The sequence below is a fragment of the Balaenoptera ricei genome, chromosome 16, assembly GCF_028023285.1.
Source record: "Balaenoptera ricei isolate mBalRic1 chromosome 16, mBalRic1.hap2, whole genome shotgun sequence".
NCBI classification, from domain to species: domain Eukaryota; kingdom Metazoa; phylum Chordata; class Mammalia; order Artiodactyla; family Balaenopteridae; genus Balaenoptera; species Balaenoptera ricei.
Window position 1 is genome coordinate 115507680 of NC_082654.1, and position 144179 is coordinate 115651858.

The following is a 144179-nucleotide window of genomic DNA, read 5'->3' on the forward strand; positions in this document are numbered from 1 at the left end:
GCGCCACAACTACTGAGCCTGCGCTCTAGAGCCCGCAAGCCACAACTACTGAAGCCCACGTGCCTAGAGCCCGTGCTCCACAACAAGAGAAGCCACCACAATCAGAAGCCTGCACACCGCAACGAAGAATAGTCCCCACTTGCCACAACTAGAGAAAGCCCACGTGCAGCAACGAAGACCCAACGCAGCCAAAAATAAAATAAATAAAATAAAATAAATAAAAATTTTAAAACATTGCAGAAATTTCCAAAAAGCAAAACTTGAATTTGCTGCACATTGGCAACCTTTACATAGATACTGAGGCATGACTGTATTCAAGGTAATGAATGTGATAATTAGCTTGATTGTGGGAATCATTCACAATGTATATATATATCAAAAAATATATACAATTTTCATTTATCAATTATACCTGAAAGCTGGAAAAAATTTTAAACCCCCAAAACTAACAAAAATATATAAATAAAACTTCTGTGGGAACTTGGGCTTGTTGAACATCAAGCATCCCCCAGTGGAGCATATAGAATGGCAATTGAGGTATCCCTACAGAAGCATGGTGAAAATATACAGTAGGCTGTTCCATGTGAATATAAATGGTCCTTATCCTCATCCCACATGAAGACTGAGAATAACAGTGTACGGTTCTCTGGTATGGGCTGCCACTGTCTCAGTGACAGTGATGATATCTGGCATGGCATTCAGCCTGTGATAATCCACTGTCAGTCGTCATGCCCCAGAGGCCTTTTTGACCGTTCAAACCAGGCTTTTAAATTGTGAAAGAGTGGTTTATAACGTTTCTGTCTGCAGCAGGTCCTCCATTAACAAAATAATGTCTTTTTCCCCACCTAGTATGCAGTATGCTTTCTGCTGGACAGTGTGCCATGGGTTGGGCAACCCTGGAGGCAGTCAGGAATGCACCAGCCTTCCATAATGGCTTAAATCTGACTTTGTTAGGGTGCATACCCCTTGAAGTGGTGATGGTGTTCAGTACTGCACATGGCCAAATTATCAATGCCCATTATGCACCCAGCAGTGGGAACCATAGTCACCAGCTGTTCAAAAGTGTCAAGGTCATGGAAGACAAGAAGAAACAAGGAACTGCTTGGAGTGTGGAATCCTGGATTAGATTCTGGAACCAAAAAAAGGATATCAATGGAAAAACTGGTGAAATCTAAATTAAGACTATAGTTTGCTATAGGTTAATAACATACCAATATTAATTTCTTTTTATTTTTCTTTTTTGACCACACCATGCAGCTTGCTCAATCTTAGTTCCCTGACCAGGGATTGAACCCGGATCCTTGGCAGTGAGAGCATGGCGTCCTAACCACTGGACCGCCAGGGAATTCCCCCAATGTTAATTTCTTAATTTTGATCATTGTACTTTGTTAATTAAGATCTTAATATTAGGAGAAACTGGGTGAAGAGTATACAGGAACTCACTGTACTGTTTTTGCAACTTGTCTCTAAGTCTAGAATTATTTTAAAATAAGTTAAAAACTGCAAAGAAATCTTTAACTTTACTTAGTAGATCTGGTATTGGTATTATAATTCTAAAACTATTTTGTATCAAATGAATGGGTAAATATATTGAAGTAGTTGAGAACCAGGGTTCTATTAGAGGGAAATTACAGATATGGACTGGGGAAATTGTTATTGGATTTAAATTGGAGGACTCAATATGAATGCATGATTTAAAAAATAATAATAATAAATATTTTCCTGCTGTAGCTTCTGAAAGGGCCTAGGAATAGTAACCCATCTTTTGCACACCTAGTGGCTAGATCTTGATTTCCAAATACTCTTCCCCACTAAAAGAAACCTAACTCTGGGACATGGGAAGTATAAAGTCATTCTGGAAAATCATTTTATACTAGAAACAAGAATGTACTGAAATGCTTGATAAAAGGACATAGAAGGCCACCATTGACCATACTGAGACAGCTTAGCATCAAAAAGAATAACTCTTAATGGATTATTACACAACAACCAAAAAAATTTCATGAGTTCCTAGTGATACAGAAGAGGCATAGAAGAAAGAAAGCTCTTCTTTATGGAAAAAATGCCAGCTAGCAAATACAGAAGGAATGAGAATAAGAAAATCACCATTTTACAAGCCCTACAGTAATAATTGATTTGGCAAGAATCATCCATTGGTACTAAAACCAGTGACTGAAAGGTTGAAGGTGAACAGGCTAATTAATTATACGGTCTTAAAGTGTTGCTTCCTCTCACTCTCCCCAGATTACTTATCAATTACAAGAGAAACTGTACCTTTACAATGGAGATTGCTGGTGATCACCACTTTAACTAAATAATCATACTCAGTTTCACCAATAGAGGGACAATCTGGTGTTTAGTTCCCCTGTATGTTTCAATAAGAGGTATGTGATAACCCCTGTTATGTTTTTGTCCAAAATATGAAAAGCTGATCTGCATTTAGCTATAAGGAGACAATCTGACAAACCCAGAATATGGGATATTTTACAAGACAACTGGCCTGGATTCTTTTAAGAAATCAATACAAATGAAAAAAGGTAGGGAGTCTGGTTTTCTGGATTAGAGAAGATAAAATAGGCATAACAACTAAGTGTAATATGTGAGACTGGATTGAATTCTAGATTGGGGAAATATTTTGAAACAATTGAGTAGTATAAATTAGGATTGTGTGTTAGATTATATTATTGAATTAACTTAATCTCCTTAGGTGTGAATGTGATGTATGGGAACATACATGCTGATGTATAGATCATTGCAAATTTCAAGTGATTCAGCCAAAGGTATAATTATATGTAGAAAGAGATACAGCAAATATTGCAAAAAGGATTTAGGTGATTATTCAAGTGTTCATTTTATGTTTTTTCAATTTTTCTTTAAATTTGAAAATCCAAATGAAAAATTTAGGGATAAAAAACAGCATTGTGGCACATACCTAGCATCCAGAGCTTGGTGTCTAATACCATTCCCCACTGAAAGGAACCAGGACTCGTTGGAGAAATGGCTGATTCCAGAGCTGGGGCAGGATGGGTGTAAGATGAGCTTGGGACATCATGTTATGCCCTAAAGTAAGGAAGTATTCAAAGTAATCACAGGACATGTCAGCTTGAAGGGGCTTCTGGGATAGTTGAACACCAAAATAATTAAGTATAATAATGAATTATAACCCACTGGGAAAAATAGGAATTTGTGAGTCTATACTTATAATAAATTGGCAGAAAGGAGGTTTCTTGCTTATGGTAGATTAAGGGCAAATTGGTAAATGTGGAAGGAGTACAGAAGCTGGAAAAGCAGCATTTTGCATCTATCATAGTGAAGATCATATCAGGCAAGAATCATCAATTCATGCTAAATCTAGTGGACAGTCTGATGAGGATTGGGGGATTTTCATGGTCTTAAAATCTCCCCAAAGATTGCTTATTAGTTCCAAGGGAGGTAAAAAGGCAGTAATTATACAGTGGAGAAATCGGACGACCCTTTGCCCGGGTGGGCAGAATTAGCATTTCCACTGAGGGACAGTGGCAGCATATGCTGTAGATAGGATACCTGTGAAGGGAACAACATCACCTATGCACTTTCCAACCTAGATCAAGTAACGTGAATCTAACCACAAGGAAACATCAGACAAGTCGAAAATGAACATTCTCATTTTTAGAAAGAGTGGGGAACCGTATTTTTCAAAGACGCCAATGTCATAAAAGGCAAAAGCTGTGGAAATGTTCCAGAACAAGAGAGGCTAAAGAGACATGACAACTAAATGCAATACTTTGCCCTAGACTGGATCTGTTTTGGAAGGGGGAGGTGCTATAAAAGAGGTTATTGTGTCAATTAACAGAACTGACATAAGAAAGGTAACTTAGATAAAAGTACCATGCCAATGTTAAATATACTGAATTTGATAGCGGTACCATGGTTATATAGGAGAATATCTCTATTCTTAGCAAATTCATACTGAAATATTTACGGCCATGATGTATGTAACTTACCTTCAAATAGTACAGAAAAAAAATGTGAGTGTGTGTTAGCAAACGTGTGTTTATAGGTAAAGAGGAAGAGAGAATACATGCTAATGATAAAATAAGTGGGGTTAAACGTTAACAAGTGAATCTGGGTATGCGAGTGTTCTTTGTACACATTTTATTTTTGCAGTCTTTCTGTGTGTTTGACAACTTTCAAACTTTTCTTTTAAAAAATAGCATTATAGAGTCTGGTTTATATATTTTCTTAGGTGATTCAGATGTGCAGCCAGAGTTGAGAACCACCATTCTAGAATGTTAAATCTGAAATTATGTAAGGCCAGGGCTTATTCACATCTTTTTACTGTTTTCACATTTTCTGGAGTGGGGGTCTTCAGAATGGAAAGTGGACATCCCAGGAGATATGCAAGACTATCCATCAGGGTCTCTGAAGAAGATATTACAATTTATATTAAATTTTTATCTAAAATTGAGAACGTGATTAAGCTTCATTAAATACTTGGATTGTCATTACATGTACTTATGTACAATATGTACAAACAGTATCAGTTCAAATGATGGGAGTGGTGATCAAAGGATGTTTGGATTTATAGGAACTGGTTCAAAATTATTCCATGTCTGGTCCTTGAATACCTGTTGAGTACTTTATCTTACCACATCCCCTCACCCTGTTGACCTAGCAAACTATGCTAGTTGCTTTCCCCTGGACTTAACTTTTAAAATACATTTTAAATGCACACAAAATGCATTTGACCATGTGGAGGCTAATGCGTATTTCTGCATAATACAACTACTCAAAGATTTTCAGCCTCATAACAGCCACATAATAACAGATGGAACTAATTTTTCCTTCCTTTATGTCTACACTATATACTTTTTTGTTTTTATAAATTTACTTATTTTATTTATTTATTTTTGGCTGTGTTGGGTCCTCGTTGCTGTGCATAGGCTTTCTCTAGTTGCGGTGAGCAGGGGCTACTCTTCGTTGCGGTGCGCAGGCTTCTTATTGCGGTGGCCTCTCTTGTTGCAGAGCATGGGCTCTAGGCGCACGGGCTTCAGTAGTTGTGACTCGCGGGCTCTAGAGTGCAGGCTCAGTAGTTGTGGCGCACGGGCTTAGTTGCTGAGCAGCATGTGGGATCTTCCGGGACCAGGGCTCGAACCCGTGTCCCCTGCATTGGCAGGTGGATTCTTAACCACTGCACCACCAGGGAAAACCCTATACTTTATACTTTGTAAGCATTTCTAACATAGCTCTTTTAATACCTTATTGTAAATAGATGTTTGTATATCTACTTTACTACTAGAATATAAGCTTATTGTTCTTGATTTTTCTGAGCAATTAGAATGTTTCCATGTACAGAGTAGTTAGCTCAATAGAAGCTTTTTTTATTCAGCAGTTAATCACCATGTTGATAAGGTATCTATTTCTCCCATAAAAATGAAAACAGCATATATGGTATGCATCAAATATTTTTTTAAGTTCTATTCCTCACACATATTTTTCACATTCTCCAATTGTTAACAATTCAGACTGAACAAAATGTACTGTTACAGGGACTTGTATCATTCAAGGATGTGTCAATCAACTTCACCCAGGCAGAGTGGCAGTGGCTGGACTCAGCTCAGAAGATCCTGTATAGGGATGTGATGCTGGAGAACTACAGCAACCTGGTCTCAGTGGGTAAGCGGAGCTTCCTGTGTAAGTTCCTGAAGTTGGTGAAACATGTCAAACCTCTGAAGATCTGAATTGTTTTTAGTGTTAAGGGTTTGGGTTCAAAAATTCTTAATTGCTTTGGGGATCTAGAAAGGATGTCAGCGTCTTCGCCTCTGGTGAGAGGTGCTACCCTGCCAAGGTTGAAATAAGCACCCTCATCATGCATGACCGTCTTTAGGCTCCATGAAGCTCAAGTGTCTAGATAAGAGTCCTGTGTCATTTCCCGTTGACAGGGTGTCTTATACCCAAACCAGATGTGATCTCCCAGTTGGAGCAAGGAGAAGAGCCGTGGATAACAGAGGTAGAGTTCTCAAACCAGAGCCTTCCAGGTGAGTTATTATGTACCAAAGGGATGGAAGCTAGTGGAAATTAGATCTCAAATGGACAGTGAGTTGTTTAACATCTGCATTAGTTTCTTAGGGCTGTGGTAACAAAGCACCACAAACTGGGTGCCTTAAAACAACAGAAATTTATTTTCTCACAGTTCTGGAAGCTACAAGTAAAAAATCAGTGTCCGCAGGGCCATACTCCCGCCAACGACTCTAGGAGAGGGTCCTTTCTGCCTCCTCCTAGCTTCTGGTGGTTTCGGCAATCCTTGTCATTCCTTGACTTATAGCTGTATCACTCCAATCCCTGCTTCCATTGTCACGTCGCCTGCCTTCTGTGTGTCATCTTCTTTTAAGGACACCAGCCATACTGAGTTTAGGGCCCACCCTAATCCAGTATGACCTCATCCTAACTAATTACATCTGCCAAGACCCTCATTCCAAATAAGGTCATATTCTGAGATCCTGGGTGGACATGAAATTGGGGGAGACATTAGTCAACCCAGTATAAGATCTTTGAAACATTTTTGGAAATCTCTTTTTAGAGACTCATACCTTTTCAAAATTTGAGGATTATCCAGCCATCATTGCTAAAATACTTAAATTAACACCTTGAAATATCACCCTTCTCAAAGGGTGTGTTCATTCTATGCTTAATGTTTATAGAGAAACTTTGCACTCTGACGTTACACAAATCTAATTCTTGGTTACTGCATCTTGAATCTTTACTTCTTAACAATTCCTCTCTTTCTGTAGCACTTTCAGTTGCCAGATTTCCTCTTATTTTCACATACTCCTTTTGACTTTCATCATTTTTAGATACCTTCTTTAGAAATTACTAAACATCTATGATTTTTGTGCTCCTCCAAGTTTCCCTAATCATTCCCTCTTTCCTTTTGTGGTAAAATGCCTCATATTTTTATGTATCCTGACTCACAGTTCATTTTCTCTTTTATACCTGCTGTTAAGATTTCATTGCTGTTTTTTTTGTGTGTGTGCCCAAATTGATAGTTACCTTCTGTACCTTTGTGCTTTATTTGATAGCACTCAAAACCCTTTCTAAAATACCCCTAAACTTGCCTTTGGTGAGCAGAACTAATTTGATCACACTCACCTTTCCTAAATATTTACCCTTCTGTTGTCTGTCTAGTTTACCAGCCAACACCAGTGCTCATTATACAGCATACAGTAAACATTAATTAAATCAGTACATTTTTATGTATGCAATCATTTATTCAATTCAAGATGTCTGTAAAGGCTCTGTTTTATACCTTCTGCTCTTCTCAGATGTTTTTAAGTGATTAATCCATCTTCAAGGCTTGAGCTTCTCTTAGGTTTATGACTCCAAAGTTGGTGGTGATATAGTCACCATAATCAACACTTGCATTATAGCCTACAATGTGCACCGTTCTAAGCAGTCTATACATATTAATTCATCTACTCCTCACAACAGTCCCCTGGTATAAATACTGTTACTGTTTTTCCAGGTAAACAGACTGAAGTCTAAAGAGATTAAGTAACATGCCCAAGGTCCTCCAGTTAATAAGTGGTACCTCTAGATTTCATACCCAAGAAGGTTGGCTCCAGAGACTGTACTGTTTACAACTATTCTGTGCTGCCTCTTATCTGCCTTATCTTGCTTCTGCCTTTTAAATCAACGTTTTACCTGTTTGAAGATCAGCTCTAGTAGACCACTTCATTGATTTTCAGAATGTCAGAGACTAAAGTCATTTATATTCCATTTTATATTTCACTTTATAATGTCTACTCATTTTCCATATTCCCCCTTTATCCATCAGGCTGTTATCCTCCCCTTTGCAGGTATGGAGTCATCTTGAAACTTCCATCTCTGCCATTCTCTCTTATAAATTTTATTTCATTATCTGTTATTTGTTCTTATTCCCCTAAGTTCCCTCAGTGTGCTCAGTTGTCATGAATTTTAACCAAAACCAGAACCATATTATCACATACCTGGGTTCTTATTTCATTTGTCAGATTCGATTACCAAACTTGTCTAATTTATCTTGATACTAGCCTAAGAAGATAAATATGCTTACTATAATTTCCAAAATTTATAATTCTTTTTTATAAGGACTATCATTATGGCCCTGTGTTTCCTAATCTAATTTTATTTTTCTCTATTTGCCCAAAACTCATGCTAAATTCCATCTGATCCATATTCTTAAATATCCTCATATATATCTAGATCTTTTTAAAAAATATTTATTTACTTGGCTACACTGGGTCTTAGTTGCAGCACGCGGGATCTTTAGTTGCGGAATGCGAACTCTTTGTTGTGACATGTGGGATCTAGTTCCCTGACCAGGGATCAAACCTGGGCCCCCTGCATTGGGAGCATGGAGTCTTAGCCACTGGACCACTAGGAAAGTCCCTAGATCTTTTAATAAAGTTTATTTTGCCTCCCCAGAAACCTTAAATCTTTAATTTTTTAAAAAAATTTATTTTATTGGAGTATAGTTGATTTACAATGTTGTGTTAATTTCTGTTGTACAGTACAGTGATTCAGTTATCATATATATACATCCTTTTTTATATTCTTTTCCATTACAGTTTATCACAGGACACTGAATATAGTTCCCTGTGCTATACAGTAGGATCTTATTGTGTATCCATTCTATATATAATAGTTTGCATCTGCTAATCCTAAACTCCCAACCCATCCTTCTCCTACCCCCTCTCCCCCTTGGCAACCACAAGTCTGTTCTCTATGTCTGTGAGTCTTTGTCTGTTTTGTAGATAAGTTCATTTGTGTCATATTTTAGATTCCACATATAAGTGGTATCATATGGTATTTGTCTTTCACTTTCTGACTGACTTCTCTTAGTATGATAATCTCTAGGTCCATCCATGTTGCTGCAAATGGCATTATTTCATTCTTTTTTATGGCTGAGTAGTATTCCATTTTATATATGTACCACATCTTCTTTATCCATTCATCTGTCAGTGGACATTTAGGTTGTTTCCATGTCTTGGCAATTGTGAATAGTGCTGCTATGAACATAGGGGTGCATGTGTCTTTTTGAATTATAGTTTTGTCTGGATATAGTTCCAGGAATGGGATTGCTGGATCATACGGCAACTCTATTTTTAGTTTTTTGAGGAACCTCCATACTGTTTTCCATAGTAGCTGCACCAATTTACATCCCCACCAACAATGTAGGAGGGCTCCCTTTTTCCACACCCTCTCTAGCATTTGTTATTTGTAGATTTTTTAATAATGACCATTCTGACCGGTGTGAGGTGGTACTTCATTGTATTAATAGTTTTGTTAAATCTTTAATTTTGAGTTCAAGTTTTAATTGCTTTCAAGGAACTGTTCTTTACTACTCTAGCTGTATGACTTTAGACGAGTTACTTAATCTTTATATACCTTAGTTTCCTCATTTGTAAAATGAGGATGACATAGAACTGATCTCAAAGGTTGTGAGGATTAAATCAGTTATGTGTTAATTTGTATTAGATGTTGTTACTGTTCTCTCACTTCTTGTCTTCCATTTACACTTAGGAGGTCTACTAAAAATTGCATATGTTGATTTATGAGTTTCTTTTTCTCACCTTGCTTATAATGCTACTAGATAAGTGCTTCTATTTTTCTCTTCCTAATGTTCTTGTGTAACAGAACTATATATTCGATGATTATATAATTGATTGATAGAGGAGTCAGTTGAGAAAGAAACCTTTTTTTGCCCTACTAAAATTCATAAAAATCAGAGATGTGTTAATCAAGATATAAAATTGAGTTAAGAAGTAACACTATTGCAGGAGTAAGACTTCTTTGCATAAAAAGGTAAGTTAGAATATTGAAATTGGAAAAAAAATGGTAATTCATGATTAGCACATGTTTAGTATTAAATAACTCTGATAGACTGAAATGACTGTATCAGCATTCAAAATAAAGCTATTAAATATTTGATCTTGTTGCAAGGATCACCACTTGGTCTGCTTATTTCTTACCTAGCATTAAAGGTCACATTTGGAGAAACCAAATACTTGTATTTAGTGCCTATTTTCTCCCCTCTTTTAATACTACAAAAGGGTCTTTGACGTAGATAGATAGATAGACAGATAGATAGATAGATAGGTAGATAGACAGAACACAACTAATTAAGAGGCATTTGCATTTTCTTCCTGGGAGACTAGGCCTGAAGCCAAAACTTAATCATATTTAAGTACAATTGTAGAGCCAATTCATAACCAATTTAAGATTCATCAGATGTGATTAATTTTCCTCTGTTCTAGAAAAAGTCTGGAGAGGCCAGAACATCCAAGACCAACAATCCAGTCAGTTTATATTAATCAAAAACAAAACACTGATTAATGAGAAAAATATTTCATGTGCAAAAGCATTTACTATGGGTATAAATCCTGTAGGTTCAAGAAAAGTGAACTCTAAATGTGATTCATATAAGAAAAGTTTGAAATATATTTCAGAATTAATGATCAGTAATAGAAACTGTGTAAGAAAGATGACTGATGAAGGTAATTTATGTGGGAAGTCACGTTTCAATACTAAGCTTGAAGAATTGTCTGCTGAAATTAATGAATATAATAAAAATGGGAAGGATATCAGTCATAATGAATACCTTGTTCAGCTTCAAACTTTGGAGCCAGACTGTGGATTTAATGAATCTGGAAAACACTTTTACAAGGCAGACTTGGATAGCCAAAAGAGATCCCATGGTGGAAAAAAACCCAGTAATGAATATGAAAACACTTTCACCCAAAAGTCAGTCATCAGTATATATGAGAAAACTCATAAACAAAAGCCCTTTGGAAGCAATGAACATGGGCAATCCTGCACAGTGTCAAAAGTTTTAAATCAGGGAGCACATACAGGAGAGAAGCCCTTTGGATGTGATTCATTTGGTTACTCATCAACCATTATTGTACATCAAAGAAATCAATCAAAGGAGACACCCCATGAGTATCCTCAAAATATGAATGCTGTAATCCAGACAGCACAGCTCACTGAACATCAGAGAGCTCATACAGGACAGGAATCCAGTGAATATAATGAATGTGAACAAGCATTTAAGATTTCGAACTTTAAATGTAAGAGAATTGACACAGTGAAGAAAATTTATGAGTTTACTGAGTGTAGGAATGCCTTACACAAGAAGTCTCATTTCAGCCATATTCAGAGAACTCACATAGAAAAATCCTATGAATATAATCAGTGTTGCAGAACCTTCAACAGAAAAGCACACCTCACAGAACATCAGAGGATACACACAGGGGAGAATCCCTATGAATGTAATGAATGTGGCAAAGCCTTTTACAACAAGGCACACCTCACTAGACATCAGAGAATACACACAGGGGAGAAACCCTATGAATGTTCTGAATGTGGGAAAACTTTCTGTGTGAAGTCAACACTTACCGTGCATCAGAGAACACACACAGGGGAAAAACCCTATGAATGTATTAAATGTGGGAAAACCTTCTATGTAAAATCAAAACTTACTGTGCATCAGAGAACATACACAGGGGAGAAACCTTATGAATGTACTGAATGTGGGATAAGCTTCAGTCACAAGTCGACACTCACTGAACATCAGAGAACACACACGGGAGAGAAACCCTATGTGTGTACTGAATGTGGGAAAACCTTCTGTGTAAAGTCAAAACTGACTGTACATCAGAGAATACACACTGGGGAGAAACCTTATGAATGTATTGAATGTGGGAAAACCTTCAGTGGTAACTCACACCTCACAGTACATCAGAGAAAACATACAGGAGAGAAGCCCTTTGAATGTACAGAATGTGGGAAAACATTCAGCCACAAGTCTTCCCTTGTTGAGCATCAGAGAACACACACTGGGGAGAAACCCTATGAATGTACTGAGTGTGGGAAAACCTTCAGTAGCAATTCAAATCTCAAAGTACATCAGAGAACACACACAGGAGAGAAGCCCTATGAATGTACTGACTGTGGGAAAACCTACAGTCACAAATCAAGTTTTTATGAACATTGCAGAAGGCACAGTGGGCAGAAGCCCTGTGAATGTGATAAATGTGGTACATCATTCTGCCACAATTTGGTCTTTACTAAATACCAGAGAATTCCAAAAGGAAAGAAGAACTATGAGTATAATCTATATAAGAAATCTTTCTTGCTAGAAGGCAAACTCCATGGTACATCAGATAGCACACCTGGGAGAAGAAGTCTTTAAATATTTTAAATCTCAAAAACCCCAAAATCAAGTTCATAAATCAAATTCATGGTATGGCAAAGAACTGATGAGGTGAAACATTGATCATCAAAGAATCATAATAATGAAATACATTAAAAAATCCACTTCTATAAGTAGCTATAACTAATTGTACATCAGATTATTAGTCTATGATTGAAGCTTTGTAGACAGTTTGAATATGTTTTAGCATTTGACGAGATTTCAAAAAATTTTACATCAGAGAATCCATTTAGAGGAATCTTAACATGAAAAACTATATTACAAAGAAATAATATATCATCACAGTTTTAATATCAGATGTAATGTGAAATATTTTATAGAATATAAGCCAATATTCTGATATGTATATGGAATGTTGAAAAATAGGAAGTCCTTTAAAATTTGAATAAGTTAACTGATCAAGACATAGAATTAAGCATATATAAACTGAGCTGATGTATGCATATGCTTCATCACAGGAATGATACATGTATTGGATTTGCATATGCAATTCTAGAATAAGTGGGCATAGACTTTATATACCCTTAGTATAGTAAAAATTATTCCCACTGAGTTCTCCACATCATTTTGCCTTAATACCTTTCAACACACTATATATTTATTATATTTGGCAAATTTTAAATATTATACTTTAATTCCTTTTCTCCAACATTTTGCTGACCTCATTATATGGTATTTGTCATTGCTATTGAACAATATTTTTAATAAAGAGGTTTATGATTCCACATGCTTTTTTTTTTTTTAAATGTGTAGAGGAGGAGAGGGGAGTTGAGGAGGGGGTACTGGCCCAAATGGTGCATCAGAACTGTCAGTGTAGCTTTTTTTTTTTTTTTTTTTTGCTACACCGCGCAGCATCCACATGCTTTTTTAAATAATGTTTTTATTTTCGAATAATTTTAAACTTAGAAAATTGCAAAGACAGTCCAGAGACTATCACCCAGTTTCCCGTAATGTTATCATCTTATGTAACCTTGGTATATATGTCAAAACTAAGATATTAACATTGGTGCAGTATTAGTAACTAAAGGCTTTATTTGGATTTCACCAGTTTCCACTAACGATCTTTTTCTGTTCTAGGATCCAGTCCAGGATACTACATTGCATTTAGTTTTTATGTTTCCTTAGTCTCCTCTGGTCTGTGACAGTTTTTCAGTCTTTACTTTTTATTTATGACCTTGACACTTAGGAAGAATACTTGTCAAATATTTTCTGGAATATCTCAGGTTTTCTCATAATTATACTGGGGTTATGAATTTGGGGGAAGAATACCACAGAGATGAGGCACCCTCATTGCATCAGGTGAGGGTGTAAAGATAGCAACCTGACTATGCCCTGGTGATGTTACCCTTGATCACATGGTTAAGGTGGTGTCTGCCAGATTTCTCCACTATAAAGTTACTGTGTTTCCCTTTCCATACTCTTCTCTTTGGAAGTGAATCACTAAGCCCACACTCAAGGGGTGGGGAACTAAGCTCCATCTCCTGGAAGGTGGGGGGAGTATGCATAAATTATTTGGAATCTTATAAAAGGAAAGTTTATTCTTTCTCATTTATCCAATCATTTATATCAGTATGGCCTCATGGATATTTACTTTATTCTCTGGGTTATTCCTTTTGTTGTTCAAACTGTTCTGGCTCTGACCATTGGGAGCTTATAGGGGAACATCTATACCACAGTACTCTGGAAATCTTGCGTGTCTCCGTGAAGGCCTCGTAGTCCAGACTCAATTGCACGTTGACCTAAGTCTTGGCAGATACACATTTTATGGGGAGCTGTCACGAGACTGCTTCTCTTTCACCTCCTATTATGTGGGAGGCTTCCCTGAGACAGTTTCTCATCTGCCTCTCTGGTTCCGGTTAGTTATGGGACTTCGCAACTTGTTCCCTTCTCCCTTGGGTAGAGCTACAGTCTAGCACTGGCTCCTCTGTAAGAGAGTACCCCAGCCACTCATGATGCCCATTATATGGCCCTATTTGCTTTGCCACCATCCTTTGGGAGAGGAGGCGCAGGCAGCTGACACCATGGTGATCTTGTGTAGGTAATAGCAGTCTCAGTCCATCTGTGCTTGCTGTGACCTTACCAGACAAATCTGTGGCACAGGGAAAGCCCACCGAACAGCCCAGGTACTCACAGCTGTTTAGAGACTGCCTGACAGAACTCTTTCAGGTTGGTTCCTGTGCCCTTTTGACATGCTCCCATCCTTTTGTTGTCATTGTTACTTGTTTTATTTTAATGGACTTAAAATGTTGCATTTGTAAAATTAATTTTCATTCAGATGGTTGGTTTTTCTTGTCTTTTTACTGATTTTAATTATTTGGGAAAGGGTGTGTGATTTTCATAATGACAACATCCCACTGAAATCCATCTGTCTCACCTCCATTGATGGGTAGCTATTTCAAGTTCAGCAAAGAAGACAGAGGCTGATCTCCACCTCTTCAATTAGTGTATGCAAAACAAAAAAGCAGCCCACACATAAGAGACAGGTATATGTATACCTGAAGCTGTTATTGTGCTGAGCCTGCTAGACATTTGCTCAAATTCTTGTATCAGTGCATTTACATTTAACATAATAAATGACCACTGACATAGTATGGAAAGAAACAACAAAGTACAAGAGAAACAAAAACATAGGCCACTTTTCAGGTATCTTTTTGTTAGAGCTAAAATATACTGTACATTTTCAAGAGCTCTCTGAAGGGGAGAAAATTAATGATACCCAAATATACTAAACTATATATCTGCCTTCCACACTTTTCTTCTATTGGTCAAGGCAGCTTTTAAGCACAGTAGAAAAAAAAAAAAAGATAAAGCTCATGGTCCATTCATCCACTTCCTATTATAGTAGTTTAAATGCTGAAGTGTCCTAGAACTTTATGTATTCTTAATGAATTAAGCTGAGAAATTTTTTCTTTGTTCCAGTCTACAGCAAATATTTGTTTATTAAGAAATGTATAACTCCTCTCACCATCTGCATAAAATTTGTCAACATCTACCTGTAAAGAGATGAATACAGGCTGATAGCCTGTTCCTATAGAGTCCTAACTCAACACTACTGGTTATAGATAGCCTGTTCCTATAGGGTCCTAACTCAACACTACTGGTTATAGAGTCTTGGTATGTTTGAGCTGCTCCATACTAAGATTGCCTAATAAAATTCCCAAAGGGATATATGCATTTGGCATTACCCAAAAGATTATTTTAAGATTTTCTTAGAAGAAATTTTTTACAGTAAAGGAATCAGAGAGAGTCTAAGTATCATCAGCTTTGTGTACTTGGGTACATTTTTGGATTTTCCACCCTTAATGCTCTAGTGCAAGAAATAAATAGTCTAATAAATTACCTGGTGTTCTGTAATTATCTTTACATCTTAGTTAAGAGAGAAAGAGATCTTCATTGTCCTGTCCCTTGCAAGTACTAAGAAGGTGATATCAAAAAAGGACACGCGCTCCTTTAATCTAGCACAATCCCCCACTATATTTTGTATATCATAACACTGACATTTTTGAAAAATTCAGGTCATTTTGTTATAGAATGTTCCAAAATTGAGATTTTTTCTGATTGTTTTCTCATTTGAAGATTCAGGTTAAACACTTTGGGCAAGAATATTACATGGGTGACATTATATAATTTTGATTGCGTCATGCAAGGAGGTGCATGTTTTCAGCTTGTCCCGTTTTGGGCAATGCTTAGTTTTACCCGTTGGTGAGATGATGTGATATATGGAGACCATGTAAATACCTGGTTTCCCAACAAAGCTTCACTCAATAATATTAACACCCATTGATGATCTTTACCTGAATCACTTATTACATTGCTGGGTGTAACATTAAATTTTCTAATCTACTATTTTTTCTATATTTATTAGCTGACAGCCTTCTCTAAAGAAGAGCTTACTTTTCATCACCACCATCCCTTCTGAGGAACACTGTGAACTCACGTATTCTTTTTTATTCAATGTATCATAGCTCATTAACATCATTATTCTTTTTGATGCTTTTTGCATCAAGGACACTGAAATTGATTATACAGCAGAAGTCTTTGTTATTAGGAGATATATACTGTAGAAATGAAGTGTCATGATATATGCAACTTTCAAATTATTGAAAATATTCAAATACACAAATTATACAAAATATACCAAAAAAGTGTATTTGTACGTAAAGAGAGAGTTGATGTGGCAAAATATTAACAAATTTTAAGTCTGGATAAAGGTTTGAATCTTTTTAAGTAGAAAAGAAAAAAAAAACACACAAACAGAATGTTAAAAACTGATCAGTTCTAAACCTCAGGTAGATTCCTTTTTCTTCCATTGCACCCAATTTCAAAAGGAGGGAAGTGTTCCCCTCCAGTCCCCAATACCTTATTCGTCCACCTTCATTAAATCTATCATTCGGTACTGTCCATTTTACTTCCATCATATATCTATCTCCTTTTCCCTTCCCACTGAAACCACACTATTTCAGGCTCATTACCTAGACTATTATGGTGGCCTCCAAATTTATCGTTCTCTCTCTAGTGTCTCTTCTCTATCCATTATCCACAAAGCTTCCAAGACAAGTTCCTTAAGCACAGCTTTGACTAGGTAAATACCTGTTCAAAAGCCCACAGTGGTTCTTTGCCTGCTGTATAATACCATGCAGATTCCTCAGCAGGGCATTCAAAGTCCTCCACATTCTGCCAACTCATCAGCCCTGCTACCTTGAACAACATAAATAATATACTTAGGTCCAACTGACTCCTTTTTGGCCTGAAAAATACATATCCCTTTCTGCCTTCTTTCCCATCTACATCTCCATTTGTTGAGAATGTAGTCATCCTAAAAATTTCAAAATCTACCTCTTTCCTGAAGTGTTCTCCAATTCCCTTAATGTGGAAATTATTTCCCTTTTGCAGGACTCAAAACACTCACTATATGCATTTCCTATCACACATACATCAATGTGCCTTGTAATAGAGACAAGACTCATCACTCCTTTGAGAGCCAGTCAAGATTATAGCCTTCTTAAAGACAGAACCTCCTTTTTTCTTTTTTCAGTATTTCAGCTTTGCTTTATTCATTTTTTTAATTGGGGTATAGTTGTTTTACAATGTTGTGTTAGTTTCTACTGTACAGCGAAGTGGAGTTCCCTGTGCTATACAGCAGGTTCTTGTTAGTTATCTATTTTATACATATTAGTGTATATATGTCAGTCCCAATCTCCCAATTTATCCCACTCTCTTTCCCCCGCTTGGTGTCCATACGTTTGTTCTCTACATCTGTGTCTCTATTTCTGCCTTGCAAACCGCTTCATCAAGACAGAAACTTCTATTACCCATTTTTACCTCTCCTAAAAACCAGTACAGTCCCTAGTAGGGCTCAAGAATGTTGGTGGAACTGCATTTTTAAAACTGCAGTCAAACAACAGTTTCTGAAAATGATGAAGTAAACTTTTTATAGGCTATATGGTCACCCCTAGACGGAAAATATTCTAGACAGCTATCAATGAATATATTACCCTGAAACATATCAGTATCATCATCATCTTCTTCAAAAGCAGAGTCTTCAAAAATGAAAGGCAATGGTGGAAAATCTTGAAACGATGGAGGGTGATTGCATTTTGTTTGCACCAGATACAGTAAATAAGTTGGAGACATAAATTTGCCTCTGAGAGGTTGCAGTATTAAGACGTTTTGATTTGGAAGGAAATATGATTACTGTAGTTACCGAAGAAGAAGCATGACATAAGGAAAGCAATGTTTCAGAAACAGTATTCTGGAAGAGGAATACAAAACTAAAGAGAAGAACGCAGAGGTGCAATTAGAGGTGTGGCGTGGCAATGTCAGGTGAAGAGGGCCAGGAGGGGAATCTATGACAGCAAAAGTGAAGACAGAAAGGCACAGATACAAATTTAAAGTATATCAAGGGTTGATTTAGGTAAGCTACAAAGAAAAGAAGAAATCAAGCATTTTAGGGATCAATTCTATTGTATGATAAATGTGTAGGATTCCCAAAGCACCTTGTGCATGTTTCTATTTAGCAAGTTGGGAAAAAAGTGTGTTTTCTTTCTCATCCCAGCTAGCTTGGAGCCACTTAAGGGCAAGGACCATGTTGCATCCATCTTTGTACCTCCAGTGCCTAGTATAGGCACAGAGAAGGCCACAGAAAAAAATATTGTAGATCTGAACTGATGACAATTTATTATAGGTAAAAGGGAGGACTGAACTTGCACATGAAATTCAAAGAGTACCCTGGGGTGGTAGCTGATCCACATATGTGTGTGAGTCTGACAGTCTTCCAGAAAGGAGTAGTAATACTTTTGTTTCAGGATGTTTGCAACTATGGTGTAACCTTTTTAAGAACAGAGTTCAAAATTATTTTGAACATTACATAGCACCAAGCATAGTACTGAGCATGCAGTGGATGTTCAATTAGAAATATTTTTAAATATTTTTTTAAAAACCAACAATAAAAACAAATCTCTTTCACCATCTTCATTTCATCATAAAATATTTAAGTAAAGTCCAGTGTTTTCAAAATCACATGAGATTTTCCCCTGCTAATGAATATTCTTTCTATATAGAGAAAAACACATAAAGATGTTATGATGTTGGACCCTCATTCTAGAACTGACTAGAGAAAAATGTAAAAGTTTTCCTTATATCCGATTTAAAGGAAAGGAAGAAGAGTTAGACCATAGATTATAAAAAACAAAAAGAAACAAAAAAGGACACGCTTCTCAAAGTGGTTTGTCTTTTTGGATTACCATAAAACGTCATTTTAACTGATATCATTATTTAGTAGACACTTTATCTTTGAATCCTCTCTGAAATGTTTGCTCTCTCCACCTAATAGTAAGCTTATAGAATCTGAAAAATTAATCTGTATAGAAGGCACTGTTCCTAGAAGTAGCTTCCGTTGGCTTTTTAAACAGCTTTATTGAGGTATAATTTGCATACCATAACAATGACCCTACGTGTACAATTCAATGATTTTTAGTAAATTTTCAGAGTTGTGCAAACATCACTATAATCCAAGTTTAGGACATTTCTGTCACCCAGAAATATTCCCTTGAGTAAATTTGCTGTCATTATCCACCCTCAGCCAACCACTTGATCTGCTTTTTCCCTCTATAAATACATGCCTTTTCTGGATGTTTCATATAAATATATAGTCCTTTATGTCTAATTTCTTTTATTTAACAAAATTGTTTTTTAGGTTCATTCATGTTATGGCTTTCCAGTTTCCCTCTATCCTTACTACTATTTGATATTATCTGTCTTTATAATAGTCATTCTAGTGAGTGTGAAGTGGTATCTCATTGTTTTAATTTGCATTTCCCCAGTGACTAATGATGTTTGGTACCTTTGCATGTGCTGGTTAGCCATTTGTGTATCTTCTTTGGTGACATGTCTCATTCAAGTCTTTTGCACATTTTTTGAATTATGTTGCTTGTCTTATTATTGAGTTGTAAGTTTACATATCCTGGTTACAAGTCTTTTATCAGAAATATGATTTGCAGCTATTTTCTCCTAAGCACGTGATTTGTCTTTTCATTGTCTTAATGCTATCTTTTGAAGTGTAGTAGGTTTTAATTTTAATGAAATCCGTTTTTTCAATTTTTTCTTGTATAGATCATGCCTTCGGTGTCTGGTCTAAGAACTCTTTGCAAAGGTCATAAAGATTTTTCTTCTGTATGTTTTATAGTTTAAGCTCTTATATTTATGTCTTTGATCCATTTGCTCTAATTTTTGTTTATCGTGTTAGGTAAGAGTCTAAGGTCACTTTTTTTCTTGTGAGTATACAATTTTCCCAGCACTCATTGTGGACATCCAATTTGTTTTAGCACAAAACTTAATTTCCCCTTGAATTGTCTTAGCACCTTTGTCAAAAATCAGTTGACCATTGATACACAGCATCTTTGCAGTACGAGTTTGTTGACTCAATTAAGTTGCATTTATCTGTTTGCCTGTACTTATGCCAGTACCACACTGTATTGATTACTGTAGCTTTACAGTACATTCTGAAATCAAGTAGTGTGTATCTTCCAAATTTTTCAAGATCGTTCTGGCTATTCTAGGTCCTTTGCATTCGCATATAAGTTTAGAATCAGCTTGTCAGTTTCCACAAGAAGCCTGTGGAGATTTTGATAGAGATTGTGTTTAATCTGTAGGTCAGTTGGGGGAGAATTACCATTTTAACAATATTCAGTCTTTTAGTCTGTGAACATGGAATGTCTATTCATTTATTCAGTTCATGTAAATCCAAATTTACATAACATATACAAAGGTACAATACAATTGTTAACACTACAAAATGATGTTTGTGAAAGAAAGCAGCTGTAACCTGTATTATACCTTGAAGTTTATAAAATAAAAAGTAGTATTGTTTAAACAACTAAACTGATCTTTCACACTACTCTTATTTTTCAATGGGATGACTTATTATGTATAAACATGCATAACATTAAAACTATACGACCCCCAAATCATGTGCATCTTTATTTTATGTAGTATTATATAAGGCATATAATACCTTTTCTCTTGTTTTCTTAATTTTTACTGGGTTGCCTTGGAACTAACACTAGGACATTGGATCTGACATTGTTGGTTGTCTACAAGTCATTCCACATTATTTCCCCACTCTCAGGCTTTGGGAATGACACTAGACACACCTAGGCACCTAGGACATGAAAAACAAACCCATAATCAGAAAACATTTGAATCCCAAATAGGACAATTCACTGCCTTTTCAGGATGGAAGGACTCCAGTGAAATCAACCTGCCAAAGGAATCTAGTTAATCTCAGCAAAAAAAAAAAAAAAAAAAAGGTACTATATTGAGTGCTCTGCATTGATCTGTACTTCTGAAAGATCAGATATTTAGCAGTAGTTTGCTCAGCCTTGGTGAGAGAGAACCCATGCTGTCAGGCCCATGAATAGTCTCCATCCCAACCACAATGGCTACTCCGTTCTTGGGCTTGTGAGGCCAAGGCTGATATACACTGGATGAATGGTTCTGTCCACCTGAATGCCCCTTGCCTCTTCTGTGGTAGCTGCTCTTTGATGGACCCTGACAGAAGACTCAAAGATCTGTACAATTTGTGCCTGCTACCATGTATCCAGCCATGTGCTTCTTTCCCAGACTTCCTCAGCACCAGTCATCCAGCCTTGCTCCAACCAGCCAAACTATTTGCCAGTCTTCAAGAGTATGGGTATATCCTTACCTCAGATCGCTTTTCCTGCCACCAAGATGATGAGCAAGTGTACAATTTAAAGCCCTACTCACTTGGAGGATTTCTCCCTCACCATTGTCTTTCAGAGTGGAGTTGAGTTGTACTGGCCACGGAGGACACTGGGTGAGAGATTGTAATTATTTTTCCATTACACCAGCTGAAATCAGCTCATTCATTTTTGATCTATTTTTGATTATGTAAGCTAAGTGCTTGGGGAAGTCAACTGTGAGTTGTCTTTTCACATTCTTGATAATGTCATTTGATGTACAAAAGTTTTTAAGTTTGATAAATTCCAATTTAAATATTTTTTTTCCTTTGTCTGGTGGGGCTTTCAGTGTCATATCTAAGAATGCATTGCCATATCCAAAGTCATGAAGATTCACCCTATGTTTTCTTCTAAAAGTTTTATGGTTTTATCTCATGCTTAGGCCACATATCCACTTTGAGTTAATTTTTGTAAATGTTGTGATGGAGTGGACTGGCATGGGTTTATTTTTGGACTCTCATTTCTGTTCCATTGATCTATATGGTTTATCCTTATGGTAGTACCACACTGTTTGTTTGTTTGTTTTGTTACCACACTGTTTTTGATTACTGCAACTTTGTAATAAGTTTTGAAATCAAGGAAATGTGAATCTCCAAATTTGTTCTTCTGTTTCAAGATTGAAATTCCATATTAATTTGAGGATTGGCTTCTCCTTTTCTGGAAAGAAAAAAAGCCATTGGAATTTTGACAGAAATTGCATTACATCTGCAGATTGCTTTGGGGAAGTACTGATATCTTAACAATATTAAATCTTCCAGTCTATGAACACAAGCTGTCTTTACATTTATTTGTCTTCTTAAATTTCTTTCAGCAAAGTTTTCTAGTTTTCATTGTACAAGGCTTTCACTTCCTTGGTTAAATTTATTCTTAGATATTTTATTCTTAAAAGATGAGAGGGAATTCCCTGGCGGTCCAGTGGTTAGGACTCGGTGCTTTCACTGCTGAGGGCCTGGGTTCAATCCCTGGTTGGGAAACTTAGATTCCACAAGCCACGCGGTGCAGCCAAAAAAAAAAAAAAAAATGAGAAGAGGGGAAGGTAGAAATTCCTTCAACTGAGACTAAGGTGATGGATGAGAAACTGACTTGTAGCAGTCTCGTACAAGACAGGCATGAAAAACTCTCTCATGGCAGCTCCTTACCAGGCTTATCTCCTTTTGCTTTAAAGGAACTGCATCCAACCAAGACTCAGGAGATGTACCAGCCCACCACTGTGTCATGGCAGAGATATTTTCTTACAACTCTACCCCCAATCTTTTATGTAAACAGTTAATGTTTTGAAGCATAGGCTATTCCTTCATATACCCTAATTAATTGTACCCATTCTTTCTATTGTCTTAGACAACATTAGACGAGCATGATCACAACTATGAGCACCAGCAGGATAGTCAATCCCACTTGGAGGGAAGACTGCAACCAGGCTCCCCATCCAGAGCCACTCCAGGTAAATATGTTGCAGGTATCGTTGAGATTAAAGAGCCATTCTCTCTAAGCTGAGAGATTGACTTGTTCACTTTCCATGGTTCAGTAGTCCAACTGAAGCAAGAGGTTTTGGCAATTACATGTACTCCGCCTTATACAGCTGGCAAGAAATTCTGGGTGATGTGATTGTCCATCACCACTCATGCTATAAAGTTTATTCTTGGTTGTAGCAATCTCTGCGGTAGCTTTTGCTGCCTTGGGATCAGGATCCAATTCTTACAAGTCTAAAAGTTGGGATTATAATGTGAGGGATCTTAAGTGCCAGAAAGGACCTGTAGGAGGAACACTACCTTCTGAAGTGTACAGAGGAACAGCTTTTAAATTTTTATCAGCACAGACAGGATGACCAATCCAGCAATCAATTTCAGAGCTGTATCTATGGTCTAGGAAGAATGTATAGGGAGTTTTTTTTTTTTCCTCAGGCAATACAGGATGGCAGGGTCATTCAATGCCTGGAAGCAAGATCTAGTCCTAGCCCTTGTGGGGTTGAACATTATAAAGCAGATTGTGCAGGATTCCTTGTCCCTGTTGTCACCCACGTGGACTCCCATAGGAAAGGACCCTTCAACAATGAACATCAGTCGACCAACAGATGTTGGTTCAGGTTGATCAGCCTTGAGACACCCAGATAAAGAACACAGACATCTGGATATTGCATCACACAGTATGTCCATCTATTTTCCAGGATTGAGACCAAAATCTAGGCTTAGTGATTTAGCCCATGAGGCCAGGGAAGCCTGACAAATGTGCCTAGATTGCCAGCTACACAGTTGAATGGTGTTATTAGTTTCCTAGGGCTGTCATAATAAAGCACCACAAGCTGGGTGGCTTAAAACAACAGGAATCAGAAATATATTCTCTCACAGTCCTGGAGACTAGAGGTCTGAAATTAGGTGTCAGCATGGTTGGTTCCTGCAATAGAAGGTTCTAAGGGAGAATCTATTTCATGCTTCTCTCCTAGCTCATGGTGGCTTCTGGCAATCTTTGACATCCCTTGGCTTTAGACACGTCACTGCACTCTCCATATTGTGTCTGTCTCCTCTGTTTTCTCTTATAAGGACACCAGTTTTTGGATTAGGGCCCACTCTAATCCAGTATGACACCATTTTAACCTAATTACATCTACCAAGACTCTTCAAATATGGTCACCTTCTGATGTTGCGGACGGACATGAATTTGGAGGTGAGGGGGCACAATACTACTCAACACAAAGCACAAAATCAACCTGCTTATAACTGTGTAGTTCACATTTCCCCAATGGTCCCTAAAATTCCTTTATAGGTTATTCTTTTAAACAGATTCACTCAACGACCCTGCATCCCACTGCGGTGTTTTGCAGTCTCTTGCAGTCCTGAAAGAACCATCCTCAAGGAGCTCCAGAGCCAAGCCACGCGGGGTAGAGAAGCCTCCTCTTTCATGCATAACCCTTTAAACCCTCCAGGAGGGTGTAGAACCAGGGCTTATGGGAAATGTAGTCCTACGTTCCCTGGCTCACACTGCGCGTGGTTCGGAAAGCCCCTCTGCCGCGGCTCGTCCTGCGCACATGCAGTTCAGTAGCCCCGGTGTCTCGCTTTTCCGTGTCTTGCGGAGGAAATCCTGGAGCGTCCAGGTCTGCGCGCGCTCAGGGAGCGGGTGCTGCCTGAGTCAGAGCTGCGGGTGAGCGCGAGTTGGGTGAGGGCCGAGGGGTGCCGGTGCGGCTTGAGGACGGGTGGGAGGTGGCAGTGGGGAGGAACCCCGCGGTGTGACCCACGGTGAGAGAGCCTGCGAGGAAGGATGGGGGCGGCCTCGGCTGCGAGGAGCGATGGCGGGGTCGGGGCGCCTCTGTCAGGGGAAGGGGCGGCCTCGGTCGTGGGGATGCGGACGTACGGAACCGCCAGAGGCTGCCGAGTCCACGCGACTGCGGGAGGGGGGGGCGTGAGTTTTGTATCCAGACGGAGCCAGGTGTAAATTAATTACTGCTGGCAAGATGATTGATCTACCTGAGACGAGGTTTTCTCATCTGTAAAACGAGAATATTGATATGTACCACACGGGGTTGTTCTGAGGATTACGTTTTTACATACGTTTTGAAAATATGGACGTAAAGTTTTTACATATAGCACAGAACTTATAGTTGATACTAGCTGATAAGGTGTTTGCAAGATACTTTGTTGTTTTCATTAGCTGTTTTGTTTAATCTTCACAACAGCCTTTATGTAACTGTTTTCTATTCTGACAAAAAAAGAAAACTGAGGCTCAGAGGGTTCAAGTGAAATGCACCAGGTCACACAGCCACGGTAGATATCCAGCCTAAAACCAGCATTGTATTCCTCACAGCACCTCCCGCGGGGCACAGGGAAATAATCCCAAAGTGTGTGGACTGAATCTCACCTTGTGGTCAGGTATTCTGGGATTTCTTGGCATCTCAGAACCCTTGGCGCAGACTACATAATGTGTTGCTTGGACTGCTACACTGTCCAAACTTCAGCATCCTCAGTGGCCTTGGAGTTTAGACAAGTAAGTTCTGTGACATTTGGAGCCCTGAATGAAACTTCTAAATAAGATGATTTTGTCCTTTAAGCCTAGGTTCCTGTTCCTTTGCAAGTAGCAATCTTTATCCTGCTCAGAATGAGCAATCCTTCGCTAATATCACCACATCCAGAAGACCTCACCATGATGGTGAAAGGTCTGGACCAAGTTTCAGGAAAGATAGGTGAGTGGGACCCTGAGAGTGGTGGGCAAGGAAGTGTTCATTCTTTGGAGGGTTCACGTGGGCATGGTCTGCAGAGAGAGATCGCTAGGCCCAGCTTTTAATAAGCATACCATGCCTTCAGCCTCCACTCGCTTCCTCCAAATTCTGAGCTGCTCTCCTACGACGTCCGTCGTGATGTGTGCCCTCTAGAAGGATGCTGGCTGCTCCATCTACGCTGACTTTATGGAGTCATAGAATAGGGTCATCTGTGTCTGCTTCATTTCAAAGCTGAGAAACCTTGACTGTGAGTGTACACGTAACCTGCCCATAGACACCCAGTTTGTTAGTGGTGGAGCCAGGAGTCGAAAAAGGCTGTCCATGTTATAACGGGTAAGTCACCCACCAGGTTTTATTACAACTCAGTTAGAAACAAACAAGTTTTTAAATAGACCTTTTCCTGAAGGAACTCCCCCATCCCTTTCTGCAGGGTGATTTCTCTGACTCGAAGGGTAGGCAACTCAGTAGGATATAAGCAAACGTATCTTGAGTACTTTTCCTACAACATTGATGATGAAAATAATGGTTTGTCTTCTGATGTAATATTATTTGTTCAATTAGTCCTGAATTGGTTCTAAAAGAAAAATGAAATTAATAAATCATTAGGAAGTAAACCCAAGGTTAAATTGCTCAGCCAAGCTCTATAACTTGGCTGTCAGAGTTGCACATGTGAATTCTCCCTCCACATAGTTCTTGCTGACTCCTCAGAGGCCAGAGAAACTTTTTCCCACAGAGGGGCATTTAACCAGCTGGTAGGCAGAAGTTCTTAGGAAGCTCAAAGATTCCTAGCAGCCAGATCTCACATGACCCACTCCTGTTTTCTTTTCCCATAGCTGTACATACAGCCTTCTCTGTACTTTCCCAAAAGGAACAGAAAAAGAACAAGTCCCTGGTGAGTTGTTTGATTATTCATTTCTCACATTGTCTTCCACTGCAAAAATGATTAAAGATTAAAATGATAAAAATTATTAAGGAATATGTAGAGTTAACATATCTAAAACAAGGAAAAGTCAACATTTAATTATATGGAGATAATCATAGTTGCTTTGTTAGTATGTATATTACACGTATAACTCTCATTTTTACAATAATAATTATGTGCGGATTTATCTCTGATATTTTGTACAAAAGGAAAATGCTTTGCTTTGACTCTAAGAATAAACAAAAGTAACTCTTCATGGAACATGAAGACTTCGTGGCCTGAAGTCTGAAAAAAAATTCTTTGTCTTAATGAAAGTGTGGTAGCTGACAACCTCACTTAACAAGCCTGAAGTGAATGCTACCTCCGTTTTTCTTCTCTGATTGTTCTTTAATGGGCACAGAAGGCAGAGAGCCAAAGCATGACTCAGTTGTTGTAAGTTTATGATTTCTTCTGTCTGCTTCTTGGTATGGCCTTCTTCCTGTTGCCTTTTAGCAAAGCTCATCCCCACGCATTCCTCCTCGGTCCATTATAATTCTTACCTTACTATTGTTCTTGACTAATTTCATACCATGTGGATTTTTAACTATATCGAGGATGAGACAACCACTCCAAATCTGAAATTCAGAAGCTGAATTTTGTGCCTCGTTAAGTAAGTAAGACCTATCACTGGCCAGACGTATTTTCAAAGCAAACTGTTGATTTCCTATAGGGTTTTTGCGAAGAGTTAGTGTATTAGTTTCCTATGGCTGCTGGAACAAGTTACTGCTAATTTGGTGGCCTAGAACAACAGAAATTTATTGCCTCGCAGTTCTGGAGGCCAGAAGTCTGAAATCAAGGTGTTGTCAGGGCTGCACTCCTGCCTAAGGTTCTAGAGAAGACTCTGTTCCCCATCTCTTTTGGCTTCTGGTGGCTGTTGGGAGAGAGGGAGGAGATGGAATGGAAAGAAAACCAAGATGAAGAAAAATATTCCTTAAACCCTGTATCAGTCAGGGTTTTCCAGAGAAACAGAACCAATAGTGTGTGTGTGTGTGTGTGTGTGTGTGTGTGTACACATATATGCATATAACACACATGTACACACACCCATATATATTCATACATGTATATATTCATTCATTTAAAGGAATTGGCTCGTGTGATTGTGGAGGCTGGCAAGTCTAAAATTTGTAGGGCAAATCAGTAGGCTGGAAACTGTCAGTTATAAATATATATGGAAGTTGAAAAATAATACAGCTAATATTTAGTACCGCGTTCCCCTTCCCTGAGTTCCTCTGGCTGCAGGTCTAGAATGTCTCCAGTGGCAGCAATGTCAGCAGTCCCACAGCTATTTCTTCTAAAACACCATTTATATTCAATTTGAATTTCATTTCTAAAAAACCCCTTTTCATTTCTTTACTGCTGTTTCATCTTTGTTGGCCAGTTCCCTGCTGCAGTTAACTGTTTTTGCAAATGTCTTATTGCTGAGAGACAAGGAGGCAACACAACTACATGCTTTGCTGTGTGTGGTGAAGGCACAGCAACCAGTCACTGGCAGACTTTGGAAAAAACGACATGGTTGATCATTGTTCATGATGTGTGTCTGTTATTTTGTAGTGATTTATGGACTGAAAAACAAGCAGTGAAGTTTCTACTTTGTGCAATTACAGTTATCCTAGTAACTAAAAATCTGACCCGTGTTGTTGGGCTGGTGTTATTTAACTAAATTGTGGTGACTGAAATTCGTGCATATCAGAACCATGCAAAGTTGGACTATCTGTATAGACGTAAACATTCATACATACCTATCTATTAACACAAATTTGTAGACGCTTAAAAGTTTCTCCTGGCAGTGTAGGTTATCAGAGACTTAGGAGAACTCTTGTGTAAAGGAATAATCCCAAGATTACACATCATCTATTCCCTGAACAGACCAGGGCATTTTTAAAGTTTATTTATTTTTTGGCCGTGCCATGCGGCATGCAGGATCTTACTTCCCCAACCAGGGATCGAACCCGTGCCCGCTGAAGTGGAAGCATGGAGTCTTAACCACTGGACCTCCAGGGAATTCCCTAGACCAGGGCATTTTATATCACTGAAGCCCCAAACTCAATTCTCTCCTGATTTTATGCTATTTGTTAATCCAGTTTGCATCCATGCCAGTTTCTAAGCTTTCTGAGGGTAGAAACAGTGTTTTATGTACTTTATATATCCACAGAAACTAGGACACTTTCATACATATAATGTATTTTATGCTTGTGTGGACATCTATGTATGTATATACCCTGTAAGGGAGCAAAATTTGCCACACCAAAATGTGTCTCTTTGGCATGAGGATTAATTTAGGCTGATTATTATTATTATTTTTTTACATCTTTATTGGAGTATAATTGCTTTACAATGTTGTATTAGTTTCTGCTGCATAACAAAGTGAATCAACTATATGTATACGTATATCCTCATATCTCCTCCCTCTTGCGTCTCCCTCCCTCCCACCCTCCCTACCCCACCCCTCTAGGTGGACACAAAGCACCGAGCTGATCTCCCTGTGCTATGCGGCTGCTTCCCACTAGCTATCTATTTTACATTTGGTAGTGTATATAGGTCCATGCCACTCTCTCACTTCGTCCCAGCTTACCCTTCCCCCTCCCCATGTCCTCCAGTCCGTTCTCTACGTCTGCATCTTTATTCTTGCCCTGCCACTGGGTTCATCAGTACCGTTTTTTTTTTTTTAGATTCCATATATATGTGTTAGCATACGGTATTTGTTTTTCTCTTTCTGACTTACTTCACTCTGTATGACAGACTCTAGGTCCATCCACCTCATGACCAACAGCTCAATTTCATTCCTTTCTATGGCTGAGTAATATTCCACTGTATATACGTTAGGCTGATTATTTTTAAGAAACAGAAGACTCAGGAAGTCTTTCTTTTTACCTAAAGAATTTAGATACAGGGCCTGTTCCTGGAGTAGAGCTGTCACCAGAGAAGCTGCAAAGAATGAAGGCTATGTGTGGTGTGGGAAACTCTACAGCAGCGGTCCCCAGCCTTTTTGGCACCAGGGACCAATTTTGTGGAAGACGGTTTTTCCATGGGATGGGGGTGGTGTTCAGGGATGGTTCGGGCGGTAATGTGAGTGAAGGGGAGTGATGGGGAGTGGCAGATAAAGCTTCGCTTCCTTGCCCACCACTCACCTCCTGCTGTGCTGGTCCACACCTGGGGTTTGGGGACCTCTGCTCTACAGGGCCTAGAGATCAGAATCTACTCTGTGTCCCATTGTCTCTGCAGGCCCAGTAAACCTTTGTTCACCAAACTTTTGCTTTTCCATTTCCATGTAAATTGCCTTCCTCCCCTTTGAAGCCCCAAATCACTATCACTAACATCCTTTTTTTATCTTTTGCTCAAGATGGTATTTAAAGTGAGGGTTTCAGCCGTTTTGGCAAGTTACTTAGCTTTCCTGGGTCTCTCCCCTGTATACATTTTATTAAACTTTTGTTTGATTTTCTTTTGTTAATCTCTCTCATGTCAGTTTATTTTTTATGGAAGTATAGTTAATTTACAATATTATATTAGTTTCAGTTATATAACATAGTGATTCAGTATTTTTGCAGATTATACTCCATTATAGATTATTACAAGATAATGGCTGTAATTTTCTGTGCTTTACAGTATATCCTTGTTACTTATCTATTTTATACATAGTAATTTGTATATGTTAATCCCATACCCCTCCTCCTTTCCCTCTCCCCTTGGTAGAAATGTAAATTGGTGCAGCCACTATGGAAAACAGTATAGAGGTTCTTCAAAAACCTAAAAATAGAATTGCCATACTATCCAAGGAATTCCACACCTGGGTGTATACCCAGAAAAAAATGAAAACACTAATTCAAAAAGGTACATGCAGGGCTTCCCTGGTGGTCCAGTGGTTAAGACTTCGCCTTCCAATGGGTTTGATCCCTGGTCGGGGAGCTGTCCCGCATGCCTCGTGGCGAAAAACCAAAGCATGAAAAACAGAAGCAATGTTGTAACAAATTCAATAAGGACTTTAAAAATGGTCCACATCAAAAATATCTTAAAAAAAAAAAAAGGTACATGCACCCCAGTGTTTATAGCAACTTTATTTATAATAGCCAAGACATGGAGGCAACCCACAAGCCCATCAACAGATGATTGGATTAAGAAGCTGTGTGTTACTCAGCCATAAAAAAGAATGAAATTCTGCCATTTGCAGCAATGTGGATGGACCTAGAGAATATTTGCTTAGTGAAATAAGTCAGGCAGAGAAAGACAAGTACTGTATGACTTCGCTTATATGCAGAATCTAAAAAATAATACAAGTGAATGCATATGCAAAACTGAAACAGACTCACAGATACAGAAAACAAGCTTGACCTAGAGAATATCATCCTTCCTTTTGTCCATGTGGTGTATCACATTGATTGATTTGCAAATGTGGAACTATTCTTGTGACCCTGGAATAAATCCAACTTGGTCATGTTGTATGATCCTTTTTACATATCGTAGCATTCGGTTTGCTAATATTTTGTTGAGGATTTTTGCATCTGTATTCATCAAAGATATTGGCCTGTAATTTTCTATTTTTGTAGTGTCTTTGTCTGGTTTTGGTATCAAGGTAATGGTGGCCTCATAGAATAAATTTGGGAGTGTTCCGTCCTCTTCAGTTTTTTGGAATAGTTTGAGATAGGTATCTGGTAGAATTCCCCTGTGAAGCCATCTGGTCCTGGACTTTTGTTTGCTGGGAGTTTTTATTTTTATTTATTTATTTTCGGCTGCTCTGTGCAGCTTGTGGGATTTCAGTTCCCTGACCAGGGATCAAACCCGTGCCCCCTACAGTGGAAGAACTGAGTCCTAACCACTGGTCTGCCAGGGAATTCCTGAAGGGAGTTTTTAAATTACAGATTCAATTTCACTTCTAGTGATTGTTCTGTTCAAATTTTCTGTTTCCTCTTGACTCAGTCTTGGCAGGCTCTGTGTTTCTAGAAATTTGTCCATTTCTTCTAGGTTGTCCAATTCGTTGACATATAACTGTGTCATAGTCCTCTCTTAACGATTTTTTTTGTATCTCTGTGGTATCCAAATTGGAAATGAAGAGGTAAAACTCTCTTGTCAATTTAATTCTTAGAGCAGCCAGAAGAACCTAGAAGGGCGGAGGAAAATTTCTTCCTCTCTGACAACATTATGCATGAATTAATAGATTAATTGGGTATTTTCACTATGTTTCTCTTTGTCCCACCACATATAACACAAAACAGGGAATATGGTAAACATATAAACTTTTTCTAATAAACTCAACAGTGAACATGGTGAAGAATTAGTTCCTAAATATCTTTTCTCTATCATACAGTGGTGAATATTTCAGATTGATCAGACATATGCTGTTACAGGGATCAATTTCATTTGAGGATGTGACTGTGAACTTCACTCAGGAGGAGTGGGGTCAGCTGGACCCTGATCAGAGGACCTTGTGCAGGTATGTGATGCTGGAGAACTACAGAATCCTCATCTCACTGGGTAAGCAGAGCTTCTCTAAGTAACAACATCAGACCTGTCCTTTCTCTGTTACCAAAGCATATGGATCTTTTGTAGAGTTTAATGATATTTAGGTTTGGACACCAGGAATATTGGTTGTGTTTTCACCTCCCCATTGAAAGATTCCAGTGGGCCCCTTCATTGTGCAATTCCTGAAGCTGGACCTTGGTTTTTCTTCTGAGTTCCTGAAGCCAGGCAGTGTTCTCTATGTCCTGTATCACTTTCCACTATCAGGGCATTGCATTACCAAACCAGAGGAGATCTTCAAGTTAGAGCAAGAAGCACCATGGATATTAGAGGAAGAATTTGCAAGCCATTATTACCCAGGTGAGTAATCCAGCAGAAATTAGATCCCAGGTGGTTGTTTTAGATATAAGCATCTTTGGAGCATTTTGAACAAATCTATTTAGAGGCTCCATCTGTTTGGAAATGACTAGGGATATTTAGCCTACATGCCTCAGATACCTAAATTCACCACCAGATATAGTCTTACACATAAATGTTTTCTTTTTCGCTTGGCTTTTTAGGAGTTTAATCCCTATTACCTGTACCTTGAATTTCATTCCTATCTCATAATAAATATTTTATCTTAGTTAGTCCCCTTTCCCCTAAGCATTGTCAGTTGCCCACATTCCCTTCTATCAAGGACTCCTTTTGTTTTCAGGAGTTAATTAATTAATTAACCAATACTGCTTGAGCGCTTGGTCCATGCCAATCATACTCTAAATGAAAGAGATACAGCAGTGGGTGAAATAAGTCCCTTGCTCTCAGGGAATTTACTTATTAGCAGGAAACAGACACAGGAACCTGACTGCCCTGTGAGAAAATGATTTAGAGGGGTGGCAAGAGTAGAAGCAAGGAGACCAGTCAGGAAAAGAGATAATGCCATTGACTAGGTTTAGGGGGACAGAGTGTATAAAGTGATGGAGTTCTGGGTGTATGTTGACAGTGGGGTTAACAAAATTGGCACATAGACTCTAATCTGCCTCCTCTAAATACTTCATTCCTCTGGTAATTTCTTAGAACAACATCCTTGTCTACTTGTGCTCCCTGTCACATTTACTGCATAATTCTCTGATTGGGCATATTTTACTGTGAATTCCACTCTTTGTAATTCATCCATTCTTACTGAACCTTTAATTCTCTATTCCTGATGTTTCTTTCACCCCTTCTATCCATTTTTGGAAGGTATATTCGTGAAGGGCCACATAAATATATGTACATTCATTGCCAACTTTACTCTCCCCTTTTCTACCCCAGTAGCTTTGATTAGTTGGTTCACTGTCACCCCGTCCCCTCAGCTCCTCGGAAAAGTGGAGGAAATGGAAAAATTTATTTGGAACTTTCATCTCAAAAGAATGATTCTGAAACCAAAGAGTCAGATAAATAGTATTTGTGTATTAGCCCAATTTTATAAGTAGTTTAATTCATAATGTATGTTTAATTTTTCTTATTTTTAGATGAATTGAAAGTTGATGGCATGATAAAGAGCAAAGAAAACCAAGACAGACATTTATGGCGGGCTGCATTTATGAATAACAAAAAAGTCGTTACTGTGAAAGAGAATGTATTAAGAAAACCATTTAATTTTTGCATGGACTCTCTTCCTTCCAGAAGAATGCCCAGTAAATATAACCTAGGTGGAATCAGTTTAGAAAATATATCAGAGTTAACCAATAATAATAGAAACTATTCAGGAAAGAAATCTGATGATACCAATGGGTGTGAGAAATTGATTCCTGAAATTAATCATGAGAAAACTCATACTGGAGAGAAACTTAATGAATTTAATAAAAATGAGAGCACTTGCTATCATAATGAGGATTTTATTCAGCAACAGGAGAGTCACAGTGTGGAGTAACTATTTGAATATAATGAACACATTAAAGCCTTCCACGGTAATGCCCTCTTCATTACTCAAGAGGGAACTCACACAAGTGAGAAACTCTGTGATTATGGTGAATGTGAGAAAACCATCAAGGATGAGTCAAACCTCATGTTACTTCAGGTCATTTACTCAAGGAAGAATCACTATAAACTTAATGAATGTGGGGACACCTGTGATAAGTCAGTCCTCTGGAAGAAACGTCATAGACTTCACATGGGTGAGAAATACCACGAGCGTAACATATGTGGAAAAGCGTTCTTCCAGAAGTCAAACCTCACAGTACACCAGAAAACACACACAGGAGAAAAACCCTATCAATGTAATGAATGTGAGAAATCTTTTTACCATAAGCCAGCCCTCACTGTATATCAAATAATTCATACAGGAGAGAGACCCTATGAATCTACTAAGTGTGGGAAAACCTATCAGAAGTCAGCTCTCCATTGTCAACATCAAAGAACACACACAGGGGAGAGGCCTTATAAATGTAGTGAGTGTGGAAAATCTTTCTCCCAAAAGTCAGACTTGACTGTGCATCAGAGGTCTCACACAGGAGAAAGACCTTATAAATGTTATGAGTTTGAGAAATCCTTCTGTATAAAGTCAAAACTTACTGTACATCAGAGAATACACTCAGGGGAGAAGCCCTACGAATGTAGTGAATGTGGGAAGATGTATTATATGAAGTCAACCCTCAATAAACATCAAAGACTTCACACAGGGGAGAAAATATATGAATGCAGTGAATGTAGGAAGACCTTCTGTGGGAAGTCAGTTCTCCTTAAACATCAGAGAGCTCATACAGGGGAGAAACCTTACGAATGTGTTGAATGTAGGAAAACCTTTTCTGAGAAGTCAGCCCTCAGTAAACATCAGAGGATTCATACCGGGGAGAAACCCTTTGAATATAACAAATGCAGGAAAGCTTTCTGCCAAAAGTCACAACTCATTCAACATCAGAGAATTCATACAGGGGAGAGACCCTATGAATGTAACGAATGTGGGAGAACGTTTTGCCAGGCCTCCCTCAATGTACATCAGAGAACACACAGGAGAGAAGCCCTATGATTGTAACGAATGTGGAAAATCTTTAATAGTTCAACCCTCGTTAAGCATAAGAGAATTCACTCAGGGGAGAAACCCTATAATTGTAATGAGTGTGGGAAGACCTTCAGCCACAAACCCACTCTTGCCACACATCAGGGAATACACACAGAAGAGAAACAATGTAAAGACATTTGTACAAAACACTCCTCCCATAATTCAGAGCCTTTGGTATGACAGAAACTATATCTGGGGAAGAAACTCTATGCATGTAATGAATGTGAGAAGTCCTTCTACCAGAAGTCAGCTTTCAGTTGATATCAGAGAACTCAAACGGAAGAAACCCTGGCAGTGTTTTTATCAATATACATTTCCTTTTGCTACTGGGCACATTGTTAGTCTGTATTTCTGAGTTTCTCTTGCAACCACGTGGGACAATGTGAATGAGAGCTGGCCAATGAGATGTGTGCATAATGATGTCATTCACTTCTAGGTCTGAGACATAATGGGCTCCGTGGCAGTCCTTTGTGTTCTCTGTTCTCTGTGGGGTAGGAATGTAGTTGCCTTCCATTGAGAGGTCTGTATGCACTGTATGTTGGTGAACTCACACAAGAGTGGAGACTCCTGTCAAAATCCTGAATGTTTAGAAGCCTCGTCCATAAATCAAACTCACTGTAATGGGAAAAATTAGAGTCAAGAAATCTATTGGTTACAACAAATGTAGAAAGGCTTTACTAAAAGGTGATTGATATTTCACTGAACCTCAGGTAAATCAGAGTACAGTAAAACTTTATAAACGTTTGGCTTTCTGAAAGTTTTCAGTAAAACATACTTTATTATATTTCAGAGAATTTTTACTGAGGGAAACAATTTAGAAAACAAAGAAATTTTTTGTTTAGAAAAATGTTTTGGTAACAAAACTTTTGCTAAACATAATAAAATATTTTCTATGTATGTAGCTGCTGTAGTACATGTGTTTTTGTAAAACATCACAAATATTTTGAATGAATCATGTATACAGCGTTATGTATGTGTGAAAAGTCCTTGAGCTGTGGGAGACTTTTATATGTGAGTGTATTGTATAATATTTTCCGTGTTTAAAATTTTCACTGGAACCCAATAGAATCAAACTAAAACATCAAGATCCTTAATTTAATGACCATTATGACATAATTATCATTGTATATGTCACTGCAGTCTTTTATATTTTAACACTATATATATATATATATATATATATATATTTTATATTAGTTTATTTTTGGCTGCGTTGGGTCTTCGTTGCTGCGTGTGGGCTTTTCTCTAGGTGTGGAGAGCAGGGGCTACTCTTTGTTGTGGTGCGTGGGCTTCTCATTGTGGTGGCTTCTCTTGTTGTGGAGCACGGGCTCTAGGCGCGTGGGCTTCAGTGGTTGTGGCACGTGGGCTCAGTAGTTGTGGCTCGCAGGCTCTAGAGTGCAGGCTCAGTAGTTGTGGCCCATGGGCTTAGTTGCTTCGTGGCATGTGGGATCTTCCCGGACCAGGGCTTGAACCCATGTCCCCTGCATTGGAAGATGGATTCTTAACCACTGTGTCACCAGGGAAGTCCAAACACAATATATATTTTATGTGAGATTATATGTGACACATTTAAAGTATCATGCTACGGTTGATCCTTGAATAACGCAGGGGTTAGGGACACTGAACCTCCGTGCAGTTGGAAATAAGAGTATAAGTTATAGTTGGCCTCTGTATCATGGTTCCACATTCACAGATTCAACCAACCATATATAGTCCTGTAGTATTTACTACTGAAAAAAATCCACATATATGTAGACCCACACAGCTCAAACCTGTGTTGTTCAAAGGTCAACTGTACACACATTTTCTCTACTATGTCCTGGCGTATATTAATGGGTATGGCTATTGTTACTGAACGGTCTGTTCAGTAAAGAAGCCAACAGTATTTTTGCCAGCCACATGTTTCTGTAACAATTATTTACATACAAAATAGAGACTAAGTTCACAATTTTTACCTCTAGCATAAGCCTGAATTTAAGAAAGCAGCTGTGAACAGTAATGCTCGAGAAAACAACCCCCTCTTTCAATATCCTGAAATGTTTAAATGGGGACCCTAAGTAGGTTTGAGTGTACCAGCCCAGTTTAGATGGAATTAGGAATTATTTGTATAGTAACATGCTATATATCGTTGTCTTTACTTCCTAGTATTAGCAACCATGGTATGGTGCAGAAGTTGGCAGACATTTTCTGTAAAAGGCCATATAATAAATATTTTAGCCTTGTAGGCCACATGTGCTTTCTGTCACCTTTTTTTTACAACCTGTAAAAACCATTCTTAGCTCATGGCCCATTGGAAAACAGGTTGTTGGCCAGGTTTGGCCTGTGGGCCAAAGTTTGCTGACCTCTGATGTAGCAGTTAAGAGCATGGACTCTGGAACGAGAGTTACTAGACTCAAATCCCAGTTCTGCTGCATATTAGCTGTGTGACCTGGGCCAAATCCCTTATCTGTTCTGCAGTTCCTTATCTGCAAAATGATGATAATGATATTACCTACCCCATAGGGTTCTAGTGGAGATTAGGTAAGTTAGTAAATGTAAAGTACTTAGACCATTGGATACAGTGTAGTAAGTGTTAGCTTTTCTACGAGTAGCATAATTTCCTTGCAACAGATTTGTAGGAGCTTTTACAGACTTTTGATTAGTTATTCTACAGCTGTCTCTCACTTTTTCCATGCCAGCAGAATGTTGTTTTTGTTTCATTGTCCACCTTTCCTCTGTATGATACGGGAGATAATGATCTAACCTAATTTATTTTCAGCTTTTTGACTATGACTGATAAATAAAATTGTAAGATACAGTTGGCCCTCCATACCCGAGGGTTCTACATCTATGCATTCAACCAACCGCAAATTGAAAATATTTGAAAAATAAATTCTGGAAAGTTCCAAAAAGCAAAATTTGAATTTGCTGCATGCCAGCACTGTTTACGTACCATTTACGTTGTGTTTACAACTATTTACATATTATTTGCATTGTATTGGGTATTATTTAATCTAGAGTTGGTTTAAAGTACATGGGAGCGTATGCATAAATTATATGCAAGTAATACACCATTTTATATAAGGGATTTCAGCATCCACGAATTTTGGTGTCTGATGTGGGTCCTGGAACCCTTTTGGTCCTGTCCAAAACATCCATTGAGACATTTGGTCCATGATCCATTAAATAATACAAACATTTAACTTCATTAAAAATTTATGTTATTTTTGTTGTATTTCATGATGGATTTTGGATTTCACATTTATTCTTCATGAAGTTTGGCAGGGTTACTCTTAAGTCGATGACCAATTGCTCTTGAGTATATATTGACCTGATTATTGGTTTCATGTTCGTTATATCTGCTAACAATTTTGGTTATATGAATTTGATTTTGTTAGTATCGTTGTGAAATTGGTGGCCCTCTTTGAATGTGACCACCAAGAACTGGGTGATAACTTATTCATTGCTTTGCTATTCATCCTTTAACACTTCAGTAAATCTCCAAATTGAAGGATGATGCACTACCATCAGCTTTTTTTTTTTTTTAATTTTTATTTATTTATTTATTTATTTATTTATTTATTTATTTATTTATTTATGGCTGTGTTGGGTCTTCGTTTCTGTGCGAGGACTTTCTCTAGTTGCGGCAAGTGGGGGCCACGCTTCATCGCGGTGTGCGGGCCTCTCACTATCACGACCTCTCTTGTTGCGGGGCACAGGCTCCAGACGCGCAGGCTCAGTAATTGTGGCTCACGGGCCTAGTTGCTCCGCGGCATGTGGGATCTTCCCAGACCAGGGCTCGAACCCGTGTCCCCTGCACTGGCAGGCAGATTCTCAACCACTGCGCCACCAGGGAAGCCCTACCATCAGCTTTTGAAATTTGTTATGCCAGCCTTTTACTGAGTTGTTTGTCCTCTGATCACCAGTTAGTACTGAAGTATAAACATTCCAAGTTTCTGGTGGAAATCTTGCAGTTTCTGGTCTTCTGCTTCTGCCATGCCTCCCATGAACATACACTCTCTCCACATAATCCATTAGGTATCTAAATTTTCTTTTGCAGTCTCCACAGTGTACTCAAAATTTCATTTATAACTTCCGTAGGCAAATGGAAGTTCAAACAACAGGGATGTACAGGTGTTACTGTACATTGTCATATACTCTGGCGGTAGATCCAAAGAAGACTTTTTTTACCACAGTGATTGTGTAACAAGCATCCTTTTACTTATGCACTTGGTAGGGGTAGTTGAATCTTACTGATATTTGCAATCTTGAAATCCATCATGCATGATGAAGGGTTAATGTTGAGGTTTCTTTCCCATGCAAATGCAAGTACTTTCTCATACATGTATATCTGTGTCTTCTCATCCTTTCATTGTCAGTGCATAAATCGGTGGCATAGTATAACCCAGTACTAGACTGCGCACAGTAAATAATTGAGTGAAGTGTGTTGGTGTCATCTTGAAGATGCTATCAGTGAATCTTGTTGTACTGGCACTGATATAATGAATATTGTCATAAGTTGTGTAAATAAGAATTCTTTTTTCATCTTGAGCGCCAGAATCGTGCATAAAAAATGGTTTGCCTCATCTGGTCACTTTACACTCCTCTGGAATTTCAGTTTCATGCAATGATGTTGGGTTTGGAGGTCAGTGGGTTCTGGAGCTCCCACCATCTCCCTTTTGGAGTATATTCAGGGTTTCATAAGCAGGTATGAGGAGACTGACATTGTTAATTCAGCATACTTCCTAACCTAGCAACCACAGATTTTTATGATCTTGTTCATACACGAACTGCATGTTCCTTGGGAGTGTCAGTAGCTTCCATCATATTCTCTGAAAAGTTGATAACTCAAGAATGCAGTTCAAATGAGACCCCCAGGAAGCTCTCAGATGTCTTAGACTACGCCCCCCAATCACCATTTCACTGGTTCAGTCTGCCTGGAGAGCAAGGTTAAGGAGTTGGAGCTGAGTGTCAGAGCTTCATTTGGAATTTTGTGATCAAATGTGTGGACTCAGCAATTGCTCTTATGACAACTTCAGTGGCCATGAAAAATCATGTAGATGGCTCCAAGAGAGGTTCAAGAGAATCCATCTGATCCTTCCTTGTCTTGTGATCTTTCTCAGCACAGAACAAGGAGCTTTCCCTCCTTGGCTCAATCAGAGCCCTTTTCCTCTGAACTGAGGGATAAAGGACAAGATATCAGGTTTCTTTCTGCTTGAGGATAGGTAAGGACAGTGATCTTTGTGTGGGCAGTATAGCTTTAACACCTAGAACTGTCTGAGGTTTTTTTCAAAGAAAAATCGCAAAGATTTGTTCTTTCAACTTAGGAGAGATACTAGTAACAACTAGGCTGGTTTGATGAGTTACTATGGTAAAAGTTGCATGCAAAGAGTTAACAAATCAGAAGAGATACTTCTCAATCTGCCCTAGGTTAAATTTGTAAAGGTAAAGTGTTATTAATATAAATATTTCAGAAATTTTATACTTCATGAATATCTCTGGAGGTTTGTCAGTGCCCTCTTTGTTGATAATATGTTTATAACCTTAGGAATAAAATTCTTATGAAGTAGTTACGTACAATTCTTCAATAGAGAATTGTATTCTCATTCTGTTATTATTTGCTACAGATATAAATTAACCACAGCCACCAAGTGTCTGTCATCTGCAGATAGTTTTTCATTCTGAGGCTTGCCTGAGCACTCTGCTATAAGCTCAACAGGTCAGAGTTTCTGTTTTCAACAAAGGACAGTCATGGAGCCTCATGGAATAGTACTGTCCAAAGTACTTCAATGATGGATACTTCAAAGAATAGACTCCTGGTTACAGCTTCTGAGATAACATCACTTGGACAACTTTCAGACTTTACCAGTGGACTTGGGATTTCCAAGACTCTTCAGTCCAAAAGTAGATGGCTTCAGGAGAGCAGACTAGTAACCCAAGACCCAGAGGAACAAGAATATATTACATTGGATCAAATGAATTGATGAGAAAAATTTTATTATTGCTATTCATAGGAATATTTTATGTAGTTTTAATTTTCTATTTCCTGTATGTTATGGGATGAATTGTGTTCCCCCAAAATTCATATATTGAAGTCCCAACACCCAGTACCCCAAACATGACAGTATTTGGACATAAGATCTTTATAAAGATATGATAAAGTTAAAATGAGGTCTTAAGGGTGGCCTTAATGAATCTGACTGATGTCTTTATAAGAAGAGGAAATTTGGACACACAAAGAGACATTAGGAGCACACACAAACACACACAAATGGGAAAGTCCACATGAGGACACAGCAAGAAGGTTGCCATCTGCAAGCCAAGGGAGAGAGGCCTCTTGAGAAACCAAACCTACTGACACCTTGATCTTGGACTTCTAGCCTTCAGAACGGTGAGAAAATACATTTCTGTTGTTTAAGCCACTCAGCCTTTGGTATTTGTTACAGCAGCCTAGCAAAATAATTAACTGGATTTATGAGGAAACTTTTCTATTTATAATCCAAAACAATTTAGTAGACTCTGCTTTTGTAAACTAAACTGAAACATTAAAAAATGATGTCTGAGTCTCACTGGCATCTCAGAATTCAGAAACTATTACTATGTCTCCTTACTTTCGTGGCAATATAGTTATTTTCATAGGTTCAATAAGAATCTTTCCTTTTTAACCAGGATATATTTGGACAAATTGATTGAGCAACTAAGGACTTAACTAGAGCATCACATTTGTTAGTGTTGCATATTTGATTGGGTATGATGTCTTTTTTTTTTTTTTTTTAAGGTTTTTGGGGTTTTTTTGATGTGGACCATTTTTAAAGTCTTTATTGAATTTGTTACAACATTGCTTCTGTTTTATGTTTTGGTTTTTCCACCGGAGGCATGTGGGATCTTAGCTCCCTGACCAGGGATCAAACCCATACCCCCTGCATTGGAAGGCGAAGTCTTAACCACTGGACTGCCAGGGAAGTCCTGGGTATGATGTCATTTTTAAGGAACAAGGTCTACTTATGAAGCCAGTGCCTACAAAGCCCTCGAAGGAAAACTAGCCTGATAGTGTCTTACCGAATTCCAGCCTTACCTTGCAGTCAAAAAGATGATTTTCTGGAATGCCAGGAACATTCGCAAATTTAGAGGATTTTGAGAAAGAGCAATTCACCCAAATGTCTAGGTACCATAAATCTGATGAAATTTGGTGGAGTTTCTTGGGATGGGTTTCGTAGCTCCTGGGATACCAAATACTAGTGGCTTTAAAAAGTACTGCTAAGTATCTTGGTAAGGCTAGATCTTTAGCATGTAACAAAAAGTTTCACATGGATTCAAGATTTAGAATGTAAAAACTGACCTGTCAAAAGTATTTTAAAATATTAATAAAATGTTCTGTCGCTTTTGTAATTATTTACTGAGCATCAACTATGTGCCAGATCCTGTTCTATGGTTTAGGCACAAAGTGAGCAAACGAGACAAAATTCTGATCTGAACAGAGCTTGCATTCTTGTGGTGGAAGCAGCCAGTAAGTGCAGAAGGTATTCAGTATAATAAAAAAGATGATAGGGTTCTCCAGAGAATCAGAATCAGTAGGAGATATATATATACATGAAGCCCAAGGAAGTCACTTTTGAGCAAAATGTGTAACTCTTCAATGGTCCTTCGACATCAAATGAAATAAAAATTGAAACTTTGCAATGTGATGACATAAAAATCACTGGGGAATTTATTGAAGGTAATTTAGAGCAGTGGGTGTGAAATCAAAATTGTAGTGCATTGAAAAGTAAGGTAAAGTGAGAAAATGGAGACTGAAAGTTGACAACACTTTTGAGAAGCATCTCTTTATGAGGGAAGAAAGAAAAAGTATGTGGCTCCTGGATAATGTGAGGCCAAAGGAGAGAGGCTATTTAAAAAACTTTTTATTATAGAAATTTAAAAATATATATACAAAAGCAGAGGGGATTGGATGATGCCCTTCACTTGGATCAACAAATGTCAACATTTTGATACACTTCTTTTATCTTTTTTTATGTTTTCTTGTCAACTTTAAAGCAAATCTCTGATACCATATCATGTTACTCCTACATACTCCAGTATGGATCCTAAAAAGTAGACATTTTCTTGTATAACACCACAGTGCTGTTATCAAACCCAACAACTTTAGTAATTCTTTAATGTTATTTAGTGTCCAGTCTACACTCAGAATTCCTGATGGTCTCAAAAATATCTTTTTATAGTTGGTGTGTTCAAATCGGGATTCAAACACAGTCCACACTATGCATTTGGTGGTTAGGTCTCTCAAGTCTTTTTTAAATTGAATGCTGTCTCCCACCCCTCTTTTTTATGCCATTGACTTGAAGAAAACAGGTCCATTGCCCTGTAATATATTGCTTGATTGTTGATTTGGCTGATTGCTTCCTGGTGGTGGCATTTGAAATTGTTCTCAAATCCCTTGTATTTCCTTTAAGTGGGAAATTAGAACTGAAGGCTTGACTAGATTCAGGTTCAGCTTTTGACGGCCCGAATACTTGATAGGTGGTGCCGTATACGTCATCATCATCATATGAGTAGACACCTAATCTTTGACACTCACACTTATAGTGACCCTAAGATTGATCGATGGCTTTAGGTGATGACAGCTTGGTGGTTTTGTCAAGTTCCCCGTCAACTTTCTTCTAATCCTTATATCATCATTAATAATTATTGCATGAAACAATTATTTCATGAGGGTCAAAAATGTATTTTTCTAATTAGATCATTTCCGTATTTATGGTTGGAGTTATTTAGAGAAAAATTCTCCATCATTAATTTCAGAGTAAAGGGTTGATTTTCTAGCTATCTCCAATGCTGACCAATGAAGTTCTTTTTTTCTGCTCCCTCTCCATCTATCTCCTGTGTATTATTTGAATTCATGGACTTTTACATATTTAAAGGTTTTCAATCAATTGCAGTCTATTCTTCTATGCTTAAATGGTCCCATCTTTGGTCACTGGGAGTCCTTTCAAAATGACTCCTGTGTTCTTTTGACCCCACTGTCCTTTTGTTGAAATAAGTGTTACTGACAATAATAAGGCAACTACTGATCTGTTCTCCATCCTTATAGTTTTGCCTTTTCTGCAATGTCATATTTTGGGGGCTGACTGCTTTCACTTAGCAAAAGGCATTTAAAATTCATTCATATTGTTGTGTGATTCCCTTTTAATACTGAATAATATTGCAATGTCTGGATGTATCATACTTATCCATTCACGTGTTGAAGGACATCTTGGTTGCTTCACTTTTGGGTTATTATGAATAGGTTTTTGCATGGAGATAAATTTCAAATAAGTTGGCCAAATACCTAGGAGCACGATTGCCATATTGTGTGGTAAGAGTATGTTTAGCTTTGTAAGAAATTGCCAAACTATCTTCCAAAGGGGCTGTACCATTTTGCATTTCTACCAGCAATGAATGAGCATTCCTGTTGCTTCACATCCTTACCACCATTTGGTCTTGTAGATTTTTAAAAAAAATTTAGTCATTCTAATATGCGTGTAGTATTATCTCATTGTTGTGGTAGACTTACTTTTGAAAATCGTTTGGCAGTATCACGTGAGTTCCTCTGATCTGGCAATTTCACATATGTACCAGGAGACATTGTTTATAAGAGCAAAACCAAAAACTAGTAGCAACCCAAACATATAGTAGACAGAAGAATGAATAAATTTATAATATTATATTCATATAATAGAATACTATGTAGCAGTCTAAAAATATTTAACTTAATACATAATTTATGGAAGTGTACATAGCAATAAAACTATAATGAATATGATATTCGTAATGATAAAATTATTAATAAGGGTTGCTTTTTTCAGGATCTCATTGAGGAGAGCACACAGGGAGCTTTAAAGTTATTGGTTATATTATTTTCCTTAAGTTGGATAATATGTATGCCTGTGTTTCATTCTTTGTATCATATATGTATTATTTACATTGCATTTTTTTATACTGGTGGCCAGGGGCATTGCACTATTTCATAATGCAAAGAAATAAGTACTTGATAGACAAAAATATTAATTCTCTTTACCCTAAATGCTTGCAGTCTTTGCTCATGTGTCTTTTTCTCATATGTAAACCTCTTCCTTATCTTCTTCAAACATGTTAACCCTTTTTTTTTTGGCTGCGGCATGTGGGATCTTGGTTCCCTGACCAGGGATCGAACCCATGCACCCTGCATTGGGAGTGCAGAGTCTTAACCACTGGACCGCCAGGGAAGTCCCTATGTTAACCCATTTTTAAAAATTAATTAATTTTTATTTTTGGCTGCATTGGGTCTTTGTTGCACACAGGGGCTTTCCCTAGTTGCGGCGACCGGGGGCTACTCTTCGTTGAAGTGCTTGGGCTTCTCATTGTGGTGCCTTCTCTTGTTGCAGAGCAGGGGCTCTAGGTACGTGGGCTTCAGTAGTTGTGGCACGCGGGCTCAGTAGTTGTGGCTCGTGGGCTCTAGAGCGCAGGCTCAGCTGTTGTGGCGCACGGGCTTAGTTGCTCCGTGGCATGTGGGATCTTCCCGGACCAGGGCTCGAACCCGTGTCCCCTGCATTGGCAGGCGGATTCTTAACCACTGCGCCTCCAGGGAAGTCCCTGTTAACCCATTTTTGATGAATCTTCTGAAAAATGGCCTGAGAGCTCTAGCCCATGCTGTTGTTTCCCTTACCTGAAATCCGATAGCTTTGCCATTTGTGATAGTCAATTTTATGTGTCAACTTGAGTAGGTCACAGTACCGATATAATTCATCAAACACCAGTTCTGATGTTGCTGTGCAGGTTTTTTTTTTTTTGAGATGAGATGAACATTTAAATAAGTAGACTTTGTTAACCAGATTACGTTCCATAATGTGGGTGGGCCTCATCCAGTCAGTTGAAGGCCTTAAGAGAGGGCGTTCTGTCTCTAGAGACTCAGGCTGCAACATTAATTCTTCCCTAGGTCTCAGACTGGTGGCTTACCCTGCACATTTCAGACTTGCCATTCCCACAATCATGTGTGCCAGTCCCTTAACATAGATCTCTCTCTTTCTCTCTCTCTACGTACACACACATCCCTATTGGTTCTGTTTCTCTGGAGAACTCTAACATGTCACTTACTGTATATCCATTTTTGAGATAACATATTAAAAGCATTTGGAAGTGCCTGTCAAATTGTAGGTACTTATAAGCATTCATGTTTTTTCTCTGACTTCTGCTTTCTATCTGTATTGTTTAACAGGTTCATGTTTTGTTTTCCTGTATTAGTTGTTGATTGCTATGTAACAAATTACCAAACTTAGTGGCTTACAGCAACACTTTTATCTCACAGTTTCTGTGGGTCAGCATCTGGGCACAGCTTAGATGGGTGCCTCTGGCCTAGGGCCTCTGACAGACCACAGTCTTGGCTGTTATCATCTCAAAGGTCGACTGGGGAAAGATAAGCCTCCAGGCTCACTCACCGTGGTTGTTGGCAGGATTCAGGTCTGTGCAGGCTCTTAGCCTGAGGGCCTCAGTCCCTCACTGAGAGGAACACTTGGAGGCTGTCCTCAGCTTGCTTCATGAAAGTGTGCAAGCTGAGATGGCAGGAGAGAGTATACCCACAGGAAGGAAGTCATAGTCATTTATAACTTAACCACAGAAGTGACATCCCATCACTTTTGTTAGTTTCCATTCATTAGAAGCGAGTCAGTAGGTCCGGCTTCAAACGCCAGGGCGACTTCAAAGGTGTGAATACCAGCAGGTGGGGATCATTGGGATCATGTCAGAAGATGCCTACCACATTTTCATTTAAATCCATTCATTATTCAACAAACAGGTATTATATATGCCAGGCACTGTTCTAGCCACTTGTACCAGTGAATAAAACATACAAAATTCCCTGCCTTTAGCAGAGAGAGAGAGTTAATTACATGTTTGTATGTTTCAAGGTGATAAATGCTATAAAAATTGGGTCAGGATAAGAGCACTGGCGGTGAGGGTGGGAAGTCAGAAAAGGCTTCAGAGAGATGGGACAGTTGAGCAAAAGCTTAAAGGAGGTGAAGGAACTGGCTACATGAATATCTGGAGGAAGAGAAACCAGTGCAGAGACTCAAAGGCAGGAACATACCTGCGTCTTCAAGGAAGAGCAAGGAGGCCAGTGGCACTGAAGTCCAGTGAGCAAAGGAGAGTGTAATAGGAAATGAGGTCTGAGAAGATGGGACCGAAGTCTGCAGAGCTGGGAGGTTATTGTAAGGATTTTGACTTTTTCCTGAAGTGAATTGGATGCCGTTGAAGGGCTCTGAGCAGACGAATAACATGATCTTACATGTTTGTTTTATAAACTTGAAAATTAAATATAATATACACTCAGAAAGCACACAAAGCACAAGTGTACAGCCCAATAAATATTTACAAAGTAAACATACCCATCAGTTAGCACCAGATGAGGAAAGAGAACATCACTGGCATTCGAGAAGCTGTCCCCAGGGCCCAACCTGGTCATACATCCCCTCCTCTACAAAAGTAAATTATCTTGACTTCTATCACCTAGTTTCAAATTTTATATAAATGGAGTCATACAACATATTCTCTTGTGTCTCACTTCTTTTGCTAAATCTCATCCATGTTGTTGCTCAAGGCAGCTTATTTTCATCGTTACGTATTATTCCATTGTATAAATATACTATAGTTTATTCATGCTTCTATTGATGGACTTTTGGGGTTTTCCAAGTTTGGACAATGCTATGAACATTCTTGTACATGTCTTTCAGTATATATTTCTGTCGCTGGCTTGTAGAGTAGGTGTATGCTCAGTAATAATAGATATGCCAAACCATCTTCCAAGGTGTTTATACCAATTTAAATTGCGATTGATGCCTTACATTTTTACAGGATCACTCTGGCTGCTGCATTGTGAAGTGACTGTGCAAGGGTACGGGTGGTTGGAGGAAGACTAATTAAGAGGTCATGCAGTAACCCATGTGTGGTAAGATGGGGCTCAGCCCAGAGCAGGAGTATTGGAGATGGTGATACGTGGTTGGATACTGGTTATATTTTAAAGGTAGGATCAACAGGAATTTCCTGACAGGTTGGATATCGAGGATAGAAAAAGAGAGGAGGCCAGGATGTGTCCACGGTGTTTGGCTTAATCATCTTTACGGACAGAACTGTCATCAACTGAGATAAAAGCTGGGCAGCCAGTTAGAGAGAAGATCATTAGTTCCATTAGGGCCTGTTATGTTTGAGATGTCTATTTGACATCCAGCTGGATTGTCAGGGAGGTGGCTGGAGTTCAGGAGAGAGGTCTGAGTCACTGATACAAATTTGGGAGTTGTTGGCAAATGATATTATATTGATCAGGGTCCAATCGGGAAAAAGAAACCACACTGTAATTTGAACAGGCGAAGTTTATGTTAAGAATTATTACAGGATGGTATTTTACAACAATTCAACAGTTATAGGCTAGGACTTCTGTGGAAGTATCTCTTTCCCTTTTCCCTTCTTCCTCAACCCTCTCCTTTCCTTTCCTCTTTGAAATTTAACCTGGTGGATGTGGACTTATTGCTGCTGAGAGCCATCTTGATACCAAATGAAGCCTAAATACAGAATCCATGATAAAGGAAAACATAACCGCAAATGGAGAGATGTGCCATTATGTGTGCCCTTGAATCAAGCTTTTCTTGAAGTCATTTATACTCTTCGGCCTGTCAGCTCTATTAACCAATACATTCTCCATTTGCCCAATCCAGTTTGGATTCTGTTTTCTGATACTCACTACAGGAAAAGTTATAATACAGATGCTTAGTTTTCAGTGTGTTTGCAGTATTTTCTTGAGAAATATTAGTTTCTCATTTCTCCTGTATTAGCCTTGGTGTCAAACTACCTGGTTTAAGTCTTGATCCTGACACTGTTAAGTAACCACCAGCTACTAAAGCTCTCTTTACCTCATTTTCCTTAGTAATAAATTGACAATAAAAATATACCTTACTGATAGTGGTTTTGTGAGGAATAAATGAGATGAAATGTAAAGTGCTTACTAAGGTGTCTTTCACATGCTAAATAAATGTTAGCTATTTTTACTGTTTAACAATTAAATAATGTTTGTTATTATTTTCCATTGCTGAGAGATATTTGATTTATTCCGCAGTGTGTTTTGCTACAAATCTGCATATTTTTAGCCTTTAATTTCACAATTACTGAATTTTAAGGCTTGTAGTGTGTTCCAGAATAAATCATCCATATCACTATTGCTGAAGTGTGTGTAAACATAATCTCTTCCTATAACTTATTTTGTACATGTCATTGGTGACATATAGCCTATGAAATTCTCTTATTTAAGAAACTTATAACAAATGATAAAAGGAGAATATAAAAATTACTGAATTAACTGTGCAAAAAAACCCCAAGAATTATTAACTCCAACAGGGAATTGGAGCAATGAGGCATGGACTTAGTAAGAAGTAAAGAGAACTCTAAAGCATATAAGAACAACAGATGTGAGGAGCAGCCGCTACCCTAGGGTGGAGGTGGAGGGCCCAGGAAGAGGTCCCTCCCCCAGCCCCACACTTGCCCCCCAACCGCTGAGATCCAGACTTCATTGGAGGGGTGTGGCCATGGCCTACCAGTGTCAGGGGAGTCCCTGTGGTGCTGTGCCACTGGAACTTGTTGGAAATCCCTCTTTAGGTGCTGCAGAAAGGGGCGGTGCCTTGCGAGAGTCACACCATGACACAACTGCTGGGAAGTTGGGATGGGGGAATGGGGGGCTGCTGGCCACCACATACCGGAGGAGCTGGCCCTGGAGAAGTACCCACCTTCAGAAGCCCAGCCAGGAAGCACAGCAGAACCAGGAAGAAAGACTGCTTCCTCCTGCAAAGTCTCTCCGTCACCCTCTGTTGACAACACCTAACATCATACCAGTGTCAAAGGAAATATAAAGGGCCTAACTCCATTTTTGCAGAGTAGGTAATGAAGGATGAATTTGTAGCACAGTTACAATAAATCAGTGACTGATACAGATGGCATATAAAACTAAAAGACAGAATGAAGTCACCAAGGGAATAAGTATAGACACAGAAGAAGACCAAAGGCTGAGCCCTGTGGGCTATCACTTTAATAGGTCAGGCAGGAGTGGAAGAACCAGCAAAGGCCACCGTGGAGGAGCAGCCAGGGTGGCAGGTGGTATTCTGGGAGCAAAGTGAATCAAAGAATAGGAGGAGAGGAACCAGAAAACATACTGACAGTTCTTTTGTGAAATTTTGCCTCAAAGGGGAGCAGGGGAAAGGTGTAGTAACACAGAGGAAATGGGGTCATGAGGAGTTTGTTTGTTTTGAAGATGAGAGAAATAACTGCATGCTGTATGATGGGAATAGTCCAATGAAGACATGATGCTGGGGAGAGAATAGACGGGCGGGAGTGACGCCCTGGAGTAGTGAGGGATGACGCGATCCAGCACTCAAGTACAGAATTCCTTTAGGTGGACACAGGGGTAGTTCATCTACAGTAACAGGCAGGCAGCAGAGAGGGACACAGCTGGATGTGGTGGTGGAAGTCTTTGGTGACGGGAGTCTCCACTTCCATTTTCTCAGTGAAGTAGGAAGCAAGGAAGGGGGAGGTGGTGAGAAGGATCGAAGAGGGAAGAGGAGGTGTGAAATACACATTTAGAAGAATGGCATAGACCAAGCAAAGTTAGAATTATTAAAGTGAGGGTAGTCCGCATGGTTCTGGGTTTTCCTCCAGCCATGCACTGCTGTAGTATGGAGTAGATGGGCAATTGGGTTTATCCAGGGCTCTCAATTTACCCAGCAGGTATGATGAGGTGACAGGGAGGGGAGGGAGTTGAGGATGCAAGATACTGATGATAATGATTCACCATGGAGTTTAAGCTAGGTTACTAGGGAGGGAGAAGTCATAAGGGAATAAGGTAGTACGATGTGGGTTGGAGGTCTTGATTTCAGGGCATTAGAGGGAGTAACCTGTAAAGAAAGCAGGTGGTGGTTATAGTGGGATGCTTCCAGGGTTCCATTCCTTGAACGGGACAAAGTCTAGGGTGTGATCACAGGGAGAGTGAGAGTCTGAGGTGAGAAAGAGGATAAGAGTGGGATTCATGGAGCCAAGAGGTTGTTAGAAGGATTACGTACCTGTATACTGAAATCTCCAAGAAGTGAGGGGAACAGTATTGTAGGGTGTCACAAAATTATAAGCTCTTCACAGATGAGAGAAGTGTGTGCCCTATACAGTAGCCTCCCAAGCACAGCACAGAATGTGTAGTGTAGGCAGAGTGAATACCTGTGGGATGCTGAGGGAGAGAACAGGTCCGCTGTGAAAAGGCATGAAGCATAGATGAGCCTAGTTTTGTGAGGTAGAAGAACTGAGCCTCGGGTGCTTTGGTGGGATCATATTGAAAAGAAAGCCTCCAAGACAAGAGGGAGATTCAAACTCTGAAAATGTACCTAGCTTTGTAGGCACTAGGGTATTCCAGCTCACCCGAGAGGTGGGAATGGGCAGAGCCCTGGGAAGGCAAAGTTGTGCTTCAAGAAAACGGCAAGAAGTGCATCCCCCAGGGAAAGCTCTTTTTCCTGCAACAGAGAAAGGCCAAAGCATTTCGTGCTGGGTCAGAGTCTGTCCCTGCCCTCAGAGTGTTGGTCCCAGCAAAAGAGGGTCCTAGCACTAAAGACGTCCGAGAAATCTCCAGCTCTGTCATCTTTAAGGATGAGCAAGCGGACCAACCAGTGCGACTCCCATCCGAGTGCTACTCCATTGGGCCAGTCGGAGGACGCAGTGCCTGGGGCTTTAGGAGTTGGCCGGCGCAGTGACTCCGGGGTGACCAGGATAAATGTGTTATTTCTGGCTTTTGTCCCGAACCAGGGAGCGGGTACCATGCCGCACCGTCACCACGGCCTCCGGGTGAACTCGGGCGTGCGCTGCACCCGGGGCTCGGAGACCCAGGGTATCACCAGTGCAGTGCGGCTGCTGGGCTGCAAAGCGACGCCCCGCGGCGCGGCAGCGGGGTGGGGCGGGGCGGGGCTCCAGATGGAGAGCCCCGCACAAACTTTGCCTGCGTCCGCCCTCAGCAAATCACGAGCCTTCCTTCGGCTTTCCCCTGAAAGTCGTCCCTCCGCAGTTCTCTTTCTTTTCCTCCTTGTTTCCCGCCGGCGTGTAGAGTCCTCGGGTACGTTGTATTTCCGTTTCCGGCGCTGTCCATGCGGGCCTGAGGAGGAGCTGCAGTTGTGTTCCCGGTAACGGTCGCGGGCTGGGGGAGGCGGCGGCGGTGGGGTCTTCGGGGCTGGGGCTCCGGGAGGGTCGCGAGTCGCGCGCGTGGTAAGGTCCTCGCTCGGTTCTCCCGGACAGTCTGCTCCCGAGCAGCGCCTCGTGGCCCGGGCAGACATATTAGGTACCTGCCGGAGAAGTGCTGAATGAATTCACGCAGAGAGCCGGCACCGGGAGGGGAGGTGACAGGGAGAGGTGAGAGGTCGTTTCCTACCGGGGTAATGCTAGCAGGTGACTTAAACCGGAGCCAGATCTGTGGACTCCAAATTGTGCTTTTCCCACCCCCATACCCCGAAAAAAGGAGGAAGGCATCCGTACAAGTTCGGAACCCAAATATAGTGGAGGAGAAAAATAATGTCTCTGGAATTCTACAGCTGTTTAGTGAAAGCGTTCCTAGAACCCAGCTCTCCTGACTCCCGGCTAGGGTTTTTTGACATTATGCTGGTATACGTGGACTTTCTGTTTCCTCTGGTGTGTGTCCGTGGGAACCTCTGGCTGACCTCCAGCGGTTGTGCACACTTCTGATGCGGCCCTTATAGCATGGTACAGAAGACGTACGTTTGTATTTCTTCCACTAGTTCAGATCGCAGCTGTAGCCGTCTCTATGCACAATGCCTAGTGCATTATAGGCCGATGCAAATATTTATCGAACTGAAATGAATTCAGTACCTTAGTTGAATGAAGTGACCCCACCCCACCCTTTTTTTCTTTTTCAAGCAAGCACAGCAGATTGTATGCGACCCAATTTCCTAAAGAACTCTCTAATCCAGTGGTTTCCAATTTATGGGCCATAAATTCCTGGGCCTCTCGGAAGTCATTGTAAGGGTCTCTACAAATCCATGTGGTGTCCAGGCGTCATCCACAGTCAGTCAGATCTCACGCACGGAGATATTGCTGTTTTTTAAAGGCATATAGATGAGTATTAGAACTTGAAAATTTTACATATTCAACAGTTTTAAAAGTAATACTGCTATTATGTTGGAGGGTTGTTAAAATGCTTTAGTTGTTCAGAATAAAATATCTTAAAAATAGTGTAAGTTTGGAGGCCATTTCATTAGTCCAGTTGATATTTAGGGCTGAGTTAGTATGGTAACCACTCGTCACATATGGCTATTTAAATTTAGAGTTGAATTAATTAAAATTAAATAAAATTTAAAATTCAGTTTCTCAGTTTCACTAGGTACATTTTAAGTTCTCAGTAGCTACATGTGGCTGGTGGCTACTGTGCTGAAAAATATAGAATATTTTCATCACTGCAGAAATGGACAGTGCTGATGTAGACATTTAAGACAAATAAAAAGTCACTTAAGCAGAGGTAACTAATTTATAGCATAACAGAGATAAGTGAAATTGGGGATAATTAATTAATTTATTTATTTATGGCTGTGTTGGATCTTTGTTGCTGTGCGCGGGCTTTCTCTAGTTGCGAGCGGGGGCTGCTCTTCGTTGCGGTGCGCGGGCTTCTCATTGCAGTGGCTTCTCTTGTTGCGGAGCATGGACTCTAGGCACGCCGGCTTCAGTAGTTGTGGCACGAGGGCTCAGTAGTTGTGGCTCGCGAACTCTAGAGCTCAGGCTCAGTAGTTGTGGTGCACGGGCTTAGCTGCTCTGCGGCGCGTGGGATCTTCCCAGATCAGGGCTCGAACCCGTGTCCCCTGCATTGGCAGGCGGATTCTTAACCACTGCGCCACCAGGAAGTCCCAGAAGTCGGGGTAATATTAAGCAGTTTCCATGCCTGTTGGGTAAACAAATATATATCTCTTCGAAAAGACGTAAATGAAATTTACTGTTTTTCTATGGGTGTTTTCTGGATTCTAAAATGCTTCCCCTGCCCCCACCCCACTCAGTATAGGTTAGAGTTAGTTGTGGTTTGGTAAAAAGCTACTATGGAGACTAAGGACCAGAAGAAACATAGAAAGAAAAACAGTGGGCCCAAAGCTGAAAAGAAGAAGAAACGTCACCTGCAGGATCTCCAACTTGGAGATGAGGAGGGTGCCCGGAAGCGAAACCCCAGAGCGTTTGCCGTCCAGTCTGCTGTGCGGATGGCGAGATCCTTTCACAGGTATGTTTAGCTGGAGTCAGTGGTTCTTCCGGTTATTCTTTTTAAGTAGTAGGAGCCTCTCCAGAGGTTTGGATTCACGAGTCTGTTCCAACTCTGAAGGACATGGAGATGCAGGTCATATATTTTATACTGAAATGTGAGAAGTCTTTCCTGTGGACGTCACTTTGCCTCCAGCATCTGCACACTGATTGGCTTCTTTTGTCCAAGAGAAAAAGAGTTTTTCTTTATAGAATTTGTTGTTTGTAAACTTTACACAACCTCTGTGGTAACAGGTGTGCTTGTGTTATTTTCCGGATATGTTTCATATAATTGGAGTATGTAGTATTAAACAGCTTTATTTAATGGGTCCTTATTGTAGGTACTTTAAAGGCAATGTACTTTAAACATTATTGAATTAACTTCTCCTAGTAGGAGAGCCAAATTTAACCCAATAGCCTCTGCTTTTATTTATTATGGTGCACTGCCTCCATGTTTGCCTCTTGTTTTCTTTTTAAACTATTAAAGTCAACCAGATTTAAGGTGTGTATAGTTTTCAGCTCTGCTATTGTGTTGTATATATTTACTGAAGTGGTTATTTGGATTGGGGCCAGAAGTTAACAAGTTAATTGTATTCACACATTGTCTGTTCTGCTCTCTTTAAAGTTTGTGCTTCTAGGGATGATGCCATTTATATTTTGAAAGTGAATTTACTTTTTTTTTTTTTTTAAACAAATAGGACTCAGGATTTGAAGACAAAAAAGCATCACATTCCAGTGGTTGATCGAACTCCACTAGAGCCCCCACCAATAGTGGTAGTGGTGATGGGGCCTCCAAAAGTTGGAAAGAGCACTTTGATCCAGTGCCTCATTCGGAACTTTACCAGGCAGAAGCTGACAGAGATCAGAGGCCCTGTAACAATCGTGTCAGGTAGGAGGTGCTGTCATCTGTGGGACATGCATGTCTTTGTTTAACATTTTCTTCACTGGTAAATGGTAAAGTAATACCGTCACTCCATGTTACTGCTCTTGTACTTTTATTAAGGCGGCTGTAGCTTCAGAAAAGGATAGATTCCCAGAGATAATAATGATGTAGATGTATACCTTATTCTAACTGCTGTATGGATTTGCCAGCTGTGCTCCTCTGAAAGGCTTGGCAGGCCTGGGCAGGCTGGCTTGGTCATGGTGAGCACCTTCATTTAACAGATAGTGAACACCTGCTATGTACCAGGTGCACCTGTTTGCCCTCCTGAAGCCACGTTCTTGTGGAAGTGAAGGAGTTTTTCCTTTCTTTTTCCTGTGAGAACTTGTCTGCTCTGGGAAATGGTGATGTTTCTAAAGTCTGAGGGAGGATGAAACAAATTCCCAGATGGCAGTGGTAGAATCTGAAATCTCTTCTCATAGTAATAACATAGTTGGATTGAGCCTTTTCTTTTTCTTTAAGGCATTCCCATCATTTTGACTGATTTCTTTTAGCTTAATTTAGAAATAATGATCGCTCCATGAACATTCTGTCGCATTAGGTTTGAGGGTTTTTTCGCGGTAGTGAGAACAGGGGAAGCTTTGATAGAGACAGAAGCTTTGGCCCACTGCTGAACAGCGGGATCACAGCCATCATGAAGCCTACTTGTCTGCCCATTCCAGTTGGAATTTTACCTGTTTGAGCACTTGATTCCTATGGGTAGGCTTTTGATATTATTTTAAAATTAGAGAACATAATAAGAAAACTAATTTACTTTATTTGAAATTTACTTTATTTGATCAGTTTTCTCCTATAAAAATGAACTTCTGGCATACTCTTGTGAATGTACGAGGTGCTTTACTAGATGCAATTAAAAATAATAATTAGAGTTAACAGATTTTTTTCCAAGGCTTTTTAAAAGTAAAATTTTTATCTTTTCACTTATAGGTAAAAAGCGCAGACTCACCATTATTGAATGTGGATGTGACATTAACATGATGATTGATCTGGCTAAAGTAGCGGATTTGGTAAGTCATTGGGGGCAGCATGGGTTTCTGATGGGGATTTACAGCAATGTGATAGGTTTTTTATCCCATGTTGAAGGGAAGAAAGATTTAAGATTATTTAAAAAATGATGAGTATCATCAGGGATACAAAAGATGTGTTTGAATTGATGATGATAATAATTGTTATAGTAAACATAGAATGTGCAGAATGAAATGTATTCTGAAATCTAAAAGCAGACCATAGGTCAGAGAAAACCTTTAATGAATGTAGCTAATAAAAGCTCATTAAGATATGCATACATACATACAAGTTTATAATAGTACCATTTCTTGGACCCTTACTAGGCACTGTGCTAACAGCTTTCTACAGATTTAGCTCATCTAATCCCCCAGTATGCCTTAGAGGTAAGTAGGTATTATCTCTAGTTTATGTATGATGAAATCGAGGTTCCCAGAAGTTAAGCAATTTTTCTGAGGATGAGAATTCTGCTCTTGATGGTGCCAGAAACTCTGTTCTTAATGATTATGATAAAATATGGATCTTTTTACCATATTGGGTAAAAAATCTCATGGATTACCCTTGAGAAGTTGTCAGAGTTTATAATAGAAAATCTGTACTGTACTCAGCATCTGGAAATTGTGCAGCCTTGATTGCATTTACAGAAATGTTAATGTCTGTTAATTAGCTTTAAAACTAGCAAAAATAAGCCAAAAAGGAAAAAAAAAATTAAACCATATTGATTAGGAAGTGTGGGGTAACAGATAGATACCTTGTTGGTTTTTTATTGTTTTATTGAACCCTTTCTGAAGAGCTGTTTGGGACAAAGAGCTACAGATTTTACCCTTTGGCTCAGGAAGTCTCCTAAAACATAAAATAATAAGTAATTTAATATAGATGTTACAGTTGTGCCATCTTAATATCAGAAAATAAGTACCATTCAAATTTTGAATATGTAGTGCTGCCATTAATAAAAATAATTGTGTATTGCCAACACAAAATAGTATAAACTTATTAAATCTTGTGTACTTGAAATGATTGAAATAGTTCAGCATGTCATTAGTTTCTCTTTTATGTAACATATGTTGTATACTAATCTTAAAAGCATACACATATTAAGAAAGATGCCTTTCATATACATCTTTTTAAGATTTAAAAAGGAACACATGCATTTGGTAAGATATTCAAACTGTGCTACAGGGTATGCACAATGCATGATTTTGCTTTCCTTGCTCTGACCCCTAGTCTCTCAGTCCCCCTCAGCAGTATTTTCCAGATACGTATATAAATATACATACAACCCTTTTAAAGCACACACTGTTTATCATACACAGTGTTCTGTGCTTTGCTTTTTTTCACTTAGTATGTCTTGGAGGTGTAAAATAAGCACTAAGTTCAACCTCATTCTTTTTAAGTGTTCTGTTGTCTGTACCATTATTTAGCCTAGCTTAATGTTTTTTTGTTTTTGTTTTATTTATTTTTGGCTGCATTGGGTCTTTGTTGCTGTGTGGGGGCTTTCTCTAGTTGCGGCGAGCGGGGGCTACTCTTGGTTGCGGTGAGCGGGCCTCTCATTGCAGTGGCTTCTCCTGTTGCGGAGCGTGGGCTCCAGGTGCGTGAGCTCTAGAGCAGAGGCTCAGTAGTTGTGGCGCACGGGCCCAGTTGCTCCACGGCATGTGGGGTCTTCCCGGATCAGGGCTCGAACCCGTGTCCCCTGCGTTGGCAGGCGGATTCTTAACCACTGCACCACCAGGGAACCCCAGCCTAGCTTAATGTTGATTGCTCTGTTCTGGGTCATAAAGCTTCCTAAGTCACAGCGAAGGCACACAGTACATGGATTCGCACATGTGAGTGTGCGTGCACATGTATGAACATTGGAGGAGTAATAGAGGCTTTACTTGTCTTTAGTTGACAAAGATTGTCAGCTCAGGGACTGTTTGCCACCCACCTGTTCTTCTGACTCTACAACCGATTGCTTGCTACTTGTCACGCCATGGTATCAAATGGGGTGTAGGAATACTCCACAGCCAGCCCACACCAGCTATGCTTCCTCACAATGCTCAGTGGTCCACCTTCATGTATTTTGTGGTTTAGGATTATGAATGTTCCCTAGTTTAATCAAAGATTAAGTTTTTCTGTTTTTTTTTTAAATTATTTTTAGTTAGCTACAGAAAGATGAGGACAGAGATGTCTTAAGTCTCTAGGAATCAACTATGAAATTGTTTGTTTTGCATGTTTGAAGAGTATAAATTTTAAAAATTGGTCTTATGTACTTACATTTTCTTACAGATTACCATCCATGACTATCCTTTGACTCAGTTCTGAACTGGTAGACTTTTTTAGTTTCTGAGCAATTGCATGTTACCAATTAACTTCTAAGGTAGAGCTTTCTTACTACATACTTCCCAGTGGAAAACTTTTTTTCCCCTGAGGAGATTGAAACAAAAATGTTTGGCTTTCTTCATGTTTTTGATGTTTTTCATTGATTACCACGTCCTCCCATTTTTTTGGATATCAGAGATCTGTTATTTGGTTTCCTTGTTAGAGATCTGTTATTTGGCTTAAGAACACCTTACAAAAAACTTTATTTCTTGAAGTGAGGACTTTCAGGTAAGGGCCAAATTAGATCCGGCCCTTTCTGAGTTATTTCTCATATATGCACATTCTTGAAATGTGGTTGAGACTGTGTCAAGGTTGCCTTTTAGAGCAAGTCAAAGGATAGTGTTTTCTCTATCATGGTGATTCCCTAAATAATCATTTGATTTAGTCTAGAGCAGGAGTTGGTGAACTTTTTCTATAAAGGGCCAGATAGTAGATATTTTAGGCTTTGTAGGTCCCAGTTTCTGTTGCAATCACTGAACTGCAGTTGTAGCACAAATGTAGGTGTAGACAATATGTAAACAAGTCAACATGGCTGCGTTCCAATAGAACTTTAGTTATAAAACAAGTGATGGGCCAGATTTGGCTCATGAGCCATAGTTTGGTGATGGACTATTTTGGGTAGCCTCCTTGAGAAATTGTGTCTTCTGTTTTTAGGTTCTGATGCTTATAGATGCCAGCTTTGGGTTTGAAATGGAAACATTTGAGTTCCTAAACATCTGTCAAGTACATGGCTTTCCTAAAATTATGGGCGTTCTCACTCACCTAGATTCCTTTAAGTATAATAAGCAACTGAAGAAGACAAAGAAGCGACTAAAACACAGGTTCTGGACAGAAGTCTACCCGGTAGGAAGAGAATTAATTATTGAATACTAACACTATAATCCTTTAAAAACAGAATGAGTGGGAGAGATTAACAAACATCTTTACAGGATCACCTCCTTAGTTTCCTTAATATATCTGTTCATAGTCCCTAGAATATTTCCTTGAGATGGTCTTTATTCCGGACCTCTTGGTGTGTCTCATTTGTCTCTGCATCCCCCAGCACCAGGCAGTGTCTGGCTCTAAGTATTTTGGATTTGTGATTTAATAGAATTTGTCCAAAGTTTTTCCGTGTTACAGGACCAGGAGCTATAGCGCACACATACTGCCACTCCTTCCTCTCCCCTATACTACTGTGTTGTGTCCCATCGGTCATAAAATTTTTTCTGTGCCCAGGAGCCTCACTGTTCCTTATGTATCCATACTCCAGATAGATGCCACTGCTTGACTTGAAACTAAATATATTTGCAGTTCTGTCCATACAAAGCCCTAAAAAGATGAGTCCTGAAAGAAGCCAGAGAAGTTCTGGAAGCATTGGCACAGTGGGTCGCTAGAAGTCTCCCTTTCTTAGGATTGCTTCTTATTTAAAGGCCTTTATTTTGGTGCAGTGTTGACAAGAATTTCATTGAAATTTAATTTTTTGTTTTTCTTAATATTTAGGGTGCCAAGCTATTTTACCTTTCTGGAATGGTACACGGAGAATATCAAAACCAAGAAATTCACAATCTGGGCCGTTTTATTACAGTTATGAAGTTTAGGCCTCTTACATGGCAGACTTCTCACCCTTATATCCTGGCAGACAGGTAAAAAGTGAATGCAAACTTTTTCTTCCTGACCCATATGTTTCAAAGCGAAAAAGTTAGGAAAAGAACAATAATAGAGCTTATTTTTGAATAGTGGTGAGAGAAATGTACTTGATGGAAAATATCTACTTTTTTTGTATCATTACTTAAAGATGCTGTGGCTTCAGGAGTAACGTATGAAATGTTTAGAAAAATGTGAGGATTCTGAAGCATTTAAAGCTATAGGATGTGGGCCCCATCCTGCTTTTTTACCCTTAATTTTCAGTGATGCTGTCTTTGGACCGTGGTGCTCCAGTCACTCAGATGTGCCCTGTGCTTTCCTTCCTTTATGCTTTTTTCATATATTTTGTCAGCCTGGAATACCCTTTCTCCACCTGCCAGAATCCAAACCACACTAAAAAATCCAGGTCAAAGCTTAATCTTCTTCCATAAATGGTTTTTCTGGATATGTTCTCTACTTTTCCTCAACTCCAGGGCCATGTCGTTTCCCATCTTTGGTGTCTTGCTTGTGGAATGTGTATCCTGTAGAGCCTGAGAGAGATGCAGTCATGTGTTTGCCCCTTTGCCCCTGGTAGATGGTGAACTCTGCTCCCTTATTTCTGTATTTTCTATACTTTTCTAAACAATATGGGTAGTGAATTACTGAATGTGATGAATCACTGAAATGTGAAGAGAGGTACAAGAACTCTGACATTTATTTCTGCCATATAATTGGGTTTTATTTTTCTAGGATGGAAGATTTGACAAACCCAGAAGATATTCGAACAAATATCAAGTGTGACCGAAAGGTGTCTCTTTATGGTTATCTAAGAGGAGGATACTTGAAAAATAAAAGCCAAATTCACATACCAGGTATCCTTTTGTCGTAAAATATACTATATTTGTAAAACTCTTGGGATGACTTCATTTCTCAGGAAAACTGAAAAATGGCCATACAAGATAGAGCCATCTTCCTGGAGGTTTTAAGAGTTAACTCAGCTCTGCATTGGCCACCCAAGGTGTTGAGCTGACCAAATTTCCTCTGCTCTGATGGTGTTGTTTAGCTAAAGAGATACAGTGCTAGTGTCAAACCATGCCCTTGTTGTGGTTGAAGCCTTCTGACTGTGGGCCATTTCTGCCGCCAGTCACTCGTCAGCTGAAGCCATCTTCCTGTGTCTGTCTTCCAGGTGTAGGAGATTTTGCTGTGAGTGACGTCAGTTTCCTCCCAGACCCCTGTGCGCTTCCTGAACAACAAAAGAAGCGCTGTTTAAATGAGAAGGAGAAGTTGGTGTATGCACCTTTCTCTGGAGTTGGTGGTGTGCTGTATGACAAAGATGCGGTCTATGTCGACCTTGGGGGCAGCCATGGCTTCCAGGAATCGGTGAGAGGGAAGTCACGGGAAGTTATGTAGTCACCTTTTATTTACTGAAGCTTTTTATCTTTAGTCATATTTATGATAAAGGCCACACTGCATATTGTAAATGTTCAAAATACTTAAATTGCACCAAGCAGAAAGTGAAAGTCACATCCTCCATACCTCCCTGCTGCCGACACACACAGGGGATCCCATGTCCCCAGTGTGAGCTTTGGAAGCAGTTTGGTGCCTGTACTTCCCATTTCTCATCATATAAAATTGATATGTTTTCTAGCTCTCTTTGGTCATTCTCTTTTTTTTCTGTTTTTCTCTAAACATATACATATTTATTTAGATTATATATCTAAATTATTATATATTTTTTGCAGATACCATATATATGGTATTTGTGTGTGTGTTAGAGAGAAATAGTATTTGTTATATGGGATCCAACTGTAAATGCTTTTGCAACTTTTTGGGGGCACCTAAGAATATGTGAATCTGTTTTTCCCCTGTTAGTATTCATAGAACTGCTTCAGTTTTTTCATAGCTGTGTAGTATTTCATCGTATAGATAAACTTTGTTTACTGAACCAATCCTTGGAGGGCTATGGTGCTCAGTCCCAGTTTCCCCTGGTTTGAGCAGTACTATAGTGAGCACCTTCACCCATGCAGCTTTGCTCACTGGGAGGGGTCTTTTTATGCAGTAAATTCCTTGAAGTGCAATTTTTGTATCAAAGGTAACATTTTTAAAAAATAGACTCCAGATTTTTATTTCTTTGACTGTTCTGAAATGGGATTTTTCCGTAAATGCTTTCAGTAGCATTGGCAACACAGTATTTAGGTTATCAGACTGTATACTCCATGTACTTTGGAAATGTTTAATGAGGACAGAGATCAATTTTAGGCCTTGTTGTAAGAATTCTTCTTTTTCTTCCTCTTCTTTTTTTTTTTTTTTTTGAGGCAGTAAGAAAGGTTCTCAGGAACTGTGTTTAAGGTAATTTTGAGAAACTGATTGAAACCAGTGTGTTTTTCTTCAGAATCCTTGTGCATTCCTCACTTTCCCTTTCTTGGTGGCCTTGACAGGAGGAGGTGAGGCCCACCCATGAACTGGTCCAGAGTCTCATTTCCACCCATTCCACTATTGATGCCAAGATGGCTTCAAGTAGAGTGACACTTTTTTCTGATTCCAAACCACTGGGGTCAGAGGATATAGATAATCAAGGGTAAGTGTGCTGTTTTTGTGTTCTTAAAAAAAAATTATATTACATAAGGTTATATCATACATCATTCTGCCATCATAAAACGTTTTGGTGGGATTCATTCCAGGTTGTTTGGTTTTGCTTTTTGCTTTGTACATGCTTGTATTTCTGAGGGCTCTTTACTTATGTGACATTACATGGAAGTATTTTCTTGAAATCATATGAAGGATTCAGTTTTTTAACAGACTCAGAATATTCCTTAAATTTCACAAAACCTTTTCCATAGGTTGCTTTTGTTTCTTAGGAGTCCTGAGGCCACTTGGCTTTATCTTAATGGCCAAAATAACAAGCAGAGTCAGGGAGCTTTTTCAGGTCGCTGTCCAGAAGCCACATACCTTGTCTCTAAAATTTTTACTAAGTTGTGTTGTAATATCTCCTGTGGCTTAATTTCCACTAATATAGGGCTTATGTGAATTATTATCAGTCTGGGTTGGGAATTTGTATATTTATACATAGTGGGTATTTTGGTTTTATTGTAGTGATTTATGACTGCCAATAAAAATTAGTCTGAAAATGATTGAGATCATCTAATTTATCATTTATTATAAGTATATACAAAAGCAGGAAAAATTTTTTGGAAAAAATCATCTGCCCTCTAACTAGCAGATGGTATAGCATGGTAATTAAGTGCAGTGGGCCTACTAGTTTGAGGAAATCAATTAATTTCCTAATATCTCACAGGAGTTGTGATGATTAAACACAGTAGTGCACATAAACTACTTGTCATGGTGCCTGACAGATAAGAAGTGTCACTAAAAGATCCCTGTTATTACGATCATTATTATTAGCTATTTTCATTTTTGAGCATTCCTGTAATTATCCTTGTGTACATGGATACTATAACATAGTTACAGTTATAATACACGTAAAATTTTTATAGCTATATTGTGAACATTTCCTTTTTCTATATAGTTTCTTATATATAGTCATCATTTTGTTATTATTGACGTATTCAAACTTATCCATTCTCTTTTAGTACAATTTTTAGTATTTTTCTAATTTTTTTTTATAGTTTTATATAATACTGCTACATTAAATAGCTTGATAGTTTTTTATTTCATCCCATAGTTTTGGCATCTTGATGATTCTTCTTTATCAAGTATTATATTGGTGATTTCAAAATGGGAATATTCTTAGTCAGTTATTCCTTCTCCATTCATTAGCTGGCATTCTTTAACAAAGAGCTTTCACCCCTTTATTTTAGTATCACTGTTGACTAATGGAGTTTTAAAAAAATATTTGTTATTATCCCATTACTATCATTCGTCTTTGTGATGTTTATATTGTCCCTTCAGTCTGTCTTCTGTGTCCTTTTGGCGTGTCCCTGTTAGTGCTTGAGCGCTTTTTGCTTTCTGACAGCAGGATGTTCCAGGCTTACTTTGTGCTTTCCCTGCCTTGGACCTGCAGTCAGCCATTTCTCTAAGGATCATCTGTTTCAAGCTTGGAACTAATGGGTCTTCTAAAAGATCTGTTAAACACTCACTTCCCTTTTGAGCAGTTTCTTTCTAAAATTAGACGTTTTTTAAAAAGGTTATCTCTTTTTTTTCCCTATAAGTTCTTTTGTAGAGTGGTATTGTGGAAATATGCATGAGTTTGCTTATTAACTATTCCAGTATTTATCAAATCATTCCTTTATATGCTATGTCATGTAAAATCATTCCTTGACATTATTTTCTATTTCTTTGCATATTTATTGACTTGCAGATTAGCTGGTTATTGTACAAATAAAATTATTTTGCATTTTCTCTTTAATATAGGCTGTGGATGCCAAAAGAGGAAAAGCAGGTGGATTTAAAAACTGGTCGAGTGCGTCGGAAAGCCATTTTTGGAGATGAAGAAGATGAGTCTGGAGATAGTGATGATGAAGATGAAAAAGAAATGTCTGAAGGTGACAGGTTGGAAAATAGCTCTAGTGATGATGAAACAGAAGAGGGGGAAGATGCTGAAATGACTGGTAAACAGTATATGTATGGTAAAGGTATCAAACGGCAAAAACTTGAGATGGAAGAAGACGTTGAGGTGGATTTACCAGCGTTTGCTGACAGTGATGATGACCTTGAGAGAAGCTCAGTAGAAGAAGCAACAGAGGAAGCTGATGAAAGCATTGAAGAAGAGGATTCCACTGCAGAGGAAGAGAGGGATATTTTAGAATCTAAAGCTGTTAGAAAAGGTGGTAAGGCAGGACTGTTACAAACTAATGGTCTGAGTGATAGTTTGAATCTGGAGAAGTCTTTGACAATGAAAAAAGCAACCCTCACCACTTCAGATTCAGGTCATTGCACAGCTGAAGAGGCATTTGCATCTGAAGATGAATCTGAAGAAAACTCCTCTCTCAGTACAGAGGAGGATGATTCAGAAAATGAAGAGGTTATTAGGAAAAAGTTTCCAAAGCCTTCTCAAGTGGTCAGTAGTCAGAAACTGGGGTCAGAGAACTTAATTGATGAGACCAGTGATATAGAAGACTTACTCAGAGAAGAAGAAGATTATAAGGAAGAAAATAACTATTCCACAGACACTTCAGGTATGCTTAAATTTAATTTAACTGCCGTTACAAACTTGGCACTGAAAATGTTCTACAAATAGAATGTCTACCATTTGGGGTCTGCTGTTTTGTAGACTTTGTTAACTGTTCAAGTATTACACCTCATTAAAGGATTTCAGGATGAATGAGTGATGAGCTTGAAGCAGAGAGGACAGACAAACAGACTTAACTGATGTCTGTGTTGGTCCTTTCAGGTGCCCTCAAGTGGAAGGAAGACCTTTCCAGGAAGGCAGCTGAGGCCTTTCTGAGGCAGCAACAAACAACTCCAAACCTTCGAAAGCTCATTTATGGGACAGGTAAAGGAGCTCTGGTTCAGATCTAGAAACATTTTAGTTTCTTAGACTATTTTCTGAGAAGGAGATGAAGAAATTGGTTAGAGGATTTGGGTGGTACTTTTGATATCCATACGATATTCCTGGCTGTCATAGTTTGTATTTGGCAGATGTTTTTAATCATCAGCTCATGAGGACCGTAAATCAGTCGTATGAAGTAGATTTATGGGTTTGCCATAAAACTTTTGATAAGAATAGTCTTCATTATGTCATTTTGTACCCCCTATAGAAAATCCTTCATGAATTTTTTGGTAGAATTTAGTACCAGAAAAATAATTCTGCCTGAAAAGGTGTTTTTTCCTCTCTGAGAATGAGTGCTCTGTATTACTCATTCTGTTTTTTCCTTTTGCCTTTCTCCTCTGATTTTATATTTTATTAAATTTGTCTATATGTTCTTTTTGGAAAGAGCTTGACTCAGTAATGCAAAAAATAAAGTGGTGAACCTGGTATTGTGGTCCCTATTTACTGTATGGTTAGAACAAGGCCAAGGAGTATATGTGAGGTAGGAGCATGGAATCGGGGGTTGGTATTTACTGATTGCCACTCAGGTTTTGTCTAAGTACTTTAAGTGATTAGAGACTCAGCACTCTTCAAGAGAAGCTATGATAATTGAAAGCTCTGTCTTTAAATGTCCCCTCCCTGCCCCATCCCCCAGTATTCTCCTTCCTCAGTGGACACTTTGCTGCTGCCTTGCAGGAGGACAGATGTCCTCCGGACCTGCTCAGCAGTAGTTCCATGGCCATTCTGTGTCTGTGGCTGATGCGCTCAGGGGCACACACCATACCTACTGCAAACAGAGACCTTCAGTCCCTAGTCCTCTAGTGGGTGGATTTATTCTCACTTTTCTATCGTGGTGGTCTCTTTAGTGACAGAGGATAATGAAGAAGAAGATGGTGATACCAAGGAAGAGCTCGGAGGGTTGTTTCGTGTCAACCAGTCTGCCAGCGAGTGTAAGCACAAGGCTGACTCTTTGGACTGCTCCAGATTTCATGTGGAGGTGCCCCATGATTGGGATTTAGAGGAGGTGAGGCTGAATATAAATAGTGTATTTGACTTAATGAGAAAATTAGGGAATTTTTAAAAAAGATTATGTGATTTCAGTATTGCCTACCTGTTATTTGCTTCTTTTTTTTTTTTTTTTTTTCACATCTTCATTGGAGTATAATTGCTTTACAATGGTGTGTTAGTTTTCAACTCTTAGTGTGAATAGTATTGTTAATCTTTATTTTGAAGCATTGCACGTAGGTTTTCATACATTTGAGATACTTTGTGTTTTATAACTAGGAGATATGTAGTGTCCCTGAGTTAACATTTATAATTTCTACTATTTGTAAGCAAACAGGAATCCATGACACTGGTAAATTTTCTTCCCCCACTCATCACTCTCTGGTCACACCAGAGAATTCATTCAGTTCTTAAACTTGCCAGGTTTAATCCCATCTTAGACCTCTTGTCTTCTGTTTTCTTTTCTGGAATGTTCTTCTGATCTTCCCAAGGCTGACTTCTTTTGATCATTCGGTTTAGCTGAAATGTCACTCCTCAGGGAGGCCCAATGACTATCATATTATGTATTTTATTTCACTGGGTAGCACTTGTGCACTTCACGAGATTTTTATGTAAGCATTTTTTGGGTAAAATTTAATACAGATTATAGAAAACCACATAAAAGTAATTGTTTAACTTAATGGATTACTAGGTGAGCACCTCTAACCTCCATGTGTCCATCCTACTCATAGTCCTCTCCTCCCTGCAGAAGGAATCACCACTCTTATGGCAATCATTTCCTTCTTTCCTTTATAATTTCATCCTCCAAGTATGTATCAGTAAACACCAAAGTTTAGTTTTACCAGGTTATTTTTGTTTAGTTTTCTCTATGCCTTTTAAATCTCTCAATCTACAGTATTCCCCTCCACCCATCTCTTTTTTCCTTACCTTTTCACTTGTTTAAGAAACCAAATATTTGACGTGTAGAGTTTCTCATATTCTGGATTTCCTGGACGCATTGCATCCCTATGTGCGGTCTGTCAGACTCCACTCTTCTCTATATTTCCTATAAATTGGTACAGAGCAATACCAATAGAATTGTCTATGGTGATGGGTAAAGAATTGTCTTATGTGGCTACTTGTGGCTATTGAGCACTTTAAATGTGGCTAGTGAGACAGAACTAAAATTTTAATTTTATTTAAGTTTTGTTTAATTTTAATTAGAATTTAAATAACCACATGTTGTAGCTACCCTCTGGACAATGCATCTAGAAGTTTGATTAGATTTAGGTTTGAGGTTTTCGTTTTTTGTTTTCAAATTTTTTGGCAAGACTGCTTCCTAGGTGGTGGTGTTTTTTCATTAGGAGGCACATAAAATCATCTTGTGATGTTAGCTATTGATGCTCAATGCCTAGATCCATTAATTTATTAAGGATATAAAATGGTGATATTTTGTTCAAATTTCTCTTGTTAGCTGGAATACTTCTATATAGAGAAGCTTCTCATCTACTATTTGGTTACCCAGTTCCATATAAGCAGTATAAATGCTTGATTATTTTTATCAGTTTTCAGAACGATTCTCCAAAGGTGACTTTTTTTTTTTAAGTTTTTTTTTTAACTCATGAATTTAAATATAGTTGATGTGTTTCCTTCCACTGCACTTGTTATCCTTACTGATGATCATATTTATTGCATCCGTGACCAGTGAGAGTCTCTTCAGATTGGCTCCTGAGTCCTTTTGACATGATCCTAGTAGTCCTTAGATTGCTTCATTGCTGTCTGATATGATAAGGTGTTCCAGTATCATCTTGTACATTTCTGATGCCAGACTTGGAAAGAGCCATAAGAAGTCCTGATTTTTCTTAGTACAAAATGGTATTTCAACATCACAGTCTAGGTCTATGTATACTCATTGCTACGGGTTGGTCATTGTTTCTAGGCCTTTTCAGTGACCAGAGCTAGGAAAATTCATACATACATTTTCAATTCAGATTCAGGACTACAGGGTTCTTACTTAATCTCTTTTATCTTATGTTTATATCTCTTGTTTTTCCACTGTAGAATTAGTCCCTGTTTGAACTTGAAGATGATTAAATTAGAAAATTGTGTAATTATTTGCTTTATCCCAATTATACATAGAAGTGTCAGAATAACATTACACATGTTTCTATTAATATGATTACTGAAAACTTAAAGTTTTTTCCTTTTATAAAAAAAAATTTTTATTTATTTATTTATTTGGCTGTGCGGGGTCTTAGTTTCGGCACGCGGGATCTTTGTTGCCGTGTGTGTTATCTTTTAGTTGCAGCATGCGGGATCTAGTTCCCTGACCAGGGATCAAACCCGGGACCCCTGCATTGGGAGCATGGAGTCTTAACTGCTGGACCACCAGGGAAGTCCCCTGAAGTTTTTTTCTTATATGTTCTCCCTTTTGTTTTTTCAAAAGTGGCTACACCATTTTGCATTCCCACCAGCAGTATATATAGCTTTTGAGTCCTCCACATTGGAATAACATCACCAACACTTGTTATTTACCTGTTGTTGTTTTTGTTGTTATTGTTTTTTATTGTTATAACCATTCTAGGAGGTGTGATGTAATATCTCATTGCAGTTTTGATTTGCCTTTTCCTGATGGCTAATGATGTTAGACATCTTTTCATGTGCTTGTTTTCCATTTGTATATATTATTTGAAGAAATATCTATTCATACTATTTTCCCATTTAAAAAATTGGGTTATTTGTCTTTTTATCATTGAGTATGTATTCAGGATCCAAGTCCCCTTATCAGGTATATGATTTGCAAATATTTTCTCCTATTCTGTAGGTTATCTTTTCTATGCCCCTTGAAGCACGAAGTTTTAAATTTTGATGAAGTCCAATTTCTCTGTATTTTTGTTGTTGTTGGTATCATATCTAAGAAACCATTGCCAAATCCAAAATCATGAAGATTTACTCCTATGGTTTGTGTAAGGATTTTATAGTTTAGCTCTTACATTTAGGTCTTTGGTACACTTTGAGTTAATTTTTGTATCTGGTGTGAGATGAGTCCAACTTCATTCTTTTGCATGTGGATATCTAGTTGTCCTAGCACCTGTTGAAAAGTCTGTTCTTTCCCCTATTGCCTTGTCTTGGCACCCTGGGTGAAAATCACTTGACCATAGATACATGGGTTTATTTATGGACTCTTAATTATATTACATTGATCTATACATCTGTCCTTATGCTAGTACCGTACTATTTTGATTACTATTGCTTTGTAGTAAGTTTTGAAATCACGAAGTGTGAATCCCCCAACTTTGTTCTTTTTCAAGAGTGTTTTGTCTTTTCTGGATCCCTTGGGTTTTCTGTATTTTAGAATCAAAGAATTCTTTGCAGAATCTTCTTCTGCAAAGAAGCCAACTGGGATTCTGATAGGGATTGCACTGACTTGGGTAGTATTGAGACCTTAACAATACCAAGTCTTCTAATCTGTTAACATGGGATGCCTTTCCATTTATTTAGATCTTTTCTTTCAAGAATGTTTTGTAGTTATCAGAGTATAAGCTTTGCACGTCTTTTGTTGGATTTATTCCTAGTATTCTTTTTGATGTGATTGTAAAAGGAACCGTTTTCTGAATTTCATTTTTGGATATTCATTCCTAGTGTATAGAAATAAAGTTTACTGTTGTATATTGATCTAGTTATCTTGCAATCTTGCTGAAGTCATTTATTATGATAGTTTTTCAGTAGATTCCTTAGGGTTTTCTATACACAAGATCATACCACCTGTGAATAGAGATAGTTTTTCTTTCTAAACTGGATGCCTTTTATTTTAATTTCTTACCTAATGGCCCTGACTAGAACGCCTAGTACAATGTTGAATAGAAGTGATGAGAGGAGACATCCTTGTCTTACTCCTGATCTTAAGGGGAAAGCTCTCAGTCTTTCACCATTAAGTGTGATGTTAACTGTGGGTTTTTTATGGATGCCTTTTATCAGATTTAGGAAGTTCCCTTCTAAGTTTGTTGAGGGTTTTTATCATGGAGGGTCTATTTTTTAAAATTTATTTGGTCCCTGATTCCCCTAAGTCAATTGTTAAGCTTCATGAAAGCAAGGATCTTTTGGAACAGTTTGCCATTCAGTGCCTGCAAAGCTTCTTGGCACAGAGTAGATGTTCGGTAAATATTTACTGAGTGATTGTAGGCATGAAGGAATGAGTAAATGAGCAGATTTGCTTTTGCATCCATTGTAATCATGCTAGCTTCAAGGCTACTCTTTGAGAGTGAGGTTGTATCTGAAAAATGTGAATCATGATCAAAATGTGATTGAAAGCCAGGACCTATGTGCAGATTTCTTTATATGTGCTTTTGAGCCCTTGGCAGTGAGTGACATGTGCTGTCTTAAGTCAGGTTCCCCAGGAAGCAGTCTGAAACAGAGTTGTGTACAAGTTTTAGCCTGTATTTGAGAGGTGCACCCAGCATCCACTACATGTGTGTACTGGATGATCTGGCAGATCTGGGACTGGGAGCCTCATCAGTACTCTTTGCACTGTTGGGCTCATACAAGACATTTTGTCTTTGGCAGAGGAATTAAGTTTTCAAACAGCTATGATAAGTCTGGGTTAACGAATTAGTAAATATCTGTTTGTTTACTTATGAAGTCACTGGGCTGATGTTATTTTCCCTATCCACTGGTTAATGCTATAATATTTATGTTTTTATATCTGTTGTTATACTATCTACATCAAAGTTATTTCATAGGCCCACTTGGAATGAAAATATCCATAGAAGTGTCTTGAAAAGTATTTAAAGGCAAATTGTCGCCTACTGTTTCTCAAAGCAGTTATTTATTGAATGATTGGAGCCTGTCAACTAAGCTGACTTTTCTGTATAAGGTTATGAACAGTATCAGAGATTGCTTCGTGACTGGGAAGTGGGAAGAGGATAAAGATGCAGCCAAGATCTTAGCAGAAGATGGTAAGTAAATGGCTGTATTCTTCAGAGAAGACTGCCTTCTCTCTATATTATTTTCTTCCATATCTTTAATATTCAAGTTGAAAATATTAGTCAATTGTGAAATGGCTTGGGGAACTCTGACAAGAGTTCTGACAGGAGTAACATTCTAGTTCCTCCTTTCATGATGGTCTTATTTTCTCCCTCTGGTTAGTTGACTTATTAGATATGGACATTGAAGAAGAGTGGGAAGCTTTCCATAAATTTTATCATGCATTGTTAAAAATAGTCATTCTTGTTTATGTGCCGTGATTAGATTCAGGTTAAGCGTTTTTGGCAGGCATGCATAGGTATGTAAAGGCTTCCTAAGAAACATTTTCAGTTTCTTCTATGATCATTGGTCAAATTTGGTTTTCTTGTAGTGGTGGTTGTGGTTTTTGTGTTTATATTTTGACATTTTCATGAGATATTCTTCATAATATTTTCTGACAAGACTTTTCAGTGAAATTTTGAATTTATAATAGAATAAAGCACTCATCTGTTATTTGCACTTTCTCATTTCCAGCATTGTTCCTTTTTTCTTTTTTTTGTTTTTTAGTTAGATTTGCACGTTCTCTATTTTGTTAGATCCATAACTTTTGGATTTATTTTTCATTCTACTATTTTTCTCATGATTAAAAAATTAACAAGGTTTGATTTTTTTCTTTTACTTGTATTTGTTAGTTGTGGGATTAGAAAAGGAATTTTTTGGTTTTGTTTTTAAGGAAAGCACTTTTAAAAATTAAGGTATAGCTTAATGTTCAACCTAATATATTTTGACGATTATATACACTTAGATCCATCGCCCAAAATGAGAATAAGAACATTTCTGTCACACCCTAAATGTCTGTGTCCTTTGCAGTCAGCACCCACTCCCTACCCCAGGCAGCCACTTTTGGATTTCTATCACCATAGATTTGTTTTGCCTGATCTTGGACTTCATACAGATGTAGTCGGACAGTATGTATTTTTTAGTGTCTGGGTTCTTTCCCTCAACACAATGTTTTACTTTTTAATAAATCAACCTTGTTGAGATATGTTGTACATACAATTAAGTATACCTGTTTTAAGAATATTCTTGTTTGGCTAGTTTGGACAGTTGTATATGTTCATGTACTACCAATACAATCAAGAAATAAAGTATTTCCATCACCACAGAAAGAACCCTCATGCCCCTTTGCAGTCAGTCCCTACTCCCACCATCACAGCAGTCCCAAGGCAACCAATGATCTGCTTTCTCTCACTATAAATTAGTTTTGCCTTTTCTAGAATTACATAATAAAAATACTCTCTTTTGTCTGTAGATTCTTTTACTTAGCATACTGTTTTCGAGGTTCATTCATATTATAATTTGTTTCTTCTTATTGCTGAGTAAGTATTCTGTTGCATGGATATGCCACAATTGTTTATCCATTTTTCTCTTGATGGCCATTTAGGTTGTTTCCAGTAGTTGACTATTACAATTAAGGCTGCTCTGAACATTCACGTATAGGTCTTTTTTTGTGGAAATTGGTTTTCATTTCTCCTTGGTAATACCTAGGAGTAGAATGGCGGAGCTATGGGGTGGGTAGATGGACACCCAACTTGATGAGAAACTAATAGAGTTTGACTCCATTTTTAATGTTAGACTGATGACAGCTCTTAAGCCCCACCTGTTCTGTCCCCCCTTTCTGTCCTACATCTGGGCAAGGTGATAAAAAAGCCAAGGTGCTCCTCTTTTGGCATCAGGAGGGAGTTCAAACCATATACACTCCAGCTGTCCCCAAAGCCCTACCACCTCGTAACCACCATTAACAGCTCAAGCTATTCTCCTTTCCTGCCTGTTCTCCCAAGCTGTATTTGAACTAGCTTGGGAAGTCTGCCCTACTCTCCCCAAAAAGTCTCATTATGTGAATTATAAATCTTTCCATATCCTCTTGATTCATGTGTGTGTCATCTGTCTCAATATTCAAACCATATTTTGGGTGGGAGGGTCATCCTGTCTCTGTGGGTTGATCACAAAGTAAACTGCCCCACAGTTCTTCAAAGAGAACTCCAGCAGTGGATGACAATTTCCGTTCACATCCTAGTGGGTGTGAAATAGTATCTCGTGGTTTTAATTTGTAATTCCCTGATGACTAAGGATGTTGCGTATCTTTTCATGTGCGTATTGCCCAATTTAATATCTTCCTTTGTGAGGTATCCATTTAAGTCTTTTGCTTATTTTTTTAAAGTTTATAATAGTTTAGATTTAGAGAAAAATTGTGACTATAGTACAGAGTTCCCACATACCTCACACCCAGTTTGCCCGATTATTATCATCTTACATATGGATGGTACATTTGTCACAATTAATGAACAGAGCACTAACAAAATCTTGGGTCTCTGCCAGTTTGAGCACCTTTCTGTGTGTTAGGGGACCATTTGTATTTCCTTCCATGAACTGTCTTTGAATATGCTTTGCCCATTTTCTATTGGGTTATTGTTGATATTTTTTCATACTTATTTATAAGAATTTTTTGTATATTAGAGAAATAAGTCTTTTGTGATATGAGGTGCCACATTTAACCCCCTTATTTTAACATTTGTATTTTAACTTTATGATTCTTTCATGTGGAATTTTTTTTTTTTTTTAATGAAGTTAGATTTATCAGTTTTGCCTTAAATGACTTTTGGGATTTGTCTTATACTTAAAAAGGTCTTTGGTTTAAAAAAAAAAAATCTAAAAAAGGAGAAGAAAAATCTTCCATTGTTTTTTCTAGTGCTTCCTGATTTCCTTTTTTTTTTTTAACATTTAAATCACCGGCTTATCTGCTACTTATTTTAGTGTGAGTTGAGAGGCATAGATAGAGTTTTTCCCAGGTGGCCACCAGGTTCTTTCCAATACTATTTATTCTTTTCCCAACTGATTAAAATGCTCTTTTTGTCATATTCTTAATTGATAGATATAGAAAAAAGTTTTTGGGCTTTTCTAGTTTACGGCATTGATTTCTGTTGGTTCATTCATCATTGCTATGTTTAAAACCCTTATATAGCTTTATCGTATGCTGTTAAGACACCAACTATTAAAACTGGTATGACTGGTTCCTATCTCTCCCTGTCTCTGCTAGGTTTTTTAGAATTCTTCTGACTATTCTCTTACTTATTTTTCCACGGAAACTTAAGAATCATCTTTTCTGTTTCCAAAAGAAAGTGTGGTGGATTTGTGTCTTTTTTAGTAGATGTATTGAGGTTTAATGGATATACAGTAAACTGCACATATTTAAAGTGTACAGTTTGATAAGCTTTGACATGAGTATACAATCACTACAATCAAGATAATGAACATATTTGTCACCCCAAAAGTTTCCTCATGCCACTTGTTATCCCTCCCTTCTGTCCTTTCCCTATCACCAGGTAACCACTCTGCTGCTTTCTGTCACTATACAAGAGTTTGTATCCTCTGCAATTTGATATAAATGGAATCATACAGTATGCAGTCTTTTCTAACTTATTGTACTCAGCATAATCATTTTGAGATTCATCCATGCTGTTGTATCTTTATTCCTTTTTATTGCTGCGTAGTTAATTTCTTTTTATTGGTGAGTAGTATTCCATTGTATAATGCAATACAGTTTGTTTATCTGTTCACCTTTTGATGGACATTTATGTTATTTCCAGTTTGGGGCTATTGCAAATAAAGCTACTGTGAACATTCTTCTACAAGTCTTTGTATGAACAACTGCTTTCATTTCTCTTGGGTACATACCTCAGAGTGGACTAAATGAATCATATGGTAGATGTAGTTCTAATTTTTTTTAAGAAATAGCCACATTGTTTTCCTTAGTGGTTGTACCATTTTGCATTGCCACTAGCACTTTATGAGACTTCCAGTTGCTCCACATCCTTGCCAGTGCTTGATAATGTTGGTCTTTTTAATTTTAGACACTTTTTAAGGTTTAGAGTGGTATCTTATTTTATTTTCCTAATGATTAATGATAATGAGCCTTTTTTCACATGTGTATTTGCCATCTGTGTTTCTTCAATGAAGTGTCTGTCAAATCTTTTGCCCATTATTTTACTTTGGTTGTGTGTTATTATGTAAGTTTAATTCTTAATTACTTTTGATACAATCCTTTATCACATGGAATTTGCAATTTTTGCCCATGTGTAGCAAAGACCATCATATATGATCTGTGAATAAAGACAGTTTTACTTCTTTCTGTGCTATCTAGATGACTTATTTTTCTTGTCTTAGTACACTGGCTTAAACTTCCAGTACAATGTTGATTAGAAGTGGTCAAAATAGACTATATACATATTGTAATATTACACCTACTGTTACCAACATTTTACCACTTTGAGTAACATGTGTAAACTTTTCTTCCATTTAGGCCCTTTTATCTTCCCCACTTAAAAAGATTTTTTTTTATTATTATGTAAGTTACAGATGTACAATATAGTGATCCACACTTTTTACAGGTTATACTCCGTTTATAGTTATTATAAAATATTGGCTATATTCCCTGTGTTGTATGGGGAATATATCCTTGTAGCTTATTTTATACCTAATAGTTTGTACTTCTTAATTCCCTACCCCTCTATTAGCCCTCCCCACTTCCCTCTTCCCACTGGTAACCACTAGTTTGTTCTCTGTATCTGTGAATTTGCATCTTTTTTGTTATATTTAGTTTGTTGTAGTTTCCCCACTTTTAAATATCATTGGCTTGAATATTAGATAGTGGTATAATTTTTTTGACTATGAAATATGATTTTACAAATTCATAAGAAGATGGATAGTCTGTTCTGTATATCCATATTTCTGTTCTTTTTTTCTTTTTTCTTTTTTTTTTTTTTTTTTCTGATGGCCTCAGATTTCTCCTTTTATAATTTCCTCTCTGCTTAAGAACTTCCTTTAGCCATTTTTTAAGGGTAAGTATGGTAGCTACAAATTCCTGTAGTTTTTCTTCATCTGAGAATGTCTGTTTCCTTCTTCATTTCTAAAGAATAGATACATAGGCTGTCATTTTACTTGGTGTCCCCCTATAGGTAATCTGTCATTTCTTTCTGGCTGCTTTCAGATATTTTTTATTTGTTTTTAGTTTTCAGAAGTTTGATTGGTGTGAATTTTGTTGGGTTTACTCTGTTTGAGATAACTCATCTTCTTGAATCTGTAAGTTAGTGTCTTTCAACAGATTTAGGAATCTGCAGTCATTATTTCTTTCAGCTCCAGACTCCTTGAGACTCTGATGATACAGATGTTGGGATTTTTTTTGTTTCTGTCCCACAGGTCTTTGAGGCGCTCTTCATTTGTTTTTAGGCTTTCTCTATGTTGTTCAGACTGAATGAATTCTATTATGTGGCCTCAAGTTCTCTGAGTCCATCCTCTGTCATCTCTACTCTTACTATTGAGCCCACGTAGCCAGTTTTTAATTTCTGTTACTGTATTTTTCAGTTCTATAATTTCCATTTTGTTCTTCAATTTCTTGTTGAGGTTTTCAATTTTTTGGTTGTTGCTGTAAGATTTATAGTTGCTTGTTGAAGTTTTTTTTTTTTTTTGGTTTTATAATTTTATTTATAATGGCTGCTTCAAGATACAAGTCAGATAGTTCCAACATCTGATTCATTTCAGTGTTGTTTTCATTTGTCTTTTCACATTCAAATGATGATTTTCTTGGTTCTGGGTATGACAGGTGATTTTCTATTGTAGCCACGCATTTTGTTTGGAGACCCTGGGTCCTATGTAATTTTAAAATTTTAGCAGGTGATCATCCTGTTTAGGTTTAATGTGCAGGCCCTGGTCTACTTCATGGGCTATGGTTCCAATGACAATTTAATTTCAGAGCCTTTGTGGTACTGTTTTGCTCTACTTGGTTTATCTGGTGCTACTCGTTCCTGCTGGTGCTACTGGTTCCTGCTGGTGCTACCTGGGGGAAACAGAGGAGCTTCCCTAGGCTGGTCCACCTAGTGTGGCTAGGTTGGGGAAAGTTGTTTTGGCCTCTGGGGCCAGTTTGCTTGTTCTGGGGGCATCTCCTTTGCTTGGTCCTGCCTGGACGCATATTGTTTTTAAGGTGGAAGAGGAGATAGTCTCATGCCTGGTGGAATCCCTACTTGCTGATAACCCTTGGGCACCTGGTACATCTTGGTGGAGGAAAGGAGATTCAAGCTCTTTGGGAAGGCTAGCACTTTCCTTCATCACTTGCTGTCAGTGGGATACCCAGTTTACCTGGATTGCTGGTGAGATCTGGTTCAATCTGAAGGAAGAATGAGCCTATCTCATTCTGCGGCTGCCTTCTGTTGCCACTTGTGGATTGGAAAATGGTGGCCCTAAGTTACCTTTCTGTGGGTTGTGGTATAGTGAGACATAGGCCACTATGTCATTCCTCTGGTCCTGGGGATGCTCACCAGCCCATCTTTGTCTTTCCACCTTTCAGAGTTCTCCTTTGGTTGTCTCTTGTGCTCTTGCGTCATTTCTGGAGTTGATGGTTATACACAGTCAGGAGGAACAGAGGAGATACGTCTACACCATCTTTTCCAGACTGGAAATCCTTGGTAGTTATTTTCATTGTAACTAAGTAAAAGAGAGAATTAGAGTCTTCATGATATTGAGTCTTCCTTTCCAAACACATGGTGGTTTTACTTGTTCAGTAGATAACATTTATAATACCTCCTTCATTGAGTCATGTTGAAGAATATAGTTAAGGCATGTAAAACACTTAGAGCAGTGCCTGGTATGTGAAGCACTTAAAAGCATTAGCTAAGGTTATTCCATGTGTCCTTTATTTTATTTTACTTTTTTATTGGAGTAAAATTGCTTTACAGTGTTGTGTTAGTTTCTGCTGTACAGTGAAGTGAATCGGCTATATGTATACCTATATGCCCTCCCTCTTGGCCTCCCACCCTCCCCCATCCCACCTATCTAGATTGTCACAGAACACCAGGCTGAGCTCCCTGTGCTATACAGCAGGTTCCCACTAGCTATCTGTTTTACACATGGTAGTGTAATTATGTCAAACCTAATCTCCCAATTCGTCCCACCCTCCCCTTCCCCCAGTGTGTCCACATGTCTGTTCTCTATGTCTACTTCTCTATTCCTGCCCTACAAATAGGTTCATCTGTACCATTTTTCTAGATTCCACATATATGCATTAATATACGATATTTGTTTTTCTCTTTCTGGCATACTTCACTCTGTATGACAGACTCTAGGTCCATCCACATCTCTACAAATGACCCAATTTCATTCCTTTTTATGGCTGAGTAATATTCCATTGTATATATGTACCACATCTTCTTTATCTATTCATCTATCATTGGACATTTAGGTTGTTTCCGTGTCCTGGCTATTGGAAGTAGTGCTGCAGTGAACATTGGGATACATATGTCCTTTTGAATTATGGTTTTCTCAGGGTATATGCCCAGTAGTGGGATTGCTGGGTCATATGGTAGTTCTATTTTTAGCTTTTTAAGGAACCTCCATACTGTTCTCCATAGTGGCTGTATCAATTTACATTCCCACAAACAGTGCAACAGGGTCCCCTTTTCTCCACACCCTCTCCAGCATTTATTGTTTGTAGGCTTTTTGATGATGGCCATTCTGACTGGTGTGAGGTGATATACCTCATTTTAGTTTTGATTTGCATTTCTCTAATAATTAGTGATGCTGAGCAGCTTTTCATGTGCCTCTTGGCCATCTGTATGTCTTCTTTGGTGAAATGTCTATTTAGGTCTTCCGCCCATTTTTAATTGGGTTGTTTGGGGGTTTTTTGATATTGAGCTCCATGAGCTGTTTGTATATTTTGGAGATTAGTCCTTTGTGCTTCATTTGCAAATATTTTCTCCCATTCTGAGGGTTGTGTTTTAGTCTTGTTTATGGTTTCCTTTGCTGTGCAAAAGCTTTTAAGTTTCATTAGGTCCCATTTGTGTTTTTTGTTTTTATTTTCATTACTTTAGGAGGTGTGTCAAAAAAGAACTTGCTGTGGTTTATGTCAAAGAGTGTTTTTCCTATGTTTTCCTCTAGGAGTTTTATAGTGTCTGGTCTTATATTTAGGTCTTTAATCCATTTGGAGTTTATTTTTGTGTATGGTGTTAGGTAGTGTTCTAATTTCATTCTTTTACATGTAGCTGTCCACTTTTCCCAGCATCACTTATTAAAGAGGCTGTCTTTTCTCCATTGTATGTTCTTGCCTACTTTGTCGTAAATTAGGTGACTATATGTGTGTGGGTTTATCTCTGTGCTTTCTATCCTGTACCATTGATCTATATTTCTGTTTTTTGTGCCAGTACCGTACTGTCTTGATGACTGTAGCTTTGTAGTATAGTTTGAAGTCAGGGAGCCTGATTCCTCCAGCTCCGTTTTTCTTTCTCAAGATTGCTGTGGCTATTTGGAGTCTTTTGTGTTTCCATACGAATTGTAAAATTTTTTGTTCTAATTCTGTGAAGAATGCCATTGGTAGTTTGGTAGGGATTGCATTGAATCTGTAGATTGCTTTGGGCAGTATAGTCATTTTCACAATATTGATTCTTCCAATCCAAGAACATGGTATATTTTTCCATCTGTTTATGTCATCTTTGATTTCTTTCATCAGTGTTTTATAGTTTTCTGAGTACAAGTCTTTCACCTCTTTAGGTAGGTTTATTCTTAGGTATTTTATTCTTTTTGTTGCATTGGTAAATGGGAGTGTTTCCTTAATTTCTCTTTCTGATTTTTCACTGTTAGTGTATTGGAAGGCCAGAGATTTCTGTGCATTAATTTTGTATCCTGCAACCTTACTAAATTCATTGATTAGTTCTAGTAGTTTTCTGGTGGCATCTTTAGGATTTTCTATGTATAGTATCATGTCATCTGCAAACAGTGACAGTTTTACTTCCTCTTTTCCAATTTGTATTCCTTTTATTTCTTTTTTTTTCTGATTGCTGTGGCTAGGACTTCCAAAACTATGTTGAATAAGAGTGGCGAGAGTGGACATCCTTGCCTTGTTCCTGATCTTAGTGGAAATGCTTTCAGTTTTTCACCATTGAGTATGATGTTTGCTATGGGTTTGTCATTTATGGCCTTTATTATGTTGAGGTAGTTTCCCTCTATGCCTATTTTCTGGAGAGTTTTTATCATAAATGGTGTTGAATTTTGTCAAAAGCTTTTTCTGCGTCTTTTGAGGTGATCATATGGTTTTTATTCTTCAATTTGTTAATATGGTGTATCACATTGATTGATTTGCGTATATTGAAGAATCCTTGCATCCCTGGGATAAATCCCACTTGATCATGGTGTATGATCCTTTTAACGTGTTGTTGGATTCTGTTTGCTAGTATTTTGTTCAGAATTTTTGCATCTGTATTCATCAGTGATATTGGTCTGTAATTTTCTTTTTTTGTGATATCTTTGTCTGGTTTTGGTATCAGGGTGATGGTGGTTTCATAAAACGAATTTGGGAGTATTCCTCCCTCTGCAATTTTTTGGAAGAGGTTGAGAAGGATGGGTGTTAGATCTTCTCTAAATGTTTAATAGAATTCGCCTGTGAAGCCATCTGGTCCTGGACTTTTGTTTGTTAGAAGATTTTTAATTACAGTTTCAATTTCATTACTTGTGATACGTCTGTTTATGTTTTCTAATTCTTCCTGGTTCAGTCTTGGTAAATTGTACCTTTCCAAGAATTTGTACATTTCTTTGTGGTTGTCCATTTTATTGGCATATAGTTGTTTGTAGTAGTCTCTTAAAATCCTTTGTATTTCTGCATTGTCAGTTGTGATTTCTTCTTTTTCATTTCTAATTTTGTTGATTTGTGTCCTCTCCCTTTTTTTCTTGATGAGTCTGGCTAAAGGTTTATCAATTTTGTTTATCTTCTCAAAGAACCAACTTTTAGTTTTATTGATCTTTGCTTTTGTTTCCTCCATTTCTATTTCATTTATTTCTGCTATGATATTTATGATTTCTTTCCTTCTACTGACTTTGGGTTTTCTTTGTTCTTCTTTCTCTAGTTGCTTTAGATGTAAGGTTAGATAGTTTATTTGAGATTTTTCTTGTTTCTTGAGGTAGGATTGTATTGATATAAACTTCCGTCTTAGAACTGCTTTTGCTGCATCCCATAGGTTTTGGGTCGTTGTTTTTTAGTTATCATTTGTTTCTGTGTATTCTTCTATTTCTTTGATTTCTTCAGTGATCTCTTGGTCATATAGTAGCACACTGTTTAGCTTCCATGTATTTGTTTTTTACAGGTTTTTTCCTTTAATTGATTTCCAGTCTCATAGCACTGTGGTCAGAAAAGATGCTTGGTACGATTTCAATTTTCTTAAATTTTCTGAGGCTTGATTTGTGACCCAAGGTATGATCTGTCCTGGAAAATGTTCCGTGTGCACTTGAGAAAAAAGTGTATTCTGCCAATTTTGGGTGTAATGTCCTATAGATATCAATTAAATCTATCTAGTGTATTTTGTCATCTAAAGCTTGTGCTTCCTTACTTATTTTCTTTTTTGATGAACTGTCCATTGGTGTAAGTGGGGTGTTAAAGTCCCCTACTATTATTGTGTTACTGTCGATTTCCCCTTTTATGGTTGATAGCATTTGCCTTATGTATTGAGGTGCTTCTGTGTTGGGTGCATAGATATTTATAATTGTTATATCTTCTTCTTGGATTGATCCCTTGATCATTATGTAGTGTCCTTCCTTATCTCTTGTAACAGTCTTTATTTTAAAATCTATTTTATCTGATACAAGTATTGCTACTCTAGCTTTCTTTTGATTTCCATTTGCATAGAATATCTTTTTCCATCCCTTCCCTTTCAGTCTGTATGTGTCCCTAGGTCTGAATTGGGTCTCTTGTAGACAGCATATATATGGGTCTTGTTGTTTTTGTATCCATTCAGCCAGCCTGTGTCTTTTGTTTGGAGTATTTAATCCATTTACATTCAAGGTTATTATCGATATGTATGTTCCTATTACCATTTTCTTAATTGTTTTGGGTTTGTTTTTGTGGGTCTTTTTCTTCTCTTGTGTTTCCCGCCTAGAGAAGTTCCTTTAGCACTTGTTGTAAAGTTGGTTTGGTGGTGCTGAATTCTTAGCTTTTGTTTGAAAAGCTTTTGATTTCTCTGTCGAATCTGAATGAGATCCTTGCTGGGTAGAGTAATCTTGGTTGTAGGTTTTTCTCTTTCATCACTTTAAATGTATATCCTTCCATTCCCTTCTGGCCTGCAGAGTTCCTGCTGAAAAATCAGCTGATAACGTTATGGGGATTCCTTTGTATGTTATTTTTTGGTTTTCCCTTGCTGCTTTTAATATTTTTTCTTGGAATTTAATTTTTGTTAGTTTGATTAATATGTGTCTTGGTGTGTTTCTCCTAGGGATTATCCTTTATGGGACTCTCTGTGCTTCCTGGACTTGGGTGACTATTTCCTTTCCCATGTTAGGGAAGTTTTCCATTATAATCTCTTCAAATATTTTCTTAGACCCTTTCTTTTTCTCTTCTTCTTCTGGGGCCCCTATAATTCAAATGTTGGTGCATTTAGCGTTGTCCCAGAGGTCTCTTTGTCTTCAGTTCTTTTCATTCTTTTCTCTTTATTCTGCTTCTCGGCAGTTATTTCCAGCATTTTGTCTTCCAGCTCACTTATTCGTTCTTCTGCCTCAGTTATTCTGTTATTGATTCCTTCTAGTGTATGTTTCATTTTAGTTATTGTGTTGTTCATCTCTGTTTGTTCTTTAGTTCTTCTAGCTCTTTGTTAAACATTTCTTGAATTTTCTCAATCTGCGCCTCCATTCTATTTCCGAGATTCTGGATCATCTTTACTATCATTACTCTGAATTCTTTTTCAGGTAGGTTCCCTATTTCCTCTTCATTTACTTGGTTTTGTAGGTTTTTACTTTGTTCCTTCATCTTGACACTTGACATATTGTTTTGTCGTCTCTCTTTTTTTTTTTTAATGGGTGGGATTGTATTCCTGTTTTACTGGTTGTTTGGCCTAAGGCTTCCAGCACTGGAGTTTGTAAGCTGTTGGGTAGAGCTCGGTCTTTGTGCTGAGATGAGGACCTCTGGGAGACCTCACTGTGATGAATATTCCCTGGGGTATGAGGTTTTCTGTTACTCCAGTGGTTCGGACTCGGAGTTCCAACCACAGGAGCTCTGGCCCAACCCCCGGCTTGTGAACCAAGATCCTGCAAGCCTCGTGGGGTGGCAAAAAAAAAAAAAAGAAAAAGGAAAAAGAAAAAAGGAGCAGAACAATAACAAAGAGAAAAAAAATAAAATAAGATTAGAAAACTAACAGATATGTAAGAAAGAATAAAAAAATGAAAATATAGATTAAACAACAACCGGAAAGTAAAAGAGAACCACAGTAGTAAAAAAGAGGAGTTAAAAAAAAAAAAAAAAAAAGCCAGACAAGGCCTTGGCTATGGGGGTGGGGCTTATGCAGGGGCAGGGTTTAGGTGGTGGGTGGGGCCTATGCTTAGAACCCACAGGGCTGGAACAGGCCCTGTGGGGTGGTGGGGGGTGGGGCTTAGGCTTAACGCAGCAGGAGGTGCCAGGAGTGCCTCTGTCCCTGGAGGGCGCAGTACCAGGTCCAGGACCCCAGCAGGCTCACTGGGCCTGAGTGGGCAGGGGAAATGCTAGGTGCCTTCCCCCGAGTCCTCCGATCCCGGAGGACCCCTCCCCATTGGCTTCTCTTGTCCCCCCCCCACCCCCACCCTGCCCCATGCCCCTAGGACCCACGCAGCAGGAGAGGGCTCCGGAAGACAGGGGACCAGACCCCAACAGGCTTCCTGGAGCCAATTGGGCGGGGGAAATGCCCATGGTGCTTCCCCTGATCCCCCGGCCCCAGAGGGTCCCCCCTGTCCACCTCTCCTCCTCTTCCCTTCTTCCCCCTCCTCCCTCCCTCCCATGCCCCTAGGACCCATGAGGCCAGAGGGGGCCCTGGAGAACGAGAACGGATGACTAGGCTGAGAGCCCAGCAGGCTTCCCAGGGCCGAGTGGGTGGGGGAAATGCCCATGGCACCTTCCCTGATCCTCTGGTCTTGGAGGACCCCAACATCTCGCCTCTCCTCCCCGCACCTCCCTCCTATACCCCTGGGATCTACGCGGACTGGAGGGGGCCTTGGAGGGAGGAGGACCTGGCCCGGGAGCCCCACAGGCCTCCCAGGGCCCAATTGGACAGGGGAAATGCCTGATCCTCCGAGCCCCTGAGGGTCCCTCTAGACGTGGGAACCCCTCCCCCATCCCAGCCACCCCCTCGGGGTGCCATTCCTGTCCGACCTCCACTTCTCCTCCCCTCTCACTCCCCCATGTCCTACCCAGTTGCTCGGGCGTTCCTCCCGTCATCTTGGGCGTCGAGGGTCCCCACCAGCGTCCCACTGGCACCCTAGTTGTGTCTCCATGTGTCCTTTAAAAAGCATATTAAAGCTTAAAATTTTTTTAAACTAAAGTTCTAGTACATTTCTTGTTAGGATTATTCCTAAGTACTTTATCCTTTTTTGTTTTTTATTACAAATGAAATCTTCCAACCTTTTATATGTCCTTTGGTTCTTTGGCTCTTTCTTATATGAAAATGTTTTGATACCTTTCTAAATGTTGCCTCCCAGAGTTTTAACTTGCCTGTTTCTTTTAAGGGTAGGATCCATAACTAAACTTAGAGCTCCAAAAACAAATAAATGAGCTCTTCTTATGGGCTTGACATTGTTTTGGATACTACTGTTACTCTAAATGCTGTATTTTGTGTAATCTCAGATCTTCCCTAGGTATGTCACATGGTTGTGCTGTGTTGATCTTATTGTTGAGACTCTTTTTCATATGTGCTGTTATCATGCCATGACTTTTCAAGTCACTCTTTGAACTGTTGGTTTGGGGACTGACATGCAGGGCCACGCATGCCACCTCTGTATGCATCTCTGCTACAGAATGTTCATCACCTATCCTGGAAAAATAGCTTGTGGCTAAGTGGCATTTTGAAGTAGAATATGGAAAAGTGGATTGGGCCCATTTCCTTAACCTAAACAGGTGATGAAATACTGACAAAATTTAACAAGAAAACGAAGGCTGTGTAAGTGCGGGATTCTTTAGGGTTGTGTAGCAATAAGCACAGTAAAAATGAAGTTTGAGATGCCAAGCACTTAGGCCACTTGGTGCTGGGTGGTGCTAGAGTGTCACGTGCAGGCCCTACTTACAGGGGAGTCATTTGGATGTTCTTTTCCCAGAGGAGCTCTATGGTGACTTTGAAGACCTGGAAACAGGGGACGTGCACAAGGGAAAATCAGGCCCAGATACTCAGGTATGACTTGGCCATGGCCAGCCATCAGCCACTGGTCCTTGATCTGTGGTCAGTATGTTCTGCAAGAGGCCCCATATGAGATGGATGGATTCCTTCCTAAAAGTGAAGAGGGTGGGAACGGACCAAAAGTTGTTGGTTTATTTGTTATTGTTAATTTTTTTGAGTGATACCTATTACCTCTTCTTCTTATTATGATTCTTCAGTCATTGAAAGTTTTAGCTCCTGGGTCACTGTCTTGCCATCATTCTCCTCCACTTAATTTTAAGTGCCGTTTTAAAAAAAAAATAATTCCCTGTCCTCCCTAATATTTGTTTAGAACAGTATCTGGGAGCATCTGGGTTGGGAACAGTTGCTATTATTTTTATTCATGTTTGGCATTCCCAGCCATATTAAGGAATGGCAGCTAATTGTAATGCAGATGTCTAAATGTCTCTTGTTGCAGTACATGTTATTTAGAGACAAAGGCTGTTTTATTTTGTTTTCATGATGATCATAACTAAGATTTTCGCAGCTCAAATAGAACTTTTAAAATCTGCCTTAATGTTTAAAGAAGAGGTCTCCACAAATTTTTACAAAATTTTCTCTTCTGGAAATTTAAGGTTGAAGATGTGGAGGAAGAAGTTAAAGAAGAAGTTGACCCCAATGCAGAGGAAAGTGCTAAGAAAAAGCATTTGGATAAAAAGAGAAAATTGAAAGAGATGTTTGATGCAGAATATGATGAAGGAGAAAACACATACTTTGATGATCTTAAAGGAGAAATGCAGAAACAAGCACAGGTGAGAAAACTCAGTTCCTATCAGCCTCATTTCAGGGCTGTAATAGTGCTGTGAATATGTAACTTTGATTAGGTCTTTGCTCCCTGCCTGCTTCTGGGCCTCCTGTTTGGGCTCCTAGGTCAAGATGCAAATAGGTGTGTTTATTCATGCAGTTATCTAATTGTTTCTTCAGTCAGACATTCACCAGAAAAATATCAGTGTCTATTTTGTACCAAGCATTAAATGTTGCTGAAGCAGAAATGGCTGAGACACGGCCACCATTTTTGAGGATCTTACAGAGAGGTGATTTGAGACAGTGTGTTTATTTACATGCAAGCATTGCCTTAGTATTCTGATTACTACTCCCTGGAACCGTAATTGAATAATTTGAATGTATACGTGCTCTCTGGGGATGGTTTTCTGAAAACCCATCTTGGTCAGAGTTCAGAGGATACTTCGAATGTAAGGTCAGGTGCAAAGATAAAGGGAGCCTGTGGAATGCTGAAAGGGAGATAGTGTGGCCCTGCCGTCTGGGGATGCTGAGCAGGCTGTTTGAGATGATGAACTGACTCTGAAGGAGACACAGAGATGTGTACAGTTGATGGCAAGTGTTTGAGATGCGCTTTGACAAGTGGGGCCACCAAGAATCCCTGTAAACGGGAGCATACCTTAATATGTCTTCTGCAGATTAAGTATATGATTTGTGAAAATGCAGCTGACAGGGTTTGCTCAACCTAGGTCTTCATCTAGTCAAAGAAGTATCTCCTGGTTAGTCATTAACATAGTGATTCAAAGTGTGTACTGACCTTTGATAGAAGTGACTAGGAAATGTAAGGCAGGTTCTGAAGTCTTTGCTTTAGGCCATTTATAATTTAAAATCACCTAGGGGCTTCCCTGGTGGCGCAGTGGTTAAGAATCCACCTGCCAGTGCAGGGGACACGGGTTCGATCCCTGATCCGGGACGATCCCACATGCTGCAGAGCAGCTAAGCCCGTGCGCCACAACTACTGAGCCTGTGCTCTATAGCCCATGAGCCACAACTACTGAAGCCTGCGCGCCTAGAGCCCGTGCTCCGCAACAAGAGAAGCCACCGCAATGAGAAGCCCGTGCACCGCAATGAAGAGTAGCCCCCTCAAAAAAAAAAAAAAAAAAAGAGTAGCCCCTGCTCGCCGCAACTAGAGAAAGCCCTTGCGTGCACAGCAACGAAGACCCAACGCAACCAAAAAATAATAATAATAAAATAAAATCACCTAAAACCTTGTGGGTCATTGTAAAGAACTTCGAATTTTTTACTCTGAATGAAATGGGGGTCCATTGGGTGTTTTGAGTAGAGGAGAGACATGCATGATCTGCTTACCCCTTGAAAAGATTACCCTGGCACAAGTTCAGTAAGATTAACATGACTTACACTGGGGAGGGGGTGGGGGTTTGCAGTGATGAGAGGAAAGAAAGAGTCAAATTCTGGCTATACTTTTTTTTGAAAGGTAGATCAATAGGATTTCCTGGTGGATTAAATGTGAGATGTGTGAGAGGGGAGATAAGGATGACTTACTGGAGAGATTGGGTTGTCATCAGTAAGATAGGAAAGCCTTTCATTGATGTCAGTCTACCTGGGAAGGTGAAGTTTGGATCTGTTAGGTTTGAGATACCTTTCAGACAAGAGGAGTGTCAGGTGGTCAGTTCTGGAGAGCTGTTGAGGCCAGGGACTTAAATGTGATGTACTCAGGATCTGGGTGCTTTTTAAAACTATGAGATAGGTGGAATGACCTGGGGAGTGAGCATGGAGTCAGGAGAGGAGAGGACCAGGACTGGGTACTTCAGGAGACTAGGCAGAGACAAGGAAGCAGCAGTGGAGACTGCGCAGCTCTCAGGAGATAGAAGAAATGTAAGAGGACATGAAGTATGCTGGAAGCCACTGTAGAAGGAAGTGATAAATTGTTTCAAATCCTGCTGATGTGTTAACTACAGTGAAGACAGAATTGAGCACTGGATTAAGCACATGGAGGCCTTTAGTGACTTTGGCAAGCATTTCAATGGAGTATTGGTTCAAGTCCAGTTTTAGGGGATTTATGAGAATATGAGCAGCGTAACTGGAACCAGACTTTAGAAAACTTCTGTGGCATTTTGCTTCAGAGATAAGCAGAGAAATGGGGCAGTAGTGAGAGGAAGTGGAGTCAAAAGGTTTTAAGATGAGAGAAATAACAGGAAAGATTTGTTGGAATAAAGTCCAACAAGAGTGGATGATCTAGGGTGCAAGTAAAGCTTGGCATTAAATAGAGGCATGGATAATCTCTAACAGCTGCCTAGTAGAGCTTCCTGTGATTAAGGAAATGTGTATCTTACTGTCTAATATTGTAGCCACCTAGCCACATGTTGCTACTGACCACTTGAAATACAGTTAATGTGATTAAATGACTGAATTTTAAATTTTTATTTAATTTCAACTTAAATAGCCATGTGTGGCTACTATACTGAACAGTGCAGAGCTGTAATAAAAGGCTGAATATGGGTGTAAACCCTGGTAGAGGGGCTAACTGTGGAAGTTCTTTTAGGTTGCTTAAATTTTGAGTGAATTAGGAAACAGTCAACAGCTGAGAGTGAGGATGAGGGAGGAGGTACTGGGTGTTTGATGAAAAGAGAAAAAGTGTGAAATAATTGGGAGAGTAAGAAAAGAAAGTGTGGATGGGGAGGTTCAGAGTGTTTGTCGACCAACATTAAGGGCTGCTTTCAGAGTTGTTTGTATTTACTGTAGTATAGCTTGGAGCAACAGAGAAGAAAACAGTTGGGGCATATCCTGAACAAACTGTATAGATAAAACATACATTATTTTTAATTAGGATAAAGCCTAAATAATTCTGTACATGGTTCCTTTATTTAGAAATTGCTCTTTTTTTTAAATGTTAATCTTACATTTATTAAAAGTAACAACATTATGGGTTTTTAATTGTTTTTGGGTTTTTTTCCCCCTCTCATGTATAGCTTAACCGGGCAGAATTCGAAGATCAAGATGATGAAGCCAGAGTTCAGTATGAGGGTTTTCGACCTGGGATGTATGTCCGAATTGAGATAGAAAACGTCCCCTGTGAATTCGTGCTTAACTTTGACCCACATTACCCAATTATTTTGGGTGGTTTGGGCAATAGTGAGGGCAATGTTGGATATGTACAGGTAGGTACCCTTCACTGTATGCTTAACGATTGAGGTTCTTTGGTCATACTTGTACCAGTAATCTTACTGAAATCTCTTCTCCTTTCAGATGCGTCTGAAGAAACATCGTTGGTATAAGAAAATCCTCAAGTCCCGAGATCCAGTCATTTTTTCTGTAGGGTGGAGGAGGTTTCAGACCATCCCACTTTATTATATTGAAGACCACAATGGAAGACAAAGGCTTCTGAAATACACCCCACTGCACATGCATTGTGGAGCAACCTTTTGGGGTAAAAAGGGATTAGAATAAACTTGCTTGTAGGTTAATTTAAATCTTTTAGTCTTTATCATTATAGTTTTGCTTTTTTCCTTTCATGAAATCCCAATTCATAAGATTTTTCTCTTTTTTTTGGATTGGAGTATATATGTAAAGCAGAATCCAGAATGTGTGGTTCACTGTATTTTTTTTTTTTTTCCTGTTTCCTTTAAGGTCCTATCACTCCACAGGGTACTGGGTTCTTGGCAATACAGTCTGTCAGTGGCGTAATGGTAACTATCTTTGATGGTTTATTTTATAGATTGTGTTTGAGAAATAATGTCTTGATTATGGAATATGTACCTGAAACTTTAAGTTGAAAATTATTCAAGTATTTATAGTAAACTTCTCTTTGCTTTTAATTTTCCTGCTTTTAATTTTGCTTTTAAGTAAGGTGTGGGAGTAGAGAAGAGGGAAATAGAAGAATTGTAATGGTACTGATGACATTTTATATTTTTATGCTTTTATGCTTTTATATTTTATGCTTTTTAATATTTTTCTAAAAATATTTAAGCAGTGCTCACTATGAGCTAACCACTCGACTAGGTTCTGGCATACATTGGATACCAGCTAGACATAAGACTACCCCCTAGTAATCTGGTTTAGCAAGGTATGTTCACACAGTCTTCATTTGACCAATCAGAGCAGGTTTTATTGGCCTCATTTAACAGAAAAGAAAACAAAATAATGGGCAAATGGAATCCATCCTGAATGTCCAAAATTTAATTTCTCAAACATTTTAGCCAAATTTTCATATTCCCTTTCATTCATTCATCTTTGTGAAACTGTGTTACTATGAAATCACCCTCAGGAAAATGCTCAAGATATCATTAATTTTGGCGTACATGTATTATAGTTTCAGATAGCTTTTGTTAAAATACTGTTTTGCATGTTCATATATTCTTTCTTACTTTTTCTTAGGTGATTGTAAGTGAACTGCACTTTGGTAATTTGTTGCATTACAGAGAAATGTAGTTCTTCTCTTGCTGACATTATTCCTGTATTCACATTTTGGGGGTTCCTTTTTAGGCTGATTTCCGGATAGCTGCCACAGGAGTTGTCCTTGATCTGGATAAATCTATAAAAATTGTGAAGAAATTAAAGCTAACTGGTTTTCCATATAAAATTTTCAAGAACACTTCATTCATTAAGGTATATATATATATCTGTATATTCATATGCTTATAAATGTGTATATTGTTAAAGGAGGAATGAAATATTCTAATATAGGTCTAAGATATAGTTCTAATGTTTTCAGAAAACTATTTGAAATCTTTTATAAACTTGGTCTTTGATATTTTTAGTTTACTTCTTTATATTTTATATTCTTTATATTTAGTTTACTTCTTTAGATTTCTGAGCATATTTAAGTAACACAGAGCAGTATAACATGGGAGGGTAGTTTGAGCAACATTAATTGAAAATTTCATCAGTAGAGGGTGTTTCCATTAAAAACACAGAGTTAAGATGATCATAAAATGTCCTTATAATATAAGGTAATACTACCATCAGCATTTATCTTGTTGTCTCTTTATTTTCTGAGTGTGTGCACCTAAGTAATAGGATATGAACTGTCGTCAAACCCTGTGAGATGACAGCAAAGGCCATCTAGGCCAGTTCAGACCAATAAATATCTTTTTGATCTTCTTTTCTACAAAGATAGCAGTGATGAACATGTTAATGAGCCCACAGTAGAGTCTTAATTAGTGTTATTTCAGGGAAGATAGAGTTGTATTCCTTTTGACCTAGTAATTCCACCTTTAGGGGGAAAAATATAGTTGATTTTTTTATCACCTTTCAATGAATTATTTATTGTTTTTTAACCAAGGATATATTTATGAACTAAGAAGTAAAATATCTGACTTTGTGTGTATGTATTTTTTTAATATATATATGTATATGTATATATATACCTGTAGGGAATGTTTAATTCTGCTTTGGAAGTGGCCAAATTTGAAGGTGCTGTGATTCGAACTGTCAGTGGAATAAGGGGACAGATCAAGAAGGCGCTCCGGGCTCCAGAAGGAGCTTTCCGGGCCACCTTTGAGGATAAACTGCTGATGAGTGGTAAATATCCTTTGTGGTGTGTTCTTAACAGCATGTTACCTACCATTCACTATTGATTTCTAGCCAGTGTGAACTATAGGTGGTAGTTTAGGTCTTTAGAAACAGGAGTCAGCTGTAGCTCTCCCCAGCTGGAGCATCTTGTGTACCACTCCCAGCCACACCCAGAAAAAGCTTTGTGTTATTCAAAAGTAGTTCACTTGGTGAAGTCTCTCTTCAAATACTGTGCAACCAGCTAGAGAAGTTTGGAGTGAATATTTTGTTCTTTTGTTTACCAAGATGGATATGAATCTTCTTTTGAAAATGTTAATGTAAATTTCCTCTCTTTCCAGACATTGTCTTCATGAGAACTTGGTATCCTGTCTCTGTTCCAGCCTTCTATAACCCAGTAACATCTTTGTTGAAACCAGCTGGTGAGAAAGACACCTGGTCAGGAATGCGGACAACTGGTCAACTCCGGCTCTCCCATGGCATCAAACTAAAGGCCAGCAAGGATTCTCTGTATAAGGTACAATCAATCACCCATGTGCTCTGTAGATGGGTGTCACCCAGAAGCTTCATATGTAATGTTTCTTGTGGTTTGAATTTTCAAGTAGAAAGTCTAACATTAAATTTGAATGAACATGTTGTACATTCCTAGACTATTTTGGAAGGAACACAGGACAAGTGGTAATAGTGGTTTTCTGTGGATTGGAAAGGAGACTTAAACTTTTCACTGTATATACCTCTTTTGAACTTTTTTTTTGTACTATATACATGTATTAATTTGAAAAACATTAATGTACTGATTCTTATTGAAGCAAGGGGGAGGGGTTTTTTGAGAGTTTTAATAAACTTTTTATTGAAGTGTTAACATACACACAGAAAAGTACACAAATAATAAGTGTATACAGCTCATTGAATTTTAGCATACCTAAGTTGCCATCACCTGGATCAAGCAATAGAATTACCAGCACAATAGAAGTCCCCCTTGTGACCTCTCCCAGTCACGACCCCACCTCCACCTCAGAGATAGCCGCTATCCCAACTCCTGACATGGAAATTCCTTCTGCCTTTTTTTGAGTTTTATAAAATATACCACATACTGTTTTGCCTGGTTTCTTTCCTTCAGTATTATGAGATTCATCCATGTTCTTGTATATAGCAGACATTTATTTGTTTTTATCGTTGAGTAGAATTTCATTGTATGAGAATGTCGGTTTTATCCATTGACGGACAGTGTTTCGAATTTTTGGCTATTATAAATGCTGCCCTGAACACTTATATGCAACTTGTTTGGTGTGCATGTGCACACAGTTCCGTTGCATAGATCCCCATGGGTGGGATTGCCAGGTTACAGGATACATGTGTTCAACATCAGTGTGTGATCCCTGTAGTATACTGAAATACCAGGTTAGACTTGAACAGCTTATCAGAGTTCTAGTTATTCCACATCCTTTCCAGTAGTTGGCCTCATCAGTGTTTTAAAATGTTAAGTTCTCAGTGCCTGTCTGGATTCCCATTTTCATTCAAGTTTTGGTCTGTGAGAACGTCCATTATTTTGTTCACAGGTTAACAATGCATTTGAAAAGATTTGTTTGTGTTAATGCAAGATATTTAATTGTTTTGTAATAAGAGGGTAATTCAGGGTATTGGTCTGCCATCCTGCTAGAAACAGAAGTTTTCCAGACATTAGTTTTTCTGTAACATAGTTAATAAAATTTGAATCACATTGCCATGAGTTTCTCTTAAAATATACTTCAGGACATAGTACCTGTTGTCCAGTCTGTGGTGCTTACTTGTTTTTGAGAAGGAGATTTCTCTGATTTCTTTCATTCTAAAATATTTTGGTTTCTTAAACAGAGAATATTGAATATTATTGTGGGTGATGTCTTTAACAGTAAATTCATAAAGATACAGCAGACATATTCTCTATATAGTTGTCAACCTTGGTAAAGGTCTAGGGCAAAACTTTCAACTTATTAACTACTTCTGAGGCAGGTAAGAATTTTGATCATCTCAATTTAAGCATAGAATTTGGTTAGCTTGAAAACTGAATGTAGAAGGAGTTTTGCCTTCATTTGTCATTTAAATGTCACTCTTCTCAACCAGCCTTCTATTAGAAACAGAATAAAGTTAAACTTCTTAATGAGAATCAGGGATGGGGGCATTTCAGCTGCTCATTGGAGGAAGAACTATGTCCTTAAATCCAGAGAGGTTTATAGTCAAGATGAAAAGCTAGTTATTCTTGTTAGGCTAGAAAAAACCGTCTCAGTGCCCCAAAGATAAGGCCAGAGTTTTCCATTAACAGAAACTTTGGATCTTTTCATCTGCTCTGTTGAGATCCTATCGTCCATACTGTAGATACTGGGCACAGTTGATTTCTTGGAAGAATTGTAAATATGTATATTCTATATATTCCTTTGTTTTGCCTGCAGCTGTGCATGTCCATTGAGGCAATATATATTTGATGGATGATTGAGTCCTCATTTCTGATGGTCAGCAAACTGTGGTGTTACTGATCTTGTGGAAAAATCAACCCATTGAGAAGATTTTATGCAAGTTTTAAATGCACATAGATCATAATATAAATATGTCACAGTCTTTGTTTTATTTTTCTTGTTCAGCCAATTGTGAGGCAAAAGAAACATTTCAATTCACTGCACATTCCAAAAGCCTTGCAGAAGGCCCTGCCATTTAAGAGCAAGCCCAAGACCCAAGCAAAGGCAGGCAAGATTCCGAAGGACAGACTGAGACCAGCTGTCATACGGGAGCCTCATGAAAGGAAGGTACTGTTGATGGACGGCTTCCAGCATGTTGCATTTAGATGTGAAAATAATGCTTTCAGTAACACACTTGGCATTTTTACTGCATTCTCACTTTTCATTAGGAAAGGATAAGGGCCTGACTTATTCAAGGCACTAGATCTGGAAGTTAGAAGAAAGGCCGGAGTCCATTTCACTTCTTTTGTTTAGTCATGCTCTGCCTTATGCATTTTAATGGGGAATAATAGGCACACAGCTGGCAAATCACTCTTAGTTGTACAGAGTATCCACAGAGTGATTTAACAAAGGTGGTTTTGTGGTCAAGGCCATTATTTAAGTATTTTGCTAAGTAAATATGCTCCTACTTATATTTCCATGCAAATTACAATTTCCTAGTTCAGGATAAATTTTCACTAGGTTAATATTCATTTGGATCATGAATTGATTGTAACTTTGATGCCATCAGCTGTGGTGTTTAGGCCTCCTGAAACTTAGAAGGAAAGCATGCTGTAGCTGTAAGAATATTCTGATGCTCACTGGGTTTTGCCCTTGTCAGATCCTTGCACTGCTGGATGCTCTGAGTACAGTGCACAGTGAGAAGGTGAAGAAAGCCAAGGAGCAACGGCATCTACACAACAAAGAACACTTCAAAGTGAAGCAGAAGGAGGAAGAAGAGAAACTGAAGCGACAGAAGGACCTCAGGAAGAAGCTCTACCGAATTCAGGGTCAGAAAGAAAGAAGAAATCAGAAGTCCAGCCTGAAGGGGCCTGTGGAGCAATTGAAGTGATCTGCAGACAGACAGACAGACAGTCATTTGAATCTGCAGTGATGAATGGTTTCATATATTGCAGTACTTTTAAATAACAAGTCAGGGGAGTGGAGCCTAAGCACAACCTCTTTGTTGGATTTATTGCCTAGACTGTGCCTTTGAGAGGAGAAATGGAGACTGCTGATAGGACGCCTGTTCATTCTCAACATCTGGGTTATGTCAAAACAAAGCAATATAATTTATGGTTTTCTAGATTCCCTCACATTCCTCTTACCTGTCTCAGTTTAATTTTGTGCTACAAAAGTATCATTAAAATATCTTCTTGTTAATTTTGGCTTAGTAGTTTTCATTAGGGATGAATGCTTGATAATTGCTTACTCTACCACCTTCATGATGAGTCTTCCAGAAGGGAAAAAATATTAACTTGAATCCTCAGCATTAAGGTAAAATTTTAGAGAAGGATATATAGTTATTTTTATTTTTTTGTCTGTCATATGTTATATTCTTTGATTATTGACCCTAATGGACATTTTAACATCTTATTTCACATGTTTTTCAAGTTAGTATAATAGCTAGTTAACACTAAATACTGTTTTAATGCTTTTAGACTAGGGATGACATCTGTGGAGGTAGTTAGGCATTCTCTCTGCAGTTCATGTTGATATACCCTCTGGGTCTAAAATGCATGCCTGAGAGACATCAACACCTAGCTGGGAGTGGGTAGAATCATCTAGGAATAGGAAGGGATCAAGATGAAACAGTCAGGTCTTAGTCCAGCGTTCTTTCCATTAATTCAGTATCTTCACATACATCAAAGAACATCACCAAGTCCAACCCGCATATGCAGGCCAGCGCCCAAGAAGCCCAAGTGATCCTGCTGAGATGTCCATTTGACTAAAAGCTGAGCAGGTCCAGCTTAGCAAGGCTGTGCACAGAAGCCAGACGCGTAACTGACATGAACAAAGAGGGCAGCCTGTCTTTCCCAGTGTCTTAGACTACTACACGCAGACTTGACCATCCCAGTACTAGGTGCAGGGAGGGTCTGGGTAGGGCTCCAGGCTCTGCCACTCTTCATGGTGTGACTCTGGGTAAGTTCCTGAGTATCTTGGAGTTTCAAGTTTCTTATCTGTAATATGGCGATGATAAACTAATCTTGCAGTCTGTGAGGATTTAATGAGACAAAATGCAAAGTGACTGGTACAGAACAGATTTTTAAATTTTTTGTTTCTCCTTCTGGTCCCATTTTGAAGAGTTGTATAGGTCTGTGAATTTGAACACTTATATAGGTTTTAAAACATACCTATATATTCATGTAATCAACACCACTGTCAAGATACCAAACAGTCCCGTCTCTCCAAAGCACTTCCTCATGCTACGCAGCCCAAGCCTTCCCCACTTCCCCACTCCCCACTACCGAAATAACTGATGTGTGTTTTTTTTTTTTAAGATTTATTTATTGATTGATTGCTATGATGGGTCTTCGTTTCTGTGCTAGGGCTTTCTCTAGTTGCGGCGAGCGGGGGCCACTCCTCATCTTGGTGCGTGAGCCTCTCACCATCGTGGCCTCTCTTGTTGCAGAGCACAGGCTCCAGACGCGCAGGCTCAGTAGTTGTGGCTCACGGGCCCAGTTGCTCCGCGGCATGTGGGATCCTCCCAGACCAGGGCTCGAACCCGTGTCCCCTGCATTAGCAGGCAGATTCTCAACCACTGCGCCACCAGGGAAACCCTGATGTGCTTTTCATCACTACGACTTTGTCATTTCAAGAATATCATGTAAGTGGAACAATATGGTATGTAATCTTTTGAAATTGGCATCATATCTTTGAGATTCATCCCAATTGTCCTGTGTATCAATGGTGCGTTCCTTTTGATTACTAAATAGTTACCAGCTGTACAGACAGGCCACAGTTGGTTATCCATTCTCCAGTGGAAGAGCATTGTTGTTGTTTCTAGTTTTGGGCAATTATGAATGTAGCTGCTGTGAATATCTGTGTAGAGGTTTTTGTGTGAACATAAATTTTCATTACTCCAGGGTAAAAATACCCAGGAGTAGCGCTTCTGGGTCATATGGTTTAAAAGAACTGTCAAACTGTCTTCTGGAGGGGCTGTACCATTTTGCATTCCATCTCACTGGTTTTAATTTGCATTTCCCTAATGACCAATAATATTGAGCATGTTTTCATATGCTTACTTGCCTTTCATATACTGTGTCCTCTTTGGTGAAGTTTATGTTCAAGTCTTTTGCCTACTTTTTATTTGGATCATTTTCTTGTTGATTTTGAGAGTTTCTTATATATTTTGGAAGCAGTCCTTTGTCACATATGTGATTTGCAGATACTTTCTCCTAGTCTATTGCTGTCTTTTCGTTCTCTTAACAGTGTCTTTTGCAAAATTTAAAATATTTGTCAAGCCTAATTTATTACTTTTTTTCTTTTATGAATCATGCATTTGGTGTCATGGCTCAGAACTCTTTTCTTAACCACAGATCATGAAGATTTTCTCCTATGTTTTCTTCTAAAAGCTTTATAGCTTTACGATTTTCATTTTGAGTTAACTTTTATATAAGGAGTGAGATTTAGGTTGGGGTATTTTTTTTTAACTTACAGACAACAAATTGTTCTAATACCATTTGTTGAAAGGCTATCCTTTCTCCATTGAGATACCTTTGCATCCTTGTCAAAAATCAGTTGGGCCTATTTGTGAGGGTATATCCTGGGCTCTCTGTTCTGTTCCGTTCTTTGATTGATGCGTCTATACCTTTGCTGCAAGATCTTGATTATTGTAGCTTTACAGTAAGTCTTAAAATTGGGAAGTGTGATTCCTCTAAATAAATTTATTTCTCTTTTTCAAAATTGTTGCAGCTGTTCTAGGGCCTTTCCCTTTTGGTATAAATTTTAATAAGCTTGCCTACATTTACCAAAAAATCCTGCTGTGATTTTGATTGCATTAAATCTGTAGATCAACTTGGAGAGTATTGACATTTTCACTCTGTTGGGTCCTCCAATCCATGGCATATCTCTCAATTTATGTAGGACTTTTTTTGCCTTCAAACTGTTTACTGCTAGTTTTTAGAAAAACGATTGATTTTTGTATGTTGAGCTTACATTCTGTGACATTACTAGGCCCATTTATTAGTTCTAGACCTTTCTTGTGGAGGAGGGGAACACATTCCTTGGGATTTTATACTTAGACTATCATGTTGTCTGCAAGTAGAGACAGTTTTTATTCCTTCCTTTCCAACTGTATGCCTTTTTTTCTTATGTGTTACACTGGATAGGACTTCCAGTATAATGGGAAATTGGACTGTTCAATGTGGACATCCTTGCTTTGGTCCCGATTTTTTTGTAGATGCTCTTTCTCAGTTTGAGGAAACTCCTTTCCATGCCTGGTTAGCTGGGAATCTTTATCATGAATGAATGTTGAATTTTGCCAAATGCTTTTTCTTCATCAATTTATATAATCATGTGGTTTTTCATCCTTCAATTGTTAATATGATGATTACATTGATTTATTTTTCAAACATTGAACCATATTTGAACCTATATAGATATTGCATCAAGTGTAGCAAACAAAATATTAAAAAATAATATTTACAATTGAGTGACGTTTATCCCAATATTGTGTCCCTGGATGATGTATTATTATTTTAATATTTCGCTAGATTTCATGCACTAATGTTTTGTTGAGGATTTTTGCATCTATATTTATAAGGGATATGGTTCTGTAGAGTTCTTTTGTCTTTTATCTGATGATGGTATCAGGGTAATGCTGGCCTTATAAGATGATTTGGGAAATGTTCCCTCTCCTTTTATATTCTGGAATTGATTGGGTAGAATTGTTGTTATTTCTTCTTTAAATGTTTGATAGAATTTGTCAATGAGGGAATTCCCTGGCAGTCCAGTGGTTAGGACTCTGTGCTTCCACTGCAGGGGGGCATGGGTTTGATCCCTAGTCAGGAAAATAAGATCCCCCAAGCTGCATGGTACAACCAAAAAAAAAAAAAAAACAGAATTTGTCAATGAAACCATCTAGGCTTGGACATTAAAAAAAATTTTTTTTTAACAATGAATTTAATATCTCTGATAGTTACAGGGCTATTCAGATTATTTTATCTTGAGTGAATTATGGTAGGTTATGAAATGGAATTGATTTATTTCACCTAAGTTGTCAAACTTATAAGTATAAAGTTATTTGTAGGAAGGATTCGCTTATTACCCTTTTACTATCTTTTGAGTCTGTAGTGATATCACCTCTTTCGTTCCTGATATTGGTAATTTGTGTCTTCTCTACTTTTGTTCTTTTGTTCAGTCTTCCTAGAAGTTTATTAATTTTATTGATTTTTTTTCAAAGAACGAGCTTTGGGTTTCATTGATTTTCTCTATTCTTTTGCTGTTTTCAATTTCATTGGTGTCTGCTCTTTATTTCTTTTCTTGCACTTGCCTTGATTTTTTTCTGTTCTTTTTTCCTAATGTCTTAAGGTTGAAGCTTAGATTAATGATTTGAGACCTTTCTTCTTTTCTAATATAAGCATTCAATGCCAGACATGTCCCTGTAAGCACTGTGTAGCTGCACGTCCCAACCAGACGTCTGTGGGCTGTGGTCACAGTGTCAGTTCCATTTACAAAGTCCTTGCAGTGTTATTTGGGTCAGTCCCACGTGTGGATTACCCGTAGCCCGTGTAGGACCGGGACATTGATCTATCTCTTAGGCCCATTCTCAGAGTCAATGATATGCTCTTTAGAGTCAGATCTATGCGTGCACAGCTCAGCAGGGAGCCCAGGAGCTCATTAACAAATTTTGGGGGTCACTGTCCTGAACTCCTCCCGTTCCATGATTTCCTGGTACTTTCCAGTCACCTGGGCTCTCCTTTTTTAGCCCTCCATCCAAGACACTGCAGCTTCCTTACCATGGCTGTGCCCACATCCAGGGTCAAGCAGTCAAAGGACAGAGAGTAAGAAAACAATGGTTAAAAGAAAACAACAAACCCACCCTACTGGATCAAAAAAAAGGGTGTGCCTGTGGGCTGCAGGGGGCCGGGGCAGGAGAAAATGGAGTAGAGAAGAGGGGGGATTTCTTGCACTCTTCTCTGGGTGTTAGGAGACACTTTTCTGCTCCTCAGCCAGAACCAGAGGGCTTTCCTGAGCGCTCTGTTTGCACCTATGTCCACCTCCGAGTTCAGGCTGCCTTGAGTGAGGAGAACTGTGAGGTACTAGGGAAGGGAAAATGGTAAAACTCTCCACCGGCTCAGTGTTACTTTGAATTATGGTCTCCTGTCCCAATTCTCCTGCTGTTATTTGATTTTAAAAGTCCTCAAATAGCTTCTCTGTGCATTATATTCAGCTTTTACACTTGCGTTTCAGTGGGAAACAGAGCAAAATGTACTTACTTACTCCGTTTTTCCCTGATCTGAAATCCTCTTTGTTTTTCTCCTTAAATTCCTACAAGTAAGATTCTGAGGCCATTTTTTAAAAAATTCTTTTTATTTTAAAATAATTAAAGATCCACAGGAAGTTGCCAAAAAAGTACAGGGAGGTTCCTTGTGCCATTCCTCCAATGCTATCATCTGGCATAACTGTAATACAATATCAAAATCAGGAAATTGACCTTGGTACAATCCACAGAGCTTATTCAGATCTCATGAGTTATTCATGTACTAATTTGTGTGTGTGTGTTACTCTGTGTGATATTATTATGTGTGTAGCTTTGTATGTTTGTAGCTTTGATGATCACAATCATGATACAATCATGATACAAAATTGTGCCATCACTACAAGGCTTCCTCATGCTACCACTTTAGAGCCACACACCCTCTCCGCATCCCTAACCTCTAACAGCTATTAGTCTGTATTCTATCTATTTATGTTACTTCACAACTTTATGGAATCATATAGTTTGTATCCTTTTAAAATTGGCTTATTTCACTCAGCATAATTTCCTTGAGTTCATCCAAGTTGTTGCTAGTATTAATACTCTCTTCCTGTTTAATGCTGGATAGTATTCCATAATGTCTATTATGTTCTGCAGTTTGTTCAGCATTCACCATTGAAGGACATTTGAGTAGTATTCCATAATGTCTATTATGTTCTGCAGTTTGTTCAGCATTCACCATTGAAGGACATTTGAGTAGTATTCCATAATGTCTATTATGTTCTGCAGTTTGTTCAGCATTCACCATTGAAGGACATTTGAGTAGTTTCCAGTTTTTGGCTATTACAAACAAAGCTGCTATGAATGAATATACATGTATAAGATTCTGTGTAAAAATAAGTTTCCATTTCTCCTGTAAAAACGCCCAAGATTGCATTTTCTGGGTCAAATGGAAAGTCCATTTTTAATTTTAAAAGGTACTTCCAGGGACTTCCCTGCCTGTCCAGTGGTTAAGACTCTGTGCTTCCATTGCAGGGGACACAGGGTTGATCCCTGGTCGGGGAACTAAGATCCCTCATGTGGCGCAGTGTGGCCAAAAATTAAAAAGAAAATAAAGGAACTTCCAAACAATTTTCCAGAGTGGCTGTACCATTTTACATTCTCACCAGCAACGTATGAATGCTCCAGCTTTCTGCATCCTTGCAAACATTTAGTGTTATTGCTTTCTTAAAGCCATTCTAATAGGTGTGTAGTCATAATTCATTGTGGTTCTAGTTTGAAATTCCTTAATGACTAATTATGTTGGCCATCCTTTCATGTGCTTATTTGCCATCTATATAGCCTCTTTGGTCAAATCTCTGTTCAAATCTTTTGTACATTTTCAATTTTGTTTATTTAATGTTGACTTCTGAGAGTTCTTTATAAATTCTAGACACAAGTTCTTTGTTAGGTATGTGATTTGCGAGTATTTTATCCCATCTGTAATTTCTCTTTTCATCATCTTAGGATCTTTTGCAGAGCAAAAACAATTTTAATTTTGATGGAGTGTGGTGCAATTTATCAACTTTTTCTTTTATGGATTATACTTTTGGTGTCAAGTCTAAGAACTCTTTGCCTTGTCTCTCCTCTCCCCTCCCCTTCTGCCAGTGCCTTGATCTTGGACTTCTCAGCCTCCAGAACTGTAAGAGAGAAACTTTGGTTGTTTAAGCCACCCAGTTGAATGGTGTTTTTGGTCTAGGAGCCCAAATGGACTAAGACAATGGGGGATAAAAAGAAAACCCAGGAGTTCAGTGCAGTGTCATCCCTCAAGTCCTCTGCTTCCCAGCCAGTCTGCTTTCCTCTTTCCACCTTATATATCTTTTATTTATTTTTATTTATTTATTAAAATTTTTTTATCTATTAATTTTTATTGGAGTATAGTTGCTTTACAAGGTTGTGTTAGTTTCTCTTTCCACCTTACAGATTCCTTTTATGATCGTCTCTTAGATTATTTCCAGCGCATTTAGTCATATTTAGAGGGAAGGAGCAGGGACATGTGAGTGTACACCGTCTTGTCATGGAATGCCCAGTCAATCTTTCAAGTGTTTGGGACGTATTGTCACAATGTCTGTCCCTTGGGAAAGGTGTGACAATTCATACTCCCACTGGCAATGTCTGCATGCATCCATTTTCTTCTTCCATGAAAAAACATCTGATGCTGTGATTTTGTTTTTAAATTTTGCTTCTTGTTCCTAATAAGATGGTTAATTAATATGGGCTGCTGGCTCTAGTCTATGAATCCAAACCTTGGAGATGCCACAAAAGGGATAATTAATTGCTAGAGCCCAGAACGAAGATGAAAACCGATGAGAAATCCTGTGGAGGCAGAGCCCAGTGGGATGAGGGAGGGGAGGGGAGGCACATTCCAGTTTGGAAGCTGCTGCTCAGCTACCCAGGGTCAGGCTGGGACAGCTTCTTTCCTACCCGCGCCCTGGGGTCCCTGCCTGCCCAGCGCTGCTCTTGTGAGGAGGAGATCCTATGCCAGACACAGGCATCCAGGCAATGCCACAGTAGCCCGGAACCTACCTGGAGTGAGTGCCACACCACCTCGGCAGGTTTGCGGGCTGCCTCATGGCACCCCCCCATCTGAGCGGATAGTCAATTACGATGCAGGTTGACAGCCCCTGGACAAAGACAGCACCCAGGCTGGAAGACAGGGAAGTTCCCTGAGGCCCAGAGTAGCCCCTCGGGAATGAGCAAAAAAGGGGAGGCTGAGCCAGGTAATCTCACCCTACTCTCTGCCCTGAGGAGCATCCTGCCCGCCTTCCCTAACCGTCCCTGGAAGGTGCTGCCTGGGGCTAAGGCTCCCGGCTCCTCCTCCCAAGTGACCGGCTAAGGTGGCTCACCTTCCTCAGGGAAAGTGAGCAGCTGTAGGGAAAAACGAGACACGTGAGAAGAGTAAACTCCGAGAGACAGAGACCACAAACTGAACACCAGAGGGAACAGATAAACAAACAAGACAGGAAAAGCATTTACTTGTGTATGATAAATATCCTCAGGAGGATATTGGAAATATGAGGCTAGATGATGCAGTTATGAAGAAGAACCAGCTGGGGTTAAATGAGTGTGAACAATGGAAGTGCTGAAATGGTTAACTCAGTGGGAAGGTTAAAGGGCAGAAGAACAAATGAATGAACGGGGATCAGGTTGGGGGCTCTTCTGGAGACGATGAGGAGGAGGCCAACGAGATGGAGAGTTAAGGAGGGGTGGAGGAGAGAAGGGAAGGCGTTCACGTTAATCTCATATGAGTGCCGGAGGGGGAGGAAAAGATCAACAGATAAGAGGAAATATTTGTAAAGTAACTGAGAATTTTCCCATTTCCGATTCCTGCCAGTGATGCATGTGCTCAGTGCTTTTAATTTTTGCCGGTCTGCTGGGTACAAGAAATATTTCATTACTGTTTAAATTTGCATTTTTATCAGATAACTAGAGGGCTTTAGCATCTCTTCAAGTGTTTATCGGCCATTCTCATATCTTCTGTAATTTGTGCATCTCCTTTGCTCATTTTTCTGTTGGGTTCTTGGCCATTAGTGACTTTGTAAAAGCTCCTTATATATTCTGGATGTAAACCCTGTGGCTGTTTACAAACCTTATAAATATTTTTTCCCTAATATGACACTTGTCTTTTGGGGTTTTTTAAAAGATTTTTATACACATATATATATTATTTATTTATTTTTGGCTGCTTTGGGTCTTCGCTGTGATGTGCGGGCTTCTCATTGTGGTGGCTTCTCCTGTTGCAGAGCACGGGCTCAGTAGCTGTGGCTCATGGGCTCAGTAGTTGTGGCTCGTGGGCTCTAGGCGCATGGGCTCAGTAGTTGTGGCTCATGGGCTAATAAGTAGTTGTGGCTCACGAACTCTAGAGCGCAGGCTCTGTAGTTGTGGCACACGGGCTTAGTTGCTCCATGGCATGTGGGATCTTCCTGGGCCAGGGCTCGAACCCGTGTCCCCTGCATTGGCAGGCGGATTCTTAACCACTGTGCCACCAGGGAAGCCCTGACACTTGTCTTTTGACAAGTGCATAATGCCTTTCTTTGTATAGAGGTTTTAAACGTCCATAACAATCAAATCTGGTATTTTCCTTTATGACTTTGAGGTTTTGTGTCTTGTCAGGGTGAGTCATTCCTACCTATTTAATTACAAAAATGACCCTCTATTTTAAATATCCTCCTATTGTAAAAAAAAATCTTTCCATTTGTTTTCTAAATTTTTAATTTTTATTTTTAGCTTAAAATATTTAACTCATAATTATTAAAGTATTACTTTTCTCTTCAAATTAATATTATCAAGCTATTAATTATTGGTTTTATTTACTTTTATTGATTTTTCATTTAGTTTATTTTGAAGTAATATATGAACATATTTAGTTTGTAAACATTCCAACGATACAGGAATAGTGTAAAAAGAATGTTTTTCTCTTTAACTTCCTTCCAAACTCTCTGCTTCACAGCTAGCCACAGTGATCTGTCTGATGTGTATATTCCAGATCTTTTTTGGACACTTATATTCATGTATATTTATTTTCCTCCATGTGTTGTCTTTTAAAAAAAACACAAATAGGATTGTCTTGTTTGGAAGCTTTCTACTTTTTTTTAAATTGGGGTAGAGTTGTTTTACAATGTCGTGTTAGTTTCTGCTGTACAGCAAAGTGGAGTTCCCAGTGCTATACAGCAGATTCTCATTAGTTATCTGTTTTATACATATTAGTGTATATATGTCAATCCCAATCTCTCAGCTCATCCCATCCCCCTTTCCCTCCTTGGTGTCCATACGTTTGTTATCTACATCTGTGTCTCTATTTCTGCCTTGCAAACTGGTTCATCTGTACCATTTTTCTAGATTCCACATATATGCATTAATATACAGTATTTGTTTTCTCTTTCTGACTTAACTTCACTCTGTATGACAGTCTCTAGGTCCATCCACGTGTCTACAAATGACCCAATTTTATTCCTTTTGGAAGCTTTCTATTTTTAACTACTGTATGTGTCTCAGAGGATCTTTCTGTATCATTGCAGTGTGTGTGTGTGTGTGTGTGTGATGCTTGTTGGGTCTGTTAATCCTGTAGAGAACTGGGAGCTTCGCATTTTCCCCTGTGTTTTGGTAACATCCATAACAGCATCCCCTGTCCCTGGAGGCTGATGGAGCCCCTCTAATCCCTTTTTACCTTTTTAGTTCTATGTTTATTGTTCTTTTCAGGTTTTCTTCCTCTTGTTAAGCCTATTTTGGCGATTTATATATTTCAGGAAAATCTTCCATTTCATCCAGATACAACAAAACCGACCAGAGTGAAGCTGTGCCTACCATCCTCTTGTGGTTTAAAACATCTCCTTCATATCTGCAGTCGTGTCCCTTGTTTTAACCTCACATTTTCAGTTTCGTACCTTTTCCCTTTTTTCTTTTGCTTGACTTTCCAGAGGTTTGCTTATTTTAATGGTCTTTTCAAAGAACTGGTTTTTGGTTTTATTTATAAATCTACTTTTATTACTGTTGTTTTCAAATTAAATTAGCTTATTTCTTATTTCATCCTATTTTAAAAAGCTTAGTTATGTCTTTCTTATATTTAAGTGTACATATGTATACTCAAGGCTATAAAATGTCCCTTTCTTTGGACATATGCCATAGGTTTTGATAGGTCATGCTCTTATTGTACATCTCTTCCTCAACTTACAATGGGGTTACATCCTGATAAACCCATTGTAAGTAAAAAATATCATAAGTTGAAAATGTATTTAGTATACCTAATCTACCAAACGTCATACCTTAGCCTGGCCTACCTTAAACATGCTTAGAACACTCACATTAGCCTATAGTTGGGCAAAATCACGTAACACAAAGCCTATTTTATAATAAAGTGTTGAATAGCTCATGTAATTTATTGAGTACCATACTGAAAGTAAAAAACAGAACAGTTGTCTGGGTACAGAATGGTTGAAAGTTATCAGTTGTTTATCCTTTTGGTCATGTGGCTGACTGGGAGCTGTGGCCCAGCATCACGAGAGGGTACCGTACTGCATTTCACTAGCCCAGGAAAAGACCAAAATTCAAAATCTGAAGTACAGTTCTACTGAATACACATTGCTTTCACACTACTGTGAAGTTGAAAAATCGTTAAGTCAAAACATTTTAAGTCAGGGACCATCTGTAGTCTGTTTCTAAAGAGTTTTTCATTTCCGTTTTAATTTTCTCTTTAACATAAGTTGCCTTTCGCTTTTTTCCCCTTTTATTCTGTTTATTACAAATTCATTTGAGGATATAGATTTCCCTCTAAATGCCAGTTTTGTTGAATTCGATATTTTTATATGAATACCTTACTGCTGTTGAGATCCAAACATTTTATAATTCCCATTGTGGAAATTAATTTTGTTTCCAAAATGCATTTTTAACATTCTTACTGTCCCTAATTGTATTGCAAACTGGGGACAGAATGTGATCCGTGAAAGATGCTGAGGGCTCCTTGCTCACCCAGCACAGCATCAATGTTTCCAACTGCTCTACGGGAGCCTGACAAGAACATATGTTCTCTGTTGGGTTCAAATCTTTCTGTAAAAAGCGGGTTAGAGATATTGTGATCTATTTTCCTGTTTTGTAATAGCCTCACTTGTTTTGTTTGCTGAAATCTCTGGCGCTAGTGAATCTTTTAACATATCCAGGATGTTTCTCTGCTTAGGCTGAAGGGGTAGAGTGGAGAGAGGCCAGATACCTGTTGTCCAGGACTGGCACCTTTTCACTTGCTCTCCTTGCGTCTTGCCAGGTAAGTGCTCTCCTGTCTCAGAGCGTAGTGAGCACAGTAGGCAGGAGTTGCAGGGTGGGGTGCATTTCTCCTGGGTTGGGGGTGTGTGTGCCATCTCTGCTGTTGTAGCGGAGACTCTGCCCACTTCCCTGCCTTGTGACAGATATTGTTGGTCAGCTGGCTCCCACCTGGCCTGGGCTCCTGGCCGGCCCACTGTGTGGAGATGGTCCCCGCAGGGATGGAGAGGAATGCAGGCTCCTGGGGGAGTACCAGGGCCTCCCAGGGCCACTGCTGCTCTGACACCAGGGTGTCTGGGAAGCCCCACACGTCTTCCCCAGTTGGCGGTCCTCCTCCTGTGGTGATTCTCAGGGTGCCCCCCTCAGCCTGCAGCTCTGTCTGCCTTGCACTCCGTCTTACCCCACTCCGTCACCTCCTTATCCTCTGCTCTCCCAAACTGACTCACATCTTCCCTGAGGTTTATGAGAAACAGCTCTAGCATGGTTCTCTAGCAGGGTGCTAAGAGTGTGGAGTTTCTGAAAGCAGGGACTCAAACAGATATCTGCACACCCATGTTCCCAGCAGCATTATTCCCAATAGCCAAAACTTAGAAGCAACCTAATGGTCCGTCAGTGGATGAATGGATAAACAAAATGTGGTGTATCCACACAATGGACTATTGTTCAGCCTTAAAAAGGGAAGGAAATTTTGACATATGCTACGAGGTGGATGAACTTTGAAGATATTATACTTAGTAAAAAAAGCCAGACACAAAAGGGCAAATACTATGTGATGCCACTTATATTGGTACCCAGAAAAGACAAATTCGAAGGGATAGAAAATAGAACAGTGGTTGCCAGGGGCTGGGGGGAGGGAGAACGGGGAATTGTTTCATGGGTTTGGAGTTTCAGGTTGGGAAGGTGAAAATTTTCTGGAGATGGATGGTGGGGACGTTTGCACAACATTGTGAATGTACTTAATACCACTGAACTGGATATTTAAAAATCGTTAAAATGTAAGTTTTATGCATATTTTATCACAATTAAAAAAAAAAAAAACGCATGGATTTTGGAGCCAGTCTGCCTGTACCAAATCCTGCCTTGGCCATTAAGTCGCTGGGCATTAAGCAGGTTACTAAACCTCCTTGTTCCTCATTCCTCATCTGTAAAATGGGAATCCTAGTGTTTAAAGCATGGCTCTGGTGGGTAACACTGGCAGAGTTGTTAAAGCGGCCTGGCCCAGTGTTAGGGACAACTCCAGCCACCTTCCCTGGGGTGCCTCCATGGGGCTGGGATTGTGAGAAAGGAGCTCTTTTTACCATCTTGTTTATCCCCAGCCTTCTTCCAGGAGGGCTTAGCCATGCTTCTCCTCCCAGCCAAGCCTCAGAACCCCTGCCCATCGTGCCCTACTTGTTCATTGACCTCTAATAACATCTCCTTCATGCTCAGCTCTAGAGTGGCAGGCACCAGCCCCTGACCACTGGCGTCTCGGTTCCCCGTGGGCTCGGCACAGGCGTCCATCTGATTTCTCCTAAAACTTTATCGCATCTGTTTGTTGAGACACCTGCTTCCCCCACTGGCTGTTAACGTCCTGGACAAGGTGCTCGGCTGTGATTGACCGAGGCCGCGGGGTCCTCCTGGGTCCTCCACTACCGCAGCCTGCCTGCCTTCCGGGCTCGGCAGTGCGGCCCCCTCCCGGAACTGACCAAGATATCGCGTTCTTTGCTGCCCTAACACCCGGCCCTGCTGCCCGTCAGCAAATGCTGTGGGGCTGGACTGGTCCTCTTCTGGGGGCCTCACTTTCCCCGTCGGTGATATAAACCAACGAGGGCATCGTAGCTCTGATACCGTGTGCCTTTCTGACGGGGAGCCGAGGTCAAGCCCGTGTCAGCTTAGCAGGGCCACCCAGGTGAGAGAGATTGTGCGTGCACACGTGTGCGTGCGTGTGCGTGCGTGTGCGTGGGTGCGAGTGCGCCGCGTGTACGTGCGGGCAAATGTGCACGTTTGTGTGTTCGGACGGAGGACGGCCCCAGCTCCCAGCAGAACGGGAAGCTTTCTTCTTCTCCAGACCCTGGAGCGTAGAGGAGGAGGGCCGTTTCCGAAGTCTTAGGTGAGTAAGCTCGCCGCTCACTCTGCTTGGGCTCCGCTCCCCGCGCTTATCCCGGGGAGCTACACGCAGAGGCCGGGAGGGGGCGCCCCAGACAAGCAAATGCAGAGCGACGGCAGGTGGGCCTCCGCCTGATTGCCAGGGAGGGGGTAGCGCGCGACTCGGATCCTTGCCTACCGCTGACAGTGGGAATAATAATTATTAATCACGACAGTTATTGCTTATTTAGCGCTTATGCTCCCAGGCACTGGGCTGACTGCATAACGTGCATTGTCTCGTTTTATTTCGCCAATATTTGGAACACTGTATTTTTGTAAATCTGTTATTAAAAAGCTCCCAGAGTTGAGCTAAAAGTATAGAGACCCGAGTTCTGCCACTCAGTAGTTGTGTGACTTTGGACACGTCTTTGAGCCTGAGATTCTTCTACATAAAATAGATTTTTTTAGCCTGTGTGTGTGTGTGTACATACACACAGCTGTGTGCAATTGTGTGCGTGTATGCATGCACACGTGTGTGTTTTCATGGACGTGTCTGTGTGAGTGTGTGTGTTTGCACGTGTACATTAAAGATCTTGGAGTTGGAGGAGTCCAGAGGACATGCCAGGAGGCAGTTGACACCAGGCATTTGGTGCCCAGGAGAGAAGCAGTGTTCCCCATGCCTCCTGTGGGGTGGTGTTCTGGGGAGAGGCTCAGAGCCTGCTTACAGTAAGGAAAGAGGGGCGCTGGGGGCTGGACCAGGGCAGTCCTGTGCTTCAGGGGAGGTGGAGAGCATGACTGAGAAGATGGAGAGAGTGGTCAGAGAAGGGAGTGGAAATAGGGGGCATCGAGAAATGCACAGGCTGCCGGGAGGGCATCTTGGCACCTGGGCTGACGCTGTCCCTTGGGAAGGAGGCTGCCGTAGGGATTGTGCTCGCCGGTTGGAACAGAAGCCCTAGAAGGAGGCCCATGAAGTATGGCCGAGTGGGCATAAGGCAGTGACGGTGCCACAAGCAGGAGAGAGATGGGTTATTCCACAAGCGTGGTTGGGACAATTAGTTAATCCACTGAAAAAACATAAAGTCACTCCTTACACTATGGTTAACATAAATTCCAGATAGATTAAAACTTTAAATGTAAAAAAAAGAGGAAAACTGAAAAGAAAAGACTTGTGAGAAGGTGGTTAATTTGGGGATTATCCCAGGAAGCAGGAGTGAGCGAGTGGAGATGGGCGGAGGTGGGTGAGATGCTGACTGTGGGACTTTGAGGCTGCGTCGGGGGCTCCTCCTGCCACTGCTCCCCCAGAAGTTCCTCTGAGGTCTGGATGCCTCGCACATACAGTCTCCCTGAGTCAGGTAAGAGAAACGTTAGGTGAGATGCAGCATCTGAAGTCAGGGGCCGCGGAGAGTGTCCTGGGCACCCGCTGCCGTAGGTTTGGGCAGGAGAAAAAAGTCCCGACCCTGGAGACTGCGGCTTGAGGACCTATTTGAACTTGCTTAGACCCTTCCACGCTTTTTTTAGGTCTGCATATTTTTCCATGGTTGCAATCATGGAAAGGTACGCTGCTAAGTCGTCTTGACTTATCCACTTCATTTTATTATTTTTTATGTTTTATTTTTTGCCCACGCAGCTTGTGGGATTCTAGTTCCCCAACCAGGGATTGAACCCAGGCCCCCTGCAGTGAGAGCGCAGAGTCCCAACCACTGGACCGCCAGGGAAGTCCCAGTCCACTTAATTTTAAGACTTGGATCTCTCTCTTATGATACGGCTTAGTCCGGCTGTTGCTGTTGCTGAGACCTGCCTGTGGCTGGGCACTGGTCGTCGTCAGCATTCTGCTCTAACGCCACGGGGCTTCACGGAGGCCGGCTGGCCTGGACTTCCCAGGGTGGACCACGCTCTGCCCTGCACTGCTATCCCCATCCTCACCATCACTGCCAGTACTGGCGGACAACTTTCCACGCACCAAGCCCAGTTTCAGGTGCTTTACAGGAACTTTCTCTCAGCCCTCGTACTAGAAGCAGAGGCACGGTTGTCACCCCCTTTACTGATGAGGCGCTGGAGCTTGCAGAGGTTAAGTAACAAGACCAAGGGCATCACTGTTTCCATCTGGTTTGCCGCCAGCCCAGCCCTTCTCCCTGTGTCCACGTCCCTTCCCACCTTAACGGAGACACCATCAGGAGCCTCGTTGGGTCCAGCCAGGGGGCTCTGGGGGCTCCATCAGCCCCTCAGTCCCTGGGCTTCCCTGAGGTACAGAGCTGACTGGTCTCTCCCAGCTCTGGGAAGGTGCGCGTCTTGCCATCAGGGTCTCCACAGGGCCTGGCGTGGGGTCCTGGAGAGATCTTGTTCTATAAGCCCCCCACCCTGCACGTGTGCACACATGCACACACGTATGTACACACGCACCCCCATGCCCTCTTGTCTCTGAACCTTGAATGATACCCTCCCCTGCCCATTCTTGCCCATCCTTCAGGACCATCCTCAAAACCCCATCTCAGCCATCTCTGGTTCTCTTTTCTTCCCTTCCTCATAGAAGAAGTGATGCTCTCCTCTGTCACCAAACGTTCATTAGGTGCTTAGTGAATGCCGGGCCCTCCTGTGTCAGGTGCAGCTACCAAGTGCAATCTGTGTGCCGAGCCCAGGCTCCTCTGGGAGTCCTGCCGTGAGCTGCCCCTGTGTGCATCAGCAGGTCTGTGTCCTAGTCTCTAGGTGTGTTCCTTCATGACTGCATTTGTACATTTGTTCAACAAATTGATGTTGAGAAACTCTCATATGTACTTTCTCACCATGGTCAGGACATAGGACTATAGAGTTAGCTACTCTGGGCAGCTAACATAAAGTATTCTTAGAGAAGAAACCAGGAGGTGTCGTTATAGGACGTTGGCCTTGGGTGTATCCCGTAGTCTTCTGTGGTTGGGTTAATAGGAGTTGTGTCCCCAGGGTACTGAACTGCAAAAATGAAGAAGCAGACTTTGAGAGCATCCCCTCACCCCCACCCAATCCCACCCCAGCCACTAACTCCAGGGGGGATGGTCCTGTCTTCTCTTTCTAATAACAATCAACTAAAGACAGCCGCTATCATCTACTGGGTGCTCTCTCTGGGCCAGGCTCTGTGTTTAGTGCTTTATATATATTCTGTTATTTTGAACCTCAAAACAACCCTATACTTATCCCCATTTCACAGATGAGGATATTGAGCCCCAGTGAGGTTAAGTAGATTCCCCCCAAGGTCTCTTAGCCAGTAGGTGGCAGCACCACAGTTGGCTTCGCCCCTGGAGCTCCGGGGCTTATACCCACAAAGCCGCATCGTATAATCTCTGTGCCAGGCTCTTTACAGCAGTCTTGACAAGCAGATGTGATTGGTCCTGCCCCACTGAGGCGCAGGCAGGCTGGAGCGAGGACGGTGCAGCTGGAAGAGCTGGAAAGAGAGTCCAGAGCTTGTTCCCCTGAGCAGGGGGCCCTGGTGTGAGAGGGTGGGCTCAGATCCACGCCCACCTGCTGCACGCAGGTTTTCTAGGCAGCCCTCCTTACCTGTAAAACTAGGAGGGCCTAGGATGTGGGCCCGCTGGGCAGGTAACTGGGCCTTCGCCTGACAGGTGTCTGCACACGTGATCGCTGGGGAGGGTGCCTGGGGCTTGGCAACCAGCGCTGCTCGCTGGCCCTGTGATGGCCCTGATGCCAGGTGGGGCGGCCTCTACAACCTCCTGCCCTGGGTCCCAAGCCCCGGCCTTCCCTCCTGCTCTCTCTGGCACTGGTTGCCCTAAATCGGCCCCGTGTGAGCAGTAGCCCTTCTAGAAACCACGTCCTCCAGGGAGATTTGATTATGTCCTGGTGGTGCCACCTCGCTAATGCAATCAGGAAGTTTCCTCAAGACCTCAGCTGCTTTGCTGGCAGCCAGTCCTGGCTCCCCGGATGACCGCGCTGCTCCTTGGCTCACGGCTTCTCTCCAGGCCGGACGGGCCTCAGAGACCCTCCACCATCCACGCCAGTGCCCACAGGGAGGGGCCGGCTCTGGGGCACGGCCTCGCCAGAGTGTCTTGTTGTTGCTTTCCTCTCTCCTCCCTCCCTTTGAGGTCCTTGGCTCTGGTTTTATTCAGAATCATGGGGAGTCTTTATCTGTTTAGAGAAAGCACTCAGCAGTGAGGAATCAGTACTTTAGACCTTCCAGACAATGGCCATTTTCCATCAAGGTTAGGCTCTTAACTGAAGATTTTAAGAAGAGAGGAAAATTGGGGAGAGTCCAGAAATTCTCTCCAGTATAATCTGTAATCAGAACCAAAGAGATGTGTTAATTCCCGTGGGTTCTCTTCCTGGGATTGCCCAGAGTGTGGCGTCAACAGACACTGGGAGTCGGGGTGAGAGGGCGCTGATGGGGTGAAACGTTCCAGGAAGCAGAGACAGGGAGGGCTGGGGCACACCTTGCCCTTGGTTTCCCTGTGCCTCCACCTCCTCACTCCAGTCTGCACCCAGGACTGACCTCAGAGGCAACTCGGTGTCGTGCCGTCTGAAAACGTGGGGACAGGGCCTCCAGGGGTGAGTGTGCGCTGCAGCTGGGCAAGCGGGGGCCTTGGGGGCAGTGCAGGGTGGGTGGCGGTCAGGGTCTGGGGCCGAGTTGAGGGTCTGGGTTTTCCCAGCCCGGCAAGAACTAGAGTTTGAAGGTGAGGATGATGCAGGATGAGCGGAGGTTTCCCAAGACGTGGCCGGAAGAACCACTTCTCCAGGTGCATCGGGCGGCCGGGGCCCGGCTCAGGGGCACATGCTGCCTGTCCCATGTGCCCTCTCCACGTGGCCCGAGTGGAATTCCCTCTGGCCTGGCCTCCTCACTCCTTGCACCCTCTGCAGCACGCTGTGGCTTCTGGGAGTGGAGCTGTCAGGAAGGAGGTGCGATGTTAGCTGTCCCCTAGGGGTTTCTTAGCCCTGGGCTCTGGGCCTGGATCTGCACACGGGCTGAGGGTCCCCCGACAGACCCCGCTGGCTTCAGCAGAGGTCCCCACGAGCCCACTCCACAGCCCCGCTTTCTGACCACACAGAGTAGCTGCCGGTTGGACAGAGAACAGACGGGGCCTTGGACCTGGGGGCAACCATGGGCAGGACGGTGACGATGACACGGCCACGTCATCACTGATTTCCACACCAGCCTGATCCCGTCCCACGTGTGACTTCTCTCCCTTTCCTGCTTAACATTTCTGAGGGCTCCAGGCCTGAAGTGAGACGTGGGATCTTTCTGTGGGTCAGGATGGAACCCAGGAAATTAGAAAAAATACCGTTACCATGTGTTGAGACCTTACTACATGCCAGGAGCTTTAAGATTCCCTAAAACAATCTTGCAGGTTATTCTCCATCACCCTCCTGGCGACGCAGGAGGAAATGGGGCTCCTGGAGGCTCAGTGACCCTCCCCTGAGGGTCCAGGTAACCTGGCCCAGATGACAGTGCCGACACGGAAGTGAGGCGGGGATTGGAGGCAGGTTGGTCCAGGTCCCTGGCCCTCCCTCCGCAGGCAGCGCTGTGAGAGGAAAGGGTGTCAGTGGACGGTGGGCTTGGCTCCCTTGGGAGAGCTGGGTCCCTGCGACCTGCCAGCCACTGCATGCTGGGCTCCCCGGGAGAGCTTGGAGGGCGGGCACTCCCTCCTTCCTCCTGCCTGCCTGAGTCCTCTGGGTGCCTTTGGGCCACATGGCAGCGAGCTTTTCTGTGCCCCTGAGGGGACCAGGACCCCTGCGAGGCGGGCGTCCTCCCATCTCCTGGCCCAGGAGCCCGAGCACTACTTGCTGCTCTGCCATTTATTCCTCCTTTATGTTCGTGCCTATCTCAGCACAAAAAGCAAGGCTGTGTCAGGGAACCAGGGGCGGTGGACAAGACTGCCACCCATTTCTTTTTTTTTTTTTCTCCTGCTGGAAAGCTCCATGGTTTGGCTTTCTGCCTGCCACCGGTTTCTGACAATACTCACTTTTGGATTAATTCAGAAAGTGACCTACATTGATTACATTACTGAGTTCCCACAGAAATGTGTCCAGAACCAGAACTTAACATGGCATTCTGAGGAGGTTGGAGTGAGATCTGGTCACGCGAAGAACGTCCCCGTATTAGTCAGGAAGCCACTGGGGACCCTCAGATGTCTTCAGGCCTTTGTATGAGCAAACACGCAGTAACAGGTCTCCTGCAGTGGGTTGGGAAAATACTGATCTTTCCGAACACATGACTATGGCTGCTTGTCCTGGGTAATGAGAATTATAATATATCCGGTTTTCCTTTTTACCTTGGCTTCTAGGAAGCTCAGCGCCAAGTTTTATGCTCGGCTCCAGACCTGCTTTCCTTGGCCTGGTTCTCTGGTACGGCCCCTGGTCTCTCTCTATCGAATGAGTCTGTTGCTCAATTTTCGTACATTTTTCCCCCATTATTGCGGATTGTGGGACATCTTTTCTGGAAGGAGGTCAGGCATAAAGAGTGAGTAAGAAATGACAGGAGGTGACTTTGTCCTTGAAGGGCTCTCTGCCCAAGATGGGTTATGGCTTGTGGGCTGGGAAGGAGCGGGACCGAAGGCCTCAGGGGTGGTAACCCGGGAACAGGTGTCAAGGAGCACACACCTACAGGGACATCATGGCATGTCGTGTGACATGGACACTAGAGATACGCAGAAGTGTTCCGAATGAGCATGACTGAAGCTCACTGTGCATAGGAGGGCAAACCGGATCACAGTGGTCACTACTTTCCTATTTCTTGACTGTCTTGGCTCGAACCTGTGGCGACATTGCATGTGTCTGTGTTGTGCTTTGCTCACTAACCTTGTGGCAGAAAGAGAAGCCTCAGGCTTTACACCAGCTCGTGTCTGACAGTGGCCTTCTTACGTCTTGCTGAGACCCAGATTTTCCCTATTTTTTTCCCCTGATGAAGATAGTGCTACAGGGAGCCTGTTAGAGCCTAGAGCATTTCCCTTCTCTTCAGTCATTTCTGGGGGTAATCGCCCAAATGTGGAATCAGTGTGCCCGAGGAGGAGCATTTGAATGCAGGGAATGTGTGGGACCAGCCTGAAGGACGGGGCCAGTTCCCGGGCCACATCCCCCCCAGATGCTTGCTCTTGTACCCCGAACTTGTCACTGCTGGATTTGGCATTAAGACACTAATTTGGTGTAGCACTGAATCTGAATTTCTTTGACTGCTATGTGGTTGGACAGTTTGCTCTAGTTTTTGTTCTTGTGGGATTTTTTTTTTTTCTATTTGTGTTTCATTCTCATAAACTATCTGTTCAGACCCATCACACCTTTATCAATCAAGGACTTGCTGAATTCATTAAAATTTGAGTGACTATTTTATAAAACTAGCTATAGGTCAGTCATATTTGATAGAGACAGTTTCTAGGCTGGTTTTCTTCTAATTTTAGTTATTTTCTTAGAAATTCAGATTGTTTTCTACTCAAGTCAAGGCCCTGATTTTGCTGGTGAGAGGGGACCGTCCCTGTCCCGATGCAGTTCCCCACCCCGAGTCTGGGGGCCAACTGAGCCTGGCTGGGAGGGGTCTTGGGGGGCACATCCTGTGGAACTGAGGCCTGGACACTTCGTGCTTTATTCCCACTCGGGCCCCAGAGGCCTGGGACCTGGGGCAAGGTGGACACCTGGACAGGGATTGAGGGCACACGGTGCCTCCTGAAGGACCAGGGTGGGTGAGCTCCCCACTCAGCCCCGGGAGGGCGGTTGCAAAGGAATTCTTTTTTTTTTTTTTAATTTATTAATTTATTTGTTTTTGGCTGCATTGGGTCTTCGTTGCTGTGCGCAGGCTTTCTCTAGTTGCGGCGAGCGGGGGCTACTCTTCGTTGCAGTGCGTGGGCTTCTCAATGCGGTGGCTTCTCTTGTTGCGGAGCACAGGCTCTAGGTGCGCAGGCTTCAGTAGTTGTGACATGTGGGCTCAGTAGTTGTGGCTCACAGGATCTAGAGCTCAGGCTCAGTAGTTGTGGCACACGGGCTTAGTTGCTCTGCGGCATGTGGGATCTTCCCAGACCAGGGCTCGAACTGTTTCCCCTGCATTGGCAGGCAGATTCTTAACCACTGCGCCACCAGGGAAGTCCCTGCAAAGGAATTCTTACCTGCGCTGTGTGGCTCTCCAGCCCCACCGGAGAAGGGAGGTCCCATGACCCTCAGCGGCCACACGGCCCTCCATGCTGGTCTGTGCTGGATGAGCCCTGGAGGACACGGTAGGGATTTGCGGGGGGGAGCACCCCCAGTGGAGGGTTTGTGCAGCAGAGTCAGAAACAGGGAGGAGCTGAATCACAGGCATTGAGCAAGACCCCTCCTAGCTCTTCTCATTCTGCAGACCCAGCATCTCCTCAGCCTCCTGCCCACCTCGCCCTCCCCTTGGGGTTCCTTGGCAGACAGTCAGTCCCGCTGATCACGTACTGTCCTCTCCCCACGAGCCTTCCCTTGCCGGCTGCTGCAGTCGATCCCCAGGCCTCTGTGCAGCACTTCCTTGGCGTGGCATCCCAGAGGACTTCCTGGTAGAGGTGTCCGTGCAGGCACAGGCTGGCTGTGTACACAGCCCACAGCTAGGCACAGTAGGTGGTTGTCAGACTAATGTGTTTGTTGGATGGTAGGTTCTGGCAGGCAAGTGAGGTTCCCTTCAAGTCCCTGTGGGATCTCCTCAGCCCCTTCAGATGGGAGTGTGGAGTTCAGGGTGCTCTGGGTGGAGTGGGAGGCTGGGAGGTGCTCCTTTTCTGCCTCACTGCAGAGCCTGGGCGCAGTTCCGGAAGGCAGCCAGCCTTCCCCTTGTCTCTGGCCTCCTTTGTGTATGAGTCACCATCTGGAAGTCACCCTCATTTGTTTTAATTTAACGGGACTCGGCTCATTCTGGGAGCACGGCCACTGGTTTGTCCTTCCTTCTACTGTAGCTTTACGCTTCTGTGAAAAATGGGGGCAGGGTGCAGAGTGCTTTGCAATAAAGCACTTCCCCCTCATCATCTTTAAAAAAATTTTTCTTAACAGAAGCAATGGGAGAAATTTACTGGCCTGTCAGAAAAGCCATCTCTCATCAGACTGGAGAAAGGAAAAGCAGAGGTCATCAATTCATGGGCAGTGTCTCAGGAAGGAATTAAATCATTTAGCAACATGTCCTTAAGAAATCATTGCAGCCTCACACTGCCATTTTCTTTTCCTGGACCTTCCCATCAAATACATTTTCCAAATGCAAGGCGAGTCAGCTGCTGATGGTCGGAAGGCTGTGCCTGCTCCATTTCTAGAAGAATAGGCAGACCTGCGTGCATGTGGGCTTGTGGATGATACACACACGTGTGCCTGCATGAGCCAACAAATCGGTATTTGTATGATACAGTTCCATAAACACACACACACAACCATTGTCTAGCTGTGATGTTCAATTTTTTTTTTTTTTTTCGGCTGCATCGTGGCATGGGGGAATCTTAGTTCCCCAACCAGGGATTGAACCCATGCCCCCTGCAGTGGAAGCACGGAGTTGCAGGCCCCTTGATAGTCAGTGGACCAATGGTTGGGAGCTTTGGCTTTGAGGCCTGCTGGACCGGGGTTCAAATTGCAGCTCTGCACTAGTGAGTTGTGTGGCCTACCCTCTCAACACTGTCCTCCTTGGGCCACGTGAGCCTGGAACACGAGGTGCTGTGACTGGCATTTACGTTGATGGATGGGGGTCCTTTTGCTTGACAATGTCCCTGAAGTTCTGGCAGCCTCTCTCAACAGGACAAAGAGGGCACCAGGACACTCCACTAGCCATGAGGCATGAGGTATGGATAATTAAGATATTGTGGCTAATTTTATGTGTCAACTTGACTGGATGATGGGGCACCCAGATTAAATATGATTCCTGGGTGTGTCTGTGAAGGTGTTTATGGATGCGATTAGACTGAGTAAAGCAGATTGCCCTCCCATGTGGGTGGGCCTCATATAATCAGTTGAAGGCCTGAATAGAACAAAAAGTGGAGGGGGGATTTGTCCCCTTCCTGCCTGTCTGATTGAGCTGGGACACCAGTCTTCTCCTGACCTTGGACTCGGGCTAACATCATCAGCTCCCCAGTTCTCAGGCCTTTGGACTCAGGCTGGAAGTACAGCACTGGCTCTCGAGTCTCCAGCTTGCAGATCCTGGGGCTTCTTAGCCTCCATAGCCACAGGAGCCAATTCCTAATAATAAGTCAGTCACTTTGTCCATCTATCTATCTATCTATCTATCTATCATCTCTCTCTCTCTCTCTATCATCTATCATCTATCTGTCATCTCTCTCTCTCTCTCATCTATCTATCATCTATCTATCTATATCTATCTATCTATCTATCTATCTATCTATCATCTATCATCTCTCTCTCTCTCATCATCTATCATCTATCTATCTATCTATCATCTATCTATCTATCTATATCTATCTATCTATCTGTCTATCTATTATCTATCTATCTATCTCTCTATCTATCATCTATCTATCTATCATCTCTCTCTCTCTCTATCATCATCTATCATCTATCTATCTCTATCATCTATCTATCTATATCTATCTATCTATCTATCTATCATCTATCATCTCTCTATCATCATCTATCATCTATCATCTATCTATCTAATCTATCTGTCTATCTATCATTTCCTACTAGTTCTGTTTTTTCTAAAGAACCCTGACTAATACAGATATGAAGGTGATCAAAACAGCCCAGCCAGTCATGAAAAACAAAACAGATGAAATATCCCTGTTGGAATTAAGTAGGAAAACTTTCTAAGCACGAATTGCTCCCTTTTCTTCATCCAAAAAACACTCGCTGAGTGCCTCCCTGTGCTGGGCCCTGGTCTAGGGAACCAGGGATGGACAAGCTGCCTGTCTGTCCTCATGGGGCTTGGGTTCTTGGTGAATGAGTAGAGAGGTGCAGAGGGTAGACACTGTGCCCGCAGTGGCAGGGCCATGGCAATGGTGGGGGGGGGGACGCATGAGGATGGCCAGCCTCTGTAGAGGACAGAGCACTGTGGGCGCCACCCGCCTCATGGGAAGGGGGGCAGGTGGGAAGGTGGGAGAAGCTCAGCAGGTCCATGGAGCAGCACAGGGCTTGGGGATCTGCCAGCCCCCGCAGGAGCCGCCCCAGGCAAGGCAGCTGGCGCTTGGCCGGGCTGACAGGCTGACAGGCTTCATTACGTACTACAGGAGGCACTGAGGCAGAGACTGCCCGGGGCAGGGGAGGCATGAGCCGCAGCCTGTGCCGGCCTCTGAGGGCCTGGAGCATCCCGCTCCAGCCTCCCTCCCTGGAGCATCTTCTATTTTCCTCTCCTCGTGACAGTGTCATGCTTCCTGCCCAGGCTCAGAGGGCCCGTCACGCTTCTTCACCTGGTCCTCCCACAGCGTTACCTGCAGTCTGCCTGGCCCCTAGCAGGAGTCGGGAGTATGGCACAGGGCCTGGTAAGCGATCGATAGCCTCAGCCAATGGGGAGCTGAGAGTCCCTGGTGCCGGCATGGTACCTGGAGATGAGCGCCTTCCGCCACCTTGGTGGGCATCACGTGGGAACTGGCCCACCCCTCACCCACAGTCACTCCTGGAAGGTTCGTGGGGCAGCTCTTGCTCGCTGCCCCCGCCCCTGTTACTACATAAGTGGCGACAGCTGGAAGTGCCCCTTGGGCAGCTGGAAACAGGGGTGGGTGGGGCTATGCCAGAGACGGAAGGCCAGAGGCGTCCTCATGTCAGAGGACAGTGAGATCTGGAGTCGGCCTGGCCCTCCTGTGCCACCTACACCTCCCTCCTGGAGCTCTTAGTCACCAAGGGCTCTCCGTGTGTCCGCCCCACACCCAGGGACCCAGGGCTGACCCTTAAGGCATTTGGGGCCCCTCCCTGGAGCCTCGCCCCTTTCTGGGCTCGAAGGGGTCGCCGTCGTGTTCACAGCCCAGCCTAAGAGGTGCCTCCGGGGGCAGCCCTGTTGTCCCTCCCGCCATGTCCCCCTCTCCCTGTAGGTGGATGTGAGTCATGAGAATCAGGCACTGAGCCTTACCATGTTCTCCATGGTTCTGCTTCCCCCAAGAGAGACCGAGGGCTGAGGTCAGAGACACACCAAATCCTTCTTTCATGCTTATTAAACAAGCTGTAAGTGAATACGTCCCCATGCCTGCGGGCACTAACTGGGTGGGGGACGCAGAGTTAAAAACCGTGGTCCCTTTTCTCCAGGAGCCAAAGCCTACGGGGTTAAGGCATTCAGTTCTTGGGGGACTGCAGGAGCACACAGGGTGGGGGGCAGGGGGCGACGGGCTCCCCGAGTAAGCCCTAGAGAGGGAGGAGCTGACCTCGAGGGGGAGAGGCTGATCAGGCGGAGGCGACAGGCAGCACAAGACTGGGAGGTGAGGGACACGGTGGGCAGAGTGAAAAGCTCGTCCCTCTGACCAGGACTTCCCTGGTTTTAGCAATAAAAATCCCACGGGCCAGAAAACCAAGCCCAACTGGGATGGCTGGTCCCCCTGCCGGGAGGCAGGGTGTGGGCATAAGAGGAGAGGCCAGGAGAGCAGGCCCAGCTCCGAGGGTGACGGACATGCCCAGGAGCTTCAACTGGGCCCTGGGTGGTGTGGAGCCACCACGAGGTTTGATCCAGGGGGCCCGCGGGGTCAGACTGTGCTTCTGGAAGGTCCTGAGGCTGCACTCAAGGACGACGGGCAGGGCGAGGCAGAGGTCGGCCAGGAGGCTTCTGGTGATGAAGGCCAGGTGTCAAAGTCCCTTGAGTCGGCCACAGTGGGGGAAGGGGAGGCAGGCAGGAGGCGAGATCAAGGACTCGGGGACCCAACGGGCATTGAGGTGAGGCAAGGGCCTGCCCAGGGTGCGGCTCGGGTGTCCAGGGCGGGGTCGAGGGGATCCGTTCCTCCAGGGGAGCTGGCTGGCTCTGTGTTGGACCCATGGAACAGGAGGTGTCCTTGACTGGGTGAGACAGAAGTGCAGGGGGGCCCAGGCTGGAGTCACCGTGATCGCAGTGTACCCAGTGAGCTGGTCACTGAAGGTCCAGGGGCCCCTGGGAGTGTGCAGACTGAGGGCAGCTGGCGGGCAGGCAGGGGTGGGGAGAGCAAGCGGGCCCCATGGAGGGGGGCATGGGGCATGGACAGCAGAAGGGAAAGGTGGCCATCAGGGCCAGGGAGGGGACAACAGACGGAAGGGGGTCCTTCAGGTTTGCCAGTTCGCTGCTTCATGGGGAGACCAGCATGGACCAGTGGAGACAGTGGTGTGGCCACTGGTTCCCCAAGTGGGTGAACGGCTGCCTCGTTACCTTCCTTGGTGGCGTGAGTGTGCAAGAATGAGAGACATAGCCAAGGGTGCTGGAGGAGGAGGGCCGGCCAGGCGGACCCCGCCCAGGGGAGACCCCGGGCATCACTGCTCCGTCAGTCTCCTAGTGTGAGTGGAGTGGCAGGTCCCCTCGTCCACAAACTGGCAGAGCTTGTCTGAGATGAGATTATGTCTGAAAACATTTCATGAACACAGCTGTGTGGATCTCTGGACCTGACTTCGTTGTTGTTGGTTCTGTGAGTAGATTTTAAATTCTTTTTTTTTTTTCATTTTTTTTAACATCTTTATTGGAGTATAATTCCTTTACAAGGGTGTGTTACTTTCTGCTTTATAACAAAGTGAATCAGCTATACATATACATATATCCCCATATCTCTTCCCTCTTGAGTCTCCCTCCCTCCCACCCTCCCTATCCCACCCCTCTAGGTGGTCACAAAGCACCGAGCTGATCTCCCTGTGCTATGCGGCTGCTTCCCACTAGCTATCTATTTTACATTTGGCAGTGTATATATGTCCGTGCCACTCTCTCACTTCGTCCCAGCTTATCCTTCCCCCTCCCCGTGTCCTCAAGTCCATTCTCTATGTCTGCATCTTTATTCCTGTCCTGCCCCTAGGTTCTTCAGAACTACTTTTTTTTTTTTTTAGATTCCATGTATATGTGGTAGCATATGGTATCTGTTTTTCTCTTTCTGACTTACTTCACTCTGTATGACAGGCTCTAGGTCCATCCACCTCACTACAAATAACTCAATTTTGTTTCTTTTTATGGCTGAGTAATATTCCATTACATATATGTGCCACATCTTCTTTATCCCTTCATCTGTTGATGGACACTTAGGTTGCTTCCATGTCCTGGCTATTGTAAATAGAGCTGCACTGAACATTGTGGTACATGACTCTTTTTGAATTATGGTTTTCTCAGGGTATATGCCCAGTAGTGGGATTGCTGGGTCGTATGGTAGTTATATTTTTAGTTTTTTGAGGAACCTCCATACTGTTCTCCATAGTGGCTGTATCAATTTACATTCCCAGCAACAGTGCAACAGGGTTCCCTTTTCTCCACACCCTCTCCAGCATTTATTGTTTGTAGATTTTTTGATGATGACCATTCTGACCAGTGTGAGGTGATACCTCATTGTACTTTTGATTTGCATTTCTCTAATGATTAGTGATGTTGACATCCTTTCATGTGTTTGTTGGCAATCTGTATATCTTCTTTGGACAATTGTCTATTTAGGTCTTCTGCCCATTTTTGGATTGGGTTGTTTGTTTTTTTGATATTGAGCTGCTTATATATTTTGGAGATTACTCCTTTGTCAGCTGCTTCGTTTGCAAATATTTTCTCCTATTCTGAGGAATGTCTTTTTGTCTTGTTTATGGTTTCCTTTGCTGTGCAAAAGCTTTTAAGTTTCATTAGGTCCGATTTGTTTATTTTTGTTTTTATTTCCATTTCTCTAGGAGGTGGGTCAAAAGGATCTTGCTGTGATTTATGTCATAGAGTGTTCTGCCTATGTTTTCCTCTAAGAGTTTGATAGTGTCCGGTCTTACATTTAGGTGTTGAATCCATTTTGAGTTTATTTTTGTGTATGGTGTTAGGGAGTGTTCTAATTTCATTCTTTTACATGTAGCTGTCCAGTTTTCCTAGCACCACTTATTGAAGAGGCTGTCTTTTCTCCATTGTATATGCTTGCCTTCATTATCAAAGATAAGATGACCATATGTGCATGGGTTTATCTCTGGGCTTTCTATCCTGTTCCATTGATCTATATTTCTGTTTTTGTGCCAGTACCATACTGTCTTGATGACTGTAGCTTTGTAGTATAGCCTGAAGTCCAGGAGCCTGATTCCTCCAGCTCCACTTTTCTTTCTCAAGATTGCTTTGGCTATTCGGGATCTTTTGTGTTTCCATACAACTTGTGAAATTTTTTGTTCTAGTTCTGTTAAAAATGCCAGTGGTAGTTTGATAGGGATTGCATTGAATCTGTAGACTGCTTTGGGTAGTAGAGTCATTTTCACAATGTTGATTCTTCCAATCCAAGAACATGGTATATCTCTCTATCTGTTTGTATCATCTTTAATTTATTTCATCAGAGTCTTATAGTTTTCTGCATACAGGTCTTTTGTCTCCTTAGGTAGGTTTATTCCTAGGCATTTTATTCTTTTTGTTGCAGTGGTAAATGGGAGTGTTTCCTTAATTTCTCTTTCAGATTTTTCATCATTAGTGTATGGGAATGCAAGAGATTTCTGTGCATTAATTTTGTATCCTGCTACTTTACCAAATTCATTGATTAGCTCTAGTAGTTTTCTGGTAGCATTTTTAGGATTCTCTATATATAGTATCATGTCATCTGCAAACAGTGACAGTTTTACTTTTTCTTTTCTGATTTGGATTCCTTTTATTTCTTTTTCTTCTCTGATTGCTGTGCAGACTATGTTGAATAATAGTGGTGAGAGTGGGCAACATTGTCTTGTTCCTGATCTTAGTGGAAATGGTTTCAGTATTTCACCATTGAGGACAATGTTGGCTGTGGGTTTGTCATATATGGCCTTTATTATGTTGAGGAAAGTTCCCTCTATGCCTGCTTTCTGGAGCGTTTTTATCATAAATCGGTGTTGAATTTTGTCGAAAGCTTTTTCTGCATCTACTGAAATGATCATATGGTTTTTCTCCTTCAATCTGTTAATATGGTTTATCACATTGATTGATTTGTGTATATTGAAGAATCCTTGCATCCCTGGGATAAACCCCACTTGTTCATGGTGTATGATCCTTTTAATGTGCTGTTGGATTCTGTTTGCTAGTATTTTGTTGAGGATTTTTGCATCTTTGTTCATCAGTGATATTGGCCTGTAGTTTTCTTTTTTTGTGGCATCTTTGTCTGGTTTTGGTATCAGGGTGATGGTGGCCTCGTAGAATGAGTTTGGGAGTGTTCCTCCCTCTGGTATATTTTGGAAGATTTGAGAAGGATAGGTGTTAGCTCTTCTCTCAATGTTTGATAGAATTCGCCTGTGAAGCCATCTGGTCCTGGGCTTTTGTTTGTTGGAAGATTTTTAATCACAGTTTCAATTTCAGTGCTTGTGATTGGTCTGTTCATATTTTCTATTTCTTCCTGGTTCAGTTTCGGAAGGTTGTGCTTTTCTAAGAGTTTGTCCATTTCTTCCAGGTTGTCCATTTTATTGGCATATAGTTGCTTGTAGTAATCTCTCATGATCCTTTGTATTTCTGCAGTGTCAATTGTTACTTCTCCTTTTTCATTTCTAATTCTATTGATTTGTGTCTTCTCCCTTTTTTTCTTGATGAGCCTGGCTAATGGTTTATCAATTTTGTTTATCTTCTCAAAGAACCAGCTTTTAGTTTTATTGATCTTTGCTATTGTTTCCTTCATTTCTTTTTCATTTATTTCTGATCTGATTTTTATGATTTCTTTCCTTCTGCTAACTTTGGGGTTGTTTTGTTCTTCTTTCTCTAATTGCTTTAGGTGTAAGGTTAGGTTGTTTATTTGAGATGTTTCTTGTTTCTTGAGGTAGGATTGTTTGCTATAAACTTCTGTCTTAGAACTGCTTTTGCTGCATCCCATAGGTTTTGGGTCGTTGTGTTTTCTTTGTCATTTTTTTCTAGGTATTTTTTGATTTCCTCTTTGATTTCTTCAGTGATCTCTTGGTTATTTAGTACTGTATTGTTTAGCCTCCGTGTGTTTGTATTTTTTGCAGAGTTTTTCCTGTAATTGATATCTAATCTCATAGAGTTGTGGTCAGAAAAGATACTTGATATGATGTCAATTTTCTTAAATTTACCAAGGGTTGATTTGTGACCCAAGATATGATCTGTCCTGGAGAATGTTCCATGAGCACTTGAGAAGAAAGTGTAATCTGCTGTTTTGGAATGGAATGTCCTATAAATATCAATTAAGTCCATCTTGTTTAATGTATCATTTAAAGCTTGTGTTTCTTTATTTATTTTCATTTTGGATGATCTGTCCGTTGGTGAAAGTGGGGTGTTAAAGTCCCCTACTATGATTGTGTTACTGTCAATTTCCCATTTTATGGCTGTTAGCATTTGCCTTATGTATTGAGGTGCTCCTATGTTGGGTGCATAAATATTTACAATTGTTATATCTTCTTCTTCGAGTGATCCCTTGATCATTATGTAGTGTCCATCTTTGTCTCTTGTAATAGTCTTTATTTTAAAGTCTATTTTGTCTCATATGAGAATTGCTACTACAGCTTTCTTTTGATTTCCATTTGCATGGGATATCTTTTTCCATCCCCTCACTTTCAGTCTGTATGTGTCCCTGGGTCTGAAGTGGGTCTCTTGTAGACAGCATATGTACGGGTCTTGTTTTTGTATCCATTCAGCCAGTTTATGTCTTTTGGTTGGAGCATTTAATCCATTTACTTTTAAGGTAGTTATCGATATGTATGTTCCTATTACCATTTTCTTAATTGTTTTGGGTTTGTTATTGTAAGTCTTTTCCTTCTCTGTTTTTTCTGCCTAGAGAAGTTCCTTTAGCCTTTGTTGTAGAGCTGGTTTGGTGGTGCTGAATTCTCTTAGTTTTTGCTTATCTGTAAAGGTTTTAATTTCTCTGTCAAATCTGAATGAGATCCTTGCTGGGTAGTGTAATCTTGGTTGTAGGTTTTTCCCTTTCATCACTTTAAATATGTCCTGCCTCTCCCTTCTGGCTTGCAGAGTTTCTGCTGAAAGATAAGCTGTTAAACTTATGGGGATTCACTTGTATGTTAATTGTTGCTTTTCCCTTGCTGCTTTTAATATTTTTTCTTTGTATTTAATTTTTGATAGTTTGATTAGTATGTGTCTTGGTGTGTTTCTCCTTGGATTTATCCTGTATGGGACTCTCTGCGCTTCCTGGATTTGACTATTTTCTTACCCATAGTAGGGAAGTTTTCAACTATAATCTCTTCAAATATTTTCTCAGTCCCTTTTTTTTCCTCTTCTTCTTCTGGGACCCCTGTAATTCGAATGTTGGTGCATTTAATGTTGTCCCAGAGGTCTCTGAGATTGTCCTCAATTATTTTCATTCTTTTTTCTTTATTCTGCTCTGTGGTAGTTATTTCCATTATTTTATCTTCCAGGTCACTTATCCGTTCTTCTGCCTCAGGTATTCTGCTATTGATTCCTTCTAGAGAATTTTAAATTTCATTTATTGTGTAGTTCATCATTGTTTGTTTGCTCTTTAGTTCTTCTAGGTCCTTGTTAAACGTTTTCTCCATTCTATTTCCAAGATTTTGGATCATCTTTGGTATCATTACTCTGAATTCTTTTTCAGGTAGACAGCCTACTTCCTCTTCATTTGTTTGGTCTGGTGGGTTTTTACCTTGCTCCTTCATCTGCTGTGTATTTCTCTGTCTTCTCATTTTGCTTAACTTACTGTGTTTGGGGTCTCCTTTTCACAGGCTGCAGGTTCGTAGTTCCCGTTGTTTTTGGTGTCTGCTCCCAGTGGGTAAGGTTGGTTCAGTGGGTTGTGTAGGCTTCCTGGTGGAGGGGACTGGTGCCTGTGTTCTGGTGGATGAGGCTGTATCTTGTCTTCTGGTGGGCAGGACCACATCCAGTGGTGTGTTTTGGGGTGTCTGTGAGCTTATTATGATTTTAGGCAGCCTCTCTGCTAATGGGTGGAGTTTTGTTCCTGTCTTGCTAGTTGTTTGGCATAGTGTGTCCAGCACTGTAGCTTGCTGGTCATTGAGTGGAGATGGGTCTTAGCGTTGAGATAGAGATCTCTGGGAGAACTTTCACAGTTTGTTATTACGTGGGGCTGGGAGGTCTCTGGTGGACCAATGCCCTGAACGTGGCTCTCCCACCTCAGAGGCTCAGGCCTGACACCCAGCTAGAGCGCCAAGACCCTGTCAGCTACACGGCTCAGAAGAAAAGGGAGAAAAGACAGAAGGAAAGAAAAATAAAATAAAATAAAATAAAGTTATTAAAATAGAAAAAAATTATTAAAAATAAAAAAATTAAAAGGTAATAAAAAAAGAAATAGAGAAAGAAAGAAGAGAACAACCAAACCAAAAAACAAATCCACCTATGATAACAAGCGCTAAAAACTATACTAAAACAACACCAACAACAACAACAAAAAAGTGGACAGTCAGAACCCTAGGACAAATGGCAAAAGCAAAGCTATACAGACAAAATCACACAAAGAAGCGTACACATATACACTCACAAAAAGAGAAAAAGGAAAAATAAAAAATATATAAAAGGAAGAGAGCAACCAAATCAATAAACAAATCTACCAATGATAATAAGCTCTGAATAGTAAACTAAGATAAACATAAAACCAGAAACAAATTACAGGCAGAAAGCAAACCCCAAGTCTACAGTTGCTCCCAAAGTCCACCACCTCAATTTTGGGATGATTTGTTGTCTATTCAGGTATTCCACAGATGCAGGGTACATCAAGTTGACTGTGGAGATTTAATCCGCTGCTCCTGAGGCTGCTGGGAGAGATTTCCCTTTCTCTTCTTTGTTCGCACAGCTCCTGGGTTTCAGCTTTGGATTTGGCCCCGCCTCTGCATGTATGTCGACTGAGGGTGACTTTTCCCTGACCAGACAGGACAGGGTTAAAGGAGCAGCTGATTAGAGGACTCTGGGTCACTCAGGCCGGGGGGAGGGAGGGGTATGGAATGTGGGGTGAGCCTGCGGCAGCAGAGGCCAGCATGACGTTGCACCAGCCTGAGGCACGCCGTGTGTTCTCCCGGGGAAGTTGTCCCTGGATCACAGGACGCTGGCAGTGGCGGGCTGCACAGGCTCCCGGGAGGGGAGTTGTGGATAGTGTGTGTGCTTGCACACAGGCTTCCTGGTGGCTGCAGCAGCAGCCTTAGCATTTCATGCCCGTGTCTGGTGTCCACGCTGATAGTCGCGACTTGCGCCCATCTCTGGAGCTCGTTTAGGCAGTGCTCTGAATCCCCTCTCCTCACGCACCCCGAAACAATGGTCTCTTGCCTCTTAGGCAGGTCCAGACTTCTTCCCGGACTCCCTCCCAGCTAGCTGTGGCCCACTAGCCCCCTTCAGGCTGTGTTCACGCAGCCAACCCCAGTCCTCTCCCTGGAATCTGACCTCCAAAGCCCGAGCCTCAGCTCCCAGCCCCTACCTGCCCCGGTGGGTGAGCAGACAAGCCTCTCGGGCTGGTGAGTGCTGGTCCTCATGGATCCTCTGTGCAGGCATCTCTCCGCTTTGCCCTCCACACCCCTGTGGCTGCGCTCTCCTCCGTGGCTCTGAAGCTTCCCCCCCGCCCACCCCCCTGTCTCCACCCGCGAAGGGGCTTCCTAGTGTGTGGAAACTTTTCCTCCTTCACAGCTCCGTCCCACTGGTGCAGGTCCCATCCCTATTCTTTTGTCTCTGTTTTTTCTTTTTTCTTTTGCCCTACTCAGGTACGTGGGGAGTTTCTTGCCTTTTGGGAAGTCTGAGGTCTTCTGCCGGCGTCAGTAGGTGCTCTGTAGGAGTTGTTCCACATGTAGATGTAGTTTTGATGTATTTGTGGGGAGGAAGGTGATCCCCACATCTTACTCCTCCACCATCTTGAAGGCGCCCCCTGATTTTAAATTCTTAATGTTCAAGGCATATTCAGGTTTTCTCTTTCTTTGTGAGACTCTGTAAAAAGTTTTGTTTCTTCAAGTTATTGTCCATTTTCTAAATTTTTTCAAATGCATTGTCATAATAATGATCTATAGTTACCTTTAAATTTTCTGTTCTATTTAAAATTATATCCTCTTGAGTCCTTATATTATATGCTAATATTTTTTCTCTTTTCATTCTCTTCATCATTTGTTCTAGCAGTTTGTTTATTTTTATTAGTATTTTCAAAGAACTACCTTTTTGAGTTTGTTGATCCTTTCTATTTTATCTTTATTGTCTATTTCATTAATGTTTGCTCTGATCTTGATTATTTCCTTCTTTTTTTTTTTTTTTTATTTCCTTCTTTTTATCTAGAGATTTATTATTTTATTTTTATTAACTTCTTCATTTGGACTCTTAAGTATTCTTTCCTAACAGATAACATTAAAAAGTCCCCTAAAAGTACCTTTCAGTGGCATCCCTCAGGTTTGGATATGTATTACTTTCATCGATGATGTGTTATAAGCACGCATACAGTATGAATTGTTATATGCCTCACTTTTTGCACTCAGTATTTTGTTTGTGAGATTCATCCACATGGTTGCCTGTTGCTGTAATTTATTCATTTTCTCTGTTACATAATATTTCATTGAATGATTATGTCATGATCTGTCCATCCTAATATTGGTGAATATTTGGCTTGTTTCCGATCTTTGGTTATCATGAGTGATGCTGCTGTGACCATTCTTGTACATGACTCTTGAGATACGTATCCAGACATTTAGATTGGGTATATATCTAAGAGTGAAATTTCTGGGTCATAGGATATGCTTATATTAAACGTTAGTCAATGATGCCATCTGTTTCCAAAATATTGGTACAATATAAACTCTTGTCAGCAGTGTGTGAGTACCCACCCCGTTCTCCACAGTCTTGATAACACTTGGTATTGTCAGTCTTTTAAATTTTAGCCATTCTGGTGGATGTGTAATTGTGTCTCAAAGAGGTGTGAATTTGCATATCCTTGACTACTAATGAGATTGAACAATTTTGCAAGTATATTACCCACTGGCATATCTTTCGTATGAATTCCGTGTTCAGTCTTCTAGGCTGTTTTTCTTTTGATTTGCCTGTCTTTTCCTTATTGATCAGTAGGCTATATAGAGAGAATTAAATAATTTGGTTTTTTTATATGTATTGTAAATATATTCTTCCAGTACATGGGTTGCTTTTTCACTTTCTTAGTGGTATGTTTTGATGAACAGATATTCTTAACTTTAATTTAGTAGTCCAACTTAGCAATCTTTCTTTATAGTTAGTGCTTTTTGTATACTGTTTAAGAGGTCTTTCCCTACCTCCCAAATCACTGTCCTATATTATCTTTAGTACCCCTAAAATTGATATTTATGCATGATGTGAAGTAGGAGTCAAGCTTTATTTTTTCCCCAAATGGATATCTGGTTGTTCTGGCACCATTTATTGAAAACTCCATCCTTTGTTCTCTGGCCTACAATGACAACTAAAATCAAGTGCCTGTGGATGCATGAGTCTGTTTCTGGCCTTTCTGTTCTGTTCCACTAATCTGTTTGTCTATTCTGGCACCAAGACCACTCTGTCAGACAGCTTAAAATAATTTTTAATTGATATTTGGTAGAACAAGTCCCATCACCTTGTTTGTCTTCTTAAAGCATGTCTTAGCTATTTGGGGGCCATTTCATTTCTATTCTAAACATTTTTAGAATTAGTTTGTCAAATCCCCCTAAAAACCCTGGTGGGATTTTGGCTGTGATTGATTGATTGCATTGAATCTATTTATCATTGTGGGGATGATTAACATCTTTACTGTATTAAATCCTCCAATCTAAGAACATGATAGATCCCTCTAGTTATTTAGGTGTTGTGTTTCTGTGTAGAGCTCCAGCACACACTTTGTTAGATTTATTCCTGTGTATTTGATTTCCTTTTTGATGGTTTTTTATATTATATCACTTAAAAATTTAAAATTCATGTTTGTTGCAGATATATAGCAATGCAATTGTTTATTTACTTATTGAAGTATAGTTGATATACAGTGTTGTGTTAATTTCTGCTGTATAGCAAAGTGATTCAGTTATACATATATATACATTCTTTTTAATATTCTTTTCCATTATGGTTTACCACAGGATATTGAATATCATTCCCTGTGCTATACAGTAAGACCTTGTTGTTTATCCATTCTATATATAATAGTTTGCATCTGCTAATCCCAAACCTCCAGTCTATCTGTCCCACACCCCCCGCCCCCTTGGCAACCGCAAGTCTGTTCTCTATGTCTGTGAGTCTGTTTCTGTTTCATAGAAATGTTCATTTGTGTCATCTTTTAGATTCCACATATAAGTGATATCATATGGTATTTGTCTTTCTCTTTCTGCCTTACTTCACTTAGTATGATAATCTCTAAATCCATCTATGTTGCTGCAAATGGCACACTTTTTTATGTCTGTGTAGTGTTCCAACAATGCAATTGTTGTTTCTATATTGATCTTTTATCTAAAGTTTGCTAAAATTATTTATTCATTTAAAATTTTATCTGTGGATTCCTTTGGGTTTTCTATGTGTACCATTATAACATCTACAAATGAAAGCAGTTTTATTACTTTGTCTTCATATTTTAATTTGTTTGCTTGACAAAGGCCAAACAAAGTTAATGAATATCAATAAACTCCTCTCCAGAAATACCTCAGATCACTGTCTTGCATCCCATTTTACTCTTACTCTTCTCTAATATTTTAGTTCCCACTTGTTTTGTAGAGCAAGAGTTTTAAAATTTTGATAAGGTCCAACTTACCAATTATGTTTTTGTGTCAAGTCTAAGATCTCTTTGCCTGACTCTAGACCCCAGGGATTTTTCTCCTATATTTTTTTTTCTAAAAATTTTATAGGTCTACCTTTTACATTTGAGTCTATGATCCATTTTGAGTTAATTTTTGTGTAAGGCATGAGGTGTCAGTGGAGATTTATTTTTTTACTAAGGATATCCAATTGCTCCAGCACCATTTGTTGAAAAAGCTATCCCTCCTTCTTTTTTTTAAAATTTTTAATCCTTCCTTCTTGAATTACTCTTGCACCTTTGTCAAAAATAAGTTGAGAATATTTATGTGTCTATTTCTGAGTTCTTGAATCTGTTCTATTGATTTATGTCTCTGTCCATCCACCAGTACCACACAGCTTTGATTACTGCATATATAGTAAGCCTTAATATTGGGTAGAGTACTTTAGTTTATTTAATATCAGGTGCTTTATTTTTATTTGTCAAGATTATTTTAGTTATTCTAGGCCCTGTGTTTTTCCATGTAAATTTTAGAATAAGCTTGCTTATGCCTACAAAAAAACCTTCCTGAGAATTTGATAGGAATTGCATTAAACCTATAAATCAATTTGAGGAGAATTGACATCTTTATAATAGTGAGTATTTCAATCCATGAACACAGTATGTCTCTACGTTTATTTAGGTGTTCTTTGATTTTTTTCCATCAGTATTTTGTAATTTTTAGCATACAGACCCTGTACATGTTTTAAGTCTACACTTAAGTATTTAATTTTCTTCAGAGTGATTATAGTTGGTATTGCATTTTAAATTTCAGTTTTCACTTGTTCATTGTTAGTATATAGAAATACAGTTAATTTTATTTATTTATTTTTTAATACAGTTAAGTTTTATGCATTGATCTTATTTCCTGAGACATTGTTGAACTCCCTTCTTATTTCTTATTTATTTTTTGTGTAGGTTCCTTAGGATTTTCTTTGTAAACAATCATGTCATCTGCAAATAGGGACAGTTTATTTCTTTCTTTCCAATCGGTATGCCTTTATTTCTTTTTCTTTCCTCATTGCAACAGCTAGAACTTCCAGCACTATGTTAAATAAGAGTGGTGAGAGTGGACATATTAAGGGAAAGAATGCCGTCTTTCATCATTAAGTGTGATCTTAGTTGTATGTGATAAAGATGATCTTTATCAAGTTAAAGTATTGATAATTCCCCTCTATTCCTAACATGATGAGAGTTTCTGGGGTTTTGTTTTTATCAAAAATGGGTGTTGGGTTTTGTCAGTGCTTTTCCTGCATCACCTGATATGATCACATGATTTTTCTTCTTTAGTTTGTTGGTATAATTGATGACATTGCATACTTGGAATAAATCCCACTTGCTAATGTTGTTGGAATTGGTTTGCTAACAGTTAGTTGAGGAATTTTGTGTCTAAGTTGATGAATGATATTGGTCTGCAGTTTTCTTTTTGTATACTCGTTTTATCTGGTTTTATGTGATAATACCAGCCTCATAAAATGAGACGTGTTTCTTCTTCTATTTTTTTTAGAAGATAATGTATAAAATTGGTGTCATTCCTATATTAAATATTTGGGAGAATTCTCCAGTGAGATTATCAGGGCCTGGAGATTTCTTCTTCAGAAGATTTAAAATTACAGATTTAAAGTTCAATTTTGTTAATGGTTGTAGGATTATAAAATTATGCATTTCATCTTTGTTGAGTTTTGGTAATTTTACTTTTCATTCATTTGAGAAATGAGACTCCCCCCCCCCCATTTTAATATAAGCATTTAGTGCTATAAGTTTCCCTTTAGCACTGCTTTAGGTGCATCCCACATATTTTGATATGTGGTGTTTTCAATTCATACAGTTCTATGTATTTTTGTAATTTTACTTTGAGACTTCTTTGACGTATTTCTTCTAAATTGTTGAATATATGAGCATAAAGTTGGTCATAGTATTCTTGTAATATCCTTTTAATGGCTGCAGGATCTTTTATGAGTTCCCTGTTTCATTTCTGATATTGGTGGTTTGTGTATTCTCTGTTTTTATCTGTGTCAGTCTTGCTAGAGGTTTATCAATTATATTGATGTTTTTTGAAGTATCAGATTTTCATTTTATTAATTTCTCTACTGCTTTTCTGTGTTCAATTTTGTTGATTTCTGCTCTTTATTATTTCTTTGCTTTGCTTTGGGTTTATCTTGCTCTTCCTTTTCTAGTTTCTTAGATTATTGATTTTGAGACCATTTTGCTATTAGTTTCCCTTTCAGACTGCTTTAGCTGCATCTCACATTTTTGATATATTGTATTTTTACTTTCATTCACTTCTTGGTATTTTAAAAATTTTCCTTTGGGACTTCAACTTTGACCACACGTTATTTAGAATTGGGTTACTTATCTTGCATGTGTTTAGAGATTTCCTTGTTGTCTTTATGTTATTGATTTCTAGTTTGATTATATTATGGTCAGAGAAAACCATCTGTATGATATCTGTTATTGTAGATTTGTTGTGGTTTGTTTTGTGGCCTTGGATATGGTATGTTTTGGTGACTACTCAATGGACACTTGAAAACAAGGTATATTCTGCTGTTGTTGGGTGGAGTGTTCTATTGCTATCAGTTGGATCTTGTTAGTTGTTAGTTGTGTTCTTCAGATCTATATCCTTGCCAATTTTCTGTCTAGTAGTTCTAACAGTTGCTGAGAGGGAGGTATTGAAATCCTCAACTATAATTGTTGATTTTCTATTCTTCCTTTCAGCTCTATCAGTTTTTGCTTCGTGTATTTCGAGGCACTGTTTTTGGTGCATATACACTTAGAATTTTTATGACTTCCTGGTGGATTGATTCTTTTATCATTATGTAACGTTACTTTTTGTTTCTAGTAAAATTACCTTTGCTCTGAAGTTTACATAATTGGATAATATAGCCATTCCTGCTTTTTTAAAACTAATGTTCAGAGGATAAATTTTTTTTAATTAATTTATTTTATTTTATTTATTTTTGGCCGCATTGGGTCTTCGTTGCTGTGTGCAAGTTTTCTCTAGTTGTGGCAAGCGGGGGCTACTCTTTGTTGCGGCACATGGGCTTCTCATTGTGGTGGCTTCTCTTGTTGCAGAGCATGGGCTCTAGGCATGCGGGCTTCCATAGTTGTGGCATGCAGGCTCAGTAGTTGTGGCTCGCAGGCTTTAGAGCGCAGGCTCAGTAGTTGTGACACATGGGCTTAGTTGCTCCAAGGCATGTGGGATCTTCCTGGACCAGGGCTTGAACCCGTGTCCCCTGCATTGGCAGGTGGATTCTTAACCACTGTGCCACCAGGGAAGCCCTAAATTTTTTTTTCTATCATTTTACTTTTAACCTACCTATGTCATTGAATTTGAAGTGAGGTTTCTGTTTTGTTTTGTTTTGGTAAATAGTAGGTAGTTGCACTATGGGTCTTTATGTGTTTAATCTACTCCTCCTATCTGTCTCTGTGTTTATATATTTAGACCATTTACATTTAAATTAATCATTGATATGTTAGAGCTTAAGCTTGCCATTTTATTATTTGTTTTCTGTTTGTTTCCTCTGGTTCTCATTCCTGTTTCTCTTTTATTGGTTCTCTTTTGTTGGTTACTTCCATAATTTTTAGTATTTCATTTTTATTTGTTTATAGTGCTTTTGAATTATTTCTTTGTATAATTTTGTATAATATAGCTTTCATTTTGGTTGTTCTACATATTACAATATACATATGTGACTTAGTACAGTATCAATGTACTAAGTACTAGTACAATGTACTAGTACTAACTACTAGTATCATTGTTTTACCACTTAAAGTGAAATGTGGAAACCTTTCTTCCATTCAGGTCCATTTACCTTCCTTAATTTTATATACTGTACTTTTCAGCATCAGATAATGGTATAATTTTTATTTCAGACTTTAAATATGCTTTATAAAACTCATGAGAAAAAGGATAGTCTATTTTTGTATATTTCTGATTATTCTGTTTTTCTTTCTTCCTTTCTGATGTTCCATGATTCCTTCTTTCATAATTTCTTTCCTGTTTGAAGATCATCCTTTAGCCAATTTCTAAGGATATATCTGGAGGTGACAAATTATTTGTTTTCCTTTATCTGAGAATGTCTTTCTTTCCCCTTAATTTTTTAAATAGATCTTTATTTGAGTATAATTGCTTCACAATACTGTGTTAGTTTCTGTTGTACAAGAAAGTGAATCAGCCATATACATACATATATCCCTATATCCCCTCCCTCTTGAGCCTCCCTCCCACCCTCCCTATCCCATACCTCTAGGTCATTGCAAACACTGAGCTGATCTCCCTGTGCTATGCTGCTGCTTCCCACTAGCTATCTATTTTACATTTGGTAGTGTATATATGTCACTGCTCCTCTCACTTTGCCCCACCTTCCCCCTCCCCCCAGCATGTCCTCAAGGCCATTCTCTATGTCTACGTCTTTATTCCTGTCTGGCCACTAGGTTCGTCAGTACCATTTTTTTTTTTTTTTTAGATTCCATAAATATGCGTTAGCATACAGTATTTGTTTTTCTCCTTCTGACTTCCTTCACTCTGTAATGACAGACTCTGCATCCATCTGCCTCACTACAAATAACTCAATTTCGTTTCTTTTTATGGCCAAATAATATTCCATTGTGTATATGTACCACATCTTCTTTATCCATTCATCAGTCGATGGACATTTAAGTTGCTTCCATGTCTTGGCTATTGTAAATAATGCTGCAGTGACCACTGGGGTGCGTGAATCTTTTTGAATTATGGTTTTGTCCAGATATATGCCCAGAAGTGGGATTGCTGGATCATGTGGTAGTTCTATTTTTAGTTTTTTAAGGAACCTCCATACTGTTCTCCATAGTGGTTGTACTAATTTACCTTCCCACCAACAGTGTAGGACCAACTTTTCTCCACACCCTCTCTAGCATTTGTTATTTGTAGAGTTTTTAATTATGGCCATTCTGACCGGTGTGAGGTGGTACCTTATTGTAGTTTTGATTTGCATTTCTCTAATAATTAGCAATGTTGAGCATCTTTTCATGTGCTCTTTGGCTATCTGTATGAAGATAGCTGATTCTTATTTAAATTTTCTATTTTAGCAGACGATCACCTTGTTTAGGTTTAGTACAAGGTCCTAGCTTACTTTTGTGGGCTGTGGTTCCAATGGCAATTTAATTTTCAGGCAATTTGTGGTGTTATTTTTATTTTCTTGGTTTTACTCATGCTGCCAGGCTCCCATTGGTCCCTGCTCTTGCTACCCGGAGGGCTGAGGGGTTTCTCTAGGCTTGTCAGCCTGTTGTCACTCAGTGGGGGAAGGGAGTCTCAGGCCCACAAGGGCAAAGAGGTCTTCCTGTCTGGGCCCCTGTTGTGGCAGGATCTCTCCTGCTTGTGGGGGACAGAGAGTGCCTCCCAGGTTAAGTGTTTGTTGTGGTGGGATTCCCTCTGCCAGTGCCCTCTCCCCTGCCCTGCTATATCTGGTTAGGGAGGCAAATCTCAGGCCTGCAGAGAAGGTGAGCACTTCTCCTGGCCATTTATTGATAGTAGACTCCCAGTCTGTCCACCTTGCAGGTGGTACTGAGCTTTTCATAGGGAATGTCTAGGGAGAACTCTCTTGTCTAATGGTATGAATCCCTGTGACATACGTGGAAACTCATATGGTTCTTGGTGATGTTACACCAGCAGAAACACTGCCAGAGTGGACTGAAGAGTACAGAGAGAAGACAAAATGGAATGAATACAAAACAGAAGAAGGATGTGGGACCCCCAAAATTCTACAGGCAAGAAATGGCAGCCCATAACACTACTCATGTGCTACCCTTTAAGGAAAAAGAAGGATGACTCTGCGGGCAGAACCACTAGCTCAAAGGACTAAGCCTTGAGCCAGAGGATTAGTTCCAGATTTTTTTTTTTAAATTAATTATTTATTTATTTTAATTTTTGGCTGTGTTGGGTCTTTGTTTCTGTGCGAGGGCTTTCTCTAGTTGCGGCAAGCGGGGGCCACTCTTCATCGCGGTGCGTGGGCCTCTCACTATCGTGGCCTCTTTTTGTTATGGAGCACAGGCTCCAGACGTGCAGGCTCAGTAGTTGTGGCTCACGGGCCCTGTTGCTCCACGGCATGTGGGATCTTCCCAAACCAGGGCTCGAACCCGTGTCCCCTGCATCGGCAGGCAGATTCTCAATGACTGTGCCACCAGGGAAGCCCCCAGATCTTGAAACAAAAAGAGTCTACATGGCGGGGGACAGCCAAGAGGCCTTCTCTGTTACCTTCAGTGTGTCCTGGATGCCCTCCCTGTCTCAGAACCCCTGCAGCCATCCCCTCAGAGGGCAGAAAGCATCCACCTCACAGGCTCTCTACCTCCCCCCTCACAGTTCCTCTGTGTTCAGGGCCCTCTTGGCTTCCCTTCTATCTCCTAAGCCCACGTTCCCTGGCACCCAGGCTCCTGCCTATGCTCCTCAGGTGTTACCTGTTCCATCAGAGCTTCTTGCTGGATGGGGGTGGGGAGGACACTGTATCTTAGTAGGGAGGAGACTCTGTCCTCTGTGACCTTGCCTGAGGCCTTCTTATACCACATGTACTAATTTTTCCTTTCCATGGCAAGTTGATTGGATTAACAGTGACTACTGTTTATGGATCCTGTTAAACAAGGTACCCCAAGGTCTTCATGTCCTATTCTAGATGGGTTGTCCATTTGCCAGGCCCCTATTAGGAATCCTTTGTTGTTTGAAGTCATGCTTGCTTTTTATAGATCCATAAAACACCATGGCGAAAACTGCCCATTAGTGTCTCAAATAAGGTAAAGAGGAGGCTACAATTGGATGTTGCCTTAGTAACACAATAAAGGAATACAAACATTTGTCTCCCATGGGATGCTCACTTGGCTATTCCTATAGGGACTCGCTGTAAGTTGAGAGCAAACCTGGTATTTTAGCTACTCATTTCTGTGTGACAACCGCTCCATGTATAGTTTCTTATAAGTGAAGTAGAGAATCTTTTATACTGTTCACACTATGAAGAGAATCACCTCCTTGCCTGTTTCTAGCTGTTTATGCTAACAGAGGGTGTGTGTCCCTCCATGTTACAGAAGGGCTAACTTCTTTTGCCTTGACCTTGGAAAGTGTCCAGTTCCAGGAGGAATATGTGTTATGTTGGAGAGGAGAGGGAATGATATATTTAAAATTTTTAAAGGCATTTATTTAAGATAATTTCTCCCTTTATCCCCATCACAGTCTCTACCTATTTCAGTGAAACAGAGGACTGAATTGGAAATTCATGGACCCTAAGAAGGGGACTAGGGTGTGGATCTATTTCATCTTAGTTTGGAGAGATGTGGGCATGGCAGATAGTTGATGAGTATGTTCTTAGCTAGAATAAAGAAAAAATCTGGGCTTTCCTGGTGACGCAGTGGTTGAGAGTCTGCCTGCCAGTGCAGGGGACGCAGGTTTGAGCCCTGGTCTGGGAAGATCCCACATGCCACAGAGCAACTGAGCCCGTGAGCCACAACTACTGAGCCTGCGCGTCTGGAGCCTGTGCTCCGCAACAAGAGGGGCCGCGATAGTGAGAGGCCCGCACACCACGATGAAGAGTGGCCCCCGCTCGCTGCAACTAGAGAAAGCCCTCGCACAGAAATGAAGACCCAACACAGCCAAATATAAAAATAAATAAATAAATAAATAAATAAAAAGAAATATAGTAAGCCCATTACATGTTAACACAGATAGCATATTAAAAAAAAAAAAACTTTAAGAAAAAATTCCCTTGTAATGTGTATTTTATTTGTCTCTCTTATGAGCCAGCATTTGGTGGAAGTTTAGGGTTAGGGTTCAGGACTGCTCAGAAGCAGTGATAGCTCACAGGAAAAAAGCCCCGTGGGGACTTTCCTCGTGGTCCAGTGGCTAAGACTTCAAGCTCCTAATGCAGGGGGCCTTGGTTCAATCTCTGGTCAGGGAACTAGATCCCACGTGCCACAACTGAGAGTTTGCATGCCAACTGAAGATCCCGTGTGCCACAGTGAAGATCCCACACGTGGCCACGAAGATCCCGTGTGCCGCAACTAAGACCTGGCCCAGCCAAATAAATAAATAAATAAATAAATATTTTTAAAAAGGGAAAAAGCTCCATGTTTCATGTGGTCTTGGCCACCTATGTTTGCCAGGAATAAAGTGAGAGGACAGAACTGCTAGATCACCCAGCAAGAGACCCAGTGAGAGCTGGAAGCCCAGCCTGTCACAGCAGCTAGAGGGCAAGTTCCTTCAATCTTCTGCTTCCCAACACCCAAGCAACCCCCTCCCATAACTCCTTCTATAAACACATAAATCCATTTTCTCATCAGCGTGACGACTCTCCTTGAAATGGGGCTTCTCCACGAAGTGGGCATCAGAAACGCTGGCTCAGGACCTGTGGTGCCGATTGCTCTCTCTGCCTCTGGGGTGGAGATAACTCCTAGAACTCTTTGGGAATCAGGATCATTGATAGTTCTGGGGGCTGGGGGTGCTTTTTAGGTCAAGGAAGGCATCAGTCTGTGTCTTGGATCCTTCTGTCTCTTTTCTCCTTTTCTCTGTGATACAGTGAGGAGAAACCTTTAAATGCTGACCTTGGAAAAGGAAATGAATTTCCCCTCATTTCTTGCAAAAGGAACAGAACTAGGCCTGGCAGAAGCGCAAGTTGTTACGAACAGACCCTGAGGCCAGGTCTGCCGCCCCGCACCCCAATCCATCCCCGTAAAGTAAGGAGCCCTGCTTGCCTCTTTGAACAAGGAAAGTGGCTTTGGCTGAGCAGGGAGGGTGTTCTTGGGCAGAGAAGAGAAGGTAGCCGAAGGTGGCAGAGTTTTTCCTTCAGCAGTGGGTACTGGCTCGACCACAACAGAAGGCAAAGCCAAGGTGGGTGCATCACAGTCTGAGGCCTCAGGCGCTGGGCAGGGGCTTTTAGAGATGCCCTGGGCAGGGCAGAAAGGAGCTTGGGCCGGGGGAATCTGAGCCCCTGTTGTGGCCCTCCCTTCCCCTCACTGCCCTGCCATTCTGCAGGGGCCGCTTCTGCTGAGCACTGAGAAGAGGGTCGCTCTGGAGCACCGGCTCCAGAGGCAGGCTCTGCCCTGTCTCCTTTGGTGACACCTTTCACGGGGACACAGGGCAAGACCCCACCTGGCTCCCTGTTGTTGGCCAACAACAGTGGCCTGGGTCACCCTGAGCTGTGCTGTCAGGAATAAAGACACGGAGCATTGCAGCTTACAAAGGCGGTGTTCGCGGTGCTCTGAAAGGAGAAGGGCTTCACCAACTCACAGAAGGTCAAGCAAAACAATACTAGAGCCCAGTAGCTACGTGAACACAGGGATCCACCTTTGAAAGCCAGACAGAGGGGATGACAGCTGGATTATGAAGACTGTTGTAATGATGGAATATGAAAGTCACAAGTTGAATAAAAAGGCACAACTAGAGGAAAGGCTTATGCATACTTTGTGCGTGGTGTCTGTGTGTGTGGTAGGAAGAAAGGAGATGAGGTAGGAAGCAGGAAGATTGACAGGTTAAATTCATGCTGCTTTTTTATTGACCTCTGTGAGTTAGCTTGGCCATACATATGTAGACTCTTATGCATGTGTATACATACATGTGCCTGTTTTAGGTCAGGAAGTGAGGGGTAAAAGAAAGTGAAACCAGATAGACTGGAGTTCCACCTGTCACCTAGGTGACCTCTGGGCCTTTGCACATGATATTCTTTCTGCCTGGGAGACTCCCCCACTGCTCCTGGCCTGGCTAACTCCTATCCACAATTCACTTCTCAGTTTGCAGTTTGGAAGCCTTCTCCCACACCTACTCCCACCTCCGGGTTAAGACAGGTACTCCTCTGCTGACAAGCGTCCTGGCCTTTCCCCAGGTGTCACGCTGCACACGCTGTCCTGTGATCGCTCTCTCACACACACGCCTTTTGATGAAACAAAATGTGAATATACATATAGAAGAAACTTATGCGATGCAATTATATTGTTTACATAATAATAATACAGTGAACATCTGTGTACTTGCACCTGGTTTAAGAGTAGGATATTTTCAGTCGCTTGGAATATACCCTCCCCCTTCCTTTCTCACTCCCCTGCCAGAGACAACCACTCTTCTGACTTTGGTAAGAAACAGCCTTGCTCTTCTTTATTAGTATATATAATGAACTTTACATTATTGCAGTTTTATTGCGTGCATTCTTTTGTGATGCTCACTCTCCATGAAATTTTTGGAATTTATCTATGTTAATGCATGTAGCTATCTACAATTCATTCATTTTCACTGTTATGCAATTGTATTACATCATATGTATATACTATCATTTATTTATTTTCTTCTGTGCTAATGTGCATATGGGCTGTTTTCACTTTTTTCCTGTTGTTCACAGTGCTCCCAGGAAATGTGTGAGATGCATGGGCAAGAATTTCTCTAGGGTGTGTGTGTGTTATTTTCAGGAAATATTTATTTATATTTGTATATATATTTACAGGAGAGAAAGTGCTGGGTTGCAGGGCCTGCACAGTTCACCTCTTCTAGGAAATGCCAAGCTGTTCCACCAGTAGTGAGTCAGAGT

At 40.5% G+C, this 144179-nt stretch overlaps 2 protein-coding genes and 1 pseudogene across 3 annotated transcripts; all 3 read left to right on the forward strand.

Moving 5' to 3' along the window:
* The first annotated feature begins 304 nt into the window (after window positions 1-304).
* On the forward strand, window positions 305-12211 carry LOC132350479 (zinc finger protein ZFP2-like). The gene is made up of 5 exons (XM_059899661.1): window positions 305-319; window positions 5529-5655; window positions 5922-6017; window positions 10275-10343; window positions 10407-12211. The coding sequence occupies exons 1-5, from the start codon at window positions 305-307 to the stop codon at window positions 12209-12211; spliced, it is 2112 nt and encodes a 703-aa protein (XP_059755644.1).
* Window positions 12212-24634: 12423 nt separating this feature from the next.
* LOC132350753 (zinc finger protein 33B-like) lies at window positions 24635-35934 on the forward strand (annotated as a pseudogene).
* A 16291-nt stretch (window positions 35935-52225) lies between these two features.
* Window positions 52226-96099, forward strand: BMS1 (BMS1 ribosome biogenesis factor). Of its 2 annotated transcripts, none has more exons than XM_059900125.1 (23): window positions 52226-52313; window positions 54189-54403; window positions 55119-55309; window positions 56288-56367; window positions 59378-59566; window positions 60203-60345; window positions 61076-61197; window positions 61512-61705; window positions 62764-62903; window positions 64697-65460; window positions 65676-65777; window positions 66680-66837; window positions 71671-71752; window positions 85902-85975; window positions 86575-86751; window positions 89710-89898; window positions 89987-90167; window positions 90368-90426; window positions 91223-91345; window positions 92113-92260; window positions 92590-92765; window positions 94864-95025; window positions 95558-96099. In XM_059900125.1, the coding sequence occupies exons 2-23, from the start codon at window positions 54228-54230 to the stop codon at window positions 95786-95788; spliced, it is 3861 nt and encodes a 1286-aa protein (XP_059756108.1). In that variant the 5' UTR covers window positions 52226-52313; window positions 54189-54227; the 3' UTR covers window positions 95789-96099. The 2 variants fall into 2 exon arrangements, with proteins under 2 accessions (XP_059756108.1, XP_059756109.1); XM_059900126.1 differs by having other exon boundaries at window positions 52268-52313; window positions 54194-54403.
* The last annotated feature ends 48080 nt before the right edge of the window (window positions 96100-144179 follow it).

Excerpts from the sequence above, each read along its gene's own strand:
- LOC132350479 (XM_059899661.1), top strand. Across the intron at positions 5,656-5,921 it reads CAGCAACCTGGTCTCAGTGG|GGTGTCTTATACCCAAACCA; the intron begins GTAAGCGGAGCT and ends TCCCGTTGACAG. Across the intron at positions 6,018-10,274 it reads CTCAAACCAGAGCCTTCCAG|AAAAAGTCTGGAGAGGCCAG; the intron begins GTGAGTTATTAT and ends CCTCTGTTCTAG.
- BMS1 (XM_059900125.1), top strand. The coding sequence starts at position 54,228 with ATGGAGACTAAGGACCAGAAGAAACATAGAAAGAAAAACAGTGGGCCC. Across the intron at positions 56,368-59,377 it reads TGGCTAAAGTAGCGGATTTG|GTTCTGATGCTTATAGATGC; the intron begins GTAAGTCATTGG and ends TTCTGTTTTTAG. Across the intron at positions 65,461-65,675 it reads CTATTCCACAGACACTTCAG|GTGCCCTCAAGTGGAAGGAA; the intron begins GTATGCTTAAAT and ends TGGTCCTTTCAG.